The 144,179-nt window shown below is 38.6% G+C and overlaps 1 pseudogene; it reads right to left on the bottom strand.

Moving 5' to 3' along the window:
* Positions 1–61,751: 61,751 nt before the first annotated feature.
* Positions 61,752–113,473, bottom strand: LOC129053220 (deleted in azoospermia protein 1-like; annotated as a pseudogene).
* Positions 113,474–144,179: the final 30,706 nt, after the last annotated feature.

Here is a 144,179-nt window from a genome sequence, read left to right as displayed (position 1 = left end):
TGTCATAGGAACTACCCGATCTGAGCTTCTCCTCAGTCTGAGATGTACCATGGCCACTGCTTGCCTCATGTTTACAGGACTCAGATTCTTCAGGGAAAGTTGAGCCCAAGTGGTAGAATCTTCTTCCCCAGCTGTGTTCTCACCTCCCAAAGCCCCACACAATGGAAAATCCCTCAGGAGGAGGCAGTCACAGGGAGAAGTGGAGGCCAGGAGGCCTCCATATCATCAGTGTCATACAGGGCTTCTGTCCACTCTACGGCCACCTCTCAAGTTGTTCTTTCCTAGGTTCATTCTTAAATTTTATAGACTTATCCAAAACAGGTATGAATTCAGATCCTACCAATTTAATATTACAAGAACTCACCCAGGGAAAGGAATGGAGTTTATCAGTAATGTTGATAAAGGAAAAGGAAGTTTTTAATAAATAAAAGGTATCAATAAAATGGAAGACTGTTTAACTACTTAATTAATTGTTTGGTGACCCAGATGAATTTAATGGTAGTCAAACCATCTAAGTAGGTGAGCTACCGGGGCTGAAATTTTGGCTTTCTCTCTCTCTCTGTCTCTTTTTCTTTTTTTTTTTTTTTTTAGAGAGGGTCTTGCTCTGTCATCCAGGCTGGAGTGCAGTGACATGATCAAAGCTCACTGCAGCCTCCAAATCTCAGGCTCCAGCAATCCTCTCATCTCATCCTCTCAGATAGTCGGGACTGCAGATACATGCCACCTTATCTGCAATTTTTTAATTTTTAACTTTTGTGGAGACAGGGGCTCGTTATGTTGTCCTGGCTCAAACTTCTAGCCTCAAGGTATCTTTCCATCAAAGCCACCCATAGTGCTGGGATTACTGGCATGAGCCCCGGTGCCTGGCCTTTCTTTGTTAAAATTTGCCTCTATGTGGCAGCCCTTGAAATTTATTTCTAAACTGCTGTGAACAATTAAGTTTGATTTTTTTAAAAAAAGTAAGAAGAAACCCAATTATTCAGACCTTGCACTAATTCAGGCTTTCCTTCCTACCAACCAGCCCCTTTTAAGATGGTCTCATGAGTGCGCATCTTCATCAATGTTTCCACAAGGATGACTACCTACATCTGCACAACAGTTTTCAAAATATTTTCAGGTTATAATTCTCTTATCTGGCCCCACCCACATCCTGCTGATTGGTCCATTTTACAGAGAACCAATTGGTCTGTTTTACAGAGAGCTGATTGGTCCGTTTTGACAGGGTGCTGATTGGTGTGTTTACAATCCCTGAGCTAGACACAAAAGATCTCTACATCCCCACTAGATTTGCTAGATACAGAGTGTCAATTGGTGTATTTACAAACCCTGAGCTAGACACAGAGTGCTGATTGGTGCATTTACAAACCTTGAGCTAGATAGAGCGCTGACTGGTACCTTCACAATCCCTTAGCTAGACATAAAGATTCTCCAATTCCCCACCAGATTAGCTAGACACAGAGCTCTGATTGGTGAATTTACAAATCTTGAGCTAGACACAGAGTGTCGATTGGTGCATTCACAATCCCTTAGCTAGATAAAAAGATTCTCCAAATCCCCACCAGATTAGCTAGATACAGAGTGCCAACTGGTGCATCCACAAACAAACCCTGAGCTAGACACAGGGTGCTGATTGGTGAGTTTACAAACCTTGAGCTAGGTACAGATTGCTGATTTGTGTATTCACGATCCCTTAGCTAGACATAAACATTATCCAAGTCCCCACCAGATTAGCTAGATACACAGTGCCAGTTGGTGCATCCACAAACCCTGAGCTAGACACAGGGTGCTGATTGGTGTGTTCGCAAGCCTTGAGCTAGACACAGAGTGCTGATTGGTGCACTTACAATCCCTTAGCTAGACACAAAGGTTCTGTAAGTCCCAACTAGACTTAGAAGCCCAGCTGGCCTCACCCAGTGGATCTTACACTGGGGCCAGAGGTGGAGCTGCCCACCAGTCGCTCACTATGCACCCACACTACTCAGCCCTTGGGTGGTTGATGGGACCTGGCTCCATGGAGTAGGGGCGGTGCTCGTTGGGGGGTCTCAGGCCATGCAGGAGCCCATGGCGGTGGGGGGAGACTCAGGCATGGTGGGCTGCAGTCCCAAGCCCTGCCCCATGGGGAGACAGCTAAGGCCCAGTGAGAAATCGAGCACAGCGCCAGTGGGTCAGCACTGTTGGGGGACCTGGCACATCCTCCATAGCTGCTGGCCTGGGTACTAAGTCCCTCATTGCCCAGGGCCGGCAGGGCTGGCCAACTACTCCAAATGTGGGGAACACCAAGCCCACACCCACACAGAACTCTAGCTAGCCCACAAGCACTGCACGCAGCCCTGGCTCCTGCCAATGCCTCTCCCTCCACACCTCCACGCAAGCCAAGTGAGCCGGCTCCAGCCTTGGCCAGCCCAGAGAAGGGCACCCATGGTGCAGTGGCAGGCTGAAGAGCTCCTCAAGCATGGCCAGAATGGGCACCAAGGCCGAGGAGGCACCAAGAGTGAGTGAGGGCTGCAAGGGCTGCCAGCATGCTGTCACCTCTCAATCCACCCTCTAAACAGAACACCCCAACTGCTGTTGGGAATTTGGCTGATGACCGCTCTAGGTACTTCCTGCTGCATAAGGGCAATGAAGGGGCCCTGCAGTTGTAATGTCCTCTAGGGAGGAGCTCTCTAGGTCAGCAAAAGTGCCAGCGGGTCAGTCCAGGGGTCCTCAGTAGAAGTTGTTAGTTGAACTCATTTGAGGTTCCATTTCCTCTAGCTCAATTCTAGAGGAAACAAATTTGACAAGGTTAAAAATACAGGGCCCAAAGTTGAGTAACAGCAAAATGGCTGCCACGGGACCTAGAAAGGGGAGAAGCCATGTTGCCCAACTCCAGAGATTGGTATAAGAGTTTCAAAGGCATTGTCTGATTTCAGAAGCCTTTTCCTGTAAATGCCAGGCAGCATCTCATACTATCCCTGACTGGTTAGTGTAAAAACAACACTCTTCCCCTGATAAGGTGCAGAGTCTTCCTTTCTCAGCAGTGAGGAGGTCTAGGCCTCAGCAGTTTTGGAGAGTTGCTGTTGCCAAAGGGTGTATTTGGGATTGTAAAGTAAGAATAGATTTCATATAAGGTGTAAGGAAGGTATCCGGTTTCAGCTTTCTACATATGGCTAGCCAGTTTTCCCAGCACCATTTATTAAATAGGGAATCCTTTCCCCATTGCTTGCTTTTCTCAGGTTTGTCAAAGATCAGATAGCTGCAGATATGTGGCATTATTTCTGAGGGCTCTGTTCTGTTCCATTGATCTATATCTGTGATTTGGTACCAGTACCATGCTGTTTTGGTTACTGTAGCCTTGTAGTATACTATGAAGTCAGGTAGCGTGATGCCTCCAGCTTCATTCTTTTGGCTTAGGATTGATTTGGCGATGTGGGCTCTTTTAAGGTTCCATATGAACTTTAAAGTAGTTTTTTCCAATTCTGTGAAGAAAGTCATTGGTAGCTTGATGGGGATGGCATTGAATCTGTAAATTACCTTGGGCAATATGGCCATTTTCATCATATTGGTTTTTTCTACCCATGAGCATGGAATGTTCTTCCATTTGTTTCTATCCTCTTATTTCATTGAGCAGTGGTTTATAGTTCTCCTTGAAGAGGTCCTTCACGTCCCTTGTAAGTTGGATTCCTAAATATTTTATTCTCTTTGAAGCAATTGAGAATGGGAGTTCATTCATGATGTGGCTCTCTGTTTGTCTGTTGTTGGTGTATAAGAATGCTTGTGATTTTTGTACATTGATTTTGTATCCCGAGACTTTGCTGAGCTTAAGGAGATTTTGGGCTGAGACAGTGGGGATTTCTAGATATACAATCATGTCATCTGCAAACAGGGATAATTTGATTTCCTCTTTTCCTAATTGAATACCCTTTATTTCCTTCTCCTGCCTAATTGCCCTGGCCAGAACTCCCAACATTATGTTGAATAGGAGTGGTGAGAGAGGGCATCCCTGTCTTGTGCCAGTTTTCAAAGGGAATGATTCCAGTTTTTCCCCAGTCAGTATGACACTGGCTTTGGGTTTGTCATAGATAGCTCTTATTATTTTGAGATACATCCCATCAATACCTAATTTATTGAGAGTTTTTAACATGAAGGGTTTTTCAATTTTGTCAAATGTCTTTTTTACATATATTGAGATAATCATGCGCTTTTTGTCTTTGGTTCTGTTTATATGCTGGATTAAAAATTAATTCAAGATGGATTAAAGACTTAAATGTTAAACCTAAAACCATAGAAACCTTAGAAGAAAACCTAGGCATTACCATTCAGGACATAGGCATGGGCAAGGACTTCATGTCTAAAACACCAAAAGCAATGGCAACAAAGGCCAAAATTGACAAATGGGATCTAATTAAACTCAAGAGCTTCTGCACAGCAAAAGAAACTACCATCAGAGTGAACAGGCAACCTACAAAATGGGAGAAAATTTTCACAGCCTACTTATCTGACAAAGGGCTAACATCCAGAACCTACAATGAACTCGAACAAATTTACAAGAAAAAAGCAAACAACCCCATCAAAAAGGGGGCAAAGGACATGAACAGACACTTCTCAAAAGAAGACATTTATGCAGCCAAAAGACACATTAAAAAATGTTCATCATCCCTGGCCATCAGAGAACTGCAAATCAAAACTACAATGAGATACCATCTCACACCAGTTAGAATGGCAATCACTAAAAAGTCAGGAAACAACAGGTGCTGGAGAGGATGTGGAGAAATAGGAACACTTTGACACTGTTGGTGGGACTGTAGACTAGTTCAACCATTGTGGAAGTCAGTGTGGCGATTCCTCAGGGATCTAGAACTAGAAATACCATTTGACCCAGCCATCCCATTACTGGGTATATACCCAAAGGACTATAAATCATGCTGCTATAAAGACACATGCACACGTATGTTTATTGTGGCACTATTCACAACAGCAAAGACTTGGAACCAACCCAAATGTCCAACAATGATAGACTGCATTAAGAAAATGTGGCACATATACACCATGGAATACTGTCCAGCCATAAAAAATGATGAGTTTGTGTCCTTTGTAGGGACATGGATGAAATTGGACATCATCATTCTCAGTAAACTATCACAAGGACAAAAAACCAAACACCACATATTCTCACTCATAGATGGGAAGTGAACAATGAGAACACACGGACACAGGAAGGGCAACATCACACTCTGGGGACTGTTGTGGGGTCGGGGGATGGGGGAGGGGAGAGGGATTGTATTAGGAGATATACCTAATGCTAAATGATGAGTTAATGGGTGCAGCACACCAGCATGGCACATGTATACATATGTAACTAACCTGCACATTGTGCACGTGTACCCTAATACTTACAGTATAATAATAATAAAAAAATTTTAAAAAAATTGAAAAAGAAAATACGGGAAATAATATGTTTTTCTGCTTCAAAAAAAACAAGAATAGATTTCATTATTTCTTGCAAACTGTCTGAGAAATCCTTTGAGAGTGTGTGGTAGTAGGATAATGAGGTAGATAAACTGGATATTCCAGTTCCTGTAGCAGTAGCCATTCTTAACCCTATAAGTAGGGGTATCAGTGGTATGGCTCTGCACTGACAGACCTGAGCTTTGAGGGGTACTGATAAGGTCTGATTTCCTGGGGCAATGTTAATGTTGGGACTTAGAAAGACTAAGATGCAGGTGCCTGTCAAGTTAGTGGGGAGGCAGATATAGGTCATTGTTCCACATAAGAAGAATATGCCTTGTCTGGGTAGACAGAACTTTGCTCTGGCTTTTAAAGGAATAGGGTACACTGCTTTTTTCTTTACTATTTCTTTCTCTCTCTTTCTCTCTTTGACTCCTTCTTTGTCTCTTCCCCTCTTTTTAAGTCCCTCTTTGACTTTCTGTGTCTGTCCTTCTTTCTCTCTAACTCCTTCTCTTTGTCTCTCTGCTTCTTCCTCTCTCTCTTTCTCTGACTTTCTTTTTCTCTCCTTCTTGCTGGTCTTTCCCTACCTCTGCCAGTTGCTTATGCTGCTGTTCTCCCCTCTTCTTCCCATTTTGATGACTGTGGCCGTGTAAGAGTGCCACCTCCTTGTGTTTTTGCATTGTATGTAATAACTCCACGATTTCCTTGTGGTATTTAATGGGGGTTCCCCCAGAGGTTAGGAACTCCCTCTCTTTCCATATTGCAGCATGGGCATGCAGGATTAGATAAGCATATTTGCTATCTGTATACACATTTATTCTTTTTCCCTTTCCCAGTTCTAAGTCTTGGTTAAGTGCCACTAGTTCTGCTAACTGGGCACTGGTCCCCAGGGAAAGAGGCTTACTTTCAAGTATGGATACATCACTAACTATGGCATAACCAGCCCTTCATATCCCATTCTCCACAAATGAACTTCCATTGGTACATAGGTTAAGGTCAGGATTAGTTAAGGGGACTTCTAAGAGATCATCTCAGGTGGCATAAGTCTGGACTACAATTTGTTGGCAGTCATGCTCGGTTGGTTCCCCATCCTCTGGGAGAAAAGTTTCAGGGTTGAGCGCCATGCACATGTGTGCACCAGTCCCTCAAGGAGTAGTGCCTGGTATCTAAGTAGGTTGTTGTCTGATAGCCACAGACTTCCTTTGGCACTTAGTATACCATTTACATCATGAGTAGTCCAGACACTGAGATCCTTTCCTTGTATTATTTTGATAGCCTCTGACACTAAGATAGCCACTGCTGCAACTACCCTTAAGCAGTGAGGGCAGCCTTTTGCTACTACATCAATTTCCTTACTTAGGTATTCCACTGGTTGTGGGGTGGTCCCACGAGTCTGAGTAAGGACTCCAAGAGCTATCCCAGCTCTCTCTGTGAAGTATAAAGAGAAGTTTGGTCCTGAATGCTTAAAGCTGGAGCTTGTACAAGGGCCTGCTTTAAGGTTTTGAAGGCTGTTTCTGCCTCTGGTTCCCATTCTACTAGATGAGCATTTGCCTTCTGGGTTTCCTTGATTAGAGTATAGAGGGGCCTGGCTATCTTATTGCATCTGGGGATCCATAGTCAACAAAAGCTGGTAATTCCAAGGAACCCTGGCAAATGTTTTAACGTTTTAGGGTGAGGATAAGCCAGTATAGGCTGTATCCATTCCTTGCTGAGGGCCCTGGTCCCTCTGGCTAAGATTAGGTCTGGATATTTGACCTGCTGTAGGCAAAGCTGGGCCTTCAACTTAGACACCTTGTACCCTTGATTAGCTAGAAAGTTCAAGAGATCTAGCGTAGCCTGCTGGCATGAGGCTTCCAAACCCATAGCCAAAATAAGTCATCCACATACCAAAGGACCAGAGTGCCTAGACTTGAGAAGTGGCCTAGATCTTGGGCCAGTGCCTGATCAAACAGGTGAGGGCTATCCCTAAACCCTTCAGGTAAGACCATCCATGTTAAGTTGGGACATGTGGTCTGTGGGATCCTCAAAGGCAAAGAGGAACTGGGAGTCAGAGCGCAGGAGAATACAGAAGAAGGCATCCTTGAGGTCCAGAACCATGAAACATTCTGCTCCCCCTGGTATTTGAGAGCTGGGTATAGGAGCTGGGTACAACTGGATATAGAGGAATTACTGCCTCATTGATGAGTCTAAGATCTTACACTAGTCTCCACTGACTGTTCGGTTTTTGTACTCCTAGAATTGGGGTGTTGCAGGGATGGCTGCATTTCCTTACTGAGCCTTGAGCTTTCAAATGTTTAACAATATTCTGTAATCCTTTATTAGCTTCAGGCCCTAAGGGATGTTGTCTTTGATAAGGAAAAGTGGTGGGATCTTTCAACCTGATTTGGACTGTGTGGGCATTTTTTGCCCTTCCAAATTGTCCTTCCACTGCCCAGACTTCAGGGTTGATTCCCTCCTCAAGTAGGGGACAACAAATGGGTAACTTGTTCCCCATATTCATGTAGATAATAGCTCCAGCCTTGGCTAATATATCCCTCCCTAATAAGGGTGTGGGACTTTCAGGCATAACAAAAAAGGCATGTGAAAAGAGCAAAGTCTCCCAATTCCAACTCAGGAGATGGGAGAAATACCTGTTAACAGACTGTCCCAGGATTTCTTGGATGGTAATGGACCTTGAGGACAGTCGTCCAGGACAGGAGATTAACACTGAGAAGGTCGTGCCAGTGTCCAGGAGTAAGTCAATTTCCGGGACCTCAATAGTTAAACATACCCGGGGCTCAGTGAGGGTGATGACGAGCTGGCGCTTGCCCCAGGCACCCTCAGTCCTGTTGTTGGATCATCTGGTTGGGGGCTTCTGACCCGGGAAACTTTTGTCCTCTGGGGAAGTGCACCTTCCAGTGATTGCCTCAGCATAGGGGACATGGATGAGGGGGCAGCTTGTTTCTCACTGGACAATCTTTTTTAAAGTGTCCTAGCAAGCCACACTGATAACAAGCCCTACTGGTGACTGACCTGCTCCATTTTCTGTCCTCTCTGAACCACCAAGGTTTGTTTATCTCAGGGCCAGGACTAAGGCTGCAGCCCCTCTCTGATCTCGCTTTTCCTTTTGGGCCTGTTCCTCTTGGTCCCTATTATAGAACAACGAGGTTGCCAGGTTTCATAGTGCCTCTAGATTTTGTTCAGGGCCCAGGGCTTGCTTTTGGAGCTTTCTCCTGATATCTGTGGCTGATTGGGTAATACATTTATCTTTTAGAATCAATTGACCCTTGAGGGATTCAGGTGAGAGGGGAGTATATATTCTTAAGGCCTCCCGTAGCTGCTAGAGGAAGGCAGAAGTATTTTCTTCCCTTCCCTGAGTTATGGTGGACACCATTGAATAATTCATGGGTTTTTTTCTAATTCTCCTTAGTCCCTCTAGAACACAGGTCAGCAGATGTTTACGACTCCAGTCCCCATGATCTGAGTCAAGGTCCCAGTGGGGATCCATACTGGGGATGGCTTGCTGACCGGTAGGGAATTTGTTCCTTTCTTTGGCTGTCATTCTATCATTTACTGACTAAGATACCAGGTATCTCCAAACTCTCGGGCTGCAGCTAAAGCCACATTATTTTCATTAAAGGCCAGGGTTTGATCTAAGGGTAGCATGACATCTCTTCAAGCAAGGTCAAAGGTTTGCCCTAGACCCTGTAGGACATCTATGTACCTATCAGGATCATCTGAAAACTTCCCCAGGTCTGCCCTGGTCTGCTTTAAATCAGAGAGGGAGAAGGGGACATGAACCCAGGTTTGGCCAAATTTCCCTCCCCCTACAGCTTGAAGGGGACATAACCGATAGCCTGGAGGGGTGTGTGGTCCTTTGGAGATTTCTTTGCTTTTTTCCTTCTGGTCAGGGGAGATTAGAGGAGGATTATCACTAATAGGAAGGGGAGCTATAGGGAGGCTAGGATATAGGGGTAAGTTGAGAGGTCCTCCTGTGGGATGTAAATTGTAAGCTTTGCATAGTTGTGTATTCTCCCTCAATGAAAAGAAAGCTTGGACATAAGGTACTTCACTCCATTTGCCTTCCGTCTTACAGAAAAGGTCAAGCTGCAGGATAGTACTGTAATTTCTATTTCCCCCAGGTGGCCGTTTTTCCCCATCAGAGACAGAATATTGGGGCCAAGCCGTAGTGCAGAAAAACATGAGCCACCTCTTTTTCAGGGTTTATGGGTTAAATTGTTCCCAATGACTTAGGATGCATTTCAAGGGTGAGCCTGTTAATGCCTGAGTGTTTCCTACCTGAAAGACAAAACTGCCTGTGGTTTTGGCTTGTTTTGTTTCTCCCCCTGCCCTAGAACCCACAATGGTCCCTGGACCCTGCTGATCAGAATACTTGCATTCACCAATGCAGCAGCAGAAACCACCCCTGCCCAAGAACACACAATGCTCCCTGGACCCTGCTGGTCCGAATAGTTGTGCTCACTGATGCAGCAGCAGAAACACTAGTTTTCCTCCCAGACCACATGGAGGACCGAGGAAGGTCGGTCCTTACCGACTCATTCTCGAAAACCTGCACCCTTGCCTGTCCTCCTAGACCACAAAGAGGTCTGACCGAGAAAAATTGGATTTAGTGGCCCCTACTGACACATTCTCAAAAACCTGTTAGAGTCCTAAGCATTCACCTGTTGGTATTGGGACTTTACTCCTGTCCTATAAAGATGTTATGCCCCAAAAATGAAGTGGAGGGCCATACCCTGAGGGAGGGAAGGGATCTCCAGGGTTGGAAGAGTGATACCTTTTGTCCTCACTTACATGAATAGGAAGGATACAACTTCTGAGGCTCCCCATATCCTAGCTTCAGGAATAGCTTTGGTTAGGCCTATTAGTCTGAGAAGGGATCCTAAAATTCCAGGTAGTCCCCACTATGATGGGGCTTTGGGCAAAAATTATGTCTTTCTGATTGGTGAGGCTGGGTGCCTAAAGAAATTAACAGAGTCCTGGAGTTTATACTAGAAGTCATTCTTATAGGAGAAACTAGAAAAGCACCAGAGACAGGTAACAATTTTTAGAAACAGGACTAACCTCAGAGAAGAGAAGCAAGAGGAAGTTTGTGTGGCAAGCATTTGGACCCAGGGGGCAAGGGTCAGGATAGATAAGATAGATGGGTGAGTCTCGCTTGGGTGACATGCCTTTGAGAGTTCCGCTTATGGCTGCAGGTCAACCAACGTGTTGTCGGGACCCCAGAGCTGCATGGCTTTCCTCTCTGTTGACCCTCGGCTCAGCCCAGAAGTGCAGAAACAGCAGAAGCTTGTTCTAGGCAGACCAACACTCCCAACTCCAAAGAGTTGGGGGTTGCTGGAGAGCCCTTTTCCAGAAAGCCTGACACCCGTGTCTTTAGTCTGGTGGCCGCACTAGTCGCTTTTAGCTGGCTGACAGGTGCCTGGTATTTAGCCCTTGAATTCTAAGGAAAATAGGACAGAATAGCAAGCAAAAGAGGTCTGATGGTAGTCACTGCTTGGTGACAGGCGATAGTCCCTTGGTGGTCGCCAAAATGTGTCTGGAATTGGTGGGTTCTTGGTCTCACTGACTTCAAGAATGAAGTCGTGGACACTGGTGGTGAGTGTTACAGCTCATAAAGGCAGCGTGTCCAGAGTTTGTTCCTTCTGATGTTCAGATGTATTCGGAGTTTCTTCCTTCTGGTGTGTTCTTGGTCTCACTGGCTGAGGAGTGAAGCTGCAGACTTTTGTGGTGAGTGTTATAGCTCTTAAGGCAGCATGTCTGGAGTTGTTCTTTCCTCCTGGTGGGTTCATTCTCTCACTGGCTTCAGGAGTGAAGCTGCAGACCTTTGCAGTGAGTGTTACAGCTCATAAAGGCAGTGTGGACCCAAAGAGAGAGCAGTAGCAAGATTTATTACAAAGAGCGAAAGAACAAAGCTTCCACAGTGTGGAAGGGGACCCGAGCAGGTTGCCACTGCAGGCTCAGGCAGCCTACTTTTATTCTCTTATCTGGCCCCACCCACATCCTGCTGATTGGTCCATTTTAGAGAAAGCTGATTGGTCTGTTTTACAGAGGGCTGATTGGTCTCTTTTGACAGGTAATTGGTGCATTTACAATCCCTGATTGGTGCGTTTACAATCCCTGAGCTAGACACAAACCTTCTCCACCTACCCACTAGGTTAGCTAGATACGGAGTGTCAATTGGTGTATTTGAAAACCCTGAGTTAGACACAGAGTGCTGATTGGTGTATTTACAAACCTTCAGCTAGATACAGAGTGCCTACCGGTGCATTCACAATCTCTTAGCTAGACATAAGCATTCTCCAAGTCCCCACCAGATTAGCTAGACACAGAGCTCTGATTGGTGCATTTACAAACCTTGAGCTAGACACGGAGTGCCCACTGGTGCATTCACAATCCCTTAGCTCCACATAAAGATTCTCCAAGTCCCCACCAGATTAGCTAGATACAGAGGGCCTGTTGGTGCATCCACAAACCCTGAGCTAGACACAGGGTGCTGATTGGTGTGTTCACAAACCTTGAGCTAGACACAGACTGCTGATTGGTGCACTCACAATCCCTTGGCTAGACACAAAGGTTCTCCAAGTCCCCACTAGACTCAGGAGCCCAGCTGGCCTCACCCAGTGGATTTCACACCAGGAGGCAGGTGGAGTGCCCGAGAGTCCCTCAACATGTGCCCGCACTCCTCAGCCCTTGGGCTGTCAATGGGACTGGGTGCCATGGAACAGGGGGTGGGGCACATCTGGAAGGTTCAGGCCCTGCAGTAACCCATGGTGGGGAGGTGGGGGATGCAGGGGCGGGAGCCATTGCAGGGGGATGGGTCTGTGGGGACAGCAGCTTGGAGGGCGGGCTGGGGGCAAACTGGGGTGGCGGATGGGGTAGGGACCCCCGGGCGGATGGGGGTAGGGGTTGGGAGACTCAGTCATGGCAGGCTGCAGGTCTGGAGCCCTGCCCCACAGGGAGGCAGATAAGGCTGGACAAGAAATCCAGGGCAGTGCCGGTGGGCCAGCACTGCTGGGGGACCCGACGCACCCTCACAGCTGCTGGCCTAGGTGCTAAGCCCCTCACTGCCTGGGGCCGGCAGGGCCGGCCAGAGGTTCCGAATGCAGGCCCGCCAAGCCCATGCCCACCTGGAACTCTAGCTGGTCAGCAAGCACCCTGCGCAGCCCCGGTTCCCCCCCGTCCCCCCTTCCCCCTCCCCTCCCCGTGCCTCCTTCTCCATACTTCCCCACAAGCGGAGGGAGCCAGCTCCAGCCTCGGCCAGCCCAGAGAAGGGCTTCCATGGTGCAGCGGCTGACTGAAGGGCTCCTCAAGCGTGGCCAGAATGAGCGCTGGGGCTGGGGAGGCACCGAGAGTGAGCGAGGGCTGCGAGGACTGCCAGCACGCTGTCACGTCTCACTAAGACAGAGATTCCCAAGATTTTCCAGATCACAGCTCCCCTAGTAGCTCTGTAATTTTTTCGTGGCACATACAGGTCAAAAGAAATACCCCAAAATTTGTTTATGAATTGGGTCCAAATAATTTACCAATTATTTATGTCCTGAAAACACCTTGGCCACTTCAGGAAAAAATAACACAGACGGACTAAAATAAAAATACATTTACTTTATTTTCAAATGATTACAATTTTTTTTTTTTTTTTTTTTTATTGAGATGGAGTCTGGCTCTGTTGCCCAGGATGCAGTGCAGTTGTGTAATCTCGGCTCAGTGCAAGCTCCACCTCCCAGGTTCACACCATTCTCCTGCCTCAGCCTCCCGAGTAGCTGGGACCACAGGTACCCACCACCATGCATGGCTTTTTTTTTTTTTTTCTATATTTTTAGTGCAGACGGGGTTTCACCGTGTTGGCCAGGATGGTCTCGATCTCCTGACCTCATGATCCACCCACCTCGGCCTCCCAAAGTGCTGGGATTACAGGCATGAGCCACCACACCCGGCCACAATTTCTTAGTAATGTGAGGTGTGTGCCTGTTGGGCACTGAACAATTACTCAGACCTTGGACTCAGATTGGATACTGCCATTGTCATTTTCTATTTCACACTGATTTTTTTCACAGTGCATCTTTTTTATCATAGCAACTATCTGAAACTCAGATAGTGTGCAAAACCATCGAAACCAGTGCTTTTGCACAGTATCTGACAGATGTTAATGAGTTTCCTTCAAAAGGCTAAACTATCTTGCAGTGTTCTGATGTGTTCACTGAGGCACCTCAGAGAGCCTTAGCACACAATTTGAGAACCATGGTGTACAAGTCACCATGCTATGCCTAGATATGGCTGTTGTGGAGGAGTAATGCCTTCTAACCTCCCTGGCAGCCACTTCCTCTGTCCTTCCCAGGCTCCTGTGTCATGCCAGGAGGACAAAGGGCTGATGATTTGACCAGCAATTTCCCGGCTACCATTCCCCACTCAGGAGGAACTGAGCTTCCCAACATGAAGCAAAACCCAACCCATTTAAAAAGTAAAGTTGATGATGGTAGGCTCCTGCATGTTTTCTGAAATTACCTATATTCCTCTCATCCTGTGCTCACAGGCATATGACATAGATAAGACTGAAAACTGGATTGAATTGTGAGGAAAGAACAAGTTTCCCCAGCTCCCAAGCATGTTCCATCAGAATACCAAAAACTATATGTAAATCTTAAACAGCAGAGTGTGGAGGAGAATCCATTCAAATTAGAGTCGAATGTTATGAAGACATCCCAGGATCCTCCTGGGGAAGGAGATCTGAACCATCAGGCATCTGCAGAACTGCTTGGTGGCGAGGTAGTGTTGAGGCATTTCAGTGTGGTTAGTGCTACACATAGCCTCCATGCAGATGGGTGAGAAGCCTGATTGTCTTTGACTAAGACTGAATTTGGTTCCACTTCAAACTCTTATGCTACTGCATGGTAGAAATGAAATAGCAGGCAGTTCAGGCTTTCCCATGATGTTACACAAAACAATGTGAAATTGCTGCTATTTGATCATTTCTAAACTATAAAAATCACAACTACATATGGCCCAGCTGATAATTTATCTCCATCACTCCCAGGGTTTGTGACAGTCATAATCACAGGGGCCACCTGGTTTCCATTACCACCCACTCTGTTGTGCCTCTGAGATTCCCTTGCTCTCCTATGCTCTCCATCATTGGTCCACAAAGACCTCATCTGCCTTAGCCCCATCAGCCAGGGCTTCCTGAGGCTGGAGTGAATCATCTCAGCATTTCCCACATCTCCCTTGGGTGCTGCTATGAAAGGTCTGTGGCAGGAATGAGGCACAGTCCCCTTTCTCAGTGACATTTACCAACAGCCAAACTCTCGAGGCCCCTAGTCTCTCTTCTCTCCCGCTCTCTGGAGTGAGAAGAACCAGCTCCTCCAACTTTATTTACATCTTCCAAGTCAAATGCCTCTGGCATCAACTTAGTACCTGAACTGTAAGGGTCAGGGTTTTAAGCTCCTGCATCTCAAACCTTTGGTGTGGGAACAGGAAACATGAGTGTCCCTTTATATTCCCCAGCATCCCTCCTTTTAGACAGCACATATCTCCCAGTGTAGCTCCAATGGGAGAAAGCCCTTGGGGTGAAAATAGTGAGGAAATCAGGACCCGCACATCACCTTGGTGTGCAGTGGGTGTCTGGCTCCTCTCATGCCTGGGTCCTGTCCAGGTGTGTGGGATGCACCTGACAGGGAAAGTCCTGACCTCAAATTTCCAAGCTGTGTAACCCTGGGCAAGCCACTGACCTCTCTCCAAACATCAGTTTCCTCGGGCCCTCAGAGTTAGAAAACATATTGCCAGCAGGCCCAAGGCTCATCCTGTATGGTCAAATACAGTCAAGCAGAGAGAGAAAAGTCTTCCAGATTCAACAAAAATGCAATAACTTCCTGTTGCATTAGGAGTAGCAAGACTGGATGGCTTTATAAAAGCTTAGAGATATTATTTTTGAAGCTATCTGTGTATACTTTATTCCCTTTCATATATCCCCTTCTGGCTGACCCAAATGAAAAAAGATATGAAACTCATTTCTGGCCCATCTCTTGCCTGATCAGGTGGAATGTGTGGTGATACACCCATTTTTCCGCTCAGTTGTATTCCTGTTTATTCCTGTGAACACACGGTCTCTGTAATTGACAATAATTTTTTTCTTTGGGATATTTACCTTTGTTTTATGGGCCAGCCCAGACTCTTGGGTGGATCCCTTTCCCACTGAATTACCAGAAAAGGGCATAATGTGATTGGGAGAACTACGTGGAAGAAAGCTCAGTTCCCAGGCCCTCACACAAGGGTCTCTGTGCTCCCATCTATGTCAGAGCCTGGGGGCTGTGAGGAGATTGAAACAGAACATCCTGTCCCCTCCACCAACATTCTTTCCCCACCAAGCAGTGGCATTTTCTTTTCTGTTCTCACACAATTCAGACTAGGTGGAGTAGCCTGTATGGCATGACTGGAATGACCCTACTGAGCAGAAGTGTTCCCCTTCTCCCTTGCCAAAACTGTGGGCTGAGAGAGAGCCTGCCTGATAGCCCCCTGCTTTGGAGGTGTTTCTGTGGTGGTCCTTTTAAAAAGGTGTATTTGGGGCATGGGTTGAAACACCAAGGGGGCATGGGTTGAAACACCAAGCAAGTATAAATTACAGGCTTCACACACTTGGCTTTTGGGAGGCAGGTCAGCTCCAAGCTGCAGCAGCTGAGAAAGAATACATAGGGGTCCTTGAGGACAGAGAGCTTTGTCGATGACCAGCCTTAGGGCATAGGAGAAAGAGAAAGGCTGGAGCAGCCACAACCACTTCTCTGTGCCCAGCAGTGTAGCCACCCACCTAGCAATGCTCCAGCCATGCAGAATGGGCCTGCCTCCTCTCTGCCCTGTCCTGAGGATGGAGATAACTCTGACCTGGAGTTCCTACGACCTTGCTTCCTAAATGTGTGACCCTAGATAAGTGGCTTAACCTCTACCAGAACCTCAATTTCATCATCTGTAAAACAAAAATAATCAACCCACCTACCTCATAGGGTTGTTTTGATATTTAAATGAGACAAAGCCCATGTCTAAGAGTTTTCTGATTCATAAAACATCACAGGCATATAAGGATTGTTCTCCTGACTTCTCCTAGGATCTTTTGAAATAGACCTTCAATAAGAGACCTTCAGTAAGTTCTCTAAGTTCAACCTGTGCTATGCAGAATCCTGGACAAAAGGCCATCTACCCTCTGCTTGAAACCTTTCTATTATGGGAAACTTACTACCTTTCTTTGAAGAAAATCTCACTACCACAAAGCCCTATGACTTGAGCCCTATGACACAGCCATCTCACATGAGCTCCAGAGTAAATGGGAAGGCAGAACTTGACTCATCCAGCAATAGCAGAAAGATCATCATGTAGATTGGGTTGTTCAGCTATTTACAGATATTTGTGAAAAACCTGAAGTCAAAGTCATTCCTCTTCTCTTTTGAAGGTTAAGTGTGTTTGTTTTTGTTTTCATGACTGGAAATACATTAAAATTGGATTAGGAGCAATGTTCAGAAAAATTCACAGATGCTCAGTGCAGTGTATTCATTGTATAAACATGGAGTGAAATATTTGTCCCAAGACTATTTCACTTTGTCCCCTTAGAAAGATTTCCTGTGACTTGCATAAATGTGGAAGAAAGCTTCTTCATTTCTTTTTAGCCAGGATAGTTTGATGACATTTTCAAATGTCAGGGAGACTTCTAACTTAAATCTGACCTACAAAGGGCAACTGAGAAGTGTGATGTGTGCCCCCAAAGCCAAAAACTTTGTATAGTTTTAATTTCAGTACAGAGGTAGATCGGCTTTTGCTTTTGGATTTAAGATTTGGCAAGCACGTGAAATTAAATATCACTTAGGGGGACATTTTACAGTGGGAAGCTAGGAAATTACGAGTGTTAGTGCTTACAGTTTTAATCTGCAATTAGCATAAACATGCAAAGGTCACCCTAAAGAGATGCTTGCCCCTGTGATCTGTAGGGGTAGCTGTCAGAAGTAGAAAGAAATGGCGCACAGAGTTTTGCAAACAAATGTGTGGTGGGAATTCAGATTTTCTTGTACATGTTGCATCTGTGGCCTAGAAGATATCAGACACATGGCCTAGCAGAAATCAAGGATGAGAAATCACCAGCCCACAGAGAAGATATCACTAACCTTGAGGCTAACAGAAGTAAATGACAATTGTGGCAGCAGCTGTTGGTCACCAACTCGACAGTGATTACCTCCTTCCTCTTTGTTAACAGAAAATGATTTCTGTTCAGGAACTGAGCAGCAGGTACTTTTTAGAATCTGGACTCCATTGAAGTTTCAAGGTATAAACCTTGATTAGTCTGTGTCCAAAATTGTAGTTCTGTGCCCCTTGTTAGTGATTGGTTTAGGATGAGGCATGTGGCACAATTCTGGTCAATGAGAAGTCTGCTAGAGGTACTTCTAGAAGAGTTTTCCTTACTCTTAAAAAAGAAGAAACCAAAGAGACTTTCTGTTTCTGTCATTTGGATGTTGCTGGGAGATAATATGATGCTTGGAGCTGTTGTAGCCATTTTGCAACCATGAGGGGAGGACCCTGAGGCAAAGGCAACGTGCTTAGGGTAACAGAATAGGAACATTGACAAATCTAGACTCCTGTATTAGGTTGAGCTGCTAAACCAATCAATGCCAGTACTGCCTCTCTGTAGACTTATTACCTGGTCACTCAGAGATGAGACTACAGAGTCAGACTTTCTAGGTTCAAATTCCAACTTTACCACTTACCAGCTGTGTGACTTTGGACTTCTCTGTGCCTGATATTTATGATTTGTATACCTACCCTGTAGTATTCTTGTTATAATTAAATGAATTAATATGTGGAGAATGCTAGAACCATACCTGATCACTCAAACATTTAACATTTTTCATCATTTAAGTCATTTTGGGTTGCATCTTCTAGTTGTTGCTTTTGAAAGTATCCTATGAAACACAGCAACTTTCAGTTAATTTTTTTCCTGTCAAAAAGTTAGGAAACTAACAACAAAAAGACAAACCATCCCTTAAACAATGGAAAAAGGACCTGAGTGGATATTTTTCCAAAGAAGATAGACCATGGCCCACAAACACATGAAAACATGCTCAGCATCATTCATCATTAGGGAAATGCAAATAAAAATGAGGCACCACTCCATACCCATTAGGATGGCAATAATTTTTTAAAAAGAAAACAGAAAACAGCAAGTATTGGGGAGGATGTGGAGAAAATGGAATTTGTCTATTGCTGGTGGGAATGTAATATGGTTCAGCTACTGCAGGAAACAGTTGGTGGTTCCTCAGATGACTCAACACAGAATTATCACAGGACCCTGCAATTCCACTCCCAGGCGTCTGTACCCAAAAGAATTGAAAACAGGGATGCAAGTACATGCATACACATGTTGATAGCAGCACACTAGCCAAAAGGTGGAAGCAAACCACATGTCCATTGATGGATGAGTGGATAAATAAATTATGATATATACATACAGTGGAATAACATTCAGCCATAATAAATTAGAAAAAAAGATGAGAAATGAGAAAAATATCCCATTTACAAAAGCAACCAAAATCATAGAATACTCAGAATCAAACACAGAAGAAATACAAAATGGCCTAAGGACACGGAAGAAGACATGAAATGAAGGGAAACCTCACACATGTGAATGAGAAGTCTCAGGCCTGACAAGATATCAATTATTTCCCAGTCACCCTGTGAATTTAGTCAATCTTTGATTTTTTAACTTAGAAACTGATTTTTAAATTCTACTCAAAGAATACATTTGTAAAAGTAACTAAATTAATTTTTTTAAAGGAGTCAGGTGTGGTGGTGTGAGCCTATAGTCCCAGCTACTCTGGAGCCTGAGCTGAGATAGAAGGGTTGCTTGAGCCCAGAAGTTTAAGACCAGCCTGGACAACAGAGTGAGACCCCATTTAAAACATTAAAGGCGATAGCTCTTACTAGATAGTAAGACATATTTTTAAATTACTCTAATTTAGGAATTTGATACCAACATAGGAATGAGAAAATTGATTACTGAACCATAAATCAGAATTTATCATATACTGATTGGTATTTGCAATCGGCAGGAAAAGGAAAGATTAATTAAATAGTCTGGGAACAACTGCCTTGAAACTAATATACTAAAAGAAACTCCATGTGGATTAAATACAAAAATAAAACCACAATAGAACTCAAAGAAAATATAAGAAAATATTTTCCCGTTTACCAGAACTCATCCACATGGTTCAATTCAACTGCAGGGGAGGTTTGAAAACGTGTGTGGTTTTTTGGGAGGCACTCACTGTTATTGTCATAGATACATAACCTATTTCTAGGGATGAGGGAAAGGACAAAACAAAGGATTGAAACTGAAGGGCTGTCTGCCTATCCTTATGTTTATCAAAAAATTCCAATACCCAAAATACACCATCCCACAGTTATAATTGGTTGCATAGGCAAAGCTTCTCTTTCTTGTTTGATGATCCTAATATATCTCTATAAGGACCACATCTTAGCTGATACTCCAGCTGCATATTGGAATTACATCTGTTCTCATTCTCATATTCATAATGAAGCTTGATTAATAAATTGCAAGGGCTAACTCTGGAGCTATTGGTTCAAAATTCCTTGCTAGTGAGGAAAACAAAAGAACAAATGTATTTTAAGAATAGATCCACCATAATAACATGCTGATGGTCAAAACTGATCAGGTGGTCTGGATGAAGCCTCACACCTTCCTACACTTTGCAAAAGAAGTAGCAGGTTAGGAAGGACTAGCCTGAGCTCCTGTTCAGCCCTGGGGAGGAAGCAGGTATGGTGGAGCTGGCAATGTGGTCATTCCTGCTGTGCTCAGCCATTTTGCTTGAACTTGAAACAGAAGTGCTAAACTCATGGTGTGCAAGTTCATCCATCCTCTGCTTTTGTCCTCCTTGGAGGCTTTCAGTGGCACACATTGGGGGAAAAGAAAGGCGCTTGTTCTCTTCTCAGTTGTACAGGGCAGCTGATCAGTGTCTGCAAGACTTCTTGAACAAAGAATATATTTCAGACCTTCTTATTGCTTGCTTACTTAATTTAACAGATGTCAGTTGTGACACACACATACGACTTTCCCCCTAGGCAATGGATTATGGCAAATTTCATTTTATGCCTGGCATGAAAGCCATGCAATATTGGGTATTGAAAGGGCTTTTTTTTGAGAGAGAGACAGAAAGAGGGGAAAAACCGTTCTGCCTTAAAATCCCTAATAACGCAAGAAAACCAATTTCCACAAAAGCATTGTCCTGGAAAGCTTTGTTGGTTTATGTTGCTACCTAATGGGAATGTGTCAGAGTACACAAGGGCTGTTGTGTCAGGTCACACACCCTGTCACAATGAACACACTGGTGGTGTGTGGGTGGGTGGGAATGCAATTTATGGGGATGCCTGTGCCGGATGAGATGTTATCTTCACATTCTGTGTCTACTTCTAGTTATTTAACCTTGGGCAAGTCTCTCAACACCTCTTAATTCAAGGATCCTCACCTAAAGGAGGGTTCTGGATGCCAGCTTTGTGAGATTGTTGACAGAACTAGGAAAAGGTGTAATTAACTGGGCTAGGTGGCTCATGCCTGCAATCCCAATGCTTTAGGAGGCTGAAGCAGGAGGATCACTTGGGGCCAGGAGTTAGAGACCAGCCTGGGCAAGATGGCAATATCTCATTTCTTCAAAATAAAAATTAAAAAATTAGCTGGGTGTGGTGGTGTGAGCATGTATTATATGCCATACCTGGATAACAGAGGGACTCTGTCAGGAAAGAAAAGAAAAGAAAAAAGAGAAGAGAGGAGGAGGAAGGAAGGAGAGAAAGGAAGGAAGGAAGGAAGGGAGGGAGGGAGGGAGGGAAGGGAAGGGAAGGGAAGAAGGAAGGAAAGAAGAAAGGAAGGAAGGAATATATTTTAAACTGAGGCATAGCCCAGGGCTTGTCAACTCAGGGTCCTGTGAGTCGATGTAATAAAATCATGAAGCTCTACATATTTTGTTTTTCTTCTTTTGGTATAAGCTTCGGTTTCAGAGGTATGTTTTTTGACACAAGTAAAACTTCCAGCATGGAAATAAACTGCAGTCAATGGCTCCCCGGAAAGTCGGAGAGGTGATAGGAAACTGCATTGAACTGGACTGCATTGAACTGGTTTGACTGGCTGCATTGATAGGCTGCATTGAACTGGACAACACTTATCTGATCTCAGGTGGATGACTGCTGTCAGCCCAGAATGGCCAGGATGTGTGGCAAGATTTTTCTGTTTATCAAAATCGACCAACCACTTGGGATATACTGCTTGTAAATGGTTTTTATCCTGCTTGTAAATTTTTTAAACAGTACAGGGGCTAAACAAATCATCCCTGGGGACCAAGTTCAGCTTGTGGATCTCAGCTTGCACTCTGCTGTTCATTGCTATAGTCTTGCAAGTAGGTGGGTGCTAGGTGTGGAGCCTACTCTATCTGGGGTACTCTATATGTGCGGAAGGGGGGCTCAATGATCCATGTCTGTGGGGAGGTTAGTGGGAATCTAGAGACAGAATCAGGATTGGGGACCTGAATTACTATGTTACTGGCCTGATGCCAGAGGCTCAGCCTGGTAGAGGTCTATGTAAGGCCTTCCCTGGTCATCAATCCTCCTTCCTCGCCACCATGTCTTTCTCTCCTCTTCCTTGGGACAGCTCTCCCTGAAGCCTCCAGGTGTCCCTTGTGAGATCCCCCCAAGAGCTAAACAGTTCCTGGAGACCACTGAGAAGACTGCCAGAATGAGAGTCAGACTTGTGGATACACACTTGCTGTTTGGCCTTGAGCAGGAACCTCCATCCCTCTGAGTCTTTGTTTCCTCATTTGTAAAGTGAGGAGGAAGAGAAAAGCCTTTCCCAGCTTCGTCAGGATGGCACCTGGGTAGAGATCATAGAGATGATGCATGAGGCATGCTTTGTGAACTTGAAAGTGCTGAGCAGTACTTGGTCATTTTAAAACAATGACGTCTTTGAATAATTCTTAAATCCTGGTACAGAATTAAGAAAGGATCATCTATTCAATTAGTCAACTATTTGTTCCAGAAATATGTACTGAGCCTTCATTATGTGCCAGGTACTTCTAAGCAATGACTAAGACAGACATGGATTGCCTGTCGTGAAATGTCAATTCTAGAGTAGGAGGCAGAGAATACGGAAGAAAGGAGGGAAGGAGGAAGAAAGGAAAGGAGGATGTGAGAAGGAAAGGAAGAAAAGGAGGGAAGGACAGAAGAAATGAGGGAGGGTGAAGGAAATGCAGGAAGGAGGGCAGAAGGGGAGGAGGGAGGGATGGAGTGAAGGAAAGAAGGCAGCATAAAATTGGCCATGATGAGTATTTATACTACTAACATTGAAAAACCCAGTTTCTTCAGGGCTGATGATAGGTTGTGTCATTCAACCCATTCTGCACTGACCACCATTTGACTTTGCTACTAATAAATAAGCAAAATATATTTCCCCACCCCTTGATGTGGGGTTTGGCCATATCAGTTGCTTTGGCTGAAAGACTGAGATGAATGGGAGTTACAGGGAACTCGTTATGAGATTTCTGTTTTAAAGGCTTTCCACATTTGCCATTGTCATCTGCCATTGTTTGCCACCAGAGGAGAATGAGAGACACACACTCCAGAGCCAGCCTAGCTAAGCCATGCCTAGGTCAGCCAAAAAGCAGCTGACCTGCAGACATGTGAGCAATTATAAATGATCATTGCTTTATCCTGCGGAGTCTTGAGGAGGTGTTTGCACAGCAACAGCTGAATGATGCAGGGCCTTACTGTGTGTCCCACAGTGTAGTTTGGCTTTTCCTCATTTGGTGTAAGTAGGGACTTCAATTACTTCTAAATGCTTTCCAAATGGTTGATTACTATTTATTTTGGTAGTACTGAAAGTGCCTTTGCAAAAATTGTATCCGTGAGAAAAATTATAACAGTAAGCTGAGCTAACTAGTTACACGTAGTTAGAAAGGCATGACTGGGGCAAGAGAGAGATCTTCCCCCTCCTACTAGGAATGTTAGGTGATGGTTTGAGAGCTATCACACTGTTTCTGAAAAAAAGATACTTTGGGGGTCTAGGCACGGTGGTTCACACCTATAATCCCAACACTTTGGGAGGTGGAGACCAACAGAGAGCTTGACCCCAGGAATTCAAGGCCAGCCTAAGCAACAAGGCAAATCCTGTCTCTACAAAAAATACAGAAATTAGCCAGGTGTGGCAGCACACACCTGTAGTCCTGGCTACTCAGGAGGCTAAGGTGGGAGGATCAATTGAGCCCTGGAGGTTGAGGTTGCAGTGAACCATGATTGCCCCACTGCACGACATCTGGGGTGACTGAGTAAGACCTTGACTCAAAAGAAAAAAAAAAAAAAAAAGCTTTTGTTACCATAGGTAGTTAGGCAGACATGAGCAGGGAAGGAGATGGCCCTCTTCAGCAGGAATGTCAGGCGACCATAAGGTGATAGTGAGGTGATTGTTAAACTGTCTCTAAAATAATAATTAGTTGCAGCTGGCACCAGGGAAAGTCAGTCTCCCAATAGATAGAAAACACCTGAAACTGATGATCAGCAGCTTCCTGATTAGAGCTCAGGAGTTGGGTGAGTGAACTCAAGCACGCACACTAAGAGGCAAAATGGTGGAATGAACTGGTATATGACCTTCCTTAGGGAATACTCAACCGGTAAGGGAAAAATGTTTCAAGGCAGCCTGCATACAACTTTAGTAAACACACTGCACATGTGGCCCCTACTAAGTGCTGGCAGGCCACTCAAAGGGAAGTATCAGGGGAGAAGGGCACAATCACCCCAGAAGCATAAAAACCCAAGTCAAAGGTCAAACCTTGCACTTGATCTCTCAAGTCACCCGCTTGCCCCTCTTCCAAGTCTACTTCACTTCCTTTCATTCTTGCTCTAAAACTTCTTAATAAACTTTCACTCCTTCCCTTAAACTTGCCTCAGTTTCTCCCTATGCCTTATTCCCTTTGGTTGAATTATTTCTTCTGAAGGAGGTAAGAATTGAGGTTGCTGCAGTCTTGTATGGATTCACCACTGCTAACAGTTAAAATGGTAATTTTTATGTTGTGTATATTTTATCACAATAAAAATTACCAAATAAGAGATAATTGGCTATTTAAACATAAATAATAACCATGTATTATTGTGGTTATGACTTATATAAATTGGAAAACAAACACAATAACATAAAGGCTGGTGGGGGAGAAATAGAAGTATACTCATCTAAGGATGTCATACCACATATGAAGAGGTATAATATCACTCAAAAGTATATTGTGATAAGAAAAGATGTATGCTACCACTAAAATAACAAAACAAAGAGTTATAGCTAATAACTCTATAAAGGAGATAAAATAGATCATAAAAATACTCAACTAATTCAAATCAATCTAGTTAATCTAAATTAATCCAATTAATCTAAAATAAGACAGAGAGGGAGGAAAAAAGGAACAAAGAACAGGTGGAACAAATAAGAAACAAATGCCAATGTGATCGAGTGAAAGTTAGCCATTACAGATGAAAAGTTTAAATAAAAATAGTCCAAATAGCCCCATTAAAAGGCAGACTGTCAGACTGGATAAAAATGCAAGACAACTTTGTGCTGCCTGCAAGAGATGCACTTTAAAATATAAAGACACAAATGGGTTAAAAGTGAAAAAAAACATTTTTTTTCTTGAGGCCAGTCTGTTCTCAAACTCCTGCACTCAGGATCCACCTGACTCAGCCTCCCAAAGTACTGGGATTACAGGCATGAGCCACGGGACCTGGCCAAATAGTCTTATGTTTTGACAAGGGTATGCTATTGCTGACACTGGTCAAGAGGAAGCTGGAGTGGCTGAGCAGTTTTCTGAGAGACAAAACCCAACGCTGTGTGTGAGTTTTCAGCCATTACAAAGGCCTTATCACAGGGTTTGTTCCATGGGTGCTCCCCACCCAGCCTCAGTGCACAGAGCACACAGTATCCTAAGGGAGTTGTATCCAAGACTCAGTTCCCCCCGCACTTATGTTCTTACACATACCTGCATTCCCAGCCCAGATACTTCCTTGCAGAGGTCCCTGGATCAGGGGGGTCCTGGCAGAGGTCTTTCTTGGCTGCCTCTACTGGAGACCAACTTTTTGAGGGTAACCTGAACAACATGCTTTTCTCTGTTCTTCTTGTTGTTGTTGTTCTTCTTGTTGTTGTTGTTCTTCTTCTTCTTCGTCTTCCTCTTCTCTTCTTCCCTCCCCCATGCCTCCCCCTCCCCCACCCCCCACTCCCCTCCCCTCCCCCTCCCATTCTTCCTCTTCCTCTTCTTCTTCTGGAGACTGAGTCTCATGCTGTCGCTTAGGATGGAGTGAAATGGCGCGATCTCGGCTCACTGCAACAACCTCCACCTCCGTGGTTCTCAGTGTTAATTATCTTCCACTGCTAGCCGTCCCCAAACTCCCACCCTTCACCACAGGGTGCATAAATTCCCAGCAAGAACAAAATAGCAGGAGGCTCATGTTTGGCAGCCCCTCTCCCTAAGCCAGGAGATGATCACCCCCATACCCCAAACTCCCCTCCTCTGAGCTGCTCCATGGGGGAAAACATGGAACATTCTGGGAGCTGCCACTTATTCCTTTTTTGCTTCTTGCTTATACTACTGCACAAGTGAATAAAGTCTTGATGGTCTCTTTTTTTTTTTTCTTTTTATTTTAAGTTTGGCCGTTTTCTTAACTGACCACGTTAAAACCTGGCAGCTCAGCTCTCTCTCCAGCTTAGCCCTTGACAGAGGCTATATTAATATAGTAAAAGAAGTAAATCTTAGAGTGAAAAATGTTACTGTAGTCATTTCATCATGACAAATTGGTCAGTTAATGAAAATGTGACAATTCTAAGTGTTTATGTACTTCATAACAATGCTTCAAAATTCATGAGGCAAAAACTAATAGACTGCAAGGAGAAATAAACACATCCATAATTGTAGTTGGGAATTTCAATAATCCTTTCTCGATAATTAATAGAACAAGTAGACAGAAAATCAGCAAGGGTATAATAGATTTGAACAATACTATCAAACAAATCCTAATTGACATTTTTACAACACTCCATCCAATGGAGGCAGAATACATATTATTTTCAAGTACACATGGGCCATTTACAAAGACCAACTACATTCTGAGCCATAAAACCATTCTCAATATACGTAAAAAGATTCAAGTCATACAAATATGTTCTTTGACTACAGTGAAATTAAATTAGAAATCAATAGAAGAGGGATAACTGAAAAATACCCAAATATCTGGAAACTAAATAACATGCTTCTAAATAACTCATAGTTCAAAGAAGAAATCAAAAGGGAAATTACACAATATTCTGAAGTGAATGAAAATGACAATACAGTATATCAGAATTCATAGGATGCCACTAATATTTGGCACCTAATACTAATACTAATACTAATGGAACTGTATAACACCAAATACCTATTTTACCAAAAAAAAAAAAAATGATTCCAGACAATGACCTCAGGATCCATATCAAGAAATAAATAATAAAAACAAGAGTTCACATTAAACTCAAAGGAAGCAGACAGTAGGAAATAATAAAGATCAAAAGAGAAATCAATAAAATAGAAGACAAAAATAGAGAAAATCAACAAAAACAAAGTTGGTTTCTTGACAAGAAAAATAAAATGGAGCTGGGCACAGTGGCTCATGCCTGAAATCCCAACGCTTTGGAAGGCCAGGGCAGGTGGATCACCTGAGGTCAGGAGATCTAGATGAGCCTTACCAATATGGTGAAACACCATCTCTACTGAAAAATGCAAAAATTAGCTGGGCTTGGTGGTGCACACCTGTAATCCCAGCTACTCAGGATGTTGACGCAGGAGAATCGCCTGAACCCAGGAGGCAGAGGTTGCCCCATTGAGCCGAGATCGACCCATTGTACTGCAGCCTGGGCAACAAGACTGAATCTCCATCTCAGAAAGTAAAAACAAAAACAAAGCAAAAGAAAATGGATAAGTCTCAAGACAGACTGATTAGGGAAAAGGAGAGATCAAAATTTTTCATATTAGGAATGAGAGAATAGGTATCACTAGTTTCTAAGATATTAAAAAGTATAAAAAGGGAATATCACTTTTAAAATTTTATGCCCATAAATTTTACAATGGAAATGAAATTAACAAATTTCCTAAAACACATAAAATATCAAAGCTCAGTCACAAAGAAACAGATAATAGCCTTATATTAAAAAAAAATCAATATAGGGTGTGCACAGTGGCTCATGCCTGTAATCCCAACACACTGGGAGGCTGAGACAGGCGGATCATCTGAGGTCAGAAGTTCGAGACCAGCCTGAGTAACATGGCAAAACCCTGTCTCTACTAAAAATTCAAAAACAATTAGCTGGGCATGGTGGCACACACCTATAATCCCAGCTGCAAGGGAGACTGAGGCAGGATAATTGCTTGAACCCAGGAGACAGAGGTTGCAGTGAGCTGAGATCGCACCACTGGGCTCCAGCCTAGGTGACAGAGAGAGATTACACCTCAGAAAATAAATAAATGTATAAATAAAAATAAATTTAAAAATTTTCAATTTGTAGTTAGAAATCTTCCCACAAAGGAAATTCGAGACCCAGATAGCTTTGCCAGCGAATTCTCCCAAATATTTAACGAAGAAATAATATCAATTCTATACAAACTATCTCAGAGAATTTATGAGATGGGGAATACTTGTAAGAGACCAGAATTACCATGACACAAAAACCTTACTAAGATGTAACAAAAAAGCAAACTATAGGCCAAGATCCTTCATGAATATAGAAGAAAAAAATTAAAATTTTAGCAACCTGAATTCAAAATATGTAAAAAGGATACAATATCATGATAAATTGGGATTTTACTTCCCAGGAATTCAGAATGATTTTACACTGAAAATAAATCAATACAATTCTCCATGTTAGCAAAGAGATAAATCACATGATCATCTCAAAAGACACAGAAAAAGCAGGTGACGAAAATCTAACATGTATTATTAAATTAAAACTTTCAGCCAACTAAGCATAGAAAAGCACTTCCTCAAACTGATAAAGGGCATCTGTGATGGTTAATACTGAGTGTTAACTTGACTAGCTTGAAGGATGCAAAGTATTGTTCCTGGGTGTGTCTGTGAGAGTGTTGCCAAAGGAGGTTAACATTGGAGTCAGTAGACTGGGAGAGGCAGACCCACCCTCATTCTGGGTGGGCACAATCTAATCAGCGGCCAGCACAGCTAGTATAAAGCAGGCAGAAGAACATGGAAGAACTAGACTTGCTGAGCCTTCCGGCTTTCATCTTTCTCCTGTGCTGGATGCTTCCTGCCCTCAAGCATCGGAGTGCATGTTTTTCAGCTTTGGGGGTCTCAGGCTTAATGCCAGTGGTTTGCTAAGGGCTCTGAGGCCTTCGGCCACAGACTGAAGGTGGCACTGTTGGCTTCCCTACTTTTGAGGTTTTGGGGCTTGAACTGGCTTTCTTGCTCGTCAGCTTGTAGACGGCCTATCATGGGACTTCACCTTGTGATCAGGTGAGTCAGTACTCCTTAATAAACTCCCTTTCATACACACATCTCTCCTATTAGTTCTGCCCCTCTGGAGACTCTTGAATAATACAGCATCTATGAAAAATCTATAGCTAAAAACATACTTCATGATAAAAGACTGAATGCATTTCGTCTGTGATCAGGACTAAGACATGGATGTCTGCTCTCACCACTTGTATTCAACCTTGTGCTGGAGATACTGGAACATATAATCAGACATGAAAAAAATGCATCCAGAATGGAAGAAATAAAACTGTCTTTATATATAGCCAACATGACCATCTATGTAGAAAATCTAACAGAAACACAAAAAAAAGTTAGAAGTAACAATTGGTTTTAGCTAAGGTTTTAGGATAAAATATCAATAAAAAATCAATTGTATTTCTACAGACTAGCAAAGAACAATCACTTAAAAATACTTTGAATAACATAAAAATATGAAATACATAGGGATAAATCTGACATAAAATGTGAAAGACCTGTACACTATAAATTATAATACATTGCCAAGAGAAATTAAAGACCTATATAAATGGATAGATAGACCATGTTTATGTATTAAAAGACTCATTATTATGAATATGCCAATTATCTCCAAATTATGGTTTCGATGGACTCACAATCAAAACCCTAGCAGACATTTTATAGAAATTGACAAGCTGACTCTATGATTTATGTGGAAACGAAAAGGACCTATACTAGACAAAAGAATAAACAATTTGGGAAAAGAAGAACTAAGCAGATTAACACTATCTCACTTCAAGACTTATTACTAAGCTATGGTAACCAAAATAGTGGGTATTGACATCACAGTAGACAAGGGATATCATTAAAAAATATAGAGAGCCCAGAAAGAGACCTACATATATATGGTGTGTGTGTGTGTCTGTGTGTGCATGTGTGTGTGTGTGTTTACAAAGTGCAAATGTAATTAAGTGGAGAAAGGACAGTCTTTTCAACAAATGGTGCTAGAATAATTGGTTACCATATGCAAAGTCCATACTTCACACTATACCTAGAAATGAACTGAAAAATGGGTCACAGGCCTAAGTTAGAAACCAAAAACGATAACATTTCTAAAAGAAAATCTTTGTGACTTTGCATTGGGCAAAGATTTCTTAGCTATAACACCAAAAGCATGATCCATAAAAGAAGAAACTGATAAATTGGATTTCATCAAAATTTAAAACTTCTGTTCTTCAGATGATGCTATTAAGAGAATGAGAAAACAAGCCAAACTGGGAGAAAATATTTGCACAGACTATGTCTGATAACAGCCTTCATCCAGAATGTTTAAGTACTCTCAAAACTGAGTTAGAAAAACAGTAAAACAATGGGCAAAATACTTGAACAGACACTTCCACAAAGAAGATACAGGGATGCGAAATAAGCATATGAAAAGATGTTCAAAATCATTAGTAGTTAGGAAAATACAAATTAAAAGCACTATGTGCCTACTAGAATAGCTAAATTTAAAAAGATTGACAATACCAAATGTTGTCAAGGAGGTGGAGGAATTGGAACTGATATACTGTTGGAAACAAAAAATGGAAAACTGTTTGGCAGTTTCTTAAAAAGTCAGACGTATTCCTGCTACATGATCCAGCACTTGTACATCCAAGAGAACTAAAAGCGTATCATAAAATGACTCATATATAAATGTTTATAGCAGCTTTATTTGTAAAAGTCCCACACTGAAAACAACCCAAATGTCCATAACAGGTAACTAAGTAAAGAAACGTTGGTGTATTCATACAAACGTTGGTGTATTCATACAAAAAAAAGAAGGGTCTATGGATACATATAACAACATGAATGAATGTTAAAGTAATTATGCTGAATAAAAGAAGCCACACCAAAACAAACTACTTACTGTATTATTACATTTCCATATGCCTCTAGAAAATTAAAACCAATCTGTGTGACAGAAAGGAGATCAGTGGTTGCCTGAGAAGAGGGTACATAGAGAGAGACAGGAAGGAGAGATTACAAAGGAGCACAAAGATACCTTTTGGGGTGATGTTTATGTTCACTGTATTGATCGGCTTCATGGGTATATACATACGTCAAAATTTATCCAATTGTACACTAGATATATATGCTGCTTATTTTATGTCACTTATACTTCAAAATGCTGTTAAAACCGTCACCAAATTAGGTATGGAAGGAATGTTCCTCAACAGAAAAAACAGAATATTTGACAAGCCCACAGCCAACATCATACCCAATGGTAAAAAGCAGAAAGCTTTCCTTCTGTGATCAGGAACAAGGGTGCCCACACTCACCACTTCTATTGTGCATAGTAATACAAGTGCTACCTAGAGCAGTTAGGCAAGAAAAAGAAATAAAAAATGTCCAAATCAGAAAGGAAGAAGCAAAATTGTCTCTGTAGATGACATGACCTTGTATATAGAAACTCCACCAAAAAACTGTTAGACCTAAAAAAATAATTCAGTAAAGTTTCAGAATACCAAAATCAACATTAAAAATGAATTGCACTTCTTTTATTATTATTATTATTATTATTATTATTATTATTATTATTATTATACTTGAAGTTTTAGGGTACATGTGCACAACGTGCAGGTTTGTTACATATGTATGCATGTGCCATGTTGGTGTGCTGCACCCATTAACTCCAACAATGATAGACTGGATTAAGAAAATGTGGCACATATACACCATGGAATAGTATGCAGCCATAAAAAATGATGAGTTCATGTCCTTTGTAGAGACATGGATGAAGCTGGAAACCATCATTCTCAGCAAACTATCGCAAGGACAAAAACCCAAACACCACATCTGAAAAAGAAAGAAAGAAAACAATCCTACTTACAATAGCATCAAGCACAATAAAAATACTTAGGAATACATTTAATCAAGAAGTTTAAATATCAGTATATAAAACACTGAGAAAATAAAGTGAAGATGACACAAATAAAAAGAAAGATATCACATGTTCATGTATCAGAATTAATATTTTAAAATGTCCATACTACCCAAGGTGATCTATAGGTTCACTGCAAACACTATCAAAATTCCAATGGCAGCATTCTTTGCAGATAGAGAAAAAATAATTCTAAGATTCATACGGAACCACAAAAAAACCTGAACACAGCAATCTTGACAAAGAAGAGCAAAGCTGGAGGCATCACATTTCCTGATTTCAAACTACGTTACAAAGCTATATTAATCTAAAGATTATGGTACTGGCATAAAAACAAACACATAGACTATTAGAACATCATGTGTTTGAATGGTATAGGTCTACTTTATGTGAATTTTCTTCTGTTTCTGCCACATCTGAGACAGCAAGGCCAATCCTCCTCTTCCTTTTCTTCCTCAGTTCTGCCCAATAGGAAGACAAGGATCATGAAGACCTCTCTGCTTTGACTTAAGGAATAGTAAATATATTTTCTTTTCCTTATGATTTTCTTAATAAAACTGTCTTTTCTATAGTTTACTTTAGCATAAGAATACAGTATATAATACATATACAACATACATGTTAATCAACTGTTTATGTTATTGGTAAGGCTACCGGTCAATAGTAGACTATTAGTAGTTAAGTTTTTGGAGAATCAAGTTTTATGCAAGAACTGGTCAAAGTGGAACACGCCTGTAGTCCTAGCTACTCAGGAGCCTCAGGCAGAAGGATCCCTAAAACCCAGTAATTCAAGGCCAATCTGGGCAACATAGTGAGACCCCATGTCTTAAGAAAAAGTTACATGCTGATTTGTGACTATGCAGGGGTTAGTGCTCAAACTCCATGCTGTTCAAGGGTCAACAGTATATTATATGCAGAATATATGAGAGTTGAACTCATCAAAACATACAGTGCAATGGCAGTTGCCAGGGAATGGGGGTGGGGGAAATGGGTAGATTTTGACCAAAGGGCACAAACTTTCAGTTATAAGATGGGCAATTTCTGAGAATCTGATGTATAGCATGGGTGATAATGTATGTATTAATTAATTTGATTGTAGTAATTATACAATGTATTAGGTTGGTGCAACCTAATTGCATGTGCACAACTAATTGCACCAACCTAATTTAGGTATATCAAATAATTACACTGTACACCTTGAGTATATACAATCTTCATCCATTAAATAAATAAAAATAAAAATGGTCAGATGAGTTTAATAATTAAGGATCTGAAAGAGGAAAAAGTCAGTTAAAATTTTGCTTGTAGTTACAGAATAGAGCCAAATATGTGAAATTTCCTTGTTCAATTAAAAATCACTGAAAAACTAACACTAATATGAATGTATGCTAATTGTGCAATGGTTTTGTACAGTATGGTAATCTGCAAGTTCAAATGCTACACAAGTATTCAAAAAATTATTGTGAAAATGTTTATAGTCTAATGCTAAGTGAGTAAAGGAGACTGAAAAATTATGCCTGAACCTATGGGTGACAACTTTCCTTCTCACTATTAAAACTTGTTTCCAGCAATAATTTGTAATAAAATAGGAATGGAAACATTTTAAGGCTGTTAATTTTTAATCAATGACTTAAAGACAGTCACTTTTTTTTTCTAAATGATTCAAAACCTAAACAGGTGGTATGGAGGAAAGCCCTGCACTTTTTGAGGAGTTTGAATAATCAGGCAATTGACCACATCAAACAAATTAATCTCTAGGGAGAGGTTGAAAATCCCTTCTCCAAAATGCTTGAAACCAGAAGTGTTTTGGATTTGGCGGGTTTTTTTTGTTTGTTTGTTTTTGATTTTGATTTTGGTTTTGGAATATTTGCATATATATATAATGAGATATCTGGGAGTGAGACCCAAATCTAAACATGGAATTCATTTATGTTTCATATATACATTAGGCACACAGTCTGAAAGTAATTTTATACAGCACTTTAAATAATTTTGTGTATGAAACAATGTTTTTGTACACTGAACCATCTGAAAGCAAAGGTTTCACTATCTCATGTTAGCACTGAAAAACTTTCAGATTCAGGGGCATTTTTGGATTTGGGATTTTTGTATTAGGATGCACATCATGTACTGATTTTAAAAGAAGGCTTTCCTGGGAATGATGCAGCCCAATAGAAAAGGCAACTGCCATTAAAATCAAAAAGCTAGATTGAAATATTATCAGAATAAGTTGCCACATCACTGATTATTCACTAAAACACTTCTATTCAAAAGGCCCAATTTTTGTAGATTCCTGAAGTAGGACTTGACACCAGGTATCACAAATTTACAAACTTACCACTTCAGCGTTTTAAAACTTTCTTACCAGGATCCCTGGTCTTCCGGGTGCCATGGCAACTCCAACTAGAAAAAAAAAAAAAAAAAAAAAAGAAATTCCCCTCAGCTGGAAACTCTGTTCATGTCATTCCTGAGCCCCCCTAGGTGTCTAATGTAGATTATATAAGCTACAGTTGACAAATGCACTTTGCATTTGTTCCACAAACCCTGCTGAACACCTGTTTTGTAGGAGGTTCCACATGCTGGGCAAAGAAGAATGAATATAACACAGTCTCTGCCCTGGAAGAATTTACAAAGAAATAGTGGTACTACAGGTGCTGTGGAACAGCAAAGAGTATGTAAGTGTTAGCTTAATGGTATCTTTCTAACATCAAACTTTTTTATGTCTTCTGTTTTCACACTCTCATTGCAAAAAACTCAAATAATTCAGAAAAGAATAAAGAAGAAAATTTAAGACTCTTTGAAATCCTACCATCAAGTAATAAACATTGCTAACATTTGATGAGTATCTTTCTTAAGCAGTCATGTATTAAAAAAATGAGAATTATACTCTAAATGCTATTTTTATAAACTCAGTGCTATTTTTCAACATTCCTTTTCCTAATCAGGAGCATGCAGTAGATCTCATGAGATGTTGCATCTTTTTTTTAACGTGATGTCAGCTATTATCATTTATATGCATTGGCCTGACATAAAATTCTGCAGAATCTAACTCAGGCCACCTATGTTCATTCACCTCTACCTTATCTTGTAGGTGCTGCCTCTTGTCCCAGTGTGGAAGGAACCGTGACCTTGCAATTGAAAGGCCTTTCTTCTGGTGCTGACCATGTTCTGACCCTCGGCCATCCCTTAAACCTCCCTAAGTTCCAATGTTCTCTTCCGTAAAATGAAGGTTGTAAATATTTGCCCTGCCTGCCTTCTTCCTACCGGCTATTCCCTCTACCAAAAACTGGGCTACTTGACCTCCAGGAATCTACAGGCCAGTGGGGGATACAGGTAAGAAAAAACAAAATTGCAAAACACTGTCAAGGGCTACCTCTACCCTAATACCCTAACAGTTTGTTCTCAACTCAGTATCTAGAGTGACTCCTTAAATACATAAATCAAATCTTGCCACTTGTATTAGTGTGTTCTCATGCTGCTAATAAAGACTGGATGATTTATAAAGAAACAGAGGTTTAATGGACTCACAGTTCCACCTGGCTGGGGAGGCCTCACAATCATGGTGGAAGGCAAAGGAGGAGCAAAGGCATTTCTTACATGGTGGCAGGCAAGACATTGTGTGCCGGGGAACTTCCCTTTATAAAACCATCATATCCCATGAGACTCATTCACTATCACGAGAACAGCATGGCAACCACCACCCAGCCCCGCCATGATTCAATTACCTCCCACCAGATCCCTCTCATGACATGTGGGGATTACAGAAGCTACATTTCAAGATGAGATTTAGGTGGAGACACAGCCAAACAATATCAATACTGCTCTATTCAAAAATATTTCAGTGGCTAAGAACTCATTCGGAGTTAAAAACAATGTCCTCACTATGTTCTCTGAGGGCCTTTGTGATCTGGCCACCCATTACCAATCTGTCCTCACTCCTGCCACTGTGTTCTTCCCTCACTCCACTTCAGCTACACCAAAAAATCAACAGACTTGCTGTTCCTTAAGATCACTAGGCATGCTTTTCCCTCAGACCCTATGCACTAGCTGTCCCCACTGTCTGCAATGCTCTTCCCCAAGATATCAGTATGATTTCCTACTTGACCTCTTTCAAGTATTTGCTCATTTGTAACTTTCTGAGTAAGGCCTGCTGCCACCATTCTATTTAAAATGGAAATCTCACTCTGCTGAAGCCATGTGGATCTCCCTTGCCACCTTGCTCTATTACTACTTGTTAACCTTGCATATGTGTCACTGCTTATTCTCCTTATCATCTTTCTCCTTCACTAGAACATACGCGCTACAAGGGCAAACATTTTTATATGCTTTGTTTCCTGATATTTCTGTCTAGAACAATGTCTAGTGTAGTAGATGCCAAACAAACGCTTGTTGAATTAACTGGATAGAGCTGAACAGAGAATGGGAGGTGGGAAGACTGCCTCATCACACAACTCTTGGGGCATCCTTCACATTGTAGTCCATGTGATGGCATCTCCTTGAATTGTGCAACTACACAGGCTTCACAGCTGTGCGGCAACCCCAACAACAACCATGGAAGTACTTTGTCAAAGAGTATGAATTATTAAATAAAAATATTTTTTCTAGTAATGAAAAAATGTGAAAACAAAAAAAGGAAAAAAAATCATCTCAAATTCTTCAACCTAGTGATAATATCTTCATTAATATTTGCTGAACATCCTTTTGACACTTCTGTACTGATATATATACGTACCAATCTTCATTTTGGCATAAGTGACATCGTACCATAAATGCTATACTGATATCTGCTTTTGTTTTTACCCAATAGTATGTTACAATCAGCTCTCTTTGTCAGTAAATACAAATCCATATCATATCATCTCTATAAACCAGGGGTCTGCAAATTAAGGCTCACAAGCCAATTCCACCTGTTTGTTTTTTTTTTCGTAAATAAACAAAGTTTTATCAGAACATGAATGTGCTGATTCCTTTATGTACTATCTATGGCCATTTCTGCTACAATAGCAGAATTGATTATTTCTGACAGAAACCACATGGCCCACAAATCTACAATACTTACTATCTATTCTTTTCCAGAAAAGTTTGCCAGCCCTGCTTCGTAGCTGAGTATTAAATGGTATGAAAATACTCTATTTGAATTATTCCTCTATTAGAACATATTTAGCTTCTTCCAATTTTTGTTGATGAATACGTCGTATACACATCTTTCAACTCATGTCTGGTATATCACCTTAAGATAACTTCCCAGAAGTGGATTGGCTGGGCCAGACATGAACTCTATAAAGGTTCTTGATACACATGATTAAAATGTCCATGGCATGGAACCCTCATCTATTTCTGTGCTTTTGTATTTTCTGTGCGTATTTCAGTTTTGTTTAGTTGGCTCAAGTAAAATTAGTTCCTTTTGGAAACGTTCAGCTTGTATGAACTCAACTAAGGGTACCAGGAATTTCCATCCACAACCCAACCAGGAGTTTGCCAGAGGCCAGGAGAGCTCCTGTCCAGGCAGCTCCAAAGAGGCCCGGGGTCCAGTGAGGAATGGAGAAGAGCAAGACTGAAAACTTAGAAGACAGCAGCCAGGGACTGATGCCAGATCCTTTGACCCTGTCAAAGGATCTGAACTCTGGCCCACATTTGTCCTTTTGACCCCATCAAGTTAACCAAGAGTTTAGCCATCCATGCTCCACACAACTGTAGCTTTTCTTCTTCTTCTGAGCACCTATAACTCTGTCTCATTAGATTGCTCTGAATTTTGTTACTGATTATCTAGGAAATAAATACAAACAACTTTTTGCCTATTTCCCAATTGTTGCAGCTGGTAGAAATAATCAGCATAAAATAAAACTGACAACAGGTGATACCATACATGGCAACAGTGCTATTGATTAAAAATGGAAAGAAGGCTCGCATCCTTTTAATAAAATTCATTCAAATTTTATTTTTTGTTTTGTTTTTACTTTTTATTTTGATAGCTTTAGGGGTACACGTGGTTTTTTGTTACATGGATGAATTGTGTAGTGGCGAAATGTGAAATTTTAGTGCACCCATCACCTGAGTAGTGTATATCGTACCCAAAATGTAGTTTTTAGCCCTCATGCCTCACCACCTTCTCCCCCTTTTTGAGTCTCTGATGTCCATTGTAGAACTCTGAATGTCTTTGTGTCTTTATAGCTTAGCTCTCACTTGTAACTGAGAACACATGGTTTCTGGATCTCCATTGTTAAGTTACTTCATTTAGAATAATGGCCTCCAGTTACATCCAAGTTGCTGCAAAAGACATTTTCTTTACATTTAGACTTGCAACATTTGATGTCTGGGAGATTTGGATTTGGAAAACAAAAGCAAAAATTGCAGTGGTTGAAACTAAATAAGGAAAAATTAATGTGATACAGAAAACTGATCAATGAATCTAATTTGTGTAAAAACAATGGAAATAAGGAAAGAATTGCAGTGAAAAGAAAGTTCAACGAAATAAAAATAAACACAGCAAACATGGAAACTGGCTTTGCTGCACGGTACAGAATACAATCAAGGGATTAAATTGGCTTGAGATTGTGCTGGAAAATATTTTCTTGATGAAAAGCCACCTATGTTGGGGATGAAATTTCTTTAAACCAACAGCTAGACAAATAACTTTCTACTCATTATTGGACTTCTTTAGCCAATTTTTCACAAGAATGTTGGGGTCTCTGAAATCACTAAAGCCCCAGTAAAAAGGAAAATGGAATCTCCTATCAGTTGCTGTATGTAGAACCTCTTTTGTAAGCAAGTGGCAGCCAATGTTAACACTTCTCACACTGACCTTAACAGTTCTTAGAATATTAAAAAAATTCTGCACAGAAATTAAGTATTATGTACTTATTTCTAATAATTCCAAGGAGGTAAACATTATTGTACAATTTCAAAGTCTTAAAAGTGCACATTTAATAGCAAATAAGAGAATATTTTACAGTTTGATTACATAATTTTACATGTGAGTTTTGTAGGGTTTATAGGCCATATTATTTTTTACCCATCTACTATACTTATTTAATAGGCTTCTGGAGAGGATTTTATAATGTTACACTAATTTGTCTTATTTTTATTAGAATACGCTTTTTATTGAAGATTTCCTATATCAAAGAAACAAATGAGAAAAATAAAATACAAAAATTAGAAATCAGCCATAGCCTCTATGGAGTGCAGTCACCAATATGCCAATTCCAGAGGCAAAGTATTTTTGTTTTATTTATATTGTTATGGCTCATGTGGTGACTTCATTTAAAGACACTGTTCCCAAAGCTGAATTATGTATGAAAGCAAATACGGGAGACAGGAAGCAGGGAAGGAAAAGAGTAAAATCAAGAAAGCAACATCTCAAATACCATGAATGATCCCGTTACTTTTTCACCCTCATCAGGACTGACTCAAGGCCAGGGCTGCAAAATACTGAGAAAGACCAATTAAAAACTAAACTGTCTGAAATGACTGTGGTCACACAGGTGAAATTTTGTTTTCTTAAGAGAAAAAAGAAATTTGTCAGCTTCTTGAGGGCAGAAATATTGTTGTAGATCTCTATGTTGCCGACACTTAGTAAAGAGCTAGTATAGTTCTTTTTGAATAAATGAATGGGTAAGAAAAAAATGATGCACAAATGAAAATATGTCATTATTTAAATACCTGGGACTTGTCTGTCTAGTCTTGCTCAGTGGTTCTCGGTGGTTCTCAACATTGACTGCACATTACAATCATTTAGAGAGTTATTTTTTCTTCACTTTGTACTATGTATTATATACAGAGAAGTACACATTTCTAGGGGAGCTTTTAGAAACCGCTAATGACCCCTATAATGGTTTAAATTTAAAATACTGACAATATTGGTGTTGTGGCAAAAATGTAGGACAACTGAACACTCACACATCACTGGTGGATGTGCGAAACAGTACAACTACTTTGAAAAATGGTTTGGAGGTTAGGCACAGTGGCTCGTGGCTGTAATCCCAGCACTGTGGTAGGCCGGAGAGGGTAGATTATGAGGTTAGGAGTTGGAGACCAGCCTGGCCAACATGGTGAAACCAACGCCTCTACTAAAAACACAAACATTACCCAGGCATGGTGGCATGTGCCTGTAATCCCAGCTATTCAGAAGACTGAGGCAGGAGAATTGCTTGAACCTGGGAGGCCGAGGTTGCAGTGAACCGAGATCACGCCATTGCACTCTAGTCTGGGAGACAGAGCAAGACTCTGTCTTGGAAAAAAAGAAAAATGATTTGTAAGTTTCTTATAAAGTTAAACAGACACTTACCATAAGACCCAGCAATTCTACTCCTACACATTTACCCAAGAGAAATGAAAACATATCTCCACACAAAAACTTATATGAACGTACACAGAAGCTCTATTCATGACAGTCAACACGTGGAAACAGCCCAGATATCCATCAACGGGTGAATGGATAAACAAAATGTGGTACCTCCATACAATGAAATACAAATCAGTAGTGAAAAAGAATAAACTATGGACATATGTAACTATGTGATGACTCTGAGCCAGACTGTTAGATTCTGTGTATACAAAATTCTCAAATAATCACCATTAATCTATAGTAACAAGCCAGATCAGGGGTTGCCTGAGGTGAAATGTGGGGTATTTGAAGATGATGGAAATATTGTATACTTGATTAGAGTGGTGTTTATACGGAGGATATATACTTGTCAAAACTCATTGAACTGTACACTTAAATGCATTTTGTTGTATGTAAATCACTACCTTTGAAAGACTGATTTAAAAAAAAAAAAAAAAAACTATTGACACCCAGACTCCACCTCAGACCAATTAAATTAGAATCTCTAATGGAATCCAGACATTAGACCTTATTTAAAAGAGCTTCCTGAGTAGTCTGATGTGTAGGAAGAGTTGAGAACTAGTGGCCTTAACTTTAAGAGAATACTGGAGAGAAAATAAAACAACAAAATAATTTTTTAAAGAGTGACATGAAGGATCATGGATGATTTTTATTTTCTTCTTTAAGCTACTCTTTATTTTTGGATTTGTTTCCATCATGAATTACGTGCATAATTTTCAAAGACAGTGTTATTTTATTTATTTACCTATTCTACTCCTTTCATCCTCTCCAATTTTGCCCTCTCATTCATTTTGGTTCAGATAAGCCATTATCTGACATTCGTTCATCCAAAGCTGATTAGCCATCCTTTTATGCAAAGGACTGTTTTAGGAATTGAAGGTGCAAAAAAGAACAAATAAATCTACTCCAGGCAATCAAACGCATGGGCGACAAAGATGTACACATTTATTTTTAAAAGAACCTCCAAATATTACAGTAGCACAAAGATGACAAGAGATAAGATTATGTTAATTTATTCTTGTGTGTTTCCAGAAAACAGTGTGGAAATTTCTTTAAAAACTTAAAATGCACCTAACATAGAACCTTGCTGTTCAATTCCTGGGTGTTTGCCCAGAAGAAATAAAAGCATACCTCTACACAAAGACTTACACACTAATGTTAGCAGCAACTTTATTTGCAATAGCCCCAAACTTGAAATAGCCCAAATGCCCATCAGCATAAGAATGGAAGCACAAGTTGTGTAAAATCCTTATTATGAAATACTACTCAGCAATAAAAATGAAGAAACTATTGATACATGCAACAACACAGACAAATCTAAAAATCATTATGAGAAATGAAAGAAGTCACAGATCAAAGGGTATATACTGTATGATTCCATTTATATAAACCTCTAGAAAGCTTGAAGTAATTCACAGTGACAGAAAACAGATTATTAGTTGAGGGTGGGTTGGAGAATGAATTACAATGAGATGATGGGAATGTTTCTTATCTTCACTGTTGTGATGGTTTCACAGTTGTATACATATGTCAAAACTCAGCAACGTGTACAATTTTAATATGTGCAGTTTATGTACTGCACATATTAAATAACAGCAATGAAGCTGTTAAAATTAAAAGGAGGAAGGAAGAAAAAGTGAAACCAACAAGGCTGTGAATGGGCCTGAATGAGACCCATGGCATCCAATTTGTATCCTTGCTAACAACAAAGAACCATTTCGTGGGTCTGGACTAGGGAGAAGAATCTGGTGACTTCCTAAACTTTAGAGTCTGTTACTAATAGGAGAAGCAGCCAGTGGAGAGGAGGACACTTGGGATGGGCCTTCTTTGAACCTTGAGAAGAACCTGCATGGATGACAGACATATCAAGAAAACATGCGGCAGAGTCCCAGCCCTTCCTTGTCTCATTGATTCTTTGGATTAAGCTAAAGTGATTTCAATCACTATTCAACAAACAAAAAGGTACCAAGACCTTTTAGTGGGGGAAAGAATTGTTTTTAATGATGCTGGGACCACTGAATATCCAAATGCAAAAGAAGAAAGACAAGACCCTACTTCATACTATATAAAACGTTAACTCAAGATGAATCAATAACCTAAATATAAAAGCTAAAACTATACCCCTTAGAAGAAACCATAGGTGTAAATCTTCTTGAAAGTGGATTTAGCAATAGATTATTACATATGACACCAAAAGCATGAAAAACAAAAAAAGATAAATTATATTTTGTCAAAATTTTAAAATTTTATGCATCAAAGCAAGGACATTACCAAGAAAGTAAAAATCCAGCCTACAAAATGGGTGAAAATAATTGCGAATCACATTTTTGATAAAGATCTGGTATTGAGAACATACATATAAACAACTTTTAACAACTCAACTACAAAAATACCTAACAATCCAATTTAAAAATGAGCAAAGGACTGAATAGGTATTTCTATAAAGAATATATACAAATGGCAAACAAACATGATTTACAAATGTTGAATATCATTAGTCATTAGGGAAATGCAAATAAAAGCCACAACAAAGTATCATTTCACAGCCTCTAGGATAGCCATACGTTTTTTAAACAGAAAATTAACAAGTGCTGGTGAGAAATTAGAACTTGTACATTGCTGGTTATAATGCAATATGGTTCGGCTGCTGTGGAAAACAGTTTGGCAATCTCTCAAAGGATTAAACACAGAATTACCATGTGACCCCCAAGTTCATTTCTGTGTATACCCCCAGGAGAATTAAAAATCGGAACTCAACAAAAAATAATAGATGCTAGTGAGGTTGCAGAGAAAAGGGAACCCTTATACACCATTGGTGGAGCGTAAATTCATTCAACCCTTATGAAAAGCGGTATGGCAATTCCTCAAACAGCTAAAAGCAGAACTACCATTCCACCCAACAATCCTATTACTGGGTATATACCCAGAGGAATACAAATCATTCTGCCTTAAAGACAAATGCACACAAATGTTCATTGCAGCACTATTCACAATAGCAAAAACAAAGAATCCACCTAAATGCCCATCAATGACAAATTGGATAAAGCAAATGTGGTACACATACACTATCAAATACTATGTAGCCATACAAAAAGAACAAGATCATGTCTTTTGCAGGAACGTGGATGGAGCTGGAAGCCATTATGCTCAGCAAACTAGTGCAGGAACAGAAAACCAAATACTGCATGTTCTCACTTATAAGTGGGAGCTAAATGATGAGGACTTATGAATACAGAGAAGGAAACAACAGGCACTGAGGGGCACTTGAGGCAGGAGGGTGGGAGGAGAGAGAGGAGCAGAAAAGGTAACTGTTGGCTACTGGGTTTAACTCCTGGGTGACGAAATAATCTGTACAACAAACACTCCCATGACACGAGTTTATCTATGTAACACACCTTCACATGTGCCCCCAAGCCTAAAATAAAAGTATTAAAAAAGAAGAAAATAGGGACTCATAAATAAGTACATGTGCACACATGTCTATAGCAGCACTATTTACAATAATCAAAAAGTAGAAACAGCCCAAAAGTCCAGCAGGGGGAATGGATAAACATAATGTGGTATATTCATGGAACGGAATATTATTCAACCATGAAAAGGAATGAAGTATTTGATACCTGCTACAATGTATGCTAAGTGAACAAAACATACTAAGTGAAAGCAGATAAAAGGTCACATACTGCATGATTCAATTTATACAACATATCCAGAAAAGGTAAGAGTGCACATTGGTGGTTTCCAATGATTGCAGTTGTAGTGGGATGGGGAAAAATTGCTTAAAGGTATTTTTACTTTGGCATGATGAAAACATTTTAGAACTAAGATAGAGGTGCTGTTTGTATGACATTATGAATCTACTTTAGTGCTACTTTAAAATGGTTAATTTCATTATTTTAATTTCACCTCAACAAATTAATTTTTAAAAAGATTCTCCATATTCTAAACAAATCAGATCTGTTCTATGTAAACCACTGCCTTCTAAGAAAAGGGCATGGAGTGAGAAAGGATTGAAGTTTAAGTGACAGAGGAATTTAGGGTGGTAAACTGGGGGGCTCTGCAGTCAGACCCCTGACTCTGTAGCTAACTAACTCTGTGACATCAGCTAAGATATTTTATAGTATAAGTATTTGTGTTCTCACATACAAAAAATAAGAATAATATCTAACTTCACTAGGGTGTTGTAAGGATTAAATGAGGGGAGTTACTGAACGCAATTTTGTACAGAGCCTGCTGACACATGGTAAATTTTAGCTCAACCTATTCCAAGTAAATTTTTTTCTCCCTCAAATTTTAAGTTGTCCATTTCACATTATAGTCCTGGTTATAGCTTTTATAAAGCCCAGTCAAAAATATTTCTGTCTCTTGGATTAATTAAGAGCAAGGCTGACTAGAAGCCCCTAGAGCTTGTCTCCATCACAGATGCCAGAAAGACTAAAAAAAAACGACATTTTAATGAGAGTAACTGAAGGAGAGTTCCAGAGAAACTCAGAGGAATAGCAGGAACCCTGATGAGCACAGAAACAGAACAGCTACAAAGAGAATGGAAGGAAATGCCAGGCCTTCACCACTCCATCCCCAAATTGAGGTAAGCTAGGAACAAAGAGGAACTTCTTCATACAGTGAGGAGGTAAGCAAGAGAACACCAGCAACCCCGATCAACATCTTGGACATCCACAGACCTCACCATGGCAGAGGTGCCCTACGGTCCTCACAGGCACTACCTAAGCCCACCTGAAGGAGCTGTCTAGAGTTCACAAAGCTGTGCTCCCTTCAGAGAAGTAGCTAAAACTATGTTCTCCTCTGTGGCCCACATGTCTACTGTGCTATATACCATCTTGCAGCTAGACCTACGGCTGGAGTGTGTTGTGCTCAGGGTTCAAGTAGGCACAGGGCCCCTTCACCCCTGAGGCTAAACTGCCACCACAACACCCCCAGCCTAGTGACTGAACATCCCCAAGGTGAGCTATAAGCAGCTGTTACACACTTCTCCTGGGGCCAAGTGGAGGTGGAGCTGATCCACCTACTCTTCCCCTGACTCCTCAGGCCAGATCTGAAACAGTACCCTGTCTCCAAGAAAACAATACCTTAGTCACTTTGAGCAGTCATGTCTCCCTGTGCCTAAGTTTTAGCAGTGCCCTGTGTCCCAGAAAATGGTGTCTGGGCCACCTGGGGAATCAGTGCCCTGGCCAAGCTGAACTAAACTGCTGCAGTACCTTGCATCCCAGAGAAGCAAAACCGTGGCTGAACTGAGACAGTCAGCCCTACAGGCCAGACAACTCTAGTATCCTAACTCCCTGGAGAGCTGGACTAGCCACCTAGAGCTGGAGCTGCTGAGACACCCCTCTCCCTGGAAAGTAAAATCATCACGGTGCTGTTTCCTGCCTAACACGGCCCAAAGGACAACTGTTCTCCACTTGCTACTTGCCACTGCTACACCTGGCCTCAGGGTACTTGCTACTGCTACACCTGGCCTCAGAGAATCTGGAATACTGCTGACTCCACCATCACAATGTCTAGAGTCACTACTACTGCCACTACAACAACTACTACTACTACTACAACTACAACAACTACAACTACAACTACTACTACAACTACTTCTACGACAGCTACAACTACTACCACTACTACTACTACTACTACTACTACAATGGGACCCACATTGCCACTGATACCTATTGGCTTAGGTTCCCGAATTGCAGCACTACCCTGCCATCCCTAGGTCCAAACATCCAGAGCACCCCTTCTTCACCAGAGTTCGTCCAGTGCTGCTCCCTGGCCACTAGGGATAGAATCACAGCTGCAACCCAAATCCCTGTAAACAAGCTGCTAGGGGGTACCTCAGAGTCACACATCTTTGGGCAACCTGCATTCAACCTCACCACAGAGAATAAACAAGCACCCCAAGATCCAAGTGCCACAAACAGTTCATGAGACCTTGAGCCTAGGAACCTAGCACCATAGCCATTTGGAACACCTAAACCTGGAACCCAGCACTGCTATAGCTACTTATAGGCCATGTCAGACTTGAATCCAGAAAGGATACTCTAGTCTAAATCTACCCAGTGTGTGGAAAATGAGAATGAAGAAAACCCCCAAAGCCTTTGATACGGAGGATATTAACAACTTATGCCACCATGACTACCACAAATTTTTATGGTCTAGGCAACTGAGGTACCCACAGCTACTGCTGATATTGAATGAAGCCAAAGAAGCTGCATGAGGCCATACCATTTCACCTATCTTGAAAAAGAGTCACTACACCCTTCTCAACTGGCACACTAAAACTCAGATGCACATCAAAGTCTTTCTCTACAAAGGCAAGAGAAAAGCATCAAGTCACATTTAAGGGAATCTCCATTAGACTAGCAGTGGATTTCTCTGCAGAAATCTTACAGGCCAGGAGAAAATGAGATGATATAATTCAAAGTGCTAAAAAAAAAAAAAAATCAGTCAAGAATGCTATTCCCAGCAAAGCAATCCTTCATAAATGAGGGAGAAATAAAGTCTGCCTAAGGCAAGCAAAAACTGAGGGAGTCCATCACTGCTAGATTGGCCTTACAAGAAATGGTTAAGGAAGTCCTACATCTGGAAGTAAAAAGATGTGTCACTATTTTTTTTTCTGTTTTTTTTTTGTTTGTTTTGTTTATTATTATTATTATTATTATTATTATAGAGACATAGACAAGTGTAAAGATCATTGGTAAAGCAGATATACAAAAAAAGGAATAATCATCAAATCTTATCACTATGGAAATGACCAAACTGCAATGATAAACAATGAGACAGAAATAAATGAACAAAGGATATACAAAACAACCAGAAAATAATTAACAAAATGACAGGAGTAAGTCCTCACCTGTCAGTAATACCTTGAATGTAAGCAGATTAAATTCCTCACATAAAAGACTTAGGCTAGCAGAATGGACTGAGAAAAAAAAAAAATGACCCAACCGGATGCTGCCTACAAGTAACTGACTTCATCTGTAAAGACACTTGTGTGATTACATAGACTGAAAGTGAAGGAACAGAAAAAGATATTCCATGTGAACAAAAACCAAAAGTGAATTAGAGTAGCTATGCATATCAGATGAAACAGACTTAAAGTCAAAAACTGTAAAAAGAGACCAAAAAGGTCATTATGTAATGATAAAGGGTCCAATTGAACCAGAAGATATAACAATTGTGAATATATATTCACCCAACATCAGAGCACCCAGATATATAAAAACCAAATATTATTAAATCTAAAGGGTGAGACAGACTTCAATATAGTAATTGTTGGGGACTTCAACACTCACTCTCTGCATTAGACAGATATATATATATATATATATATACAGAAACCAACAAAGAAACGTTGAACAGGAAATGAATCTCAGACCAGACAGACCTAACAGACATTTCTAGAACATTTCATCCTATAGTTGCAGAATACACATTCTTTTCATCAGTAAATTCTGAACATGGAATGTTCTTGAGGAAAGACCACATGTTCATCCACAAAATGAAGTTTCAACAAATTTAAATAAACTGAAAACATGGTAAGTATCTTCTCTTACCACAATGGAATAAAACTAGAAATCGATAACAAGAGTAACTTTTGAAATTATACAAATACATGCAAATTAAACAGCATGCTCCTGAACGAGAAGTAAGTCAATGAAAAAATTAAAAAGATAATTTAAAAATTTCTGGAAACAGATGAAAATAGCAACATCTGAAAACCTATGCAATACAACAAAGCCATTTTAGGAGGGAAACTTACAGCAATAAATACCTATATCTGAAAAGTGGAAATAAAATTAAAAACCTAACAATGTATATCAAGGAACTGGAAAAGTAAGAGCAAACCATGACCAAAATTAGTAGAAGAAAAAAATAATGAAGATCAGAGCAGAAATAAAATGGGAGCTACAAAAATACAAAAGATCAACAAAAGAAAAAGTTGGTTTTGTGAAAAGATAAAATCTGCAAATGGTTAGCTACACAAACCAAGAATAAAAGAGACAAAGACCCAAATAAATAAAATCAGAAATGAAATAGGAGACTACCAGAGAAATATAAAGGATCATTAGAGACTATTCTGAACAACTATACACCAAAAAATTAGAAAACCTAGCAGAAAGAAATAGACAAATTCCTGGACACATAAAACCTACCAAGATTGAACCAGTAAGAAATAGAAAACCTGGGCCGGGCGCGGTGGCTCATGGCTGTAATCCCAGCACTTTGAGAGGCCGAGGTGGGCGGATAATGAGGTCACGAAATCGAGACCATCCTGGCTAACATGGTGAAACCGCATCTCTACTAAAAATACATAAAATTAGCTGGGCATCGTGACAGGTGCCTGTAGTCCCAGCTGCTCAGGAGGCTGAGGCAGGAGAATGGCATGAACCTGGGAGGAGGAGTTTGCAGTGAGCCAAGATCGCACCACTGCACTCCAGCCTGGGTGACAGAGAGAGACTCCGTCTCAAAGAAAGAAATAGAAAACCTGAACAGACCAATTATGAGTAACAAGATTGAATCTGTAATAAACAGCCTCTCATCAAATAACTGAGGAGCTGAGGGCTTCAATGCTGAATTACACCACAAATTTAAATAAATAATAGCAATCCTTCTCAAACCCTTCCAGAAAGTTGAAGAGGAGAGAATTCTTCAAAGTTCATTATTTCAGGTCAGCATTACTCTAATACCAAATCCAGAGAAGGACACAACAAAAAAAAACAAAACTATAGACCAGTATCTCTGATTAACATAAACGCAAAAAACCTCAACCAAATACTAAGAAACTGAAACCAAATACTAAGCACATTAAAAAGATCATTCCCCATGACCTCAAGTGGGATTTATCCCAGAGATGCAAGGGATTCATCCCAATAGAGCAGATATACAAGGGAGAAAGGAAAAAGAATCAAACTTTGTCACCACAGGAAAATACTAAACTGCAATGATAAACAATAAGAAAGAAATCAACAAACGTTATACAAAACAACCAGAAAATAATTAACAAAATGACAGGATATTTCAACATATGCAAGCCACCTTAAATATGATACATCACATTGACAGAGTGAAGAACGAAAACCATTTGATCATCTCAATAGATGCAGAAAATGCATTTGATAAAATTCAACAGGACTTCATGATAAAAACTCTCCACAGGTCAGAGGTAAAAGGAATATATCTGAACACAATAAAGGCCATATATAACAAACCCACAACCAACATCACACTGAACAGGGAAAAATTCAAAGGTTTTCCTCTAACATATGGAACAGACAAAAATATCCACTTTCACAACTTTTATTCAGCATAGTACCAGAAGTTCTAGCCACAGCAATTAGGCAAGGGAAAAAAAAAAAAAAAGAGCATCCAAATTGGAAAGGAAGAAGTCAAATTGTCCCTGTTTGCAGATGACATTATCTTATACACACAAAACCCTTAAAACTCTACCAAAACACTTTCAGAGGTGATAAATGAATTCTGTAAATTTGCAGTACACAAAATTAATATACAAAACCAGTAGAATTTCTGTGTACCAACAACAAGCCAGCAGGAAAAAATAATCAAGGAAGCGATCCCATTTACAATAGGTACAAAAAATAAAATAAAGTATCTGGGAATAAATTTAACCAATGAGATAAAAACCTCTACAAGGAAAACTATTTAAAAAACTTATGAAATAAATTAAAGATTACACAAAAAAGTAGAAAGACACCCCAACCTCATGTTCACAGGTTGGAAGAATTAATATTGTTAAAATAACCAATTCTGCCAAAAGTGATCTACAGATTTCATGCAATCCCCGTGAAAATACCAAATACTTCTTCATAGAAATTAGAACAAAAAAAAACTCATAAAATTCTATGGAACCACAAAAGACTCCAAGCAGTGAAAGCGATCCTGAGTCAAAAGAATAAAGCTGAAGGCATCACACTAGCAAATTTCAAAATGTACTGCAAAACTGTAGGAGTAACCAAAACAGCATGGCGTGTTGAAGGGATCTCTGCACTCTCATGTTCATTGCAGTACTATTCACAACATCCAAGATTTGGAACCAACCTAAGTATCCATCAACAGATGAATGGATAAAGAAAATGTGGTACATCTACACAATGGAGTACTACTGAGCCATTAAAAAGGATGAGATCCTGTCATTTGCAGCAACATGGATGGAACCGAGGACATTATTTTAAGAGAAATAAACCAGGCACAGAAAGACAAATGTCGTTATTCTCACACATATGTGGGAGCCAAAATAATTGATCTCATGGAGGTAAAGTGTAGAACAGTAGTTAACAGAGCCTATAGAGAGGGAGTGTTGGGGTTGGGGGAGGGGAATTAAGAGAGGTTGTTTACTAGATACAAAAATACAGTTAGAAGGAATAAGTTCTAGTGTTTGACAGCACAGGAGGGTGACTATAGTTAACAATAATTTATTGTGTAGTTCCAAATAGGTAGAAAATGCTCCCCACACAAAGAAATGATAAATGTTTGAGGTGATGGATATCCCAATTACCCTGTTTTGATCACCACACATTGTATGGAAGTATGAAATTGTCAGAGATATCCCATAAATGTGTATAATTATTATGTATTAGTGAAAATATTTCTGTATTTTGATTTGGAGAGTCTGCTATCTATGAGATAGTATAAAAAGCAATGGCCCAGATGTAAAGTCTCAGTTTCTTATTTATCTGAATCCCAGGGTGTGTAAATTTAAGAAAATCACACCTAAAACCTAGACATGTCAAGCACTTCAAAGGAGTTGACGAAGACTGAACAAAATCATATATACGAAGCAGCTCTGAAAACCCTAAAATCCTATACAAATATCAGGGAGTATGCATGTGATAAGAAGAATGGGATATGAAATCCTGCCTGCCACCTCCAGCATTCCATGAAGGAAAAATAGAAATTGTGCTTAGGGAATGCTGGCCTATGTACCATTATTTCACTCATTTGTTAGTGTTCTACTCATTCAAGGCCCTCTCAGAAAAAGGGAACTATTCTAGAAAATATCCTGAAGAGCCTAGCATAATGAGCTCCTTCCTACCACCAAAGAAGATACACAAAAGACTACATTTCAGGACACAGTCATTCACCAAACCATGGCTGCTCTGTACATAGACCACTTGTGAAGTTCTAGTTACTGAAATGTAAAGGCTACAGAAAACTTAGGTGGGTTTGAGTGGGAGGCAGGTGGGTAGATTTGTGGATGGCAAGCTAACCACATTGATGCGTTGCCCAATATAATCTCATCGTAACACTATGAAGTAGATATTAGTATCGTTGTTTTAAAAAGGAGGAAACCAAGACTCAGTGAGAAGCTCATCCAAGCTTACTCAGGAAGTATTTGGGGCTGGGATTTAAAGTTCACTCTTTATTGTGACATTCAAGTACCTAAGTGATCAGAGGCATTTAACAATGTTCGTAGGAGCATAGTTTGTAACAGCAATCAACGAATCAACACAATTTACATTTAAAATTTTAAAATGAAGAATAAAATTCAATTGTCCCCCAGCAAGGGAAATAATAAGCCATAAAATATTCAACTGATACAACTAAAAAGCAGTGAAAATAAATACAACCTCCAAGTCAACACGGATGAGTCTAACAATGTGCCAAAAAAAAAAAAAATTCAGTATATGTTCTCTTAAATTTCAAAATCTTGTGAAAAGAAACATTTTATTCAGTTGATGATTAAACCAAAATTCAATTTAGTGGTTTCTTCTTCTTGGGGAGGAAGAGGGTGTGATCAGGGAGGGCACTTTTTTTAATTAATGAAATTTTCTATTTCTCAAGCCAACTTGGGTATTTATTATTCTTTAAATAAATATTTTTATACTTTTGAGTGAATTAAATGTGAAATTTTAAAACACAAAGACACATACAAAAAGAATATGGGTATCAAATGCCTAAGGCTGTCTCTGGAACTTGATCTCAACATATTTTTTGATATTGATTTGTTATTATCATTCTTGCTTAAAGATGTAAAAGGTAGTAGTTAATTCCACAGCAGGAAAAGGAGCAATGTCAGGCCATACTTTTCTAAGAACCATGGGTAATACTATTTGTAAAGTTTGTCAAGTGAGTCAAAGGCATAGTTCTTCACTCCAGGAGGCAAACACAGTGTTTCTGTCCTCACGATATCCACTCTGCCCCCTCCCACTGGAGCCTAGTCCCTCACCCTTGGCTTGCCTGCTCTTGGCCTTGGAACCCAGCTTTGCCTCTGTAGTCACTCCCTCCTGTCACTGATTTCTGGCCACAAGTCTTGATTTTCAAACTTTTTGTTCCATCTATTTCAGCCCACTCATGAATTACTCTTGCCTGTGGACAGACGGCATTCCCAGGCACGGGCTTGGCAGGGAAAGATGAATTCGGTGAATTAAGCCAACGGAATCCTTTCTGAAAGTCATAATTGACCTGACAGGGCCGTTTCTATCCTAAATCCAGGGGTAGCTTGAGATGATATGATGAGAGCTCCACAACTGAGGCCATATTTCTCAAAGTATGTTACACTGGTCAGAATCACCTGGGGCACATGTTAAAAATGCAGATTACTGGGCCCATCCAGAGCATTAGCACAGGAGCATCTGAGAATGGGGCCCAGGACTTGGCCTCTGAAAAACACCCCTTATGATAGCTCTGATGCTCTTTGACTTCCCTGTAAAATTGGTATCTTGAGGAAACCTGCCCTATCAAATATTGAACTGATCTAAACATGGACACAACTTTGGATGGTGAGCATATGGGTTTGTGAAAAACACATCACCAACCAAAATGATGAGCAACAACCAAGTCATGTTCAGGGAAAAAAAAAATAAAAAGTGCAGGTCACACTTTTCTCAATATAGCCATTTTACTGCTTAAACACTGTTCAGATTTTACTCACAATGAAGCTGCTCCAACACTAGGTAGGGGATCAGCATAGGTAAAAACGAAGAGAAAATGTCTTCTGCCTTTTAAATTACCTCTCTCCATTCTTATTGGCCTAGTCAGATTTATGGAGGGTGTGAAGGAGGCGGGAAGAGTCATATCAAAATTTTTAAACAAATGTAGAAGGGCAGAGGGGACATGTCCACTTAAACAGCTGGCCTGGTTGTATCATTATCAACTGCCTTTCTTCTGAAGTTTCATCTAAGATTGAGCCAGAACGGAGTGTGTCTCTATCCATTTTATTTTGGGCAAAGATAATAGATGTGATTAGAACCTTAGTGTATTTTTGCTAGATTTTTCTATAAAAAGATCTGATTGAGGATTATGAAACCTCCAGTTTTCCAAAGTGCTTAAAATGTTATACTATTGCTTCAAATTTATAAGGAGTGTTCATGACCTGAATATCCCAGTCATGCAAGTATTTCTTCTATTGTTAAAGACCTAGTGAACTGGTTGGTATCTTGAAGTTTCATGTGGAAAAAGGCACATTCCTGGCATGCAGCATTAATGAAGGTGCACATAAGATACAAAGCCTTGTCTTGGGAAAACGAACTAGAGACTTTAACTAGAAAACTGTTTCAGATCAGTTAAAAATGTAAAATATAGCGACCATAGAGTTTAATTGTACAGTGGTAGTTTCAACTTCTGTACCAAGAGACAATTTTTTTTTTTGCATTTTCTTGGGATTGGCCCACAGCTACAGCCATATTGGACAGATGTTTTTAACTCTAAATGCAATGTTGAATTACCTATTATTTATTTGCTATGCAGACTGAATATTTTGCATGAGCATTCAAAAACATCTGTTCATAGTTTGAACTTATGTCTATTGTTTTCTACTACAAAATGTACTGTCTAAAGATGGAAAGTCCTGTCTTTGATGAGTGGTAAGGAATTGCTCACAACCACCAGTTACATACACAGACATACTACCCATGTTGGGAAGGGATAGATTACAGTTATCAAAATATGTACAGGAGCAATCCTTATCTAGGGACTCCAAATGATCATACTCAATAGCTGGCCCATTCGCAAGACGTGGTCAAGGGAAAATAATGCTACTTTTCTCTCCCTTATGTTTCCCCACTTTCTCTATTGGCATCTTTGTGAAAGCAAGGTGGCATGCTGCCTTATCGTTGCTGCTCCTTATTACCCTCAACTGACAGCAAGGGAAGTAGGCAAGGCGATTAAGCAATGTGGCAGCCCATGTTTATCAGTTTACCTTTTAAAAAAGCCAAGAAAAATTTCGTGAAGAAGGGCTAGAGGTGCTTTATAACGAGGGAAGTGCTGTGGAGTATTTATTTTTAAGAGTCAATGACTTCCCTGCAAGACAGGTACTATCAATTTTGAAGTTATTTTCCATTAAAGGTAATCTGATTTTACATGAAGAAAAAACCAACATGCAGAATACACTCTTGGAGGTGACCAACCTTTTTAGAGCTGATTTCGCCATAACTTGAACTTTTTACAAAAAAGTGCTCAACTGTTGTTTTTCAATTCCAAAGATTTTTGTGTTAATAATTTAATATGAAACTAGAAACAAGCTGGTGTAAAGCAACTATCTTAACGCATATGTAATCTAGTTTTGGGGTTTGAAAATACTGAAAACTTACTAGCTTCATCAGCTAGAACCAAATATTCTGGATAATTGGTAGTATGTATGTAACCACAGATACATGCAATCATAGATACATGCATATATAGACACATGTATACATATATACACATATGCACATAAAAGAATTACCAATTTTTAGCCTATTATTGGACACTAAACATCACAATTTAATCTTTGGTGACACACAAAGCACTGTTTGCTATCCTGCAGATCCTTGGAGTCAACTTTATGGTTATGAATCAGCAAGCTTACTAAGTAATGAAATACAAGAGTGTCTGAGGAGAGTTTCCTCTCCATTGGACTCAGCTTATAGAACTGAGTACCAACACTAGAGCTAGAAGAAGTGGTACTGATTTTTTTGATTGTATCCACATGAAGTACATGCAATATAAAAAATTTAAGCTCCATTAGGCAACTGCAATACCCCAAAATAAATGATCTAGAGACTAGGCCCTAAGTGTACAGTACACAAAATGCTTCATAGCATCCAAAATGTGAGGGACCTTAGCCGTGAGATAGCAGAGTTGGATGCGTTCATCAGCATTCCTATTCCGCACTGCTGTGGATGCACCTCTTAAATTTATCTTTGTACCTACATTTGATTTTATGGGCTAACTCAGACAGATTAGTAAATTGAACTTTATACTTCTGCATTTTGAGAATCTAAAGCTTGTTATACGAATTTACACCTTGTTACACAGTTCCCACACAACTCCCCACCATTTTAGATTATTACATCAGAAAGCCAGAAACACTTTTGAAGAAAAAAAGTTTATTTTTATTCATTTATGCAAAGACAGTATCAGCAACAGGTAGCAGAAACATTTTTCTAAGTTCAGAATTAATTTTCCATTTTGAAAGGTTTAGGACTTAATATCTCTTTTACCTTACGCTTTTAAATACTTCACTCCAACAAAGACAAAAATTTATTCCCTTACTTTTCCTTAAGGTCATATCGGAATAATCCGAATTAGCTCTTTAGAATATAGGTATCATTTATAGAAATCTGGAGATTTAATCACAGAATGATGTACATCAGAATGTTAAAGCACTAAAAAAACTATGGGTGATTTTTAATGGACAAATTCATGGTGCTTTTGATTTCTGAGGTGTAATAAAGCCCTCTTGAGAATTCTAAAGTTAAAATACTCTCTCCTTCAGATTCAGAATGAAAATGTTGAGAAATCATAGACCCCAGTGGGCATTACTAATATGGCCCATAGTAACTACATTAACTTAAGAGTCTCCATGTTTTAGGGAAGAAGCCATTGAAAGAAGGGCCAGAAAGCCACTTTAAACTCATGTCCATGGCAGATCAAATGATACTGATACAAATGTTTCCCTCAGAAAGGTATTATATCCCATTGCTACCATTCCACGGCTTGGCCCTTGAACTGCTCATACAGCTACTTCCATTCTTTACATCACCAGTCCTAAGAGCAAACCTCCTGAAAGACTAGTAAAAGAGGCTGGGAAAAAAAGACTGTGAGTATAGCAAAAGGGCTCCGGTGCTCTAGCTGTGTGGTCACAATATAAAATGAGGACACTACCTAATCTAGAAACAACGTTAACTTTAACTCTAGCAGATTCTTAAGATATACTTACTAAACAACTTTCGTGATTTAGAAATATCAAAACTACCTATTTTGTCTCCTCTGGACATATTTTATTTTACAAAATGAAATATAACAGGCTAAACAACAAAAATAAAAATCTATTTATAGCAAGTAACTAATACTTCAATGTTTTTATAAAAGCAATTCCTGATTAATCTTTGAGTGACATAAAAAAGTTGCAGCGTTCTTTAATACCAGTTATTTTGCAAATTTCACATACAGCCATTAAGTTTAGCATTTCAAGGAACAATTTTTTTTTAATAAAAACGAAGAATGGTAACTCATTGAGAAGGTTATATACCTAGTAAAGTTTAGTTTGCCTTGGATTCTTTAAAAAATTAGGCCCAGAATTTTAGTTACCTAATTACTATCCCAATCGAATTGGATATATATATATATATATATATATATATATATATATATATATATGTGTGGATTCTAGATAAAAGATAACATACTTTGAACAAACATTATGATTCACTGACTGGACTGTTTGCTTAGAATCTGTTTTACTGGGTTTGGATAAGAAGACTTCAATAAAGCTAATTATACATTGAGTTCCACTGATTAAAAATGCAGTTTTAAAAATTCTGCTTTTCAGGTAAATTTCTAGATAAATCATAAATGCAAAGCTCAATACTGAAATACTGTACTGTTCACAGGTACTTCTTGGAGAAGTGAAATGCTTGTGTTCGGACTATCAAAATTCTTAGCTTTCAAATCAGGTTTTAAAAACTTGTTTTTGAAAATCAGTATTTGCTTTTAAACACTTAAAATGCAAATTTCATTTTTTTAAAAATCCTTGCAGATAAATCTTAACATTCTTTCAGTCTCAATTATTTTTTACTTTAAACTATATATTAAACACAGAACCAGGTTCTAAATAAACATCTAAGGAAGAACAGTTTCAATGTAAGATAAAACTAGAGAGTCTAATAATACAACTTATACAGAAAGTTTCAGTGTGATTTACCAAAATTCAGAATTTCTGGAACAGTGGAAAACTTTTAGCTTAATATTCAAAACCACCAACTTCCCACAGAACTAGACAGCTGAGAGGATCAAACAGATTTAAATACTGTCAAACTTCTTCTGAAGCGATGCACTCTTTTATCCTGGAAAAGACAGAAATAGTCCTTTTATTTTACCGAAAATTTCTGATGACTACTATGGGTCTGAAAGTCGTCAAAACTTAAACCGTTTGTTTTGAGTTTAAACATTACAAATAATAAGAAAAAAAGATGATTCTTTTCAGGAAGCATATTTGAACACTGGGATGATAAATGTACCAAGATGGCTAGTTTTATTAAACAGTGAAAAAAGAAATCAATAATTAAAGAAAACAAATTCCAGTAAACTCAGAAATAACAGGACTTAAACTCAGTATCATTTTATGTACTTCTTAGTTAATAATTTTGCAGTGATGTCCCAAAGACAGCTGGTAGAAAATGTAATTGTAAAAAATCCTTTTTTTCACTAATTGAACTGCATTTAATAGCAACTACAGCTGCGAACAGCTCTCCAATCTGAAAGTTCATGTTTTTAGATTAAAATATGTAAGTTTTGGCATTTAAAGACGTATCATTAACCTGTGAAGACATGCCATTCTTTAGAAAGGAAGATAAAACTTTAAAATACATGCAAAACTTTATTTTCACTCTATGTTGCCTACAGACATGCAAAGAGAAGTGAGAGGCCTTACAAGGAGGAATGGGAATGAGTAAAGGAGTAATAACATTTCCTTTTCTACAAAGCTGTGCCCTTTTTTTAAGACTTCAGTTTCATTTTCAGCCTTCATTTTTAAGGCTTCAGTTTCATTTCAAGCCATAAAAGTGGCTTCTGGAAGTTACCTCATCTGTCAAAAGAGTGATAATCTATTTAGGTTAAAATCTAGAAAACTGGACACCAACATGTATCTTCAGAGGTCATGTAGGAAGCAAGATTGTGAAAGGGCTGGATAATTAAGACAATGAAGAGTGAAATCAGCTATGGAAATTGTAAATACATTCAAAAATATCTCAGGCATTCTAATTCAATATAACAACATGCAGTCAATCAAAATAGGTCTAGATGTTAGACAACTGCAGGATGCCAACTTCTGATTCCTCTCCCAAATAAGCAGAAAACTCTGCAAGTTTCAAAGGGAGTCTTTTGTCTAACACCAGACTTGAGTTCTCAAGTTTTAAACTTGAGAACTCAAGTTTAAAAAAATATTTTCTGGGCCGGACATGGTGGCACACGCCTGTAATCCCAGCACTTCGGGAGGCTGAGGCAGGAGGATCACTTGAGCCCAGGAGTTGGGCACGGTGGCTCACGCCTGTAATCCCAGCACTTTGGGAGGCCAAGGCAGGCATGTCACAAGGTCAGAAGATCGAGACCATCCTGGCTAACAGGATGGAACCCCATCTTTACTAAAAACACAAAAAATTAGTTGGGCGTGGTGGCAGGTCCTTGTAGTCCCAGCTACTCACGAGGCTGAGGCAGGAGAACGGCGTGAACCTGGGAGGGAGCAGAGCTTGCAGTGAGCGAAGATCGCACCACTGCACTCCAGCCTGGGTGACAGAGTGGGACTCTATCTCAAAAACAAAAACAAACAAACAAAAAAAACTTTTTAACTAGCTAAGTGTGGTGGTGCATGTCTGTAGTCCTAACTATTCGGGACGCTGAGGCAGAAGGATCCCTTGAGTGCAGGAGTTTGAGGTTGTAGTAAGCTGTGATTGCGACACTGCACTCCAGCCTGGATGACCAAATGAGGTCACCTCAAAAAAAAAAAAAAAAAAAGAAAACAATCTTTTTAACCAGCTAAGTGTGGTGGTGCAAGTCTGCAGTCCTAACTATTTGGGACGCTGAGGCAGAAGGATCCCTTGAGTGCAGGAGTTTGAGGTTGTAGTAAGCTGTGATTGCGACACTGCACTCCAGCCTGGATGACCAAATGAGGTCAACTCAAAAAACAAAACAAAACAAAACAAAAAAACAAAAACAAAACAAAACAAAACAAAAACACACGAAAGACTGTCTTCTGCTTTGAACATCATTTAAGTACTACTGCAGACACCAATGTAATCAGAACTTTGGGCAAGGTAAGCTGATGTACAATTCCAGTTCTTTCTTTTCTAAATTATACTATCTATGTAGAATGAAGCAACAAGAGAACAAATGTCAAATTTAAATATGTTTACTCCCTGTTGCAAAGATGTTAAGAACTTAATTCTGCTATGTGCCTCTACTCTTCTACATTATACAGATGATCCATAATACAACCTTTTAAAAAGTCTTAAGCTTCATCCCATATCCATTCACAGATGAAAAAAAGCTGGTTGTGTTTTAAGACACAAAGCGATGGTTAAACATTTTCTTTCTAATGTAAAGTGTGTAGCCAGTTTTGACAAATCTGGCAGTTCCACTAAAGGTTGAATATGACTTAGCAATTCCATTCCCAAGTATATACGCAAGAGAAGCAAGCACGTATGTCCACACAATAACTTGTACGTGAATGTTCACAGCATTATTTATAACAGCTAAAAAATGGAAATAATCCAAATGTCTTTAACAGATGAACGCATAAACAGAATAAAGTAATATCTACAAATGAAAAGAAATGATGAAGTTCTGATAAGTGCTAGAATACTGACGAACCTTACAAACATTAAGCTGAGTGAAAACATCCAGTCACAAAATGCCACATCATTATGTGTGATTCCATATACAAGAAATGTCCGCCACAGGAAAATCCTTAGAGGAAGAAAGTAAATTAGTGGTTGCCTGGGGATACACAAGTTCTGGGAAAATAGCAGGTGACTGCTAAGGTAGTGGGGTGATTTTTGGGGTGATTTAAATATTCTAAAATTGATTGTGGACATGGTTGCACAACCTTGAATATACGAAAAAACAGTGAAGTGCACACTTTAAATACATAAATTGTATTACTGCTATTATTTCAATAAAATTGTTACTTAAAAAACACCTTCCCTTTATTAACCATAGTATTTTTCTCCCACTGGGCTGACCAGGTTAGTTCTTTTTCATATTTATAGACTTAAAACCACAAGAACCCAGAAACCTTTAGTCCTGTACCTTCTCATTCTAGACTTGTAAAAACTAGAACCTTAATAAAAGATTTATCTATCCAACATGGATAGAAAGTGGGAGCAGAAATCAGATCTTTCTGGAATTCAACTAGCCACATTCTCTTCCACTTCACCAACTCTGAATCAACCTTTCTTTCTTTCTACTGAACTTTTTACTGCTTCATTTTACCCCTTTTCTCCCTTCACACTGTTCAGGTGTATCATCTGAATAAACCATTTCTTTTCTTCTCTTTAGTCCAATACGCACGTGTTAAGTTCTACTTTTCTTTTCTTTTTTTTATTTTTTTTGAGAGAAAGGTCTCTCACTCTGTTGCCCAGGCTGGACTACAATGGCACGATCACGGCTCGGTGCAGCCTCAACTTTCCAGGCTCAAGCAATCCTCCTGCCTCAGACTCCTCTGGAGTAGTTGGGACTACAGGCATGTACTATCACAACTGGATGATTTTTGTATTTTTTTGTAGAGATGGTGTTTTGCCATGTTACCCAGGGTGGTCTCAAACTCCTGAGCTCAAGCAATCCACCCACCTCAGCCCCCAAGTGTTGGGATTACAGGCGTGAGCCACTGTACCCGGCCAAGATCTGCTTTCTGTATCTAAAATTTTCTTTTACTATTTGGTCATGGTAGTCAACTAACTCTCTTCTCTAGTAAACCCTTTCAATTACAGATTTCTGCCGCAGGGTTCTTCCCTAAATTCGACTACATATATATATCAAGGTTTGGCAGCAGAAAATATACTGCCAAGTAAAACCCACACTGGTTTACTGGGTTACAGTCAAATGCCAACAGTTCAATTAAATGCTCTAGGCCGAGCGCGGTGGCTCACGCCTGTAATCCCAGCACTTTGGGAGGCTGAGGCGGGCAGATCACGAGGTCAGGAGATAGAGAACATCCTGGCTAACACGGTGAAACCCCGTCTCTACTAAAAATAGAAAAAAATTAGCTGGGCATGGTGGTGGGCGCCTGTAGCCCCAGCTACTTGGAAGGCTGAGGCAGGAGAATGGCATTAAGTAAACCCAGGAGGTTGAGCTTGCAGCTTGCAGTGAGCCTAGATGGTGCCACCGCACTCCAGCCTGGGTGACAGAACGAGACTCCGTCTCAAAAAAAAAAAAAAAAAAAAAAAAAAATTCCTCTAAGAAATCTCAAAATACATGTACCACAAGGAAAACAGCTAACTTGAGAGGGAACAAGTGGGCTTTTTAATTATGCATACCATTCCTTTCATACCTTGAAGTAGTCATCTTGAGTAACAACAGAATTTATCAGTCTGCTCTCTGGATTAAACAGACAAGATACCACCATCTGTATGCTTCGGTCCACAGATTTCTGAAACACACAAGTTTTCAGTAATGTAAAGACAACTCGTTCTTTCACTCGCTCTTAATAAGGGTGTGTGTTTCTTTTATTTTGATGGTTTACTGAACATATTAGTTTATTTCTAAAGAAACGCAAAAAATGCTAAAAGAGGCTGGCAACAGTGGCTCACACCTGTAATGCCAGCATTTTGGGAGGCCGAGGCAGACAGATCACCTGAGGTCAGGAGTTCAAGACCATCCTGGCCAACACGGCGAAACCCCTTCTCCACTACAAAATACAAAAATTAGCTGGGTGGCGGGCGCCTGTAATTCCACCTATTCAGGAGGCTGAGGTAGGGAGAATTACTGGAACCTAGGAGACGGAAGTTGCAGTGAGCCGAGATCACACCACTGCACTCCCAGCCTGGGTGACACCGGAAGACCCTGTCTCAAAAAAAAAAAAAAAAAAAAAAAATTTCATAAAAATGTGACTTGTAATTCCTACCACATATCCTCAGTATGTAAGTTTTCTGACAAATCAAAGAATTATTTTAGAACCTTAGCGATACAATACTGGTTTAAAAAGCTCAGTTTGTTAAATCCCTAAGTGAACTCCAATGTTTCAAGAAAAAAAAAAAAAAAAAAAAAAAAAAAAAAACTCAGGACAAAACCTGCCAATTACACTGTAAGAGTATGTTTTAATATTTATTCACTATTTAAAATCCAATATCAAATCAAGGAATTTACACTCCAATGGGATTTCTTGGGTATTATACCTATTACCAGTACATCAACTACTTCCACACTCCCACCTATTTAACAGAACATATGTGATGCAAGAGTGACAGTATTGTTATTACAGAAATTTGCAGTAATGATAAAAAACAGAAACAACGCTGTCTACTTCAGTATTTGAATAATTACTCCTGACTTCACCACTGTTGGAAACTTCTGCCACATATAATGTTATGGATAGAATGCTTATTTAAATAATATTTTTCACTGCTTAAGATCAAAACTGTGGTAAAAGAAAAGGGACATGTAATTCATACGAATTCTTCTTTTGAGTAGAATTCTAGAGGAAACCCTCCCATAGCATTCTTCCAAATCATATTAATACAGTATTTATTAAAGAATGGCTTTTTAAAATTAGTGGAACTGAAATACAGGAAACGACTGCTGAATCAGAAACTTTATGTACATACTGAATATTTGGGGTATCTGAAATTTCAACAACCTTCACATTAACTTCTGAGTATCGGTCCATTATTTAAGCTCCGTGATTTATGGCTAACATCTTAAAATTTGGGCAAAACTGTTTGCTTCTCAAAAAAAGTTATTAAAACTAGAAAAAAACACAAAATACATATTTTAAAAAAATTCAAAGTTAGATGTTTGCCTTCCTTCTGTGGGCCATTTCCAGAGGGTGTGGTAGCTTCATGAATTGAGCATTCATTTGGCACAACATCACCTCCTGTTATCAACTTCTCCACAGTGATAGTTAAGAGCTGAATAAGGCCTATATTTAAAATAATGAAAGTGTAATTAAACAGATACACAGATACGTTTAAAAGCTACTTATTTATTCCTCAAAAAGGTGAGCTGGTATCAAAAGTTTCAACATAGGTTGTGTTGAAATTCAATTGTGCTACTTCAGAAACCTTGTTTTAAACGAAAAGTCGAAATACATTAAGGCAGCCTTTGGTTTTAAAATCTCTTCCAGGCATCAACATAATCAGAGGTAGAAGGATTCTAAGAAACAAAGGTAGTACGGGAGTGTTTGAGAATTTTAACACTTATTATATCCTTCAAATATCCAGTCGTGATGTAAGACAGCAGCTCTGGTGTATTCGAGGTAATACTCTAATTCCTCTTTAAGAGGAATTAATAGCAAAACATTTTATTCCGATTCCTCTTTAAGAGAAATTAATAGCAAAACATTTCGGTTTCTCTTCAACAAATTTTTTATGGCTAGTAAAGCCAGAGGCATATTCTAGGCAGATACATGCTAATTCTAAAGCCAAGTTAATACTACCATTCCTGGATTATATGGTCTATCAACAAGTAACTGAACACTTATCATTATGTGGACCAGCTACTGTTTCAGCACACAAAAACCTGAGAGACAAAAAGGCACTGTTGCTCCCATGGGAGTTTACAATTGGGTTAAAGTAACAAAACATAAAACATTAATATAAAGAACCATTTAAAAATATCTATAGGCATATATGGCATAGAAAAAAAAGTCAAGAAAGATGAGGAAGTCTATGTTTCATTAATTTCACTTTACTCCATAACCCCTTTAGCTCCCCAACAGGCCACTATGGTGGCATCTTTAAAAAAAAAAAAAAAAAAAAAAAAGGAAGGAAACCAAAACTATTAAAATATTCTTACACATTTTAAAACACTCATGAGATACACAATATTGAAGCACTTATCATGCTGGCTCCTTTGTTACTAAAATTAAAGAAACAGAGTAGAAAAAAGAAGTACTTATGTTTCTAACCCCTGACGTTCTTGTTACTTTTATATGTAAAACCTCGCCATTCTCCCAATTTTCTGGAGTTGGCATTGTGGAAATCTCAAGGATACGAGTTCTTTCAATTTATTACTTATCACCATAGATATGATTATGGGTCACAGATATAGTCACATCTATGAAAAGAGGCCCAGAGAACTACTATCATGAAGCAGCAAACTAAAATAGAAATATAATTGGAATTCTGTGCTCTAAGAATGGGATGATAATTTTATTTCACTCTATCTCCCTAAACAATTGATGAAAGTCAGTCTGGATGTTTCAGCTATTTGACAGTGAAGATGAAAAACTACATGCTGAAATACAGATGGGGACAATGAATCTCAGAAAACTGTTTTACAGAGAATCTCAGAAAACTGTTTTACAGAAAAGTTATCGCTAACTATATTCCTGTCACAATGTTAATCCATTACTTCTAAATAATACAGAGGGCTTCATTCTAGACCAATTGCAAGTGTTTTCCTAAATTTTAGGTACACTTCACTAGTTTAAAATGACACACTATTCAGGAAATTTGTATAAACAACTTAAAGGGCTCAACAGTATCTGAAAATAAATCATTTTACTCCCTCTTCAGTTACCTGATAATTATATACAGGCAACTGATACCCAGTGGTGACCTGACCTGGTGAATCTGGGTAAGATATGTCTGAAAGTAAGTTTACAGAAAGAATGAATACGGTAAAACATCTTTTTAAATTAGAAAGAAATATTATTCCCAAAATTTAAAAAAAAAAATGAAAAACTTTAAAATATTTGTTACTTTTCTAAATACAACAATGCGGAATTCTAAATGAATGAATCACTTTAGGAAGAAAGAAATATTCTCTATCAAGTGCTAAGCCCCTTTGGGTGGGGCAGGGGAACACACAAATGACAAAAGTAGTGACTATTTCACCAAGCAAAGTTTACCTAACTTACACTGTCTACTTACGCCCACCCAGAAGTTATTTCTTACACTGCTGATAAGGCTCCATTAAGACAGATGTCAATGTAAGTTAAGTTAATACATTTGCTATTTCTTTGTCAATATACTTCCAGATAGTTTTGTGTTTGACAATACTACACGGTAATATGTAGTTCTCCTACAGATGTTATGTTTTTTTCTGTACTTCATTTCGAAAAACTAAGGGCAGTATACAATCCAAAACTGGAGAAGGACAGTACAATGTCTTATATGTTTCAATAAATACTTATTGTTTGAAAACATATAGGAAGCAGCATACATGAATACACCCAGATTCAGTAACGGCTCACTGTAAATGTTAGAAACAAGTAGGGCTTTTTCTCTAGCCATTGTTCAGAGAAGAAAAAAGAAGAGGTATAATCCTACACATTTCAAGTACGTGCAGAATGTCAATAAATGAGAGACACTGAAGAACTATTTCACTACTATTTTGTTACTTTATTTTCCATCAAAGAAAATGTCTTTTCAACTAACACATAAAGAGAATGGACTAAGAAGAAAATAAACGTTATTTATCACCAATAAGTGATAGAGTATGTCAAATCCTACTTTAAATATCAAAGTAATCAGGATCAGAGAAATTACATGCCAGAAATTCACAGGATTTATAGGTATAGTAAATGACATCAGAAATCTATACATTCCAGAACCAGAATATACCCAGAAGTCAGCAGTTTATATGAGGTGGCATCTGGAAATCATTGCAAGTAAATAAGAGCTAGATTAATCGCTATCCTTAAAGAATAAACTAGGAAGAAACATCAGAACAGCTGCTTTCTAATATTTTCGGAACTAGGTATAAGGGGGGAAAGAAGCTCAGGTGTTTTAGAGGTAATACTCTTTTTTATTCCTACTCTTATTTAAGAGTAATTAACAGCAAAACATTTCTGTTTCTCTTCAACAAGTTTTTTGTGGCTGGTAAAGCCAGAGGCAGACCCTAGGCAGATACATGCTAATTCTAAAGTAACATTAATACTATCTTTCTTAGATTACACAGTCTATCAACAAGTAACTGAACACTTATTATGTGGACCAGCCACTGCTTAAGCACACAAAAACCTGAGACAGAAAAAGGCACTGTTGTGCCCATGGGAGACTGCAACTGGGTTAAAAAGAAAGTAACAAAATGTAACACATTAATATAAAGAACCATTTAAAAATACTTATAGGCATATATGATATGGAAAATAATCCAGAAAGAACAGGAAGTGCATGGTAGGCTAATTCACTTTACCCGAGGTACAACCTACCTCCTTTGCTCCGCAACAGGCCACTGCAGTGGCATCTTAAAAAAAAAAAAAAAAAAAAACAGGAAATCAAAATTACTCAAATATTCCTAAACATTTTCAAAAACACATGATATATATAATATTGAAGTACTTATACTGGCTCCTTTGTTATTATAATAAAAGAAACGGAATGGAAAAAAAGAAGTGCTTTATGGTTCTAATCCCTGATATTCTTGTTACTTCCACATATAAATATAAAACCTCACCTTTCCCCCAATTTTTTGGATTTGGCATTGTGGAAATCTCAAAGATGTTACTACTTTCAATTTATTATGACAGATATGATTATTGGACATAGATAGAGTCCTATCTACTATGAAAAGAGAACCAGACAACAACTGTGGTGAAGCAGCCTGCTAAAATGAAACTATAATTTGAATTACGTGCTCTAAGAATTGGGTAATAATTTTATTCACTCTATATCCCTAAAAAATTCATGAAAGTCATTCTGGATGTTCCATTCAGCTATTTGACAGCAAAGATGAAAACTATATCCTGAAATATAGAAGGGCCAAATCTCAGAAAACTCTTCTACAGAAAAGTCATTGCCAAGTATAGTCCTGTCAAAATATTATTCCATTACTTCTAAGTAATACATAGGTCTTCATTCTAGACTTATTCTAAGTGTTTTCTTAAATTTTACCTATACTTCACTAGTTTAAAATGACAAACTATTCAGGAAATTTGTATCAACAACTTTAAGGCCTCGATAATATCTGAAAGCAAACATTTTACTCCTTACATTACCTGATAATTATATACAGGCAACTGATATCCAGTGGTGACCTGAATTGGTGAATTTGGATAAGCAGGAAATGCCTGAAAATAAAGGTTACAGAAAAAAATGAATACGGTAAACCGTGTTTTAAAATTAGAAAGAAATACAATTACCAATATAACAAAAATATGAACAACTTTGAAACAGTAATTGTTTTTCTACGTACAGCAATGCAGATTTCTAAATGACTGACTTTATAAAGAAATAAAAATTCTCTTGTCAAGTGCTACCCTTTGGGTGGGGAGGGGGAAGAGACAAATGACAAAAGAAGTGACTATTTCACCAGCCGAAGTTTACCTTATATATATCGGGTACTTATGTTCACCCAGAAGTTATTTCTTACACTGGTGATAAGGCTCCATTAAGACAGATTGCAATGTAAGTTAAATTAACACATTTGCTATCTCCCTGTAAAAATATTTCTAGACTGTTTTGTATTAGACAATATTATAGGGTAACATGTAGTTCTATAGATGTTATGGCTTTTTCTGTACTTCATTCCGAAAAACTAAGTGCAGTCTATAATCCAATAGTGCAGAAGAGAAAGTATGTCTTGTATGTTTCAATAAATTCTTATTGTTTGAAAACATACAGGCAGCAGCATACATGAATACACCCAGATTCAGTAATGGCTCACAGTCAATGACACAAACAAGTAGGGCTTTTTTTCTAGCCACTGTTCAGAGAAGGAAAAAGAAGAGGTATACCATACATGTTTCAAGCACGTGGAAAATGTCAACAAATTAGAGACACTGCACAACTGGTTCACTATTATTTTGTTACTTTATTTTCCATCAAAGAATATGTCTTTTAAACTAACACATAAATAAAATAGACTAAGAAGAATACAAACGTTATTTATCAACAGTAAGTGATAAGAGTATGTCAAATCCTACTTTAAATATCAATGTAAGCAGGATCAGAGAAATCAGATGCCAGAAGCTCACGCGATTTACATATATATATATCAAACCACATCGGAAATCTACCCATTCCAGAACCAGAATATATCCAGAAGTCAGCAATTTACATGAGGAGGCATCTGGAAATCATTTCAAATGAAGAGTAGCTAGATGAACTGCTAAACTTACAGAAGAATAAAGTGGGCAGACACGTAAGGAGAGCTGCTTTCATGCACTTTAGGAACTGGCGATAAGGGGGGAAAGCAGCTCAGGTGGTTTAGAGGTAATACTCTTGTTTATTCCTATTCTTATTTAAGAGTAATTAACAGCAAAGCATTTCTGTTTCTCTTCTACAAATGTTCTATTGCTGGTAATGCCAGAGGCAGATGCTACACAGATACATACTAATTCTAAAGCCATGTGAATACTACCTTTGATTATATTGTCTATCATTATGTGGACCTGCCATTGCTTAAGCACATAAAAACCTGAGAGCAAAAAAGGCACTGTTGCTCCCATTGGAGTTTATAATCGGGTTAACAAGAAAGTAAAAAAACAAATAAATAAAACATTAATATAAAGAATCATTTAAACATATTTATAGGCACATATGACATGGAAAAAAATCAAGAATGAACAGGAAGTGTACGTTTGGCTAATTCACTTAATGTCAAGTACAACACAATCCCTTTGCTCTCCAACAGGCCACTATGGTGGCATCTTTAAAAAAACAAACAAACAAACAAAAAAAAACAAAAAAAAAAAACGGACACCAAAACTATTAAAATATTCCTACACATTTTCAAAAACACATGAGAAACACAATATTGAAGTACTTATCCTGCTGTCTCCTTTTTCACTATAATAAAAGTAACAGAATGGAAAACTTAAGTACTTTATGTTTTTAGTCCATGACATTCTTGTTACTTTTATATATGAAACTTCACCTTTCTCCAAATTTTCTGGAGTTGGCAATGTGGAAACCTCAAAGATAGTAGCTCTTTCAGTTTATCACCATAGATACAATTATGGGTCACAGACATAGTCCTATCTATGAAAAGAGATCCAGAGAATTACTACCGTGAAACAGCCAGCTAAAATGAAAATATAATTGGAATTCTGTGCTCTAAAAAGTGGATCATAATTTTACTTCACTCTATCTCCCTAACAAAATTCAGCAAAGTCAACTTTGGATGTTTCATTCAGTTATTTGACAGCAAAGATGAAAACTACAATCCAGAAATGAAGAAGGGGACACCAAATCTCAGAAATCTGTTCTACAGAAAAGTTACTGCCAAGTATATTCCTGTCAAAATATTACTTCATTACTTCTTAATAAGACAGAGGTCTTCATTCTACACTAATTCTAAGTGTTGCCTTAAATTTTAGGTACACTTCACTAGTTTAAAATGACAAACTATTCAGGAAATTTGTATAAACAAGTTAAAGGCCTCTATAATATCGGAAAGCAAATCATTTTACTTCCTCTTACATTACCTGATAATTATATACAGGCGACTGATATCTAGTGATGACCTGAACTGGTGCATTTGGATAAGTACGATATGCCTGAAAATAAATTATACAGAAAGAATGAATTAATAAGGTAAAACTTTTTTTTTAATTAGAAAGAAATATTCCCAGTAGAACAAAAATATGAAAAACATTGAAATACTAATTATTTTTCTATACACAACAATGCAGAATTGTAAATGACTGACTGATTTATGAAGAATGTATTATTCTCGGTCAAGTCCTACGGTTGGGCGTGGAGGGGGAACAGACAAATGACAAAATAATTGGCTATTTCACCAGGCAAAGTTAACCTTACTTATATTGTGTACTTATGCCCACCCAGAAGTTATTTCTTTCACTGGTGATAAGGCTGCATGAAGACAGAGTTCAATGTAAGTTAAATTAATACATTTGCCATTTCGCTGTAAAAATGCTTCCGGACTGATTTGTGTTTGACAATACTATAAGGTAATATGTAGTTCTACAGAATTTACGGCGTTTTCCGTACTTTAAGTTGAAAAACTAAGTGCAGTATATAATCCAATACTGGAAAAGAGAAAGTATAAAGTCTCATATGTTTCAATAAATACTAATTGTTTGAACACATATAGGTACGCAGCAGGCATGAATACACCCAGATTCGGTAATGGCTCACAGTAAATGTTAGAAGTAGGGCTTTTATTCTACCCATTGATGAGGTATACCGTACGTGTTTCAAGCACAGGGAAAACGTCAACAAATGAGAAACACTGAATAACTATTTCACTACGATTCTGTTACTTTATTTTCCATCAAAGAAAATGTCTTTTCAACTAAGATATAAATAAAATGAACTAAGAAGGAAATAAGCGTTATTTATCACCAATAAGTGACAGAATATGTCAAATCTACTTTAAATAGCAAAGTAACAAGGATCAGAGACACTACATGCTAGAAACTGATGGGATTTACAGATATCTAAAACTATCAGAACTCTACCCATTCCAGAATCAGAATATATCCAGAAGTCAGCAATTTATATGCAGAGGCATCTGGAAATCATTTCAAATAAAGAATAGCTGGATTAATTGCTAAACTTAGAGAAGAATAAAGTAGGCAGACACATGAGAAGAACTGCTTTCAAATATTTTAGTTACATGGGGGAAAGCAGCTCAGGTGTTATAGAGGTAATGCTCTTTTTAATCCTATTCTTCTTTAAGAGTAATTAACAGAAAAACATTTCTGTTTCTCTTTATCAAATTTTTTATGCTTGGTAAATCCAGACGCAGATTCTAATCAGATACATGCTCTTCTAAAGCCAAATTAATACTACCGTTCTTAGGTAAAGCCACATTAGGACTACCTTTCTTACATTAAATAATCTACCAACAAGTAACTGAACACTTGTCATTACGTGGATAAGCCATTGCTTAAGCATACAAAACCTGAGAGAGAAAAAGGCACTGTTGCTGCCATGGGAGGTTAAAAAGAAAGTAACAAAACGTAACACATTAATATAAAGGATGATTTAAAATATTTATAGGCACATATGACACACAAAAAATCAAGAAAGAAGAGGAAGTATATGTTTCACTAATTCGCTTTACCAGAGGAACAACATAACTCCTTTGCGCCCCAACAGGCCAGTGCAGTGGAATCTTTTTAAAAAAAAAAAAAAAAGTAACCAAAATTATGTAAATACTCCTACACATTTTCAAAAACCCGTGAGTTACATAATATTGAAGTATTTATCATGATGGCTCCTTTGTTATAATGAAAGAAACAGAATAGAAAAAAAGAAGTACTTTAGGTTTCTAATCCCTGAAGTTCTTGTTGTTACTTCTACATGGAAAACCTCAATCTTCCCAATTTTCTGGAAATAGAATTGTAGCATCCTCAAAGATATTAATTCTTTGAATTTGTTACCAGACATATGATTACGGGTCATAGATAAGAGTTGTATCGTTGAAAACAGACCCAGAGAACTACTACCATGAAGCAGCAAGCTAAAATAAAAATACAATTGGAATTCTGTGCTCTAAGAATTGGGTAAAGCTTTTATTTCACTTTATATCTCTGCAAGATTCATGAAAGTCAGCCTGGATGTTTCAGCTCTTTGACAGCAAAGATAACAAAATACATGCTGAAACAAAGACGGAAACACAAATCTCAGAAATTGTTCTACACAAAAGTTATTGCTGAGTACACTCCTGTCAAAATCTGATTTCATCACTTCTAAGTAACACAGAGGTCCTCATTACACGAATTCTAAGTGATTTCTTAAATTTTAGGTACATTTCCCTACTTTAAAATGACAAACTATTCAAGCAATTTGTATAAACAAGTTGAAGGCCTCAATAGTAGCTGAAAGTAAACCATTTTACTCCCTCTTCAATTACCTGATAATTATATACAGGCAACTGATATCCAGGGATGAAGGAATTTATAGATGTAAATTGACCTGGTGAATCTGGATAAGTAGAATAAGCCTGAAAATAAAGTTGACAGAAAGAATGAATTAATACGGTAAAACGTTTTTTTAAATAGAAAGAAATACAATTCCCAATATAACAAAAATATGAAAAACCTTGAAACAGTAATTGTTTTTCTACGTACAGCAATGCAGATTTCTAAATGACTGACTTTATGAAGAAATAAAAATTCTCTTGTCAAGTGCTACCCTTTGGGTGGGGAGGGGGAAGAGACAAATGACAAAAGAAGTGACTATTTCACCAGCCAAAGCTTACCTTATATATACCGGGTACTTATGCCCACCCAGAAGTTATTTCTTACACTGGTGATAAGGCTCCACTTAGACAGATTGCAATGTAAGTTAAATTAACACATTTGCTATCTCTCTGTAAAAATATTTCTAGACTGTTTTGTATTAGACAATATTATAGGGTAACATGTAGTTCTATAGATGTTATGGCTTTTTCTGTACTTCATTCCGAAAAACTAAGTGCAGTCTATAATCCAATAGTGCAGAAGAGAAAGTATGTCTTGTATGTTTCTATAAATTCTTATTGTTTGAAAACATACAGGCAGCAGCATACATGAATACACCCAGATTCAGTAATGGCTCACAGTCAATGACACAAACAAGTAGGGCTTTTTTTCTAGCCACTGTTCAGAGAAGGAAAAAGAAGAGGTATACCATACATGTTTCAAGCACGTGGAAAATGTCAACAAATTAGAGACACTGCACAACTGGTTCACTATTATTTTGTTACTTTATTTTCCATCAAAGAATATGTCTTTTAAACTGACACATAAATAAAATAGACTAAGAAGAATACAAACGTTATTTATCAACAGTAAGTGATAGAGTATGTCAAATCCTACTTTAAATATCAATGTAAGCAGGATCAGAGAAATCAGATGCCAGAAGCTCACGCGATTTATATATATATATCAAACCACATCGGAAATCTACCCATTCCAGAACCAGAATATATCCAGAAGTCAGCAATTTACATGAGGAGGCATCTGGAAATCATTTCAAATAAAGAGTAGCTAGATGAACTGCTAAACTTACAGAAGAATAAAGTGGGCAGACACGTAAGGAGAGCTGCTTTCATGCACTTTAGGAACTGGTTATAAGGGGGGAAAGCAGCTCAGGTGGTTTAGAGGTAATACTCTTGTTTATTCCTATTCTTATTTAAGAGTAATTAACAGCAAAGCATTTCTGTTTCTCTTCTACAAATGTTCTATTGCTGGTAAAGCCAGAGGCAGATTCTACGCAGATACATACTAATTCTAAAGCCTCGTGAATACTACCTTTCTTTGATTATATAGTCTATCACTATGTGGACCTGCCATTGCTTAAGCACATAAAAACCTGAGAGCAAAAAAGGCACTGTTGCTCCCATTGGAGTTTATAATCGGGTTAACAAGAAAGTAAAAAAACAAATAAATAAAACATTAATATAAAGAATCATTTAAACATATTTATAGGCACATATGACATGGAAAAAAATCAAGAATGAACAGGAAGTGTACGTTTGGCTAATTCACTTAACGTCAAGTACAACACAATCCCTTTGCTCTCCAACAGGCCACTATGGTGGCATCTTTAAAAAAACAAACAAACAAACAAAAAAAACCAAAAAAAAAACGGACACCAAAACTATTAAAATATTCCTACACATTTTCAAAAACACATGAGAAACACAATATTGAAGTACTTATCCTGCTGTCTCCTTTTTCATTATAATAAAAGTAACAGAATGGAAAACTTAAGTACTTTATGTTTTTAGTCCATGACATTCTTGTTACTTTTATATATGAAACTTCACCTTTCTCCAAATTTTCTGGAGTTGGCAATGTGGAAACCTCAAAGATAGTAGCTCTTTCAGTTTATCACCACAGATATAATTATGGGTCACAGACATAGTCCTATCTATGAAAAGAGATCCAGAGAATTACTACCGTGAAACAGCCAGCTAAAATGAAAATATAATTGGAATTCTGTGCTCTAAAAAGTGGATCATAATTTTACTTCACTCTATCTCCCTAACAAAATTCAGCAAAGTCAACTTTGGATGTTTCATTCAGTTATTTGACAGCAAAGATGAAAACTACAATCCAGAAATGAAGAAGGGGACACCAAATCTCAGAAATCTGTTCTACAGAAAAGTTACTGCCAAGTATATTCCTGTCAAAATATTACTTCATTACTTCTTAATAAGACAGAGGTCTTCATTCTACACTAATTCTAAGTGTTGCCTTAAATTTTAGGTACACTTCACTAGTTTAAAATGACAAACTATTCAGGAAATTTGTATAAACAAGTTAAAGGCCTCTATAATATCGGAAAGCAAATCATTTTACTTCCTCTTACATTACCTGATAATTATATACAGGCGACTGATATCTAGTGATGACCTGAACTGGTGCATTTGGATAAGTACGATATGCCTGAAAATAAATTATACAGAAAGAATGAATTAATAAGGTAAAACTTTTTTTTTAATTAGAAAGAAATATTCCCAGTAGAACAAAAATATGAAAAACATTGAAATACTAATTATTTTTCTATACACAACAATGCAGAATTGTAAATGACTGACTGATTTATGAAGAATGTATTATTCTCGGTCAAGTCCTACGGTTGGGCGTGGAGGGGGAACAGACAAATGACAAAATAATTGGCTATTTCACCAGGCAAAGTTAACCTTACTTATATTGTGTACTTATGCCCACCCAGAAGTTATTTCTTTCACTGGTGATAAGGCTGCATGAAGACAGAGTTCAATGTAAGTTAAATTAATACATTTGCCATTTCGCTGTAAAAATGCTTCCGGACTGATTTGTGTTTGACAATACTATAAGGTAATATGTAGTTCTACAGAATTTACGGCGTTTTCCGTACTTTAAGTTGAAAAACTAAGTGCAGTATATAATCCAATACTGGAAAAGAGAAAGTATAAAGTCTCATATGTTTCAATAAATACTAATTGTTTGAACACATATAGGTACGCAGCAGGCATGAATACACCCAGATTCGGTAATGGCTCACAGTAAATGTTAGAAGTAGGGCTTTTATTCTACCCATTGATGAGGTATACCGTACGTGTTTCAAGCACAGGGAAAACGTCAACAAATGAGAAACACTGAATAACTATTTCACTACGATTCTGTTACTTTATTTTCCATCAAAGAAAATGTCTTTTCAACTAAGATATAAATAAAATGAACTAAGAAGGAAATAAGCGTTATTTATCACCAATAAGTGACAGAATATGTCAAATCTACTTTAAATAGCAAAGTAACAAGGATCAGAGACACTACATGCTAGAAACTGATGGGATTTACAGATATCTAAAACTATCAGAACTCTACCCATTCCAGAATCAGAATATATCCAGAAGTCAGCAATTTATATGCAGAGGCATCTGGAAATCATTTCAAATAAAGAATAGCTGGATTAATTGCTAAACTTAGAGAAGAATAAAGTAGGCAGACACATGAGAAGAACTGCTTTCAAATATTTTAGTTACATGGGGGAAAGCAGCTCAGGTGTTATAGAGGTAATGCTCTTTTTAATCCTATTCTTCTTTAAGAGTAATTAACAGAAAAACATTTCTGTTTCTCTTTATCAAATTTTTTATGCTTGGTAAATCCAGACGCAGATTCTAATCAGATACATGCTCTTCTAAAGCCAAATTAATACTACCGTTCTTAGGTAAAGCCACATTAGGACTACCTTTCTTACATTAAATAATCTACCAACAAGTAACTGAACACTTGTCATTACGTGGATAAGCCATTGCTTAAGCATACAAAACCTGAGAGAGAAAAAGGCACTGTTGCTGCCATGGGAGGTTAAAAAGAAAGTAACAAAACGTAACACATTAATATAAAGGATGATTTAAAATATTTATAGGCACATATGACACACAAAAAATCAAGAAAGAAGAGGAAGTATATGTTTCACTAATTCGCTTTACCAGAGGAACAACATAACTCCTTTGCGCCCCAACAGGCCAGTGCAGTGGAATCTTTTTAAAAAAAAAAAAAAAAGTAACCAAAATTATGTAAATACTCCTACACATTTTCAAAAACCCGTGAGTTACATAATATTGAAGTATTTATCATGATGGCTCCTTTGTTATAATGAAAGAAACAGAATAGAAAAAAAGAAGTACTTTAGGTTTCTAATCCCTGAAGTTCTTGTTGTTACTTCTACATGGAAAACCTCAATCTTCCCAATTTTCTGGAAATAGAATTGTAGCATCCTCAAAGATATTAATTCTTTGAATTTGTTACCAGACATATGATTACGGGTCATAGATAAGAGTTGTATCGTTGAAAACAGACCCAGAGAACTACTACCATGAAGCAGCAAGCTAAAATAAAAATACAATTGGAATTCTGTGCTCTAAGAATTGGGTAAAGCTTTTATTTCACTTTATATCTCTGCAAGATTCATGAAAGTCAGCCTGGATGTTTCAGCTCTTTGACAGCAAAGATAACAAAATACATGCTGAAACAAAGACGGAAACACAAATCTCAGAAATTGTTCTACACAAAAGTTATTGCTGAGTACACTCCTGTCAAAATCTGATTTCATCACTTCTAAGTAACACAGAGGTCCTCATTACACGAATTCTAAGTGATTTCTTAAATTTTAGGTACATTTCCCTACTTTAAAATGACAAACTATTCAAGCAATTTGTATAAACAAGTTGAAGGCCTCAATAGTAGCTGAAAGTAAACCATTTTACTCCCTCTTCAATTACCTGATAATTATATACAGGCAACTGATATCCAGGGATGAAGGAATTTATAGATGTAAATTGACCTGGTGAATCTGGATAAGTAGAATAAGCCTGAAAATAAAGTTGACAGAAAGAATGAATTAATACGGTAAAACGTTTTTTTAAATAGAAAGAAATACAATTCCCAATATAACAAAAATATGAAAAACCTTGAAACAGTAATTGTTTTTCTACGTACAGCAATGCAGATTTCTAAATGACTGACTTTATGAAGAAATAAAAATTCTCTTGTCAAGTGCTACCCTTTGGGTGGGGAGGGGGAAGAGACAAATGACAAAAGAAGTGACTATTTCACCAGCCAAAGCTTACCTTATATATACCGGGTACTTATGCCCACCCAGAAGTTATTTCTTACACTGGTGATAAGGCTCCACTTAGACAGATTGCAATGTAAGTTAAATTAACACATTTGCTATCTCTCTGTAAAAATATTTCTAGACTGTTTTGTATTAGACAATATTATAGGGTAACATGTAGTTCTATAGATGTTATGGCTTTTTCTGTACTTCATTCCGAAAAACTAAGTGCAGTCTATAATCCAATAGTGCAGAAGAGAAAGTATGTCTTGTATGTTTCTATAAATTCTTATTGTTTGAAAACATACAGGCAGCAGCATACATGAATACACCCAGATTCAGTAATGGCTCACAGTCAATGACACAAACAAGTAGGGCTTTTTTTCTAGCCACTGTTCAGAGAAGGAAAAAGAAGAGGTATACCATACATGTTTCAAGCACGTGGAAAATGTCAACAAATTAGAGACACTGCACAACTGGTTCACTATTATTTTGTTACTTTATTTTCCATCAAAGAATATGTCTTTTAAACTGACACATAAATAAAATAGACTAAGAAGAATACAAACGTTATTTATCAACAGTAAGTGATAGAGTATGTCAAATCCTACTTTAAATATCAATGTAAGCAGGATCAGAGAAATCAGATGCCAGAAGCTCACGCGATTTATATATATATATCAAACCACATCGGAAATCTACCCATTCCAGAACCAGAATATATCCAGAAGTCAGCAATTTACATGAGGAGGCATCTGGAAATCATTTCAAATAAAGAGTAGCTAGATGAACTGCTAAACTTACAGAAGAATAAAGTGGGCAGACACGTAAGGAGAGCTGCTTTCATGCACTTTAGGAACTGGTTATAAGGGGGGAAAGCAGCTCAGGTGGTTTAGAGGTAATACTCTTGTTTATTCCTATTCTTATTTAAGAGTAATTAACAGCAAAGCATTTCTGTTTCTCTTCTACAAATGTTCTATTGCTGGTAAAGCCAGAGGCAGATTCTACGCAGATACATACTAATTCTAAAGCCTCGTGAATACTACCTTTCTTTGATTATATAGTCTATCACTATGTGGACCTGCCATTGCTTAAGCACATAAAAACCTGAGAGCAAAAAAGGCACTGTTGCTCCCATTGGAGTTTATAATCGGGTTAACAAGAAAGTAAAAAAACAAATAAATAAAACATTAATATAAAGAATCATTTAAACATATTTATAGGCACATATGACATGGAAAAAAATCAAGAATGAACAGGAAGTGTACGTTTGGCTAATTCACTTAACGTCAAGTACAACACAATCCCTTTGCTCTCCAACAGGCCACTATGGTGGCATCTTTAAAAAAACAAACAAACAAACAAAAAAAACCAAAAAAAAAACGGACACCAAAACTATTAAAATATTCCTACACATTTTCAAAAACACATGAGAAACACAATATTGAAGTACTTATCCTGCTGTCTCCTTTTTCATTATAATAAAAGTAACAGAATGGAAAACTTAAGTACTTTATGTTTTTAGTCCATGACATTCTTGTTACTTTTATATATGAAACTTCACCTTTCTCCAAATTTTCTGGAGTTGGCAATGTGGAAACCTCAAAGATAGTAGCTCTTTCAGTTTATCACCACAGATATAATTATGGGTCACAGACATAGTCCTATCTATGAAAAGAGATCCAGAGAATTACTACCGTGAAACAGCCAGCTAAAATGAAAATATAATTGGAATTCTGTGCTCTAAAAAGTGGATCATAATTTTACTTCACTCTATCTCCCTAACAAAATTCAGCAAAGTCAACTTTGGATGTTTCATTCAGTTATTTGACAGCAAAGATGAAAACTACAATCCAGAAATGAAGAAGGGGACACCAAATCTCAGAAATCTGTTCTACAGAAAAGTTACTGCCAAGTATATTCCTGTCAAAATATTACTTCATTACTTCTAAATAAGACAGAGGTCTTCATTCTACACTAATTCTAAGTGTTGCCTTAAATTTTAGGTACACTTCACTAGTTTAAAATGACAAACTATTCAGGAAATTTGTATAAACAAGTTAAAGGCCTCTATAATATCGGAAAGCAAATCATTTTACTTCCTCTTACATTACCTGATAATTATATACAGGCGACTGATATCTAGTGATGACCTGAACTGGTGCATTTGGATAAGTACGATATGCCTGAAAATAAATTATACAGAAAGAATGAATTAATAAGGTAAAACTTTTTTTTTAATTAGAAAGAAATATTCCCAGTAGAACAAAAATATGAAAAACATTGAAATACTAATTATTTTTCTATATACAACAATGCAGAATTGTGTATGACTGACTGATTTATGAAGAATGTATTATTCTCGGTCAAGTCCTACGGTTGGGCGTGGAGGGGGAACAGACAAATGACAAAAGAACTGGCTATTTCACCAGGCAAACTTAACCTTACTTATATTGTGTACTTATGCCCACCCAGAAGTTATTTCTTACACTGGTGATAAGGCTACATTAAGACAGAGTTCAATGTAAGTTAAATTAATACATTTGCTATTTCGCTGTAAAAATGCTTCCGGACTGATTTGTGTTTGACAATATTATAAGGTAATATGTAGTTCTACGGAATTTATGGCGTTTTCTGTACTTTATGTTGAAAAACTAAGTGCAGTATATAATCCAATACTGGAAAAGAGAAAGTATAAAGTCTCATATGTTTCAATAAATACTAATTGTTTGAATACATATAGGTACGCAGCAGGCATGAATACACCCAGGTTCGGTAATGGCTCACAGTAAATGTTAAAAGTAGGGCTTTTATTCTAGCCATTGGTCAGAGAAGGAAAAAGAAGATGAGGTATACCGTATGTGTTTCAAGCACAGGGAAAACGTCAACAAATGAGAAACACTGAATAACTATTTCACTACTATTCTGTTACTTTATTTTCCATCAAAGAAAATGTCTTTTCAACTAAGATATAAATAAAATGAACTAAGAAGGAAATAAGCGTTATTTATCACCAATAAGTGACAGAGTATGTCAAATCTACTTTAAATAGCAAAGTAACAAGGATCAGAGACACTACATGCTAAAAACTGATGGGATTTACAGATATCTAAAACTATCAGAACTCTACCCATTCCAGAATCAGAATATATCCAGAAGTCAGCAATTTATATGCAGAGGCATCTGGAAATCATTTCAAATAAAGAATAGCTGGATTAATTGCTAAACTTAGAGAAGAATAAAGTAGGCAGACACATGAGAAGAACTGCTTTCAAATATTTTAGTTACATGGGGGAAAGCAGCTCAGGTGTTATAGAGGTAATGCTCTTTTTAATCCTACTCTTCTTTAAGAGTAATTAACAGAAAAACATTTCTGTTTCTCTTTATCAAATTTTTTATGCTTGGTAAATCCAGACGCAGATTCTAATCAGATACATGCTCTTCTAAAGCCAAATTAATACTACCGTTCTTAGGTAAAGCCACATTAGGACTACCTTTCTTACATTAAATAATCTACCAACAAGTAACTGAACACTTGTCATTACGTGGATAAGCCATTGCTTAAGTATACAAAACCTGAGAGAGAAAAAGGCACTGTTGCTGCCATGGGAGGTTAAAAAGAAAGTAACAAAACGTAACACATTAATATAAAGGATGATTTAAAATATTTATAGGCACATACGACACACAAAAAATCAAGAAAGAAGAGGAAGTATATGTTTCACTAATTCGCTTTACCAGAGGAACAACATAACTCCTTTGCGCCCCAACAGGCCAGTGCAGTGGAATCTTTTTTTTAAAAAAAAAAAAAAAGTAACCAAAATTATGTAAATACTCCTACACATTTTCAAAAACCCGTGAGTTACATAATATTGAAGTATTTATCATGATGGCTCCTTTGTTATAATGAAAGAAACAGAATAGAAAAAAAGAAGTACTTTAGGTTTCTAATCCCTGAAGTTCTTGTTGTTACTTCTACATGGAAAACCTCAATCTTCCCAATTTTCTGGAAATAGAATTGTAGCATCCTCAAAGATATTAATTCTTTGAATTTGTTACCACACATATGATTACGGGTCATAGATAAGAGTTGTATCGTTGAAAACAGACCCAGAGAACTACTACCATGAAGCAGCAAGCTAAAATAAAAATACAATTGGAATTCTGTGCTCTAAGAATTGGGTAAAGCTTTTATTTCACTTTATATCTCTGCAAGATTCATGAAAGTCAGCCTGGATGTTTCAGCTCTTTGACAGCAAAGATAACAAAATACATGCTGAAACAAAGACGGAAACACAAATCTCAGAAATTGTTCTACACAAAAGTTATTGCTGAGTACACTCCTGTCAAAATCTGATTTCATCACTTCTAAGTAACACAGAGGTCCTCATTACACGAATTCTAAGTGATTTCTTAAATTTTAGGTACATTTCACTACTTTAAAATGACAAACTATTCAAGCAATTTGTATAAACAAGTTGAAGGCCTCAATAGTAGCTGAAGGTAAAACATTTTACTCCCTCTTCAATTACCTGATAATTATATACAGGCAACTGATATCCAGGGATGACGGAATTTATAGATATAAATTGATCTGGTGAATCTGGATAAGTAGAATAAGCCTGAAAATAAAGTTGACAGAAAGAATGGATTAATACGGTAAAACATTTTTTTTAAATAGAAAGAAATATCATACCCAATATAACAAAAATATGAAAAACTTTGAAACAGTAATTGTTTTTCTACGTACAGCAATCCAGATTTCTAAATGACTGACTTTATGAAGAAATAAAAATTGTCTGTCAAGTGCTACCCTTTGGGTGGGGAGGGGGAAGAGACAAATGACAAAAGAAGTGACTATTTCACCAGCCAAAGTTTACCTCATATATACCGGGTACTTATGCCCACCCAGAAGTTATTTCTTACACTGGTGATAAGGCTCCATTAGGATAGATTTCAACGTAAATTAAATTCATACATTTGCTATTTCTTTGGCAAAATACTTCTAGATTGTTTGGTATTTGACAACATTATAGGGTAATACTGTAGTTCTTCGACAGATGTTACGGCTTTCTCTATACTTCATTTCCACAAATTAAGGGCAGTATATAGCCATAACTGGAAAAGAGACAGTATAACGTCTTCTACGTTTCAATAAATTCTTACTGATTAAAAACATACAGGTAGCAGCATTCATGAATATACCCAGATTCAGTAATGGCTCACCGTAAATGCTAGAAACACGTAGGGCTTTTCTTCTAGTCATTGCTCAGAGAAGGAAAAAAGAAGAAGAGGTGTACCCTACACGTTTCGAGTACATGGAAAATGTCAACATATGAGAGACACTGAAGAACTATTTCACTACTATTTTGTTACTTTATTTTCCATCAAAGAAAAGGTGTTTTAAACACACACTGAAATAAGAGGAACGAAGAACAAAATAAATGTTATTTATCACCAGTAAGTGACAAACGATGTCAAATCTCACTTTAAACATCAAAGCAACCAGCATCAGAGAAATGACATGCCAGAAACTCACGGGATTTACATAGAGTAAAAGAGATCAGAAATCTACCCATCCCAGAACCAGAATATATCCAGAAGTCAGCAATTTATATGACGAGGCATCTGGAAAGCACTGCAAGTAAAGAATAGCTAGGTTAACCGCTAACCTTGGAGAACAATAAACTAGGCAGACACATAAGGAGAGCTGCTTCCAAATACTTTAGCAACTAGTTACATAGGGTGAAAAAGGAAGAGACAGGAAGAGATTTGTTCATGTGTCTAAAGAGGTCATTTCTGAGAGAAAGCCTTGCAAAGTACATAGAAGATTTTTAGCTCAAATAACCAACACTAAGAGTAAGAAATTTCTAACAAAAGTAACAAATTTCCCATTACTCACACTGTTTAAACAGGGATTCCATTGCCACTTACTACGGAAAGTGTAGATACAATTCCACAGACGCAAGGATGACTACAATAAACAAGAGAACAGGACCATAAGCACTTCTTACCTGAACGTACTGAGTTATAGGATTCAGCGTGATTAGGGGCTGCAGGCAAGTTTCAGTGTTTGCATTCCTCCAGATGTTCTGAAACTGTGGTGGAGGAGGAGGATTTAATACCAAAGGACGTGGCTGCACAAGACGAGCGCCTTTTTGAAAAGCAAGAAGAAAAAAGCCTATTTTTAGTTATTTGAAAAGCTACCCGGGTCAAAAAAGAACAATTTCTTTTCCTACTCACAGAACTTTTGTTTCCTGATTGCAGGGCCCAGCTTCAGCTTTTTACCCTGGAGATGTATCTGTGACTGAAAAGAGAACAGTAACAAAACTAGAATCCATTTTCAAGTCTTAGCTTCCAAGACTTGGGTAAACACCTAAAGCTTTCTAAGGTTCCTATCATCATAGACGATCAGTGACAACTACGCACCAAATTAAATGTTGTCATCATGAAGCCACCTTATTTACCCTTGCCACTCTAATCAGTGTCAAGAGGCATCAAGTGAAAGTTGATCAAAAACTTTTCATCACCCTGTCTCCAACCTTTCCTGTCTGTAGTTCATGAACCTAGGTGTCCACTCAAAAATAAACATGATCTATCAAGTTATGGGAGGTTACTCTGAGTTTGGATTTTGAACAGGAAGTCTAACTTTCTCCAAATTTTACACAAGTCTGAGTATATCACTAACACTAAACGTCGTATCAGTAAGATAAATAAGGGACTTTTCCATTGAATTACTTACCTCTACTATCTTCTGGACATCCACGTCATCAACAAATGAAACAAATCCATAGCTATGAAGGCAGACAAATGAAGCATAAAATCACCATCATACAGTACATGGTTCAGAACTTCTACTATTCTATATACAGAAGTGATCATGACCAAAGATGAATAATATACCATGATAAGTATTTGCTAACATGCACATGACAGATCCTCTACAAATACTACTTTTTCTTAAGTAGAACTATGTCAAAATGTGCTAGGATTAGGGTACTGTGAAAACTTCATTGATTAACAAAGAATTCACATCTGTGAACCTGAATTTAACTTACTATCTAAGACAAGGTGGTTAAAATTAAAGATGCTGTGCAGTGTATGAAGAAAACAACAATTTGAGAAAACTGATTAACTCACCTGTATGAAATAAAAATTGCAGACATTTCAAAACAAACATTAGAAAAATGATTAAATAAAAGAACTGGTAATAACCTTTTATCCCCTACGTGAAAGAAATTAACACCGCAAACAGTTTCATTTATACAAGGGTCAGAATATCAGTTTTGAAGTCTTGTCTCATACCTATAGAACAGGGGACTAGAGTTCAGATATTTTTGATAAAATTACTCACCCTTTGGACACACCACTTCGATTTGTGATTATCTTCACTTCTTTCACTGAACCGTATCTACCTAAGCAGCTTCTGATCTCAGTTTCATCCGTCTATGGAACAGAATGGAACGTCAGAGTAAAAATTCAGCATTCAAAAATTTCAACTTTACTACAATTTTACTACCATGAGGGGGAAATTTCTTCCCCATTTATCCCCAAAATGACCAGTAGCTCTTTGTCAAAGATATTTTTAGTACCTATGGGTCAAACCTGAAAGCAATTCTAAACCTCCATGAAGTACAAAAACACATTAAGTTTGTAACAGGGCCCAAATCCCACTGTTCATGATGTACTTTAAGGTAACAATGAGGTATGAATACAATACCCTATCATCAATTCCACCAACGAAAACAGTGTTTGGCATGATTTTGCCTTCTGGTAAAACCCAGCCTTGGCTAGCCGCAGCTGATGAAGACTGGGTGCTGGCCTCTCTGCAGATGGTTGAGTTGGGAGTCTCAGGATTTGCAGCAGACTGTAATTTGGAAAGTAGACATCATAATTACGTATGCAGGCAAAACCCATACACAATGTGAAATATCATTTTTGTATTTTAAGTATAATATATTTTACATAAGTTATTTTCATTGTAAATTAGTCACCAGTGCAGCTCAGTGCAGGCTCAGGATTTAAACTAATCAGAGGACATCAGCATGGAATTTTAACCAAAGGATATACTACTTTCTTAAACCTAGTGTCGCTCATCACCGTGTCTTGTATAATGCTGTGGAAGAATACTCATTCAGTATTTGTGAAAATACTCTGTGAAGTAGTTAAAAAAGACACCCAAAACTAGAAAGTTTAGATTTGTAAAAATTAAAGTTTTAAAATCATCCTGTTCTACATTCGTGAGCAACTTTTCACTTTACTGAGTAGACTAAAGATAAACCTTAAAAAAAAAAAAAAGAAGCCGCACCAAAAACAAAATAAACCTCAATGTTTTAAACCAATTTCTTATAATCTTCTTCCCTAACGCTAGGGTGTTCAAAGCATCTTCTGAAATAACATTTTTCTTCCTGAGTAACGCAAAATCAGTCCAAGTGATAATTCTAATTTTCACAGTGGCCTGATAGATATAAATGAGTGAATTCATTTTGTACGTATAAAGTGGTAAAAGTGGAAAAGTGGTATGCCAATGTAAGTTAGTGTCCTGTTATTTGAATTTATTTTCAGCAGATTTGTTTTCGAGTTTCTTTTTTGGCTCCACTATTTAGCTGACTTATTTTGAAAAAAGTTTAATTAAGAACTAATCGAAACATCAGGAAACTACGACACATCATTAATTTAAAAATCACTGGTGAAGTGCTGTTGACTCTGAAAGCACAAAAAGCTGCCTAAGAGAAAGCTATTACACATACAGCTGTCTGAAAGAAAACAAAAGACGAAAGAAACTGTGTATCTTTTTGAACAACACAATAATGTTATAGTAGTAAGAAAGGAGTTCCTACTTTGTTAATTAGATGCTAGAAGTTACTGATTCTACACAGCTTTACTATACATGAAATCTAAATTGTGAAATCAACTGAAGCCGAGGTTACTGCACTTCTCTTTTCTTTCCTGCCTGTACTTGCTATTTTGGGTTTGTAACTAATGCCTAATGCTTTCCTTTAACAGCTTTATTTCATGACAGTGTTGTGGAAGAAAAATTTAAAACACTATTTTTAAGTTTTTCCTTTCTAAAAATGTCTTCCATTATTGTTTTTTCCAAATGACATTAAGCTGCATTATCTTGAACTATTAGGAACCTGATTAGATTTCCCTTCCCTATACACAATTCACCAATTCCTTCTCAGTTCATTCAGAAATCCCAAACAGAATAAAACAAAAGAAATTCTGAAATTCTTGTAGTTCTTCTCTTTTTCAATTCCCCCTTGATTTGTGGATGAACTTTGGCTATGTTTTTCTTTGATAAACAAGCTACATTACAGTATTGTCTCTGCACCATAGTGTTTGGATGTATTTTAATTTAGAAATCTAACATCTGGCAGAAACCTGTATCAGATTATGAGAGGTTATGGAAATGCACTGATTCTCAACTGGGCAAGATTTTTGAGCCCCAGGGGCATTTAGCGACGTTTAGAGATTGGCTGTCACAGCTAAGATGTATTCCTGCAATCTGATGGGCTGAAGCCCAGCCATGCTACTGCACATCCTACAATGCAAAGACAGCCTCCTACAATAAAGAATTATTTGGTGCCAAATTTGCAAAGGGTCTGGTTAAGAAACCTTGTGACAGTGCCACAAGAATTGAAGAGGAAAATTCTTGTTTGGGAAGAACCTGATTTCCATTGCTCACGAAAGTGAATCTTTTCATGACCTCAGTTTCAGTTTCCTTGCTTCAAAACAAATGGCTGGAAAAGATCTCTGGTGCCTCTTCTGATTCTCATACTCATTTGGATACCCGAAACAACCGTAGTTTGGTAAAGAAGAAAAAAAAGGCATTTGGTTTTATAAGAAGTTTGACTTTAGCTTGGATCTTATAAACTGGCTGCCTGCTCAACTGGAATCGTACATATAAAATTCACCGAATCTCTTTAATAGAGTCATCATATTTTAAATTAAGGAAGTAATGATCATGTCCTAGTCCTCGGCCAGCAGGTGGCGATCAAAGCAAACAAAGTAAGCAACGTACTTCATTTTTTGCAATGTACTTCATTTTTGCCATGGCTCGATTAGCAGGGATTGTTCAATTCCCACTGTGTGTGTATTTATACATAATTATATAATGTATATATAAAAATCCACAATCAACAGACAACCTTTGGTTACTTCTAAACTATGGCCAAAAATATAAATCAATGCTTAGGATAAGAAAAGTTTAAGTTTAAAGAAAGTACCAACGTAACCGTCAATGGCATCCTGAAAACAAACTGCATTAAAGAAGTAATTTTCTTAATCATATCTTCAAGTGAGTTGTTGAATTTTGAAATGAGAAATGTTGGAATAGTAAACAGGAGTGAGCTTCAAGACCATCATATACACAACTCTCATTGCCACATAGAGCAAATACATTCCTTGTTACATGTGGACAACCAAGTGACGACGACAGCTAAAAGCTGCAAAAAATTATCGTTATTTAAACTCCTGGGAGGTCAGCTCCTTTGCCAGTATTATCTAATTCAATTACTGTGTCAACATGTAAGCAAATTGGTATTTATATAAACTGACCAGGAAAAAGCCTATCATTTGTAGTCAGCAAAGTTACATTGGCAGCAAAAGAGGAGGAGCAAATAAAGAGAGTGATAAAATTTAGAAAATACGACGTGAAAATCAGAATGAAAACTTTAGTAAATCAAAGCGCAGATTCTCGGGGAGTGGTGCGTGGGGAGGATGAAATTCAAGCAATAAACAATCCTGGCAAAACAAAGCAAGAAAACACAAGAAAACAAAAGTATATATGAGACCTGAAAAATGGGTTGTGGCCATAGATAATAAAAGAATGCTATGCCGAAACTCTGTTTTCAAAGAGGAAGAAAGTATTTCTCAACGCATTTTACAAAGCTAAAAGCATATAAGCAACAAAGCCTCACCCAGATGATCCATCCCTGCCCTCAACACAAATGGGAAATTCCAGCAGTATATAAAGAGTCTAAGTTTATATTGGGAATGCAAGAATACTCAATTTGCAGGACACATTACTTTAATTCATCACTGAAAATCATTTGACAAAATACAGCACTCATTTTTAAATTTTTTTAAAACCCAAGTAAAATAGAGATAGAGGAATCTTCTTTTCGATCAATCTCATTCTACCCTGTCATCAAGCTTACAAGTGAACTAGTTGAGTCAACTGAACTGAAAATAGGAATAAGGTAAGGGCACCAGGGCACCTCCTTATTACTCCTATATATTTTTTCCACTATGTATGACAAAAGTGAATACCAATACAAAGTCTTCTATGAATCAGTAAGAAAAATAAAATTAAAAACCTAATTTAAAAAGCTAAAGATCAATGATCAACTTCAATGATGATTTTAAAAAGTGGGCATCAACACAATGTAATATTTTCCAGCTATTAGGCTGACAATTTAAAAAATACTAGTAACTTTCACTGGAATGGGTGTGGAAAAGAGAGCGCTCTACACACCGTCAATGAGAAAATACCAATACGTGATTTACCAAGAGTACTGTGGAAAAGGTGCATCATGATTTGATAAGCGGGCATACTCACCAGTATACTAAAAAGGAGAAGTAGTTATAAAATTGTTATAAAAGGGGCAAAGTGCTTTCACCTAGCTATTTCACTGATAGCAATTCATCTCAAGAAATTAATAGCAGAAGCGTGCCAAGATATTTACACAAAGATATTCATGGCATCGCTTTTTTTCAGACTGAGTCTCTCTTTGCTGCCTAGGCTGGAGTGCAGTGGCACAATCTCAGCTCACAGCAACCTGCGTCCCAGGATCAAGTGATTCTGCTGCCTCAGCCTCCTGAGTAGTTGGGATTACAAGTGTGCGCCACCACGCCTGGCTAATTTTTTTGTGTTTTTAGTAGAGACAGGAAACAAAAATCATTCAAATATTCCTTCACATTTTCAAAAATACATGAGATAACACAATATTGAAGTACATACGCTGGCTCCTTTAATTTGTTATTATAATAAAAGAAACGGAACAGAAAAAAGAATTACTTTAGGTTTCTAATCTCTGACGTTCTTGTTGTTAACTCTATTATGTAAAACCTCAACTTTTTCCCAATTTTCTGGGGTTGGTATTGTGGAAATCTCAAGGATATTAGTTCTTGGAATTTATTACCACAGATATGATTATGGGTCACATACACAGTCATATCTATGAAAAGAGACGCAGAGGACTATTATTGTGAAGCAGCCAGCTAAAATACAAATATAATTCAAATTCTGTGCTCTAAAAGGTGGGTAGTAATTTTATTTCACTCTGTCTTTCTAAAAAATTGATAAAAGTCAGTCTGGATGTTTCAGCTATTTGACGGCAAAGATGAAAAAAAACCATGCTACAATATAGAAGGGGACACCAAGTCTCAAAAAACTGTTCTACAGTGAAGTTTTTGCTAAGTACATTCCTGTCAAAATATTATGCAATTACTTCTAAATAATACGGAGGCCTTCATTCTAGACTAATTCTAAGTGTTGTCTTAAATTTTAGGTACATTTCACTACTTTAAAATGGCAAACTATTCAAGCAATTTGTATAACAAAGGGCTCAATAATATCTGAAAGTAAATCATTTTAGTCCCTCTTAAATTACCTGACAATTATATACAAGCAAATGACATCCAGTGATGACGTGAACTGCTGAATTTGGATAAGTAGGATATGCCTATAAATAAAGTTTACAGCAAGAATGTATGAATACGGTAAAACATTTTGTTAATTAGAAATACTATTCCCAATATAAAAAACTATGAAAAAGTTTTAAAACATTACTTTTCTATATACAGCACCGCAGATTCTAAATGAGTGACTGATTTTATGAAGAAAGAAAGATTCTGTCAAGTGAGGCCCTTTGGCTGGGGAGGAGGAACAGACTAATGAAAAAAGAAGTGACTATTTCACCAGACAAGTTGACCTTACTTATACTGTGTACTTATGCCCACCCAGAAGTTATTTCTTATTCTGGTGATAAGGCTCTATTAAGACAGACTTCAATGTAAGTTAAATTAATGCATTTGCTTTCTTTCTTTCTTAAAATACTTCCAAAGGGTTTTGTATTTGACAAGACCACAGGGTAATATGAAGTTCTCCTATAAATGTTACGGCTTTTTCTGTACTTCATTTCAAAAAACTAAGGGCGGTATATAATCCGCAACTGGAAAAGAGACAGTATAATGTCTTCTACGATTCAATAAATACTTAGTGATTGAAAACATATACATAGCATCACACATGAATACACCCAGATTACGTAATGGCTCACAGTAAATGTGAGGAACAGGGCTTTTTTTCTAGCCATCGTTCACAGGACGAAAAAGAAGCAGAGGTATACCCTACCCGTTTCAAGTACATGGAAAATGTCAACAAACGAGAGACACTGAAGAACTATTTCACCACTATTTTCTTACTTTATTTTCCATCAAAGAAAATGTCTTTTAAACTAAGACATAAATAAAACAAACTAAAAAGAAAATAAACGTTAGTTATCACCAGTAAGTGACAGAGTATGTCAAATCCTACTTTAAATATCAAGGTAACCAGGATCAGAGAAATTACATGCCAGACACTCACGGGATTTATAAATATAGTAAAACACATCAGAAATCTCCCCATTCCAGAACCAGAATATACCCAGAAGTCAGCAATCTATATGAGGAGGCATCTGGAAAACACTGCAAGTAAAGAATAGCTGGATGAATTGCTAACCTTAGAGAAGAATAAACTAGGCAGACACACGAAGACAGCTGCTTTCAAATATTTTTGGAACTAGTTATTTGGCGGGAAAGCAGTTCGGGTGTTTTAGAGGTAGTATTCTTTTTTCTTCCTATTCTTATTTAAGAGTAATTAATAGCAAAACATTTCTGTTTCTCTTGAACACTTTTTTTTTTTTTTTTTTTTTTTTTTTAACGAAGGGAAAGGCCAGAGGCAGATTCCAGGCAGATACACGCTCATTCTAAGGCCACATTAATATTACCTTTCATGGACTGTATAGTCAATCTAAAAGTAACTGAATTCTTATCATTATGTGGACCAGCCATTGCTTAAGCATGCAAAAACCTGGGAGAGAAAAAGGCACTGTTGCTCCCATAAGAGTTTAAAATTGGGTTAAAAAGAAAGTAACAAAATGTGCCACATTAATACAAAGAACGATTTAAAAAAACTACAGGCACGTATGAAATAGAAAAAAATCAAGAAAGAACAGGGAGTGTACGTTTGGCACATTCACTTTACCTGAGGTACAGCATAACTCCTTTGCTCCCCAACAGGCCGCTGTGGTGGCATCTTGGGGGAAAAAAAAAAAAAAAAAAGGAAACCAAAATTATTCAAATATTACTACACATTTTCAAAAACACGTGAGACAGACAACATCGAAGAACTTCTCATGCTGGCTCCTTGGTTAATAGAATAAAAGAAACAGAATAGAAAAAATAAGTACTTTAGGTTTCTAATCCCTCAACTTCTTGTTCTTCCTTCTACATAGAAAATCTCACCTTTTTCCCAATTTTCTGCAAATCGCATTGTGAAACTCTCAAAGATACTAATTCTTTGAATTTGGTACCACACATATGATTATCGGTCATAGATATAGTTGTATCATTGAAAAGAGACCCAGAGAACTACTATCATGAAGCAGCAAGCTAAAATAAGAACACAATTGGAATTCTGTGCTCTAAGAATTGGGTAAAGCTTTTACTTCACTCTGTATCTCTAAATTCATGAAAGACAGTCTGCATGTTTCAGCTCTTTGACGGCAAACATAACAAAATACATGCTAAAACAAAGATGGGAACACCAAATCTCAGAAATTGTTCTACAGAAAAGTTATTGCCAAGTACCCTCCTGTCAAAATATTATTTCATCACTTCTAAATACTACAGAGGCCTTCATTACGCTAATTCTAAGCGTTTTCTAAAATTTCAGGTAAACTTCACTAGTTTAAAATGACAACCTATTCAGGCAATTTGTATAAACAAGCAGAAGGCCTCAATGGTAGCTGAAAGTAAATCATTTTACTCCCTGTTCAATTAACTGATTATTATATAAAGGCAACTGATATCGAGTGATGACCTGACCTGGTGAATTTGGGTAAGTAGAATAAGCCTGAAAATAAAGTTTACAGAAAGAATGGATTAATACGGTAAAACACTGTTATTTTAATTAGAAGGAAGTATCATTCCCAACGTGACAAAAATAGGAAGAACATTGAAATAGTAATTGTTTCTCTACCTACAGCAATGCAGATTTCTAAATGAATGACAGACATTATGAAGAAACAAATATTCCCTGTCAAGTGCTACCCTTTGGGTGGGGAAGGGGAAGAGACAAATGACAAAAGAAGTGCCTATTGCACCAGCCAAAGTTTACCTTATTTACACTGTCTACCTATGCCCACCCAGAAGTAATTTCTGACACTGGTGATAAGGCTCTATTAAGACAGATTTCAACGTAAGTTAAATTAATATATTTGCTATTTCTTTGGCAAAATACTTCCAGACTGTTTTGTATTTGACAATATTATAGGGTAATACTGTAGTTCTTCGACAGATGTTACGGCTTTCTCGGTACTTCATTTCCACAAATTAAGGGCAGTATATAAGCCACAAATGGAAAAGAGACAGTATAATGTCTTCGACGTTTCAATGAATACTTACTAATTAAAAACATACAGGTAGCAGCATTCATGAATACACCCATATTCAGTAATGGCTCACCGTAAATGCCAGAAACAAGCAGGGCTTTTATTCTAGCCATTGCTCAGAGAAGGAAAAAGAAGAGGAGGTGTACCCTACACATTTCAAGGACATGGAAAATGTCAACAAATGAGAGACACTGAAGAACTATTTCACTACTATTTTGTTACTTTATATTCCATCAAAGAAAAGGTCTTTTAAACACACACAGAAATGAAAGGAACGAAGAACAAAATAAACCTTATTTATCACCAGTAAGTGACAGAGGATGTCAAATCGTACTTTAAATATCAAAGCAACCAGCATCAGAGAAATGACATGCCAGAAACTCACGGGATTTATAGACAGAGTAAAAGAGATCAGAAATCTACCCATCTCAGAACCAGAATATATCCAGAAGTCAGCAATTTATATGAGGAGGCATCTGGAAAGCATTGCAAGTAAAGAAGAGCTACAGAAATCTACCCATCCAAGAACCAGAATATATCCAGAAGTCAGCAATTTATACGAGGAGGCATCTGGAAATCATTGCAAGCAAAGAATAGCTAGGTTAACTGCTAACCTTAGAGAACAATAAGCTAGGCAGACACATAAGGAGAGCGGCTTCCAAATGCTTTAGGAACTAGTTATATGGGGTGAAAAAGGAAGAGATAGGAAGAGATTTGTTCGTATGTCTACAGAGATCATTTCTCAGAGAAAGTCTCACAAAGTATATAGAAGATTTTTAGCTCAAATAACCAACACTAAGAGTAAGAAATTTCTAACAAAAGTAACAAATTTCCCATTACTCACACTGTTCAAACAGGGATTCCATTGCCACTTACTATGGAAAGTGTAGATACAATTCCACAGACGCAAGGATGACTACAATAAACAAGAGAACAGGAACATAAGCAGTTCTTACCTGAACGTACTGAGTTACAGGATTCAGCGTGATTAGGGGCTGCAGGCAAGTTTCAGTGTTTGGATTCCTCCAGACGTTCTGAAACTGTGGTGGAGGAGGAGGATTAAATACCAAAGGACATGGCTGCACATGACGAGCACCTTTTTGAAAAGCAAGAAGAAAAAAGCCTACTTTTAGTTATTTGAAAAGCTACCCGGGTCAAAAAAGAACAATTTCTTTTCCTACTCACAGAACTTTTGTTTCCTGATTGCAGGGCCCAGCTTCAGCTTTTTACCCTGGAGATGTATCTGTGACTGAAAAGAGAACAGTAACAAAACTAAAATCCATTTTCAAGTCTTAGCTTCCAAGACTTGGGTAAACACCTAAAGTCTTCTAAAGTGCCTATCATCATAGACGATCAGTGACAACTACGCACCAAATTAAAATTTGTCATCATGAAGCTACCTTACTTACCCTTGCCACTCTAATCAGTGTCAAGAGGCATCAAGTGAAAGTTGATCAAAAGCTTTTCATCACCCTGTCTCCAACCTTTCCTGTCTGTAGTTCGTGAACCTAGGTGTCCACTCAGAAATAAACAGGATCTATCAAGTTATGGGAGGTGACTCTGAGTTTGGATTTTGAACAGGAAGTCTAGCTTCCTCCAAATTTTACACAAGTCTGAGTATATCTCTAACACTAAACGTCGTAGCAGTAAGATAAGAAAGAGATTTTTCTATTACTTACCTCTACTATCTTCTGGACATCCACATCATCAACAAATGAAACAAATCCATAGCTATAAAGGCAGACAAATGAAGCATAAAATCACCATCATACAGTACATGGTTCAGAACTTCTACTATTCTATATACAGAAGTGATCATGACCAAAGATGAATAATATACCATGATAAGTATTTGCTAACATGCACATGACAGATCCTCTACAAATACTACTTTTTCTTAAGCAGAACTATGTCAAAATGTGCTAGGATTAGGGCAGTGTGAAAACTTCATTGATTAACAAAGAATTCACATCTGTGAACCTGAATTTAACTTACTATCTAAGACAAGGTGGTTAAAATTTAAGATGCGGTGCAGTGTATGAAGAAAACAATTATTTGAGAAAACTGATTAACTCATCTGTATGAAATAAAAATTGCAGACATTTCAAAGCAAACATTAGAAAAATGATTAAATAAAAGAACTGGTAATAACCTTTTATCCCCTACGTGAAAGAAATTAACACCGCAACAATTTCATTTATACAAGGGTCAGAATATCAGTTTTGAAGTCTTGTCTCATACCTATAGAACAGGGGACTAGAGTTCAGATATTTTTGATAAAATTACTCACCCTTTGGACACACCACTTCGATTCGTGATTATCTTCACTTCTTTCACTGAACCGTATCTACCAAAGCAGCTTCTGATCTCAGTTTCATCCGGCTATGGAACAGAATGGAACGTCAGAGTAAAAATTCAGCATTCAAAAATTTCAACTTTACTACAATTTTACTACCATGAGGGGGAAATTTTTTCCCCATTTATCCCCAAATGACCAGTAGCTCTTCGTCAAAGATATTTTTAGTACCTATGGGTCAAACCTAAAAGCAATTCTAAACCTCCATGAAGTACAAAAACACATTAAGTTTGTAACAGGGCCCAAATCCCATTGTTCATAATGTATTTTAAGGTAAAAATGAGGTATGAATACAATACCCTATCATCAATTCCACCAACAAAAACAGTGTTTGGCATGATTTTGCCTTCTGGTAAGACCCAGCCTTGGCTAGCCGCAGCTGATGAAGACTGGGTGCTGGCCTCTCTGCAGATGGTTGAGTTGGGAGTCTCAGGATTTGCAGCAGACTGTAATTTGGAAAGTAGACATCATAATTACATATGCAGGCAAAACCCATACACAATGTGAAATATCATTTTTGTATTTTAAGTATATTTTATATAAATTACTTTCATTGTAAATTAGTCACCAGTGCAGCTCAGTGCAGGCTCAGGATTTAAACTAATCAGAGGACATCAGCATGGAATTTTAACCAAAGGATATAGTACTTTCTTAAACCTACTGCCGCTCATCACCGAGTCTTGTATAATGCTATGGAAGAATACTCAGTTAGTATTTGTGAAAATACTCTGTGAAGTAGTTAAAAAAGACACCCAAAACTAGAAAGTTTAGACTGGTAAAAATTAAAGTTATTAAAATCATCCTGAGTTGAAAATTTAGGGGAGGAGCCAAGATGGCCGAATAGGAACAGCTCCGGTCTACAGCTCCCAGCGTGAGCGATGCAGAAGACGGGTGATTTCTGCATTTCCACCTGAGGTACTGGGTTCATCTCACTAGGGAGTGCCAGACAGTGGGCGCAGGTCAGTGGGTGCGCGCGCTGTGCGCGAGCTGAAGAAGGGCGAGGCACTGCCTCACTCGGGAAGCGCAACGGGTCATGGAGTTCCCTTTCGTAGTCAAAGAAAGGGGTGACAGACGGCACCTGGAAAATTGGGTCACTCCCACCCGAATACTGCGCTTTTCCGGCGGGCTTAAAAAACGGCGCACCAGGAGATTCTATCCCGCACCTGGCTCAGAGGGTCCTACGCCCACGGAGTCTCGCTGATTGCTAGCACAGCAGTCTGAGATCAAACTGCAAGGCGGCAGCGAGGCTGGGGGAGGGGCGCCCACCATTGCCCAGGCTTGCTTAGGTAAACACAGCAGCTGGGAAGCTCGAACTGGGTGGAGCCCACCACAGCTCAAGGAGGCCTGCCTGCCTCTGTAGGCTCCACCTCTGGGGGCAGGGCACAGACAAACAAAAAGACAGCAGTAACTTCTGCAGACCTAAATGTCCCTGTCTGACAGCTTTGAAGAGAGCAGTGGTTCTCCCAGCATGCAGCTGGAGATCTGAGAACGGGCAGACTGCCTCCTCAAGTGGGTCCCTGACCCTGACCCCCGGTCAGCCTAACTGGGAGGCACCCCCCAGCAGGGGCAGACTGACACCTCACACGGCCGGGTACTCCAACAGACCTGCAGCTGAGGGTCCTGTCTGTTAGAAGGAAAACTAACAAACAGAAAGGACATCCACACCAAAAACCCATCTGTACATCACCATCATCAAAGAGCAAAAGTAGACAAAACCATACAGATGGGGAAAAAACAGAGCAGAAAAACTGGAAACTCTAAAAAGCAGAGGGCCTCTCCTGCTCCTCCAAAGGAACGCAGTTGCTCACCAGCAACGCAACAAAGCTGGACGGAGAATGACTTTGACGAGCTGAGAGAAGGCGGCTTCAGACGATCAAATTACTCTTGAGCTACGGGAGGATATTCAAACCAAAGGCAAAGAAGTTGAAGCCTTTGAAAAAAATTTAGAAGAATGTATAACTAGAATAACCAATACAGAGAAGTGCTTAAAGGAGCTGATGGAGCTGAAAACCAAGGCTCGAGAACTACGTGAAGAATGCAGAAGCCTCAGGAGCCGATGCGATCAAATGGAAGAAAGGGTATCAGCGATGGAAGATGAAATGAATGAGATGAAGCGAGAAGGGAAGTTTAGAGAAAAAAGAATAAACAGAAACGAGCAAAGCCTCCGAGAAATATGGGACTATGTGAAAAGACCAAATCTACGTCTGATTGGTGTACCTGAAAGTGACGGGGAGAATGGAACCAAGTTGGAAAACACTCTGCAGGATATTATCCAGGAGAACTTCCCCAATCTAGCAAGGCAGGCCAACATTCAGATTCAGGAAATACAGAGAACGCCACAAAGACACTCCTCGAGAAGAGCAACTAACTCCAAGACACATAATTGTCAGATTCACCAACGTTGAAATGAAGGAAAAAATGTTAAGGGCAGCCAGAGAGAAAGGTTGGGTTACTCTCAAAGGGAGGCCCATGAGACTAACAGCGGATCTCTCGGCAGAAACTCTACAAGCCAGAAGAGAGTGGGGGCCAATATTCAACATTCTTAAAGAAAAGAATTTTCAGCCCCGAATTTCATATCCAGCCAAACTAAGCTTCCTAAGTGAAGGAGAAATAAAATACTTTACAGACAAGCAACTGCTGAGAGATTTTGTCACCACCAGGCCTGCCCTAAAAGAGCTCCTGAAGGAAGTGCGAAACGTGGAAAGAACAACCGGTACCAGCCGCTGCAAAATCATGCCAAAATGTAAAGACCATCGAGACTAAGAAGAGACTGCATCAACTAACGAGCAAAATAAACCAGCTAACATCATAATGACAGGATCAAATTCACACATAACAATATTAACTTTAAATGTAAATGGACGAAATGCTCCAATTAAAAGACACAAGACTGGCAAACTGGATAAAGGGTCAAGACCCATCAGTGTGCTGTATTCAGGAAACCCATCTCACGTGCAGAGACACACATAGGCTCAAAATAAAAGGATGGAGGAAGATCTACCAAGCAAATGGAAAACAAAAAAAGGCAGGGGTTGCAATCCTAGTCTCTGATAAAACAGACTTTAAACCGACAAAGATCAAAAGAGACAACGAAGGCTATTACATAATGGTAAAGGGATCAATTCAACAAGAAGAGCTAACTATCCTAAATATACATGCACCCAATACAGGAGCACCCAGATTCATAAAGCAAGTCCTGAGTGACCTACAAAGAGACTTAGACTCCCACACATTAATAATGGGAGACTTTAACACCCCACTGTCAACATTAGACACATCAACGAGACAGAAAGTCAACAAGGATACCCAGGAATTGAACTCAGCTCTGCACCAAGCGGACCTAATAGACATCTACAGAACTCTCCACCCCAAATCAACAGAATATACCTTTTTTTCAGCACCACACCACACCTATTCCAAAACTGACCACATACTTGGAAGTAAAGCTCTCCTCAGTAAATGTAAAAGAACAGAAATTATAACAAACTATCTCTCAGATCACAGTGCAATCAAGCTAGAACTCAGGATTAAGAATCTCACTCAAAACCGCTCAACTACATGGAAACTGAACAACCTGCTCCTGAATGACTACTGGGTACATAACGAAATGAAGGCAGAAATAAAGATGTTCTTTGAAACCAACGAGAACCAAGACACAACATACCAGAATCTCTGGGATGCATTCAAAGCAGTGTGTAGAGGCAAATTTATAGCACTAAATGCCCCCAAAAGAAAGCAGGAAAGATCCAAAATTGACACCCTAACATCACAATTAAAAGAACTAGAAAAGCAAGAGCAAACACATTCAAAAGCTAGCAGAAGGCAAGAAATAACTAAAATCAGAGCAGAACTGAAGGAAATAGAGACACAAAAAAACCCTTCAAAAATTAATGAATCCAGGAGCTGGTTTTTTGAAAGGATCAACAAAATTGACAGAGAAGAATCAGATAGATGCAATAAAAAAATGATAAAGGGGATATCACCACCGATCCCACAGCAATACAAAAGGAATTTGTATTTCAATTCCTAGAAATTTCAAAAGAAATTTGAAAGGATCAACAAAATTGACAGAGAAGAATCAAATAGATGCAATAAAAAATGATAAAGGGGGTATCACCACCAATCCCACAGAAATACAAACTACCATCAGAGAATACTACAAACAGCTCTACACAAATAAACTAGAAAATCTAGAAGAAATGGATAAATTCCTCGACACATACACTGTCCCAAGACTAAACCAGGAAGAAGTTGAATCTCTGAATAGACCAATAACAGGATCTGAAATTGTGGCAATAATCAATACCTTACCAACCAAAAAGAGTCCAGGACCAGATGGATTCACAGCCAAATTCTACCGGAGGTACAAGGAGGAACTGGTACCATTCCTTCTGAAACTATTCCAACCAATAGAAAAAGAGGGAATCCTCCCTAACTCATTTTATGAGGCCAGCATCATCCTGATACCAAAGCCGGGCAGAGACACAACCAAAAAAGAGAATTTTAGAACAATATCCTTGATGAACACTGATGCAAAAATCCTCAATAAAATACTGGCACACCGAATCCAGCAGCACATCAAAAAGCTTATCCACCATGATCAAGTGGGCTTCACCCCTGGGATGCAAGGCTGGTTCAATATACGCAAATCAATAAATGTAATCCAGCATATAAACAGAACCAAAGCCAAAAACCACATGATTATCTCAATAGATGCAGAAAAGGCCTTTGACAAAATTCAACAACCCTTCATGCTAAAAACTCTCAATAAATTAGGTATTGATGGGACGTATCTCAAAATCATAAGAGCTATCTATGACAATATTGACCCACAGCCAATATCATACTGAATGGGCAAAAACTGGAAGCATTCCCTTTGAAAACTGGCACAAGACAGGGATGCCCTCTCTCACCACTCCTATTCAACATAGTGTTGGAAGTTCTGGCCAGGGCAATGAGGCAGGAGAAGGAAATAAAGGATATTCAATTAGGAAAAGAGGAAGTCAAATTGTCCCTGTTTGCAGACGACATGATTGTATATCTAGAAAACCCCACTGTCTCAGCCCAAAATCTCCTTAAGCTGATAAGCAACCTCAGCAAAGTCTCAGGATACAAAATCAATGTACAAAAATCACAAGCATTCTTATACACCAACAACAGACAAACAGAGAACCAAATCATGAGGGAACTCCCATTCACAATTGCTTCAAAGAGAATAAAATACCTAGGAATCCAACTTACAAGGGACGTGAAGGACCTCTTCAAGGAGAACTACAAACCACTGCTCAAGGAAATAAAAGAGGATACAAACAAATGGAAGAACATTCCATGCTCATGGGTAGGAAGAATCAATATCATGAAAATGGCCATACTGCCCAAGGTAATTTACAGATTCAATGCCATCCCCATCAAGCTACCAATGACTTTCCTCACAGAACTGGAAAAAACTACTTTAAAGTTCATATGGAACCAGAAAAGAGCCCGCATCGCCAAGTCAAAAGAACAAAGCTGGAGGCATCACACTACCTGACTTCAAACTATACTACAAGGCTACAGTAACCAAAACAGCATGGTACTGGTACCAAAACAGAGATATAGATCAATGGAATAGAACAGAGCCCTCAGAAATAACGCTGCATATCTACAACTATCTGATCTTTGACAAACCTGAGAAAAACAAGCAATGGGGAAAGGATTCCCTATTTAATAAATGGTGCTGGGAAAACTGGCTAGCCATATGTAGAAAGCTGAAACTGGATCCCTTCCTTACACCTTACACAAAAATCAATTCAAGATGGATTAAAGACTTAAACATTAGACCTAAAACCATCAAAACCCTAGAAGAAAACCTAGGCATTACCATTCAGGACATAGGCATGGGCAAGGACTTCATGTCTAAAACACCAAAAGCAATGGCAACAAAAGCCAAAATTGACAAACGGGATCTAATTAAACTAAAGAGCTTCTGCACAGCAAGAGAAACTACCATCAGAGTGAACAGACAACCTACAAAATGGGAGAAAATTTTCGCAACCTACTCATCTGACAAAGGGCTAATATCCAGAATCTACAATGAACCCAAACAAATTTACAAGAAAAAAACAAACAACCCCATCAAAAAGCGCGCGAAGGACATGAACAGACACTTCTCAAAAGAAGACATATATGCAGCCAAAAAACACATGAAACAATGCTCACCATCACTGGCCATCAGAGAAATGCAAATCAAAACCACAATGAGATACCATCTCACACCAGTTAGAATGGCAATCATTAAGAAGTCAGGAAACAACAGGAGCTGGAGACGATGTGGAGAAATAGGAAAACTTTTCCACTGTTGGTGGGACTGTAAACTAGTTCAACCCTTGTGGAAGTCAGTGTGGCGATTCCTCAGGGATCTAGAACTAGAAATTCCATTTGACCCAGCCATCCCATTACTGGGTATACACCCAAAGGACTATAAATCATGCTGCTATAAAGACACAAGCACGTGTCTGTTTATGGTGGCATTATTCACAATAGCAAAGACTTGGAACCAACCCAAATGTCCAACAAGGATAGACTGGATTAAGAAAATGTGGCACACATACACCATGGAATACTATGCAGCCATAAAAAATGATGAGTTCATGTCCTTTGTAGGGACATGGACGAAATTGGAAATCATCATTCTCAGTAAACTATCGCCAAGAACAAAAAACCAAAATCCGCATATTCTCACTCATAGGTGGGAATTGAACAATGAGAACACATGGAAACAGGAAGGGGAACATCAGACTCTGGGGACTGTTGTGGGGTGGGGGGAGGGGAGAGGCATAGCATTGGGAGATATACCTAATGCTAGATGACGAGTTAGTGGGTGCAGCGCACCAGCATGGCACAAGTATACATATGTAACTAACCTGCACATTGCGCACATGTACCCTAAAACCTAAAGTATAATAATAATAAATAAATGAATGAACAAATTTTTTAAAAAATCATCCTGTTCTACATTCATAAACAACTTTTCACTTTACTGAGTATACTGAAGATAAACCTTAAAAAAAAAAAAAAGACCCCGCACCAAAAAGAAAATAAGCCTCAATGTGTTAAATCAATTTCTTATAATCCTCTTCGCTAACGCTAGGGTGTTCAAAGCATCTTTTGAAATAACACTTTTCTTCCTGAGTAACACGAAATCAGTCCGACTGATAATTCTAGTTTTCAAAGTGGGCTGATAGATATAAATCATACCATCTTTATTTTCAGATTAAAAAAACACATACATATAACTCATTCATTTTCTAGATTCTGATCAGAACTGTCTTTATTCTTTCCACTGTTGACTCTAAGGTTAATGTAAAATTTTCTGAAGTAGTATTCATAACTAATATATATGTTGGACAAACAATATAGCACAGTGAAACAAAAATTAATTTAGTCAGGAGATCTAGGTTTATGTCCCTTACAGGTAAGTGGTTATAAGCCACCTACTTACTTACCAGCTATGTATCTGTGGGCAAACTGCTTTGAGAATGAAATGAGATAACCTCTGTGAATTCATTTTGTATGTATAAAGTGGTAACAGTGGTAATGCCAATGTAAGTTAGTGTCCTGTTATTTGAATTTATTTTCAGCCGATTTGTTTTCAAGTTTCTTTTTTGGCTTCACTATTTAGCTGACTTATTTTGAAACAAATTTTAATTAAGAACTAATTGAAACAACATCAGGAAACTATGACACATCATTAACTTAAAAATCATTGATGAAGTGCTGTTGACTTTAAAAGGTAAGTACAAAAAGCTGCAAAAGACAAAACTATTACACATACACCAGTCTGAAAGAAAACAAAAGACGAAAGAAACTGTGTATCTTTTTGAACAACACAATAATGTTATCAAAGTTAATAAGAAAAGTGGGTTCCTGCTTTGGTAATTAGATGCTAGAAGTTACTGAGTCTAATTAGATGCTAGAAGTTACTGATTCTACGCAGCTTTACTACACACGAAATCTAAATTGTCACATCAACTAAAGCCGAGGTTACTGCATTTCTCTATTCTTTCGTGCTTGTACCTGCTATTTTGGGTTTGCAACTCATTCCTAATTCTTTCCTTTAACAGCGTTATTTCATGACAGTGATGTGGAAGAAAAATTTACAACACTATTTTTAAAGTTTTTCCTTTCTAAAAATGTCTTCCATTATTGTTTTTTCCAAATGACATTAAGCTGCATTATCTTGAACTACTGGGAACCTGCTTAGATTGCCCTTCCCTATAGACAATTTACCGATTCCTTCTCACTTCATTCAGAAATCCCAAACAGAATAAAATAAAACAAAACAAAAGAAATTCTGAAACTCTTGTAGTTTCTCTCCTTTTCAACTCCCCCTTGATTTGTGGATGAACTTTGGATATGTTTTTCTTTGATAAGCAAGCTATATTACGGTATTGTCTCTGCACCACAGTGTTTGGATGTATTTTAATTTAGAAATGTAACATCTGGCAGAAACCTGCGTCAGATCATGACAGGTTATGGAAATGCACTGATTCTCAACTGGGCAAGATTTTTGATCCCCAGGGGCATTCAGCGACGTTTAGAGATTGGCTGTCACAACTGAGATGTATTCCTGGAATCTGATGGGCTGAAGGCCAGGCATACTACTGCACATCCTACAATGCAAAGACAGCCTCCTACAATAAAGAATTATTTGGTGCCAAATTTGCAAAGGGTCTGGTTAAGAAACCTTGTGACAGTGACACAAGAACTGAAGAGGAAAATTCTTGTTTGGGAAGAACCTGATTTCCATTGCTCACGAAAGTGAATCTTTTCATGACCTCAGTTTCAGTTTCCTTGCTTGAAAGCGAAATGGCCGGAAAAGGCCTCGGGTGTCTCTTCTGATTCTCATACTCTATTCACAAATAGTAAAATGGATACTTAGTTTGGTAAAGAGGAAAAAAGGCATTTGGTTTTATAAGAAGTTTGACTTTAGCTTGGATCTTACAAACTGGCTGCCTGCTTAACTGGAATCGTACATATAAAATTCACTGAATCTCTTTAACAGCGTGCTAACATTTTAAATTAAGCAAGTCACCATCACGTCCTAGTCCTCAGCGAGCAGGTGGCGCTCAAAGCTAACAAAGTAAGCCACGTACTTCATTTTTTGCAATGTACCTCATTTTTACCATGGCTTGACTAGCAGGGATTGTTCAATTCCGACTCTGTGTGTATTTATACATAATTATGTAAGGTATATATATCTATATAAATATTATATATCTATACAAATATTATGTGTATATAAATATTATATATATATCTATAATTATATATATTATATAAATGTTATATATATAGATATTATATAAATGTTATATATATTTTACATAAATGTTATATATAAATATTTTCTACATCTATTTTTATATATAACATATTTATTTATATATAAATATTTTATATGTGTATATATATATGTATATATATAAATCCACAATCAATAGATAGCCTTTGGTTTTTTCTAAACTATGGCCAAAAATATAAAGGAATGCTTAGGATAAGCTAAAGTTTAATTTTAAAGAAAGTACCATCGTAACTGTCAATAGCATCCCGCAAACCAACTGCATTAAAGAAGTAATTTTCTTAATCATACCTTCAAGTGAGTTGGTGAATTCTGAAGTGAGAAATGTTGGAATAGTAAACGGGTGAGCTTCAAAACCATCATATACACAACTCTCACTGTGATTTCTAGCAAGCGTATTCCTTGTTATATGCAGACAATCAAGTGACAAAGACAGCTAAAAGCTGGAGAAAATTATCATTAAACTCCAGCGATGTCAGCTCCTTTGCCAGTATTATCTAATGCAATTACTAAGTGAACATGTAAGCAAATTGATATTTACATAAACTGGCCAGGAAAAAGGCTAGAATTTGTAGTCATCAAAGTTACATTCACAGCAACAGGAAGAAGAGCAAATAAAGACAATGCTAAAATTAAGAAAATATGACGGGAAAATCAGAAGTTAATGCAGCAGCAGATTCTTGGGGAGTGCTGCGTGGGAAGGATGAAATTCAAGCAATACGCAATCCTTGCAAAACTATGCAAGAAAAAGCAAAAATATATACGAGACCTGAAAAATGAGTCGTGGCCAGCGGTTACAAAAGAATGCTACGTGCAATCTCTATAGGAATAAATTTATATTATATATATTATTTTTCTATAGGAATAAATATTTACATAAACTGATCAGGAAAAAGCCTATCATCTGTAGTCAGCAAAGTTACATTCACAGCAATAGGAAGAGGAGCAAATAAAGAGAGTGATAAAATTAAGAAAATATGACGTGAAAATCAGAATGAAAACCTTAAGTAAATCCAAGAGCAGATTCTCGGGGAGTGGTGCGTGGGGAGGATGAAATTCGAGCAACAAACAATCCTGGCAAAACAAAGCAAGAAAACACAAGAAAGCAAAAGTATATATGAGACCTGAAAAATGGGTTGTGGCCACAGATAATAAAAGAGTGCTATGCAGAAACTGTTTTCAAAGAGGAAGAAAGTATTTCTCAACGCATTTTACAAAGCTAAAAGCATATAAGTAACAAAGCCTCATCCAGATGATCCATCCCTGCCCTCAACACAAATGGGAAATTCCAGCCGTATATAAAGAGTCTAAGTTTATATTGGGAATGCAAGAATACTCCATTTGCAGGATACATTACTTTAATTCACCACTGAAAATCAATTGATAAAATACAGCACTCATTTTTAAATTTTTTAAAACCCCAAGTCAAATTTCAGAGAAAGAGGAATCTTCTTTTCGATCAATCTCATTCTACCCTATCATCAAGCTTACAAGTGAACTAGTTGAGTCAACTCAATTGAAATTAGGGATAAGGTAAGGGCACCAGGTCACCTCCTTATCACTCCTATATGTTTTTTCCACTATGTATAACTAATAGTGAATACTATTAGTATTAGAATAGTGAATACTAACAAAAAGCTTTTTATGAATCAGTAAGAAAAATAAAATTAAGAAGGTAATTTAAAAAGCTAAACATCAATGATCAACTTCAACGATGATTTTAAAAAGTGCCCATCAACATAATGTAGTATTTTCCGGCTATTAGGCTGACAATTTAAAAAATACTAATAACTTTCACTGGAATGGGTGTGGAAAAGACAGCATTCTACACACCATCAGTGAGAAAACACTAATACGTGATTTACCAAGAGTACTATGGAAAAGGTGTATCATAATTTGATAAGCGGGGATACTCACCAGTATACTAAAAAGGAGAATTAGTTATAAAATTGTTATAAAAGGGGCAAAGTGCTTTCACCTAGCAATTCCACTGATAGCAATTCATCTCAAGAAATTAATAGTACAAGCGTGACAAGATATTTACACAAAGATATTCATAGCAATTCATCTCAAGAAATTAATAGTACAAGCGTGCCAAGATATTTACACAAAGATATTCATAGCATCTTTTTTTTTTTTTGAGACTGAGTCTCTCTTTGCAGCCTAGGCTGGAGTGCAGTGGCACAATCCCACCTCACAGCAATCTGCATCCCAAGATCAAGTGATTCTGCTGCCTCAGCCTCCCGAGTAGCTGGGATTACAAGTGTGCGCCACCACGCCTGGCAAAATTTTTTGTACTTTTAGTAGAGACAGGAAACAAAAATCATTCAAATATTCCTTCACATTTTCAAAAACACTTAAGATACACAATATTGAAGAACATATGCTGGCTCCTTTAATTTGTTCTTCTAATAAAAGAAACAGAACGGAAAAAAGAATTACTTTAGGTTTCTAATCCCTGACGTTTTTGATGTTACCTCTGTATGTAAAACCTCAACTTTTTCCCAATTTTCTGGGGTTGGTATTGTGGAAATCTCAAGGATATTAGTTCTTGGAATTGATTACCATAGATATGATTATGGGTCATATATACAGTCACGGCTATGAAAAGAGACCCAGAGGACGACTAATGTGAAGCAGCCAGCTAAAATACAAATATAATTCAAATTCTGTGCTCTAAAAGGTGGGTAGTAATTTTATTTCACTCTGTCTTTCTAAAAAATTAATAAAAGTCAGTCTGGATGTTTCAGCTATTTGACAGCAAGATGAAAATAAACATGCTACAATATAGAAAGGGACACCACATCTCAAAAACCTGTTCTACAGTAAAGTTTTTGCTAAGTACATTCGTGTCAAAATGTAACGCAATTACTTCTAAATAATACAGAGGCCTTCATTCTAGACTAATTCTAAGTGTTGTCGTAAATTTTAGGTACGTTTCACTACTTTAAAATGGCAAACTATTCAAGCAATTTGTACAAAAAAAGGGCTCAATAGTATCTGAAAGTAAATCATTTTACTCCCTCTTAAATTACCTGATAATTATACACAGGCAAATGATATCCAGTGATGACGTGAACTGCTGAATTTGGGTAAGTAGGATGTGCCTAAAAATAAAGTTTACAGTAAGAATGAACGAATATGATAAAACATTTTGTTAATTAGAAATACTATTCCCAATATAAAAAACTATGAAATAGTTTTAAAACATTATTTTTCTACATACAGCGTTGCAGAATTCTAAATGAGTGACTGATTTTATGAAGAAAGAAAGAGTCTGTCAAGTGCTGCCCTTTGGGTGGGGAGGGGGAACAGACAAATGACAAAAGAAGTGACTATTTCGCCAGACAGGTTTACCTTATTTATACTGTGTACTTATGCCCACCCAGAAGTTATTTTTTACGCTGGTGATAAGGCTCTATTAAGACAGACTTCAATGTAAGTTAAATTAATGCATTTGCTGTTTCTTTGTTAAAATACTTCTAAAGGGTTTCGTATCTGACAATATTATAGGGAATTATGAAGTTCTCCTACAAACGTTATGGCTTTTTCTGTACTTCATTTCAAAAAACTAAGGGCAGTATATAATCCGCAACTGGAAAAGAGACAGTATAATGTCTTCTACGTTTCAATAAATACTTACTGACTGAAAACACATACGCAGCATGACACATGAATACACCCAGATTACAGAATGGCTCACAGTAAATGTGAGAAACAGGGCTTTTTTTCTAGCCATCGCTCAGAGGACGAAAAAGAGGCAGAGGTATACCCTACCTGTTTCAAGTACATGGAAAATGTCAACAAACGAGAGACACTGAAGAACTATTTCACCACTATTTTCTTGCTTTATTTTCCATCAAAGAAAATGTCTTTTAAACTAAGACATGAATAAAACAAACTAAAAAGAAAATAAACGTTACTTATCGCCAGTAAGTGACAGAGTATGTCAAATCCTACTTTACATATCAAGGTAACCAGGATCAGAGAAATTACATGCCAGACACTCACGGGATTTATAAATATAGTAAAACACATTAGAAATCTACCCATTCCAGAACCAGAATATATCCAGAAGTCAGCAATCTCCATGAGGAGGCATCTGGATATCATTGCAAGTAAAGAATAGCTGGATGAACTGCTAACCTTAGAGAAGAATAAACTAGGCAGACACATGAAGACAGCTGCTTTCAAATATTTTCGGAACTAGTTATATGGGGGGAAAGCAGTTCGGCTGATTTAGAGGTAATACTCTTTTTTCTTCCTATTCTTATTTAAGAGTAATTAATAGCAAAACATTTCTGTTTCTCTTTAACAGATTTTTCTTACGGAGGGTAAAGCCAGAGGCAGATTCCAGGCAGATACATGCTCATTCTAAAGCCACATTAATACTACCTTTCATGGATTGTATAGTCTATCAAAAAGTAACTGAATTCTTATCATTATGTGGACCAGCCACTGCTTAAGCATGCAAAAACCTGGGAGAGAAAAAGGCACTGTTGCTCCCATAGGAGTTTATAATTGGGTTAAAAGAAAGTAACAAAACGTGCCACTTTAATACAAAGAATGATTTAAAAAATTTACAGGCATATATGACATAGAAAAAAATCAAGGAAGAACAGGGAGTATACGTTTGGCGCATTCACTTCACCTGATGTACAGCATAACTCCTTTGCTCCCCAAAAGGCCACTGTGGTGGCATCTTGGGAAAAAAAAAAAAAAAAAAAAAAAAAGCAAGCAAAAAAAAAGGAAACCAAAATTATTCAAATATTCCTGTACATTTTCAAAAACACATGAGATACACAATATTGAAGTACTTCTCATGCTGGCTCCTTGGATAATAGAACAAAAGAAACAGAATACAAAAAAGAAGTACTTTAGGTTTCTAATCCCTGAAGTTTCTTGTGGTTACTTCTACATACAAAACCTCACCTTTTCCCCAATTTTCTGGAAATGGCATTGTGGAACTCTCAAAGATATTAATTCTTTGAATTTGTTACCACACATATGATTATGGGTCACAGATATAGTCGTATCGTTGAAACGACACCCAGAGAACTACTAACATGAAGCAGCAAGCTAAAATAAAAATACAACTGGAATTCCGTGCTCTAAGAATTGGGTAAAGCTTTTATTTCACTCTGTATCTCTATAAAATTCAGCAAAGTCAGTCTGTATGTTTCAGCTCTTAGACAGCAAACAGAACAAAATACATGCTGAAACAAAGACGGAAACACAAATCTCAGAAATTGTTCTACAGAAAAGTTATCGCTAGGTACCCTCAACAGCAAACATAACAAAATACATGCTGAAACAAAGACGGAAACACAAATCTCAGAAATTGTTCTACAGAAAAGTTATTGCTAAGTACCCTCCTGTCACAATACTCTCTCATCACTTCTAAACGATACAGAGGGCTTCATTACGCTAATTCTAAGTGTTTTCTTAAATTTTAGGTACATTTCACTAGTTTAAAATGACAAACTATTCAGGCAATTTGTATAAACAAGTGGGAGGCCTCAATAGTAGCTGAAAGTAAATCGTTTTACTCCCTCTTCAATTACCTGATAATTATATACAAGCAACTGATATCCAGTGATGACCTGACCTGCTGAATTTGGGTAAGCAGGATAAGCCTGAAAATAAAGTTTACAGAAAGAATGGATTAATACGGTAAAACATTTTTTTTTTAATTAGAAAGAATTACCATTCCCAATATAACAAAAATACGAAAAACTTTGAAATAGTAATTACTTTTCTATACACAGCAATGTAGAATTCTAAAAGAATGACTGACTTCATGAAGAAACAAACATTCTCTGTCAAGCGCTACCCTTTGGGTGGGGAGGAGGAAGAGACAAATGACAAAAGAAGTGACTATTGCACCAGCCAAAGTTTACTTTATTTATACTGCGTACTTATGCCCACCCAGAAGTTATTTCTTACACTGGTGATAAGGCTCTATTAAGACAGATTTCAACCTAAGTTAAGTTAATACATTCGCTCCTTCTTTGGCAAAATACTTCCAGACTGTTTTGTATTTGACAATACTATAGGGTAATACTGTAGTTCTTCGACAGATGTTACGGCTTTCTCTGTACTTCATTTCCTAAAAGTAAGGGCAGTATATACACCACAAATGGAAAAGAGACAGTATAATGTCCTCGACGTTTCAATAAATACTTACTAATTAAAAACACACAGGTAGCAGCATTCATGAATACACCCACATTCAGTAATGGCTCACCGTAAATGCTAGAAACAAGTAGGGCTTTTCTTCTAGCCACTGCTCCGAGAAGGAAAAAGAAGACGACGTGTACCCTACACGTTTCAAGTACACGGAAAATATCAACAAATGAGAGACACTGAAGAACTATTTCACTACTATTTTGTTACTTTATTTTCCGTCAAAGAAAAGGTCTTTTAAACACACACAGAAATGAAAGGAACGAAGAACAAAATAAACCTTATTTATCACCACTAAGTGACAGAGGATGTCAAATCCCACTTTAAATATCAAAGCAACCAGCATCAGAGAAATGACATGCCAGAAACTCACAGGATTTATAAATAGAGTAAAAGAGATCAGAAATCTACCCATCCCAGAACCAGAATATATCCAGAAGTCAGCAATTTATATGACGAGGCATCTGGAAAGCATTGCAAGCAAAGAATAGCTGGGTTAACTCCTAACCTTAGAGAACAATAAATTAGGCAGACACATAAGGAGAGCGGCTTCCAAATACTTTAGGAACTAGTTATATGGGGTGAAAAAGGAAGAGATAGGAAGAGATTTGTTCATGTGTCTAAAGAGGTCATTTCTGAGAGAAAGCCTTGCCAATATATACTTGGCAAGATTTTTAGCTCAAATAACCAACACTAAGAATAAGAAATTTCTAACAAAAGTAACAAATTTCCCATTACTCACACTGTTCAAACAGGGATTCCATTGCCACTTACTATGGAAAGTGTAGATACAATTCCACAGACGCAAGGATGACTACAATAAACAAGAGAACAGGAACATAAGCAGTTCTTACCTGAACGTACTGAGTTACAGGATTCAGCGTGATTAGGGGCTGCAGGCAAGTTTCAGTGTTTGGATTCCTCCAGACGTTCTGAAACTGTGGTGGAGGAGGAGGATTAAATACCAAAGGACATGGCTGCACATGACGAGCACCTTTTTGAAAAGCAAGAAGAAAAAAGCCTACTTTTAGTTATTTGAAAAGCTACCCGGGTCAAAAAAGAACAATTTCTTTTCCTACTCACAGAACTTTTGTTTCCTGATTGCAGGGCCCAGCTTCAGCTTTTTACCCTGGAGATGTATCTGTGACTGAAAAGAGAACAGTAACAAAACTAGAATCCATTTTCAAGTCTTAGCTTCCAAGACTTGGGTAAACACCTAACGTCTTCTAAAGTGCCTATCATCATAGACGATCAGTGACAACTACGCACCAAATTAAATTTTGTCATCATGAAGCTACCTTACTTACCCTTGCCACTCTAATCAGTGTCAAGAGGCATCAAGTGAAAGTTGATCAAAAACTTTTCATCACCCTGACTCCAACCCTTCCTGTCTGTAGTTCGTGAACCTAGGTGTCCAGTCAAAAATAAACAGCATCTATCAAGTTATGGGAGGTTACTCTGAGTTTGGATTTTGAACAGGAAGTCTAGCTTTCTCCAAATTTTACACAAGTCTGAGTATATCACTAACACTCAACGTCGTATCAGTAAGATAAATAAGAGATTTTTCTATTAGACTACTTACTTCTACTATCTTCTGGACATCCACGTCATCAACAAATGAAACAAATCCATAGCTATAAAGGCAGATAAATGAAGCATAAAATCACCATCATACAGTACATGGTTCAGAACGTCTACTATTCTATATACAGAAGTGATCATGACCAAAGTTGAATAATATACCATGATAAGTATTTGCTAACATGCACATGACAGATCCTCTACAAATACTACTTTTTCTTAAGCAGAACTATGTCAAAATGTGCTAGATTAGGGCAGTGTGAAAACTTCATTGATTGACAAAGAGTTCACATCTGTGAACCTGAATTTAACTTACTATCTAAGACAAGGTGGTTAAAATTTAAGATGCGGTGCAGCGTATGAAAAAAACAATTATGTGAGAAAACTGATTAACTCATCTGTATGAAATAAAAATTGCAGACATTTCAAATCAAACATTAGAAAAATGATTAAATAAAAGAACTGGTAATAACCTTTTATCCCCTACGTGAAAGAAATTAACACCGCAACAATTTCATTTATACAAGGGTCAGAATATCAGTTTTGAAGTCTTGTCTCATACCTATAGAACAGGGGACTAGAGTTCAGATATTTTTGATAAAATTACTCACCCTTTGGACACACCACTTCGATTCGTGATCATCTTCACTTCTTTCACTGAACCGTGTCTACCAAAGCAGCTTCTGATCTCAGCTTCATCCGTCTATGGAACAGAATTGAACGTCAGAGTAAAAATTCAGCATTCAAAAATTTCAACTTTACTACAATTTTACTACCATGAGGGGGAAATTTCTTCCCCATTTATCCCCAAAATGACCAGTAGCTCTTTGTCAAAGATATTTTTAGTACCTATGGGTCAAACCTAAAAGCAATTCTAAACCTCCATGAAGTACAAAAACACATTAAGTTTGTAACAGGGCCCAAATCCCATTGTTCATAATGTATTTTAAGGTAAAAATGAGGTATGAATACAATACCCTATCATCAATTCCACCAACAAAAACAGTGTTTGGCATGATTTTGCCTTCTGGTAAGACCCAGCCTTGGCTAGCGGCAGCTGATGAAGACTGGGTGCTGGCCTCTCTGCAGATGGTTGAGTTGGGAGTCTCAGGATTTGCAGCAGACTGTAATTTGGAAAGTAGACATCATAATTACATATGCAGGCAAAACCCATACACAATGTGAAATATCATTTTTGTATTTTAAGTATATTTTATATAAATTACTTTCATTGTCAATTAGTCACCAGTGCAGCTCAGTGCAGGCTCAGGATTTAAACTAATCAGAGGACATCAGCATGGAATTTTAACCAAAGGATATAGTACTTTCTTAAACCTACTGCCACTCATCACCGAGTCTTGTATAATGCTGTGGAAGAATACTCAGTCAGTATTTGTGAAAATACTCTGTGAAGTAGTTAAAAAAGACACCCCAAACTAGAAAGTTTAGATTTGTAAAAGTTAAAGTTATTAAAATCATCCTGTTCTATATTCATGAACAACTTTTCACTTTACTGAGTAGACTAAAGATAAACCTTACAAAAACAAAACAAACAAACAAACAAAAAAGCCGCACCAGAAAGAAAATAAGCCTCAATGTTTTAAACCAATTTCTTATAATCCTCTTCCCTAACGCTAGGGTGTTCAAAGCGTCTTTTGAAATAACATTTTTCTTCCTGAGTAACACGAAATCAGTCCATCTGATAATTCTAATTTTCACAGTGGGCTGATAGATATAAATCATGCCATCTTTATTTTCAGATAAAAAAACACATACATATAACTCATTAATTTTCTAGATTCTGATCAGAACTGTCTTTATTCTTTCCACTGTTGACTCTAAGGTTAAGGTAAAATTTTCTGAAGTAGTATTTGTAACTAATATATATGTTGGACAAACAATATAGCACAGTGAAACAAAAATTAATTTAGTCAGGAGATCTAGGTTTATGTCACTTACAGGTTAAGTGGTTAAAAGCCACCTATTTGCCAACTGCGTATGTGTGGGCAAACTGCTTTGAGAATGAAATGAGATAACATCTGTGAATTCATTTTGTACGTATAAAGTGGTAAAAGTGGTAATGCCAATGTAAGTTAGTGTCCTGTTATTTGAATTTCTTTTCAGCCGATTTGTTTTCAAGTTTCTTTTTTGGCTTCACTATTTAGCTGACTTATTTTGAAAACAATTTTAATTAAGAACTAATTGAAACAACATCAGGAAACTATGACACATCAATAACTTAAAAATCATTGATGAAGTGCTGTTGACTTTAAAAGGTAAGTACAAACAGCTGCAAAAGACAAAACTATTACACATACACCTGTCTGAAAGAAAACAAAAGACGAAAGAAACTGTACATCTTTTTGAACAACACAGTAATGTTACAGAAGTTAAGAAGAAAGGTGGGTTCCTGCTTCGCTAATTAGATGCTAGAAGTTACTGAGTCTACACAGCTTTACTACACATGAAATCTAAATTGTCACATCAACTAAAGCCGAGGTTACTGCATTTCTCTATTCTTTCGTGCTTGTACCTGCTATTTTGGGTTTGCAACTCATTCCTAATTCTTTCCTTTAACAGCGTTATTTCATGACAATGATGTGGAAGAAAAATTTACAACACTATTTTTAAAGTTTTTCCTTTCTAAAAATGTCTTCCATTATTGTTTTTTCCAAATGACATTAAGCTGCATTATCTTGAACTACTGGGAACCTGCTTAGATTGCCCTTCCTTGTAGACAATTTACCGATTCCTTCTCACTTCATTCAGAAATCCCAAACAGAATAAAACAAAACAAAACAAAAGAAATTCTGAAACTCTTGTAGTTTCTTTCTCTCCTTTTCAACTCCCCCTTGATTTGTGGATGAACTTTGGATATGTTTTTCTTTGATAAGCAAGCTATATTACGGTATTGTCTCTGCACCACAGTGTTTGGATGTATTTTAATTTAGAAATGTAACATCTGGCAGAAACCTGCGTCAGATCATGACAGGTTATGGAAATGCACTGATTCTCAACTGGGCAAGATTTTTGAGCCCCAGGGGCATTCAGCGACGTTTAGAGATTGGCTGTCACAACTGAGAGGTATTCCTGGAATCTGATGGGCTGAAGGCCAGGCATACTACTGCACATCCTACAATGCAAAGACAGCCTCCTACAATAAAGAATTATTTGGTGCCAAATTTGCAAAGGGTCTGGTTAAGAAACCTTGTGACAGTGACACAAGAATTGAAGAGGAAAATTCTTGTTTGGGAAGAACCTGATTTCCATTGCTCACGAAAGTGAATCTTTTCATGACCTCAGTTTCAGTTTCCTTGCTTGAAAACAAAATGGCCGGAAAAGGCCTCGGGTGTCTCTTCTGATTCTCATACTCTATACATAATTAGTAAAATGGATACTCAGTTTGGGAAAGAGGAAAAAAGGCATTTGACTTTATAAGAAGTTTGACTTTAGCTTGGATCTTACAAACTGGCTGCCTGCTTAACTGGAATCGTACATATAAAATTCACTGAATCTCTTTAACAGCGTGGCAACATTTTAAATTAAGCAAGTCACCATCACGTCCTAGTCCTCAGCGAGCAGGTGGCGCTCAAAGCTAACAAAGTAAGCCATGTACTTCATTTTTGGCAATGTACCTCATTTTTACCACGGCTTGACTAGCAGGGATTGTTCAATTCCGACTCTGTGTGTATTTATACATAATTATATAATGTACATATATATATATAAAAAAAAAACACAATCAATAGATAGCCTTTGCTTATTTCTAAACTATGGTCAAAAATATAAAGGAATGCTTAGGATAAGCTGAAGTTTAATTTTAAAGAAAGTACCATCATAACCGTCAATAGCATCCTGCCAACAAACTGCTTTAAAGAAGTAATTTTCTTAATCATACCTTCAAGTGAGTTGGTGAATTTTGAAATGAGAAATGTTGGAATAGTAAACAGGGGTAAGCTTCAAGACCATCATATACACAACTCTCATTGCAAATTTCTAGCAAGCACATTTCTTGTTATATGCGGACGGACAATCAAGTGACAAAGACAGCTAAAAGCTGGAAAAAATTATCATTAAACTCCTGCGACGTCAGCTCCTTTGCCAGTATTATCTAATGCAATTACTATGTGAACATGTAAGCAAACTGATATTTACATAAACCGGCCAGGAAAAAGCCCATCATTTGCAGTCATCAAAGTTACATTCACAACAATAGGAAGAGGAACAAATAAAGAGAATGCTAAAATTAAGAAAATACGACGTGAAAATCAGAAGTTAATCCAAGAGCAGATTCTCAGGGAGTGCTGGGCGGGAAGGATGAAATTCAAGCAATAAACAATCCTTGCAAAACTAAGCAAGAAAAAGCAAAAATATATATTGAGACCTGAAAAATGGGTTGTGGCCCGTGGTCACAAAAGAATGTTATGCACAAACTCTATAGGGATAAATTTTGAAATCAACGACATGGTCAACTTGTACAGAAATTTTAATTTTTCCCAAACAATCTTGAAAAAGAACACCCAATGGTATTTGGCTTAGTTTCCCTGGGAGTTTTTTCAACTTGTGAAGAAACAGGCAACTTGGGTGTATGTGGTGTTTCAGAGAGAGGTGCACACAGATACCAGAAACCTGAAGTAAAGATAGAAGACACAGAAGAAGAGATTAAGAAATTTAAACTCTTTTCTTCAATTTTCAAAGAGGAAAAAAGTACTTCTCAACGCATTTTACAAAGGTCAACAGCATATAAGCAACAAAGCCTCATCAAGATGGTCCAACCCTCTCCTCAACACAAATGCAAAACTCCAGTAGTAAAGAATATAGTTTATATTGGCAATGCAAGAATACTCCATTCGCAGGATACGCTACTTTAATTCATCATTGAAAAAGTATTTAATAAAATACAGCATTCATTTTTCAATCTTTTAAAAACCTAAGTAAAATAGAAATAGAGGATTCTTATTTTCTATCAATCTAATTCTACCCTATCGTTAAGCTTACAGTGAAATACTACAGCCATCTCCACTGAAAATAGGAATAAGGTAAGGGCACCACGGCTCCTCATCGTTACTACTATATGTATTTTCCCACTATGTATGACAACTGCGAGTATTAATACAGAGTTTTTATGAGTCAATAAGGGAAATAAAATTAAAAAGGAAATTTAAAAAGCTAATGATCAATGATCAACTTCATTGATGATTTAAAAAAGTGCACATCAACATAGTGTAATATTATCCAGCTATTAGGTTGACAATGTAAAAAATCCTAATACCGTTCATTAGAAAGGGTGTGGAACAGAGATCACTCTACCCACCATCAGTGGGAAAATACTGACACATGCTTTACCAAGAGTACCTTGGAAAAGGTCTATCATAATTTGATAGGGGGATACTCACCACTATACTAATGAGGAGCATAATTTAAAATTGTTATGAAGTGGCAAAGCACTTCCACCCAGCAATGCCACTTACAGCAATTCATCTCAAGGAATTAATAGTACAAGTGTGCCAAGATTAATTTACACAACGACATTCACAGCATTTTTTTTTTCTTTTTTTTTTTTTTTTTGAGACTGAGTCTCCCTTTCTTGCCTAGGCTGGAATGCAGTGGCACCATCTCAGCTCACTGCAACCTGCTTCCCAGGTTCAAATGATTCTCCTGCCTCAGCCTCCCGAGTAGCTGGGATTACAAGTGCACGCCACCATGCCTGGCTAATTTTTCGTATTTTTAGTACCGATGGGGTTTCACCATGTTAATCAGGCTGTTCTCGAAATCCTGACCTCCAGTGATCTGCCCACCTCAGTCTCCCAAAGTGTTGGGAATACAGGCGTGAACCACGGCGCCCAGCCCATGATAGTTTCAATACTGAAAAAGTATTCATCATAAGGGAATTCAGTAAAACAACAGCATAATTTTTAACATGATATACTGAAAGTTATCTTCAGAATAATACCCACATTAACTGAAAGCTGCAAGTTGTAAAATAGTATTAAGCAGTACTATGTGACTTTTGTAAAAGTTGGCCTATCTATATGCAATCGCAATACACGCACAAAAATAAGCTGGAAGGGCATTCATGCATCAAAATTTAACTGTGGTTTTATGTGTTGGTATTAAGATGGACTGCTATTTTCTTACTGTGATTGTTTTCAAATGAGTAAATATACTACTTTTATAATCAGGAAAAAAACCTAATGAAACTGTAAGCATTTCTTCCCTTTACCTCTAAAAATGAAAAGTATTATTGTAAATAATTGTAACTTATAAATCAAGGTGACTTTTTATTAGCATGGATAACATGTTGCACACTTATGACACATAATAGTTGCTTATATATATTTAATGTTTATACATGGTAATATAAACCGTGTGTAAAACTCCTTTTATCTCTAAAAATGAAAAGACAGAATTATCAATGCAGACACACACACACAGAGCATGTAACACGTGTGTTTGACTCAGTGTTTGGTCAGCGTATTCAGAGCCACATCTGTGACGGCGCTCAACGAACGCTGGGCATTTACCAAACTCGCAGGAATGCACACCCAACATTATCTACCAATTGGACATTTTGTCAAAGATTCCTGGTTTATCTAGAAGGGAAAAATTGTGCCTGGAGTTTAAAAATTCTAAAATTCTCAACGGTAACTACTGAAGCCAACCTCTTGCCACAAAGATAGCGTCGAGTGAGCTTTTGTGCCTGTCGCCGCCGCAGGAGGGAGCCGCCATCAGCAAGTCCCCAGCAGCCGCTAGCCGCGAAAGGACCAGAGGCACTTCCCACCCAGCCCCCTCAGCTAGTGGGCCATGCCTTCAGGCCCCCACAAACCCCACCAACCCACCCCACCCAGTACAAGCACACTCAGGCCCCCACAAACCCCACCAACCCACCCCACCCAGTACAAGCACCAGGAGGGAACCACTTCCTGAAGAAGTTCCGGCCCTCCCAATTGAAGGGAGCCAAGTCCCTCAGCAGGCCCGCGGCCATCTTGCAGAGCCACCGGGAGAGCGTCAGAAATGAAGTTGGCGGGGTGGGGGCGCATGGGAGTGGGGGAGGGGGAAAGGGCGCCTAGGAGTGGAGGTGGGGACGCGTGGGGGTGGGGAACCCACACCCCAAATCGCTACCAGGAGAGAACCTGGGGCAGGAAATGGGTTCTGCACGAAGGCTGTGGCCCTTGCAAGCGAACTGTGAGGCAGCGCGTCCTGGGGACCCACGCCATGCTCGCTGTCCCGCCACTTCTGTGCCTGCCTCTCTCTGTGTGTGGGCCGCACTGCTGCCAGGCCGCCTCGCCCCACCCTGCGGGTCACGGCTCCTAATGCGTCCAGGCGGGTGGCCCCGAAACAGGAAAACCGAGGATAAGGCGCAGCCTGGTTTCACCCACCGGTGAAAACCCCACAGGCCTCGCCCCTCAGGTCTTTCCTTCAACTCACCATGATGGCGGCAGGCAGCAGCTCCCCACAGGCTCAAGGAGGAACAGAGGCTGTGTTTCACCCACCACTTCTGGGTCCGCTGGTGAAGTCCGCTGGAACCCGCTGTGGGGCTTCGAGTGGTCAAAGGAGCCAAAGGCGAAGGTGTAAGGAAAACCAAGGGCGGGTGAACCCTCGGAGGTAGAACCGCCAGGCTGAGGCGCGCAGGCCGACTGAGGCGTGGACCGGGGGCCTCTGGGAGGTGGCTCCTGTGCCGGGTATCGGGGCGCGTGGTATCGGCCTCAGCCAATGGGTGGCAGCGCTCACGCCCCCTGGAGGGTGGAGGCCTGCGGGGGATGACGGCGTCCCCCACGCTGTGGGTGGGTAGAGGACGCAGGGTACGCAGTGCGTGTGTGCTGGTCCCAGGCAGGCACCGCCCTCACGTAGACCGACAGGCACACGCATCGCCTCCAAAACACCCTTGAAATAAGTATGCATACTGAAATATATGGTGTAGTTTTAAAAAACGAGAATGTGTCTGGGCTGTAGTTTCAAAATGGCTTCTGGAATGCACAGGTTTAGCACAATCACTGTTAGCGTCACACCCACCCCAAAATCTTTTAAAGTACCTACAGAAATAAATAGTAGCAAGTCTGTGGAAAAGGGAGGGAGACATCAACAGGCCAGAAACTTGGACTCCTTTCTGTCAAGTTTGAGATACAAGGGATTGGATGGGAGGAAATGCCAGTTTTGACATTCAGGGTGTTCGTTCTTTCAAGAAGTAGTTACTGAGTGCTTGTGATTACCAGCTACTGCAGATGCAGGAGTGAACAGAATAAAATAGTATCTCTTTGCTCAGGGATTTTACATTTTAATGGGAGAATTCACCTTCTAGGACTTACAGGAAGACGCTAGGCCTGCCTAGAGACTTATAGAACATTCTCAAGATCAGAGCAAGGGCCTAGAGCGGGAGCAAGCTGTGGGGCAGGTGGTGGAGCCAATCACATAACTTTGGGGACCACTCCAGCACCCTGTTATACACACAGGGCTAAGTGGCTATGACCTTTATCCTCAAACTTCACTTCTGTACTGACGGAAAGAATTAAAATGTGACGTTTTGAACTGGCAAAATGCTGGACTTCTATAACGTGGGAAGTGTCTCACTACTGACATCTAGTAATGCGGGATAAAAAACAAAAAATAATAACGTTTTGTTTCCAATAGGCAGATAAACCCATAAAAAAAAAAGGAGGGAAATTCCAAGTACCAAAAATAAACTGAAAACCAGAGCAATGAATTGTTCAACTGATTCTTCTCTTGCCCTGGATATGGGGGCTGGGTTGTACGGCAGCCAGTCATACTGGTTTGCCCAGGACTTACTGGTTTTAGCACTGAGAAACTCCTGTGTCCCTAAGGAAACCAGAAGGATTGGTCCTCCTAGGTGTGGGCAAAATGTTACTCTCTCTAACTTGAGTTCTGGATGTTTAGGGGCAGGAGGTTAAGGGCTGAAGGTGGGAGCTGGAGCTGAGTACTCTGCGAAAAGCCGTTGTCCCTAAAATCCTTAGGAAAAGGATAGAGTGGGGAAAATGTAAATCATCACCCATGAACGAGCAGATGAGGAAGCCTGCCCCATCTCTGGATGAAGAAAATACGTATTTAACTCTCATTAAATTTTGAAACCCTAGACCTGCATTTCATCAAAGTTTGGGGTTTAAATCTATAACGTGTTATTGGAATCTGCAAGCCAAGAAATGGGTCCTCCTACACCATCACCCTCTCTCCTGCCTAAAGAGGTCCTAGACATGGGGCATCTAGAATGCCTGGCAGAAGCAAACGTAAAGCCGACTTGGATGAATCCTTCTACAACCTAGGCTGAAAGAAAGTGATCCTTTAAGGACACGCTCACAGTAAAAATTTGTAGAACACTACTTACCTTGAATAAGAATGGCATACAAACAAGAAAGTTAAAACTTACAGAAGAAGCTTCTCAGTAGCAATAGAAACTAGAAGATAACAGTAATATGCTCACGTGTGTACGCGTTTTTTTGGTGTGTTTTTTTTGTTTTCTTTTTCTCACGTTGTTTTTTTCCTCAACTTATTTGGAGTAATGCAGTCTATATTTTTAAGTGACTGTTGTACTATTTTAAAATGTAAACTTAAAATATAAAGCTAATACATAGCTTTACTCTCCTCTTGAATAATACAAAGGCTTTCAGGATGTTTTAGCTCTAGACACCCTCCCCTCTCTCAGTTTATATGTTATTCACTATTTTAGCTCTATCCTGGTTTCGTCATATAAATTAGACATCGTTTTTTAGACGCATCCACATATGTAATAACATTTTGCTTACCATTCCTTTGCATATGTCAGATCTGCCTTCTGAATCATTTTCCTTATGCCTGTAGCAAATTCCTTATAATTTCCTTGTGTGACAGTGTGATGTGGTAAACCCTTGGGTTTTTTTCTACCTAAAATATTTTGATTTTTCCCTGTTGTTTCATAATTCTACTGAATACATAATTCTAGGTCTAAAAGTATTTTCCCTCTCAGAATATTGAGCATATTACTCTGTTATCTTCTAGTTTCTATTGCAGCTGAGAAATCTGCTGCCAGTCTTTTTGCTGTGTAAGATCAGTTTTTCTTTGGTGTTCTGAACTTTCACAATGATGTAAGTAGGTGTGGAGTTTTAAAAAATGTCTCCTGCTTAGGAGTTTTAACGTTTTCTGGATTTGTGTGTTAGTTCTTAACAGTTCTGAACAGTTTCACCCATTTTCTTGTTAAAGGTTAGCTGGTCAAGGGATCAAACATTATTTGTATTTTATATTTCATAAGTGATTCTTAGAATTTACTTTTCTTTAGATCATGAATTTTTCAAAGGCTGGTGCTGTTTTCTTGAAATCTTATGAAATCTCTTAAAAAACTTTTAGGATCAAAACTGATTGTATCCATTTCAATGTGTTAAGTAAGATTAGTGGCGTAATTTGTATCAGCTCAGAAATAAATCTCTATATTTCTTTCTTATACGTTGGGGGAGAAGATGTATACATGCTGGTGTCTTTGAACACCTCTGCCAGTTCTTCTGTGCTCCTAAAGCACAGTTGGGAAACACTGGATTGGCAGAACTCTATAGAGCTTTAGGTATGCAAAGTTAGGCCCAAGGGACTAAAGAGTAGAGTTTCAAATTGTTCTGCCTAATAAATGAGAATAATCAAATTACAAGGGGAGAAACCAAGCAAGGGGGTGGGGGGGAGAAGTGGAAGTCCTGGAAGCTGGAGAAAAGAAGTAACCTTGCAGGTGGGCTTATTTGCTCACACCTGTAATTCTCACACTTTGGGAGGCTGAGCCCGATGGATTGCCTAAGTTCAGGAGTTTGAGACCAGTCTGGGGAACATGGGAAAACCCTGTCTCTACCAAAAATACCAAAAATTAGCTGGGTGTGGCAGTGTGCACCTGTGGTCCCTGCTCCTCAGGAGGCTGAGGTGGGAGGATCATTTGAGTCTGGGAGGTGGCGGTTGCAGTGAGCCAAGATTGCCCCCACTGCATTCCAGCCTGGGTGACACAGTGAGACTCCTTCTCAGAAAAATGAAATTAAAATAACCTTGCAAAGAGACAAGAAGTTGGATCCTGCAGTGAAAGCTATCTGAGTATATTAGAAACTTAAAAAATTTGTGTGTCCATGCCTCACCCCAAACCAATTAAATCAGCTGAGGGCAGGGCTCAGAAGTCAATATTTTTTTTTTAAGGAAATGTTTCTCTTGTTACTCCAATATGGAGCCAAATCTGAAAATTGGTGCTATTGGTGCTATGGAGGCTTGCTACTCAGTGTATGATCCTCAGGTCAGCAACTTCACATCACGTGGGTGCTGTAGAATCTCAGGTCCCATGCCAAACCTACCGAATCAGAATCTGCGTTTTAACAAGATCTCCAAATGGCCCATGGGCACACTGACGGTCGAGAAACATTGCCATAGAGAGCGCTTGTCATAAACAAGTTGCACCCCTCTGGATTTGAGAATGCTTCACCTTATGAATAAATAGTCTTATTTTCTCAGCCTGTCTTGCAGCTACATCTTGGGCAGGTAACCTACAAACATCAGTGAGATGCACCCATCCCAAATTTTTAACAGGGGACTACTGATGCTGTAAAGAAGGGAATGCAGAGAATACTTTCTGGAGAAGAGTATCAACAGCAGCAGCAGCAGCCGTGGTATCGGTTAGAGCGGCAATGGCCACTACTGTCAGTTGTGCAAGCCATGATGTAACTCAGTGCCCAGTGGTGACAGCTGAGGTGTCTTCACTGGACAAGTTCTGCGGCATGGTTTTGTGTGTCATTCCTGGAGACAGCCTGGCTCTTTGGTTCATTTTGAGATTCTGTGAGCTAGTTATCCAATACATTTTAATAAGTTGTTTTCCTGTTTAAACCAGCCAAAACTTCTGTGACTATTGCTTGCAACAAGGCATCTTGACTATATTAGGTGATGAGTGAGGTTAGCCAAACTGCTTTTAAAAAGAAGGTTAACAGCTTTGAGATTTATGACTCTTTACTGTGATTATGTAGCATACTGTCCTGCCATTGTGTCCAACCTTTACCAAGCTTCCAGTACACACACAAATGCCTTATGTCAGTGGTATTTTGTGAGGAGTGTCGAGGACACTGTCCATTGCAACATGGGTCAGGGACGGCATGCTGATTCACAGCAAGATGATACGTAGATGAAATAATTCGGCAGAAACAGTAGCTTACAGCCAAAAGTGACCTGGAAAAGCAAAAATCGTAAGCTCAGTATGCCCAGCAAGATAGAAAGAACTATGTGCTATTCCCATTGCATGTTAGCAGATGTTTAAACCAATTCCATTTAAATCTCAGGGTATGGTGCCTCATCTTCTATTGGGCCTGTATTCATGGGGTCCAGCATGGCAACACACATCTCATGTACACTTGTGCATACTTACAGATATGTCTATCAACTGAGCAACATTGGCTTAAGCCCTGCTTATTCACCTTTAACCCTACTACCTGCAATAATAGTTTATTCAGTCAAAACTTAAATCCCCTAAGCAGATTGTCTGCATTTTGGGATTGGTCTGAAGCAAACTTACATAATCTTCGTGATGGCCTCTTGATACTAAATATTAAATATTTAACTGAAAAATTATTGATTTGTTAAAAGTAATAATATTGACACAAGGCACTGATACTGATATGGTACATACTATGTACCAGGCATTATTGTAATCATTTTACTTCTAGTTCATCTAATCCTCATAACAATACTAGGTGCTATTATTATCTCAATTTTACGGAGAAGGACGTAGAGGTACACAGAGGTTGGATAACTTGCCTGAGATCATAGTTGGTAGGCATCAGAGCTGTGATTTAAACCCAGTCAGACATTAAAATCTGAGTTCTCAACCATTATGCTATATTAGCAAACTGCATGGAGGAAGAAAGCGGTAATATAGTGGGACAAATTTATGTATTAAATCTCTTGTTCCCGTGAGAGTAGCTAAACAAAGAAGCAGAACCACAAATCTAAGCCCTAAACAACACTATGGTGTGAATGTTTGCCCCCACTCAACCCTTCACCTGTACATACGTTGAAACTCTAGTCCCTGAGGTGATGGTATTAGGAAGTGGAGCCTTTGGGAGATGAATTAGGTCATAAGGGCAGAGCTTTCGTGAATGAGCGATGGTATTAGGAAGTGAAGCCTTTGGGAGATGAATTAGGTCATGAGGGCAGAGCTTTGGTGAATGGGATTGATGCCCTTATAAAAGAGGACTCAGGGAGCTTAGTTACTCCTTCTACCATGAAAGAATACAGCAAGAAGTTGGCAGTCTGCACCCCAGAAAAGTGTCCTCACCAGAACCTCACCATGCTGACACCCTGGTCTTGGACTTGCCAGTCTCCGAAACTGTGAGATACAAATTTCTGTTGTTTATTAGCCACCCAGGTTCAGATATTTTTATTGTAACAGCCTGAATAGATTAAGAAAGGTAGTACTGGGAGAGGGGTGCTGCTATAATAAATGCCTAAAACTATGGAATCAGTTTTGGAAATGGGTAAAGGGTAGAGGCTGGAAGAGTTTTGACACGTATCCTGGAAAAATCCTACACTGCTGTGAACAGACCAGGCCATAAAGGGCGATTCTGATGAGGGCTCAGAAGGAGAAAAGGAGAGCTGTAGAGAAAGCTTGACTCTTCTTAGCGAGTACCTAAGTAGTTGTGAACAGACTTCGTAGAAATACAGACAGTAAAGACCATTCTGACATGAGGAACATGTTACTGGAAACTAGAGGAAAGACAATCCTTGTTACAAAGTAGCAACAAACTTGGATAAATCATGTTCACGTACTATTGTTTTGTGGAGTATTGCTTTTATTATAGCAGCCTGAACAGATAATACATCTATCTACACTAATGAATTGCTCCAAAACAATTGGCCCTTGAGGAGACTATCTGCTTAACAAAAGTGAAATTTCCACATTTCCTTCTGAATTTTGCCTGTTAACAAATCTTTCAGTACTTTTTTCAAATGTTGGAATCAATCTTATCTCTACAGGACTGACTCCCTACTCACACACATACTTCTCCCAGTTGCTTTGAAACTGCTTTTTCTGCATCAGGAGGCATCACCACTGAGCAAACTCTTGAAGATCACAAGTTGAACACTTGTGGAGGAAGCGGAGAGAAAAAGCTGGTATAACTCACTCTTCTTCCTTTCCTCGTCCCTAATCATGCTAACCTTCATTTCCATAGTTTTATTCTTTCTATGTTAATCTTTTGTTTCTTATCCATTTTTGACAATACGAGTAATAGACAATATATGTCCCTTTCTTTAAAATACTAAAAACATTAAGGTAGGCTTAAGTTACCTTTTGACCACCAGCTCTACATCCCAGATCCATTCCCAGAGATTGGTAGTTTGGTGTAAATCCTTTCAGATATTTTTCTATATGTTTCCTTTTATACACTTATACACAACATTTGATATTTGAACGTACAGAACATATTTACTAACATAAAATATGTGGTATTTTTATTATACTTGTAATAGAGAAATTATATTCATATAATAAGTAATATGTATATATATATACACATAGTGTAGAAAATATATGCTTACACTATATAGTTATACTTAAAGGGTATATAGAGGGAATATATATTATTTTGGGGTATATGTTCTCGAACAAAAATGCTATTAAAATGTATGTAACTTGATTTTTTTTCCTCCAGGAACATGACTCAGAAATATCTACATTAATAGGTAGATTTTTTTTCTTTTTTAGAAATGGGGTCTTGCTATGTTGCCCAGGCTGGCCTGGAACTCCTGGGTTCAAGTGATCCTCCCACCTCAGCCTATGAGTAGCTGGGACTAGGGGGGCACACCATCACACCCAGTTACTCAGAAATTTGTAATGTCAGCATATATATCTACTTAATTCCTTTTAACTTTGGCATAATTTTACATAATATGGATATGCCACCGTTATTAGCCATTCCCTGGTCAATGGACATTTAGGTCATTTGTACTTTGTCATGGTTATTAATAATATACAATGAACCTCTCTCATTGGAGCCAAATGAGTATTTGTTTTTTCTGGGGTGAACACCAAGAGATATATCTGTCGGTTCATGGATATGCACATTTCAGATTTTAATAGATATCAGAAAATTGCCCTTTAAAGTGCTGTGCCAGTATGTACGAATTTACACTCCCACCATTTGTTAGTTAGAGTCTTCATTTGTCTATTCGCTTTCCAATATTGATATCACTACTCTTTAATTTGCCAACCTGATGGTCAAGAAGTGGCATCTCATTTTCATTTTACTTTGGTTTTCCCTGATTGCTCATGGAGTTAAACTTTTTTCTACTGTTTGTTGACTGTTTGGATTCCTCATCGTTGAAAGACCTGTTCATAGCCTCTGGTCATTTTTCATTTGAGTTGCTTGTCTTTATCATATTGTTTTGTGGTAATCTGGCTTCCTTCGTTTTTTTTGTTTTTTTGTTTTGTTTTGTTTTTCTTTATTCAGACAGAGTCTGGCTCTCTTGCCCAGACTGGAGTGCAGTGGCGTGATCTTGGCTCACTGCAACCTCTGCCTCCCAGGTTAAACCAATTCTCCTGCCTCAGCGTCCAGCATAGCTGGGACTATAGGCACACAACACATGCCTGGCTAATTTTTTAAATTTTAGTGGCGATGAGGTTTCACCATATTGGTCAGGCTGGTCTCGAACTCCTGACCTCAGGTGATCCACCCTCCTCAGCCTCCCAAAGTGCTGGGATTACCGGCATGAGCCACCACACCCAGCCACCTTCCTTCTTTATCTTCCTTCTCAGTCCTTCAGGCAAAGGTGCAGTGGTATTGGTGCCTCTTTGAAGTTCCACTTCAGTGTAATGAACTACAGTTACATTTATTTCCAAGAATTTCTTTTCCTAAACTGGAGAAATTTAAGCCATGAATCAGAGAGAAAGGGAAATCTCTGGTGTAAACATTAACCACTAACCTTTCAATGTCTTTGAACCCGTCAACTCTGCTGGACCTCTTTCTAAAAAACAGATGAGAGTTGTTACTCGAGTCAGTTAGCCCTTTAGTACTTTCAAACTTTTTTTTCAGGAGCTCAAGGAATTGCCAAAGAGAAGGAGAACTGTTAGCTGTGATTTCTAAAGTGCTTTCCTAAATATTGATTGCATTTTTTAGGCAATGCGACAATCTCAAAGCACTTTGCTAAGGGCAACATTGTGTTGTGGTCTAACAACTGTTAAATTTCTCATCTTGCCCCGATTCCCTTAATTTACAATGAGACTATCTGTAGAGAAATGAGGTGAGACATCAGGTGAGTAAATACACATTAACAGGGGCAGCATTCACAGATTCTCAGGAACGGTTCTGACAACAACTTGATTAATGCAAAACTAAATTAATCTCTGATCACCATAAAAAACGAGAAGCTGAAATGTTTCTTTTTTTCTCATGAAGGATTTTTTTTTTTTCTGTGACTTATGTGGAATTGACTGAAAAAAAAAAAAAGTCCACAATTTCAAAACCTTTTGGCAAAAACTCTGTGTACCTATAGCTAGCATTTCAGCCAGCATGAGCAAGTACGAGGAACTGAAAAGACTCGTACTTGAGAATATAGTCAAAGGAAAACCATGGAATAAAGAAAAACCAGACACAGAGATAATATACATACTTTTTATAAAAAGGAAGGAAGTTGAGGGAAACCTTTTCTGTTATTTCCAATACCTAGTCAGTCAACAAGTTTTATTTTGTTTTGTTTTGTTTTTAAGAGACAGATCTTGTTCTGTCACCTAGGCTGGAGTACAGTGGTGTTGTCATAGCTCACTGCAGTCTCAAATTCCTGGGCTCAAGGGATCCTCCCACCTCAGCCTCCCAAGTACTATGTACTTGGGAGTACTAGTACTATGGGTACTAGTAGCTAGTACTATGGGTGCATGCCACCGTGTCCAGTTAATTTTGTTTTCATTTTTGTATTTTTTGTAGAGATGGGGTCTGATATGGTAAGGCTCTGTGTCCTCACCCAAATCTCATCTTGAATCGTAATCCCCATAATCCCCACATGTCAAGGGAGAGACCAGGTGGCGGTAATTGAATCACAGAGGACAGTTTCCCCCATACTGTTCTAATGATAATGAGTTATCATGAGATCTGATGGTTTTATAAGGGTTTCTTCCCCCTTCCCTTGGCACTTTTTCCTGCTACCTTGTGAATAAGGTGCCTTGCCTCCCCTTCACCTTCCACCATGATTGTAAGTTTCCTGAGGCCTCTCCGGGCATGCTGAACTGTGAGTCAATTAGAGCATTTTTCCTTTATGAGTTACACAGTCTTGGGCAGTTATTTATAGCCGTATGAAAATGGCCTAATACAGTAAGTTGGTACGACCGAGAGTGAGGTGCTGCTATAAAGATATCCAAAAATGTGGAAGCAACTTTGGAACTGGGTAACAGGTGGATGTTGGAACAGTTTGGAGGGCTCAGAAGAAGACAAGAAAATGAGAGAAAGTTTGGAACTTCCTAGAGACTTCTTGAATGTCTTTCACCAAAATGCTGATAGTGATATAGGCAATGAAGTCCAGGCTGATGTGGTCTCAGATGGAGATGAGGAACTTGTTGGGAAGCAGAGTAAAGGTGACTATTGCTATAATTTAGCAAAGAGACTGGGAGTATTTTGCACCTACCCTAGAGATCTGTGGAACTTTGAACTTGAAGGAGAAGATTTAGGGTATCTGGTGGAAGAAATTTCTCCGCAGCAATGTGTTCAAGAATTGACTTGGATGCTCCTAAAAGCATTCAGTTTTATGCATTCATAAAGAGATGGTTTGGAATTGGAACTTAGGTTTAAAAGTGAAATGGAGTGTAAAAGTTTGGAAAATTTGTAACCTCATGATGTGATAGAAAAGAAAGAAAAACCCATTTTCTGTTGAGAAATTTGAGCTGGCTTCAGAAAGTTGCATAAGTAACGAGGAGCCAAATGATAGTCACCAAGACAGTGGGGAAGATGTCTCCAGGGCATGTCAGAGAACTTCATAGCAGCCCCTCTTGTTACAGGCCTGGAGGCCTAGCAGGAAAACATGGTTTCATGGGCTGGGCACAGGGCCTTGCTGCTTTGTGCAGTCTTGGGACTTGGTGCCCTGCATCCCAGCCATGGGTAAAAGGGGATAACATAGAGCTCAGGCTATTGCTTCAGAGGCTGCAAACCCCAGGCCTTGGCATCTTCCACGTGCTGTTGAGCCTGTGGGTGCACAGAAGCCAAGAAGTTAGGTTTAGGAACCTCTGCCTAGATTTCAGAGGATGCATGAAAATGCCTGCATGTCCAGGAAGAAGTTTGCTTCAGGGGTGGAGCCCTCATGGAGAACCTCTGCCAGGGCAGTGCAGAAGAGAAATGTGGGGTTGAAGCCCCTCCATGGTCCCCATTGGGGCACTGCCTAGTAGAGGTGTGAGAAGAGAGCCGCTATCCTTCAGACCCCAGAATGGCAGATCCACTGACATCTTGCACTGTGCTCCTGGAAAATACAAAATACACTCAATGCCAGCCTGTGAAAGCAGCCAGGAAGGGGGTTGTACCCTGCAAAGCCACAGGGGTGGAGCTGCCTACGGCCATGGGAACCCATCTCTTGTATCAGCATGATCTAGATATGAGACAGGGAGTCAAAGGAGATCGCTTCAGAGCTTAAGATTTGACTGCCCTGAAGATTTCAGACTTTGCATGGGGTCTGCTGCACCTTCATTTTGGCCAATTTCTCCCATTTGGAATGGGTGTATTTACTCTGTGCCTGTACCCCCATTGTATCTAGGAAGTGACTAACTTGCTTTCGATTTTACAGGCTCATAGGCGAGACTTGCCTTGTCTCAGGTGAGACTTTGAACTTGGACTTTTGGGTTAAATGTTGGAATGAATTAAGACTTTGGGAGACTGTTGGGAAGGCATGATTGGTTTTGAAATGTGAAAAGGACATGTGATTTCGGAGGAGCCAGGGACAGAGTGACATGGTTAGGCTTTGGGTCTCCACCCAAATCTCATCTTGAATTGTAATCCCCATAATCCCCACGTGTTGAGGTAGAGACCAGGTGGAGGTGATTGAAACATGGGGGTCACTTTCCCCCATGCTGTTCTCATAATAGTGAGTGGGTTCTCATGAGATCTGATAGTTTTCTAAGGAACTCTTCCCTCTTCACTTGGCGCTTCTCCTGACTGCTGCCTTGTGAAGGAGGGGCCTTGCTTCCCCTTTGCCTTCTGCCATGGTTGTAAGTTTCCTGAGGCCTCTCCAGCCATGCTGATCCATGGGTAAATTAGACATCCTTCTTTATGAATTACCCAGTCTTGGGCAGTTCCTTATATCGGTATGAAAATTGACTAGCATGGGATCTCAGGTTGGTCTTGAACTCCTGGTCTCAAGCAGTCCTCAACCTTTGCATATCAAAGTGTTAGAACTGTATCCCATCATATCAGGCCAACAAGTTTCTTTAAGTGGATTATCTAACAAATCTCCCTTTCCACTTCACCACTTCCTTTTGGACCATAAGACCATAAGACATTGGTGACCATAAGACATTGGTGAAGTGGAAAGGAAGATTTGTTAGATAATCCACTTAAAGAAACTTGTTGGCCTGATATGATGGGATACAGTTCTAACACTTTGATATGCAAAGGTTGAGGACTGCTTGAGACCAGGAGTTCAAGACCAACCTGAGATCCCATGCTAGTCAATTTTCATACCGATATAAGGAACTGCCCAAGACTGGGTAATTCATAAAGAAGGATGTCTAATTTACCCATGGATCAGCATGGCTGGAGAGGCCTCAGGAAACTTACAACCATGGCAGAAGGCAAAGGGGAAGCAAGGCCCCTCCTTCACAAGGCAGCAGTCAGGAGAAGCGCCAAGTGAAGAGGGAAGAGTTCCTTAGAAAACTATCAGATCTCATGAGAACCCACTCACTATTATGAGAACAGCATGGGGGAAAGTGACCCCCATGTTTCAATCACCTCCACCTGGTCTCTACCTCAACACGTGGGGATTATGGGGATTACAATTCAAGATGAGATTTGGGTGGAGACCCAAAGCCTAACCATGTCACTCTGTCCCTGGCTCCTCCGAAATCACATGTCCTTTTCACATTTCAAAACCAATCATGCCTTCCCAACAGTCTCCCAAAGTCTTAATTCATTCCAACATTTAACCCAAAAGTCCAAGTTCAAAGTCTCACCTGAGACAAGGCAAGTCTCGCCTATGAGCCTGTAAAATCGAAAGCAAGTTAGTCACTTCCTAGATACAATGGGGGTACAGGCACAGAGTAAATACACCCATTCCAAATGGGAGAAATTGGCCAAAATGAAGGTGCAGCAGACCCCATGCAAAGTCTGAAATCTTCAGGGCAGTCAAATCTTAAGCTCTGAAGCGATCTCCTTTGACTCCCTGTCTCATATCTAGATCATGCTGATACAAGAGATGGGTTCCCATGGCCGTAGGCAGCTCCACCCCTGTGGCTTTGCAGGGTACAACCCCCTTCCTGGCTGCTTTCACAGGCTGGCATTGAGTGTATTTTGTATTTTCCAGGAGCACAGTGCAAGATGTCAGTGGATCTGCCATTCTGGGGTCTGAAGGATAGCGGCTCTCTTCTCACACCTCTACTAGGCAGTGCCCCAATGGGGACCATGGAGGGGCTTCAACCCCACATTTCTCTTCTGCACTGCCCTGGCAGAGGTTCTCCATGAGGGCTCCACCCCTGAAGCAAACTTCTTCCTGGACATGCAGGCATTTTCATGCATCCTCTGAAATCTAGGCAGAGGTTCCTAAACCTAACTTCTTGGCTTCTGTGCACCCACAGGCTCAACAGCACGTGGAAGATGCCAAGGCCTGGGGTTTGCAGCCTCTGAAGCAATAGCCTGAGCTCTATGTTATCCCCTTTTACCCATGGCTGGGATGCAGGGCACCAAGTCCCAAGACTGCACAAAGCAGCAAGGCCCTGTGCCCAGCCCATGAAACCATGTTTTCCTGCTAGGCCTCCAGGCCTGTAACAAGAGGGGCTGCTATGAAGTTCTCTGACATGCCCTGGAGACATCTTCCCCACTGTCTTGGTGACTATCATTTGGCTCCTCGTTACTTATGCAACTTTCTGAAGCCAGCTCAAATTTCTCAACAGAAAATGGGTTTTTCTTTCTTTTCTATCACATCATGAGGTTACAAATTTTCCAAACTTTTACACTCCATTTCACTTTTAAACCTAAGTTCCAATTCCAAACCATCTCTTTATGAATGCATAAAACTGAATGCTTTTAGGAGCATCCAAGTCAATTCTTGAACACATTGCTGCGGAGAAATTTCTTCCACCAGATACCCTAAATCTTCTCCTTCAAGTTCAAAGTTCCACAGATCTCTAGGGTAGGTGCAAAATGCTCCCAGTCTCTTTGCTAAATTATAGCAATAGTCACCTTTACTCTGCTTCCCAACAAGTTCCTCATCTCCATCTGAGACCACATCAGCCTGGACTTCATTGCCTATATCACTATCAGCATTTTGGTGAAAGACATTCAAGAAGTCTCTAGGAAGTTCCAAACTTTCTCTCATTTTCTTGTCTTCTTCTGAGCCCTCCAAACTGTTCCAACATCCACCTGTTACCCAGTTCCAAAGTTGCTTCCACATTTTTGGATATCTTTATAGCAGCACCTCACTCTCGGTCGTACCAACTTACTGTATTAGGCCATTTTCATACGGCTATAAATAACTGCCCAAGACTGTGTAACTCATAAAGGAAAAATGCTCTAATTGACTCACAGTTCAGCATGCCCGGAGAGGCCTCAGGAAACTTACAATCATGGTGGAAGGTGAAGGGGAGGCAAGGCACCTTATTCACAAGGTAGCAGGAAAAAGTGCCAAGGGAAGGGGGAAGAAACCCTTATAAAACCATCAGATCTCATGATAACTCATTATCATTAGAACAGTATGGGGGAAACTGTCCCCTGTGATTCAATTACCGCCACCTGGTCTCTCCCTTGACATGTGGGGATTATGGGGATTACGATTCAAGATGAGATTTGGGTGAGGACACAGAGCCTTACCATATCAGACCCCATCTCTACAAAAAATACAAAAATGAAAACAAAATTAACTGGACACGGTGGCATGCACCCATAGTACTAGCTACTAGTACCCATAGTACTAGTACTCCCAAGTACATAGTACTTGGGAGGCTGAGGTGGGAGGATCCCTTGAGCCCAGGAATTTGAGACTGCAGTGAGCTATGACAACACCACTGTACTCCAGCCTAGGTGACAGAACAAGATCTGTCTCTTAAAAACAAAACAAAACAAAATAAAACTTGTTGACTGACTAGGTATTGGAAATAACAGAAAAGGTTTCCCTCAACTTCCTTCCTTTTTATAAAAAGTATGTATATTATCTCTGTGTCTGGTTTTTCTTTATTCCATGGTTTTCCTTTGACTATATTCTCAAGTACGAGTCTTTTCAGTTCCTCGTACTTGCTCATGCTGGCTGAAATGCTAGCTATAGGTACACAGAGTTTTTGCCAAAAGGTTTTGAAATTGTGGACTTTTTTTTTTTTTCAGTCAATTCCACATAAGTCACAGAAAAAAAAAAAATCCTTCATGAGAAAAAAAGAAACATTTCAGCTTCTCGTTTTTTATGGTGATCAGAGATTAATTTAGTTTTGCATTAATCAAGTTGTTGTCAGAACCGTTCCTGAGAATCTGTGAATGCTGCCCCTGTTAATGTGTATTTACTCACCTGATGTCTCACCTCATTTCTCTACAGATAGTCTCATTGTAAATTAAGGGAATCGGGGCAAGATGAGAAATTTAACAGTTGTTAGACCACAACACAATGTTGCCCTTAGCAAAGTGCTTTGAGATTGTCGCATTGCCTAAAAAATGCAATCAATATTTAGGAAAGCACTTTAGAAATCACAGCTAACAGTTCTCCTTCTCTTTGGCAATTCCTTGAGCTCCTGAAAAAAAAGTTTGAAAGTACTAAAGGGCTAACTGACTCGAGTAACAACTCTCATCTGTTTTTTAGAAAGAGGTCCAGCAGAGTTGACGGGTTCAAAGACATTGAAAGGTTAGTGGTTAATGTTTACACCAGAGATTTCCCTTTCTCTCTGATTCATGGCTTAAATTTCTCCAGTTTAGGAAAAGAAATTCTTGGAAATAAATGTAACTGTAGTTCATTACACTGAAGTGGAACTTCAAAGAGGCACCAATACCACTGCACCTTTGCCTGAAGGACTGAGAAGGAAGATAAAGAAGGAAGGTGGCTGGGTGTGGTGGCTCATGCCGGTAATTCCAGCACTTTGGGAGGCTGAGGAGGGTGGATCACCTGAGGTCAGGAGTTCGAGACCAGCCTGACCAATATGGTGAAACCTCATCGCCACTAAAATTTAAAAAATTAGCCAGGCATGTGTTGTGTGCCTATAGTCCCAGCTATGCTGGACGCTGAGGCAGGAGAATTGGTTTAACCTGGGAGGCAGAGGTTGCAGTGAGCCAAGATCACGCCACTGCACTCCAGTCTGGGCAAGAGAGCCAGACTCTGTCTGAATAAAGAAAAACAAAACAAAACAAAAAAACAAAAAAAACGAAGGAAGCCAGATTACCACAAAACAATATGATAAAGACAAGCAACTCAAATGAAAAATGACCAGAGGCTATGAACAGGTCTTTCAACGATGAGGAATCCAAACAGTCAACAAACAGTAGAAAAAAGTTTAACTCCATGAGCAATCAGGGAAAACCAAAGTAAAATGAAAATGAGATGCCACTTCTTGACCATCAGGTTGGCAAATTAAAGAGTAGTGATATCAATATTGGAAAGCGAATAGACAAATGAAGACTCTAACTAACAAATGGTGGGAGTGTAAATTCGTACATACTGGCACAGCACTTTAAAGGGCAATTTTCTGATATCTATTAAAATCTGAAATGTGCATATCCATGAACCGACAGATATATCTCTTGGTGTTCACCCCAGAAAAAACAAATACTCATTTGGCTCCAATGAGAGAGGTTCATTGTATATTATTAATAACCATGACAAAGTACAAATGACCTAAATGTCCATTGACCAGGGAATGGCTAATAACGGTGGCATATCCATATTATGTAAAATTATGCCAAAGTTAAAAGGAATTAAGTAGATATATATGCTGACATTACAAATTTCTGAGTAACTGGGTGTGATGGTGTGCCCCCCTAGTCCCAGCTACTCATAGGCTGAGGTGGGAGGATCACTTGAACCCAGGAGTTCCAGGCCAGCCTGGGCAACATAGCAAGACCCCATTTCTAAAAAAGAAAAAAAATCTACCTATTAATGTAGATATTTCTGAGTCATGTTCCTGGAGGAAAAAAAATCAAGTTACATACATTTTAATAGCATTTTTGTTCGAGAACATATACCCCAAAATAATATATATTCCCTCTATATACCCTTTAAGTATAAATATATAGTGTAAGCATATATTTTCTACACTATGTGTATATATATATACATATTACTTATTATATGAATATAATTTCTCTATTACAAGTATAATAAAAATACCACATATTTTATGTTAGTAAATATGTTCTGTACGTTCAAATATCAAATGTTGTGTATAAGTGTATAAAAGGAAACATATAGAAAAATATCTGAAAGGATTTACACCAAACTACCAATCTCTGGGAATGGATCTGGGATGTAGAGCTGGTGATCAAAAGGTAACTTAAGCCTACCTTAATGTTTTTAGTATTTTAAAGAAAGGGACATATATTGTCTATTACTCGTATTGTCAAAAATGGATAAGAAACAAAAGATTAACATAGAAAGAATAAAACTATGGAAATGAAGGTTAGCATGATTAGGGACGAGGAAAGGAAGAAGAGTGAGTTATACCAGCTTTTTCTCTCCGCTTCCTCCACAAGTGTTCAACTTGTGATCTTCAAGAGTTTGCTCAGTGGTGATGCCTCCTGATGCAGAAAAAGCAGTTTCAAAGCAACTGGGAGAAGTATGTGTGTGAGTAGGGAGTCAGTCCTGTAGAGATAAGATTGATTCCAACATTTGAAAAAAGTACTGAAAGATTTGTTAACAGGCAAAATTCAGAAGGAAATGTGGAAATTTCACTTTTGTTAAGCAGATAGTCTCCTCAAGGGCCAATTGTTTTGGAGCAATTCATTAGTGTAGATAGATGTATTATCTGTTCAGGCTGCTATAATAAAAGCAATACTCCACAAAACAATAGTACGTGAACATGATTTATCCAAGTTTGTTGCTACTTTGTAACAAGGATTGTCTTTCCTCTAGTTTCCAGTAACATGTTCCTCATGTCAGAATGGTCTTTACTGTCTGTATTTCTACGAAGTCTGTTCACAACTACTTAGGTACTCGCTAAGAAGAGTCAAGCTTTCTCTACAGCTCTCCTTTTCTCCTTCTGAGCCCTCATCAGAATCGCCCTTTATGGCCTGGTCTGTTCACAGCAGTGTAGGATTTTTCCAGGATACGTGTCAAAACTCTTCCAGCCTCTACCCTTTACCCATTTCCAAAACTGATTCCATAGTTTTAGGCATTTATTATAGCAGCACCCCTCTCCCAGTACTACCTTTCTTAATCTATTCAGGCTGTTACAATAAAAATATCTGAACCTGGGTGGCTAATAAACAACAGAAATTTGTATCTCACAGTTTCGGAGACTGGCAAGTCCAAGACCAGGGTGTCAGCATGGTGAGGTTCTGGTGAGGACACTTTTCTGGGGTGCAGACTGCCAACTTCTTGCTGTATTCTTTCATGGTAGAAGGAGTAACTAAGCTCCCTGAGTCCTCTTTTATAAGGGCATCAATCCCATTCACCAAAGCTCTGCCCTCATGACCTAATTCATCTCCCAAAGGCTTCACTTCCTAATACCATCGCTCATTCACGAAAGCTCTGCCCTTATGACCTAATTCATCTCCCAAAGGCTCCACTTCCTAATACCATCACCTCAGGGACTAGAGTTTCAACGTATGTACAGGTGAAGGGTTGAGTGGGGGCAAACATTCACACCATAGTGTTGTTTAGGGCTTAGATTTGTGGTTCTGCTTCTTTGTTTAGCTACTCTCACGGGAACAAGAGATTTAATACATAAATTTGTCCCACTATATTACCGCTTTCTTCCTCCATGCAGTTTGCTAATATAGCATAATGGTTGAGAACTCAGATTTTAATGTCTGACTGGGTTTAAATCACAGCTCTGATGCCTACCAACTATGATCTCAGGCAAGTTATCCAACCTCTGTGTACCTCTACGTCCTTCTCCGTAAAATTGAGATAATAATAGCACCTAGTATTGTTATGAGGATTAGATGAACTAGAAGTAAAATGATTACAATAATGCCTGGTACATAGTATGTACCATATCAGTATCAGTGCCTTGTGTCAATATTATTACTTTTAACAAATCAATAATTTTTCAGTTAAATATTTAATATTTAGTATCAAGAGGCCATCACGAAGATTATGTAAGTTTGCTTCAGACCAATCCCAAAATGCAGACAATCTGCTTAGGGGATTTAAGTTTTGACTGAATAAACTATTATTGCAGGTAGTAGGGTTAAAGGTGAATAAGCAGGGCTTAAGCCAATGTTGCTCAGTTGATAGACATATCTGTAAGTATGCACAAGTGTACATGAGATGTGTGTTGCCATGCTGGACCCCATGAATACAGGCCCAATAGAAGATGAGGCACCATACCCTGAGATTTAAATGGAATTGGTTTAAACATCTGCTAACATGCAATGGGAATAGCACATAGTTCTTTCTATCTTGCTGGGCATACTGAGCTTACGATTTTTGCTTTTCCAGGTCACTTTTGGCTGTAAGCTACTGTTTCTGCCGAATTATTTCATCTACGTATCATCTTGCTGTGAATCAGCATGCCGTCCCTGACCCATGTTGCAATGGACAGTGTCCTCGACACTCCTCACAAAATACCACTGACATAAGGCATTTGTGTGTGTACTGGAAGCTTGGTAAAGGTTGGACACAATGGCAGGACAGTATGCTACATAATCACAGTAAAGAGTCATAAATCTCAAAGCTGTTAACCTTCTTTTTAAAAGCAGTTTGGCTAACCTCACTCATCACCTAATGTAGTCAAGATGCCTTGTTGCAAGCAATAGTCACAGAAGTTTTGGCTGGTTTAAACAGGAAAACAACTTATTAAAATGTATTGGATAACTAGCTCACAGAATCTCAAAATGAACCAAAGAGCCAGGCTGTCTCCAGGAATGACACACAAAACCATGCCGCAGAACTTGTCCAGTGAAGACACCTCAGCTGTCACCACTGGGCACTGAGTTACATCATGGCTTGCACAACTGACAGTAGTGGCCATTGCCGCTCTAACCGATACCACGGCTGCTGCTGCTGCTGTTGATACTCTTCTCCAGAAAGTATTCTCTGCATTCCCTTCTTTACAGCATCAGTAGTCCCCTGTTAAAAATTTGGGATGGGTGCATCTCACTGATGTTTGTAGGTTACCTGCCCAAGATGTAGCTGCAAGACAGGCTGAGAAAATAAGACTATTTATTCATAAGGTGAAGCATTCTCAAATCCAGAGGGGTGCAACTTGTTTATGACAAGCGCTCTCTATGGCAATGTTTCTCGACCGTCAGTGTGCCCATGGGCCATTTGGAGATCTTGTTAAAATGCAGATTCTGATTCGGTAGGTTTGGCATGGGACCTGAGATTCTACAGCACCCACGTGATGTGAAGTTGCTGACCTGAGGATCATACACTGAGTAGCAAGCCTCCATAGCACCAATAGCACCAATTTTCAGATTTGGCTCCATATTGGAGTAACAAGAGAAACATTTCCTTAAAAAAAAAATATTGACTTCTGAGCCCTGCCCTCAGCTGATTTAATTGGTTTGGGGTGAGGCATGGACACACAAATTTTTTAAGTTTCTAATATACTCAGATAGCTTTCACTGCAGGATCCAACTTCTTGTCTCTTTGCAAGGTTATTTTAATTTCATTTTTCTGAGAAGGAGTCTCACTGTGTCACCCAGGCTGGAATGCAGTGGGGGCAATCTTGGCTCACTGCAACCGCCACCTCCCAGACTCAAATGATCCTCCCACCTCAGCCTCCTGAGGAGCAGGGACCACAGGTGCACACTGCCACACCCAGCTAATTTTTGGTATTTTTGGTAGAGACAGGGTTTTCCCATGTTCCCCAGACTGGTCTCAAACTCCTGAACTTAGGCAATCCATCGGGCTCAGCCTCCCAAAGTGTGAGAATTACAGGTGTGAGCAAATAAGCCCACCTGCAAGGTTACTTCTTTTCTCCAGCTTCCAGGACTTCCACTTCTCCCCCCCACCCCCTTGCTTGGTTTCTCCCCTTGTAATTTGATTATTCTCATTTATTAGGCAGAACAATTTGAAACTCTACTCTTTAGTCCCTTGGGCCTAACTTTGCATACCTAAAGCTCTATAGAGTTCTGCCAATCCAGTGTTTCCCAACTGTGCTTTAGGAGCACAGAAGAACTGGCAGAGGTGTTCAAAGACACCAGCATGTATACATCTTCTCCCCCAACGTATAAGAAAGAAATATAGAGATTTATTTCTGAGCTGATACAAATTACGCCACTAATCTTACTTAACACATTGAAATGGATACAATCAGTTTTGATCCTAAAAGTTTTTTAAGAGATTTCATAAGATTTCAAGAAAACAGCACCAGCCTTTGAAAAATTCATGATCTAAAGAAAAGTAAATTCTAAGAATCACTTATGAAATATAAAATACAAATAATGTTTGATCCCTTGACCAGCTAACCTTTAACAAGAAAATGGGTGAAACTGTTCAGAACTGTTAAGAACTAACACACAAATCCAGAAAACGTTAAAACTCCTAAGCAGGAGACATTTTTTAAAACTCCACACCTACTTACATCATTGTGAAAGTTCAGAACACCAAAGAAAAACTGATCTTACACAGCAAAAAGACTGGCAGCAGATTTCTCAGCTGCAATAGAAACTAGAAGATAACAGAGTAATATGCTCAATATTCTGAGAGGGAAAATACTTTTAGACCTAGAATTATGTATTCAGTAGAATTATGAAACAACAGGGAAAAATCAAAATATTTTAGGTAGAAAAAAACCCAAGGGTTTACCACATCACACTGTCACACAAGGAAATTATAAGGAATTTGCTACAGGCATAAGGAAAATGATTCAGAAGGCAGATCTGACATATGCAAAGGAATGGTAAGCAAAATGTTATTACATATGTGGATGCGTCTAAAAAACGATGTCTAATTTATATGACGAAACCAGGATAGAGCTAAAATAGTGAATAACATATAAACTGAGAGAGGGGAGGGTGTCTAGAGCTAAAACATCCTGAAAGCCTTTGTATTATTCAAGAGGAGAGTAAAGCTATGTATTAGCTTTATATTTTAAGTTTACATTTTAAAATAGTACAACAGTCACTTAAAAATATAGACTGCATTACTCCAAATAAGTTGAGGAAAAAAACAACGTGAGAAAAAGAAAACAAAAAAAACGCACCAAAAAAACGCGTACACACGTGAGCATATTACTGTTATCTTCTAGTTTCTATTGCTACTGAGAAGCTTCTTCTGTAAGTTTTAACTTTCTTGTTTGTATGCCATTCTTATTCAAGGTAAGTAGTGTTCTACAAATTTTTACTGTGAGCGTGTCCTTAAAGGATCACTTTCTTTCAGCCTAGGTTGTAGAAGGATTCATCCAAGTCGGCTTTACGTTTGCTTCTGCCAGGCATTCTAGATGCCCCATGTCTAGGACCTCTTTAGGCAGGAGAGAGGGTGATGGTGTAGGAGGACCCATTTCTTGGCTTGCAGATTCCAATAACACGTTATAGATTTAAACCCCAAACTTTGATGAAATGCAGGTCTAGGGTTTCAAAATTTAATGAGAGTTAAATACGTATTTTCTTCATCCAGAGATGGGGCAGGCTTCCTCATCTGCTCGTTCATGGGTGATGATTTACATTTTCCCCACTCTATCCTTTTCCTAAGGATTTTAGGGACAACGGCTTTTCGCAGAGTACTCAGCTCCAGCTCCCGCCTTCAGCCCTTAACCTCCTGCCCCTAAACATCCAGAACTCAAGTTAGAGAGAGTAACATTTTGCCCACACCTAGGACGACCAATCCTTCTGGTTTCCTTAGGGACGCAGGAATTTCTCAGTGCTAAAACCAGTAAGTCCTGGGCAAACCAGTATGACCGGCTGCCCTACAACCCAGCCCCCATATCCAGGGCAGGAGAAGAATCAGTTGAACAATTCATTGCTCTAGTTTTCAGTTTATTTTTGGTACTTGGAATTTCCCTCCTTTTTTTTATGGGTTTATCTGCCTATTGGAAACAAAACGTTATTATTTTTTTTTATCCCGCATTACTAGATGTCAGTAGTGAGACACTTCCCACGTTATAGAAGTCCAGCATTTTGCCAGTTCAAAACGTCACGTTTCAATTCTTTCCGTCAGTACAGAAGTGAAGTTTGAGGATAAAGGTCATAGCCACTTAGCCCTGTGTGTATAACAGGGTGCTGGAGTGGTCCCCAAAGTTATGTGATTGGCTCCACCACCTGCCCCACAGCTTGCTCCCGCTCTAGGCCCTTGCTCTGATCTTGAGAATGTTCTGTAAGTCTCTAGGCAGGCCTAGCGTCTTCCTGTAAGTCCTAGAAGGTGAATTCTCCCATCAAAATGTAAAATCCCTGAGCAAAGAGACACTATTTTATTCTGTTCACTCCTGCATCTGCAGTAGCTGGTAATCACAAGCACTCAGTAACTACTTCTTGAAAGAACGAACATCCTGAATGTCAAAACTGGCATTTCCTCCCATCCAATCCCTTGTATCTCAAACTTGACAGAAAGGAGTCCAAGTTTCTGGCCTGTTGATGTCTCCCTCCCTTTTCCACAGACTTGCTACTATTTATTTCTGTAGGTACTTTAAAAGATTTTGGGGTGGGTGTGACGCTAACAGTGATTGTGCTAAACCTGTGCATTCCAGAAGCCATTTTGAAACTACAGCCCAGACACATTCTCGTTTTTTAAAACTACACCATATATTTCAGTATGCATACTTATTTCAAGGGTGTTTTGGAGGCGATGCGTGTGCCTGTCGGTCTACGTGAGGGCGGTGCCTGCCTGGGACCAGCACACACGCACTGCGTACCCTGCGTCCTCTACCCACCCACAGCGTGGGGGACGCCGTCATCCCCCGCAGGCCTCCACCCTCCAGGGGGCGTGAGCGCTGCCACCCATTGGCTGAGGCCGATACCACGCGCCCCGATACCCGGCACAGGAGCCACCTCCCAGAGGCCCCCGGTCCACGCCTCAGTCGGCCTGCGCGCCTCATCCTGGCGGTTCTACCTCCGAGGGTTCACCCGCCCTTGGTTTTCCTTACACCTTCGCCTTTGGCTCCTTTGACCACTCGAAGCCCCACAGCGGGTTCCAGCGGACTTCACCAGCGGACCCAGAAGTGGTGGGTGAAACACAGCCTCTGTTCCTCCTTGAGCCTGTGGGGAGCTGCTGCCTGCCGCCATCATGGTGAGTTGAAGGAAAGACCTGAGGGGCGAGGCCTGTGGGGTTTTCACCGGTGGGTGAAACCAGGCTGCGCCTTATCCTCGGTTTTCCTGTTTCGGGGCCACCCGCCTGGACGCATTAGGAGCCGTGACCCGCAGGGTGGGGCGAGGCGGCCTGGCAGCAGTGCGGCCCACACACACAGAGAGAGGCAGGCACAGAAGTGGCGGGACAGCGAGCATGGCGTGGGTCCCCAGGACGCGCTGCCTCACA

Source organism: Pongo abelii, chromosome Y (genome assembly GCF_028885655.2).
Source record: "Pongo abelii isolate AG06213 chromosome Y, NHGRI_mPonAbe1-v2.0_pri, whole genome shotgun sequence".
NCBI lineage: Eukaryota > Metazoa > Chordata > Mammalia > Primates > Hominidae > Pongo > Pongo abelii.
This window is presented reverse-complemented; position numbering and strand designations above follow the sequence as displayed.